A 114,109-nucleotide genomic window follows, 5' to 3' on the forward strand; every position below is an offset into this window, starting at 1 on the left:
ACTAAGTGTTTTTAGCTAAGAATAGACTAAAAAAGTTACACAGTGTAGCTTTAAGCCATCCAGATAACATAAAGGCACACTCTTGATTCCTGTCATTCAGTCACTGGGCTGTACAATGACATTTTTAATTTGCCCAATGCTCTGGGGTGAATAGGATGAAACCAAAATGTAACTGGTGTCTACAAGGTTGTTTATAGTCTAGTCTCTGCCTTAGACGTCAAGTCCACGGACTTTTGGCTGAATGTCTGATGCATAAGACACACAAAGTCGCCATCTGATTGGTTGAATTCTACAGGATTTAGTTGAATTCTATTTTCCGGGATTCCGGGAGACGTGTGTGTCTCATTTTTTAACGGTCCGATCAACTAAACAATGGATTTTGTATGTGAGGTTTCGCAGCACCATTGTTGCAGTAAACTTTCACGCCCCTAAACTTGACGCAGAACAAAACAAATTGTGATTGTTTGCTTTACATGTCAGTCAGACGGCCTCTTGGGCGGTCCTTGGCCAATGAAAGGTGCATTGGAGTCCAGACGTTCTACTGTCAGTCAGAAGGTCTGGCTACACGAGACCAGGGGCCAGATTTACTAACAGCTTGCACCAATGCAAACCTTCTTTTGGCGTTAAAAACTACTGCCAGGATTAACTACATGCAGTGAAATATTAGCGCTGAAAAGGCATGGACAGTTATTTTTGTGGCTGACCTTATTGCATATGCATTTGTAGGAGTTTCCCTTTCAGACGCAAAATTTATGTGAGGAGAGTATTTAGATGAATCATGCAAGGTGATTTTCTAAGGTTTGCGCTAGTCAATTTACTGGTGTTTACGCCATTATTTACAGCCCCCAAAAAAGCATTCCTTAAACCAGACGCTAATTTGCGCTGCTCCTGGTAGATTGCGTTGGTCAGTATGGAAATGATCCGGCTGTGTCTGCGTTCTTTAATTTACGTGTTGTCAGGAGATTATGCACAGAACTTTCCCCTTCCCATCTGCGCTTATGTGGAATTACACTCTCACGCTAATTTGCCTTGTTTAGTAAATCCGGTCCAAAGTTGTTTATAATGTGCAGCGAGCATCCTGATTGTGGTATATACATTATATTTTCTACTACTACAATAAACACTAACACATTCGAACACAAAGTGGATAACGTTAGGCACTTGTCAGTGAATAAACCATAGCTGTGTATTTCCTATTTTCCATGGGCTGCTCCAGTGCACATGTTGAATATGTTTTGTTTTAATGCTTTCTGAAGGGAATGCAGAAGAGAGAAAAGCCTTGCCAAAAGAGTTGCCAATTTGTGTTTGACTTTTTTCTGTGCAAGCATGATTCGGTTTTATTGTACTGCAAATCATCCGCTATCGAACTACCGTCCGCCTCAGATAGGACGTCTAGGAGCTTTCAGTCTCCAGTTCAGCTTTTGCTGAACAATCTAATCAAGCGAAAACAAGCTTATTGTGTAATGCCAGGACCAAGCAGAGCATTACAAGCAAATAATTTCACATTAAATGGGATAATTATGGAGATTAATTAGAGAGAAATGTATTTGCTAGGGTGGTTTCTATAGCTGTTTGAGTTGCTCAGCTCAGAGACAGAAAGAGAGAGAGTCTACTAAATTAGTGCATACCATTTTATGTCCCGTTTTTGAAGTTGTGTCAGTCACTGTGTTTGTTGTTTGTGTGTTGACATGTTTATGTGTGTTTGTGTTTGCGCATCTGTGTGCTTTAGTCAGAACGCTGCAAGCCAAATAAAGAGAATGAGAGCAACCACGAGAGGAAGAGAGAAAGAGAGAAATTGGGTCAGCGTTCTAAATACCAAGTACGATGTCAACGGCAAATTATACACTTCACTGAGGTCTCTCACTCTCTCTGCCCATGTGCTTTTGCAGTTTTCCTTCATCTGCATCTTTTTCAATGTCTCTTTCACTGCTTCTCTGAATACAACATGCTTGCTAATTTAATTTTCATCTCAGTTTTGTTTTTGTTTGAGCCGTGTCCTATTTAAAATTGAACAACCCTTCCCCCTCCAATGCCTTTAGCTTAATTCTCTCTTGGTTTCTCAAACACACTGGTTTGACCAACCAGTAACTGTGTGTGTGTGTGTGTGTGTGTGTGTGTGTGTGTGTGTGTGTGTGTGTGTGTGTGTGTGTGTGTGTGTGTGTGTGTGTGTGTGTGTGTGTGTGTGTGTGTGTGTGTGTGTGTGTGTGTGTGTGTGTGTGTGTGTGTGTGTGTGTGTGTGTGTGTGTGTGTGTGTTTGTGATTTGTTTGTGATTGATGAGGACACAACAATTTTGTACAATGACACTGGTATTACACTGGTATTATGACGTAAACATCAAATATGAGGACATATGAAATGTCCTCATATTTGATGTTTACATCGTAATACCAGTGTAATATCCGTGACATTTCATATGTCCTCATATTTAAAATAGCTTTAAAAACATACTAAACAATGTTTTATTAAAAATGTAAAAATGCAGAATGTTTCCTGTGATGGGTAGGGGGATGATTTAGGGGTAGGGGTAGTGTAGGGGGATAGAATGTACAGTTTGTACAGTATAAAAACCATTACACCTATGGAATGTCCTCACTTAGATAGCAAAACAAACGTGTGTGTGTGTGTGTGTGTGTGTGTGTGTGTGTGTGTGTGTGTGTGTGTGTGTGTGTATTAATATGTATATAGATGGATGGATTAACAAAAGGGATTACAAAAGATTTCTAAAATGTATCACGTTTTAAAATATAAAAAATAAATGAAAATGTAAAAAATTATGAAAACATATTAATACAACAAGAAGTTACTTGCGCACCAAAAATGTAATAGTAAAATATTTATTAAAATAAAAAATGGTTATTTTGTTGTAATAATTGTTCACTCTACATATTTAGGCTTATATAAGACTCTGTGATGAAATTTGATAGAAGACTATGAAGCCTGTTAGAATAATCAGCATTCTTACTGAGTTAGCGGGCAGCATCCAAGCCAGGCCACCCACTTTGTCATGTGATGGGGAAGGATAACATACTGTAAACAACATTATGATTAAATATTTCAACATTTACTGCCAGCACAGTGATTTCAGCCTCTTGAAAACACTTAAGCCCTTCATTCTGCACAATGAATACAGCGGCTTTTCCTCAAGGTCACAGCCAGTTTATCATTGTTCATGACAGGACACATCTCTGAGATAAAAATGACTATATGAATTATCAAACATGAACTAACTTATAGTTTCAATTCTTTTATTAACCTTTGTTAATGTTAGTTAATATATGTTTGTGCTAGTTCACAGTACATTAGCTAATGTTAATAGATACAACATTTGAGTGTTATTCATTGTTAACTAACGTAGTTAATTGTTAACAAATGAAAACTTGTTGTAAAGTGTTACCAAATATTTTTTACTCCAATGCCAGCCGTGCATTTTAACTTTTGTGTCTAATGCAGATCAACAACTTCTGTATCGAATCAATGCCATATCTCATTAATTAATAAGAAATCTAGGCCAGTTAATAATGGCCATAGATGTGTTAAATTATTTTAGGAGAAAACTAGATGCCTTGTGGCTAAATAGTGGCCACTAGAGAAGAAAATGAGAACCTGTGGTTGGCTGATGAGTGGGTGAATGGGGAGTGTGAATAAGAGAGAGAATGTTGAAAGGTGTAGAAGATTGTCTGAGGAGTGAGGAAGGTTTGTAGCTAAAACCTGTCTTTTGTCACAGCTATAGGAGAAAACATTGGATAATATAATCCAGCCACATGAAAGATAGATGGACAATGCTCTCTTTCTTTTCTCTCACTACGCCCATCTGTCATTCGTCCTTTCTCACTTTTCACAGTAGTGTTTAGGAGCGAATATCAAATCTGACAGACAAGCGAGAACATAAAAATCCTTTTAGCTTTCTGAAAACTGAAATCTCTTTCTTCCCCTCTCTCTCTCTCTCTCTCTCTCTCTCTCTCTCTCTCTCTCTCTCTCTCTCTCTCTCTCTCTCTCTCTCTCTCTCTCTCTCTCTATCTATCTCTCTCTGTCACTGAAGTGCCTGACCTGTCTATTCACATTGGGACTTGTTAGGACTTCAAGGCTGATAAGGAAGAAACAGCAACTCTTTACTCAAGCGTAATTATAATAAAGCGTTAAAGTGTCACAGGTTTTCCATGACAAAGCACTTCACCAAATTCACAGCATAACTGTCACATGTGTCATTATATGAGCTCTTTTGTGACTCAGCGATTGTATTGTTTGATAAGTCTGATGCACTTGGACATTTCATTGTGGATTATGCAAGCATATTGATTCCCTGATGTGCGTCACATAGCATTTGTTGTGGTTTGTTCTGTTGCCACACAATTGAAAGGATAGAGGTCATTGCTGAGCTTCAAGCTGGGTCACAATCGACCACCAATGAAAGGTTGACATGTTTCATAGCTGCCGAGAATATAATACCAATTGTCCAACAGTCCAATGAAGCAGTTTTCAGCAAAGGACTCATTAACAGCCAATTAGAGGTCACAGGGTTGTAGCATTGGTTTTGGGTGGCATGTGGTTCAAACTGCTTCAGATCTGTCTTTTTTATGTGGCATGTTACGAAACTAGAAGCGATTTCTCATTAAATTACATCCTGTAAAAATAACAACAATCGGGCCGGCCGATTTCACTCTAACAATGTTTTTGCTCTTTGTTTTCTTGGTAATTATACATCTGAATAAATAAATCAAGTGCCTGTGAGAACAATAAACCTTGCTTATTAAATTTGCACCCACTAATTGAGTGTGTTTGAAACAAATTGATTTTCCAGTTCTCTTTGCAACATTTTACGTTTCATTTGCCAGTCATTGCATCCAATTGGATCACTCGGTATCCAGTTCCTGGTGTAATTGACAGAATTCCAAAGCAGGAATCGGAGACTTTCCAAACAGTTTGAGTGCATCTTGTGCTGTAATTGTAATGATTTCTTTTTTTTTTCAACAGCATGCTCAATTGGGTATTATAAAGCCGTGGCCGGCTCATTTTCGTGCACAGAGTGCCCAGCTAACAGCAGAACCAGTTCAGAAGGGTCTAAACTTTGCGAGTGTCGGAGTGGCTACTACCGCGCACCCACCGATGCCAACACCACCGCCTGCACAAGTAAGAGAGTAACCAGCTATATGTAAGAAGATAAGACAATGAACAGTACAATGAATAGACAATCCTCATGTATACACTGTCAGGATAAATGTGAACTTTGTACCTTATCTACCCCTAAAAGGTGCATATTAGTACCTACCCTTAAAAAACTATTATGAACCTTTAAGGGGTAAATAAGGTTAAAAAATGTCCTTTTCATGGTACTGCCCCAGTGACAAGCTGTTGTAACCCTAAATATATCCTTTTTTTTATGGAAGTGTAGGTCAGTTCAATCAAAAATACAATAAAATACATCAATTAAAAAATGTCTGGGTGAAACATCTGTCCTGATATCATAATGAATCAAAAATTCTTTAAAATAGTAAATAGTAAAATAGTTTAGTAAATGATATATATATATACACACAATGAGGCATAACATTATGACCAGGCGAAGTGAATAACACTGATTATCTCTTCATCACGGCACCTGTTAGTGGGTGGGATATATTAGGCAGCAAGTGAACATTTTGTCCTCAGTTGATGTGTTAGAAGCAAGAAAAAGGATTTGAGCGAGTTTGACAAGGGCCAAATTGTGATGGCTAGATGACTGGGTCAGAGCATCTCCAAAACTGCAGCTCTTGACTGCTGTGGTCAGTATCTATCAAAAGTGGTCCAAGGAAGGAACAGTGGTGAACCGGCGACAGGGTCATGGGCAGCCAAGGCTCATTGATGCACGTGACAGTCAGGGCGCCCATGCTGACCCCTGTCCTCCGCCGAAAGCGCCAACAGTGGGCTCGTGAGCTTTAGAAATGGATCACGGAGCAATGGAAGAAGGTGGCCTGGTCTGATGAATCATGTTTTCTTTTACATCACGTGGATGGCCAGGTGCATGTGCGTCGCTTACCTGGGGAACACATGGCACCAGGATGCACTATGGGAAGAAGGCAAGGCGGCGGAGGCAGTGTGATGCTTTGGGCAATGTTCTGCTGGGAAATCTTGGGTCCTGCCGTCCATGTGGATGTTACTTTGACATGTGCCACCTAAGCATTGTTGCAGACCTTGTACACCCTTTTATGGAAATGTAGCTGGTGGCTGTGGCCTCTTTCAGCAGGATAATGTGCCCTGCACAAAGGATTCAGGAATGGTTTGAGGAGCACAACAATGAGTTTGAGGTGTTGACTTGGCCTCCAAATTCCCCAGATCTCAATCCAATCGAGCATCTGTGGGATGTGCTGAACAAACAAGTCCGATCCATGGAGGCCCCACCTCGCAACTTACAGGACTTAAAGGATCTACTTCTTACATCTTGGTGCCAGTTACCACAGCACACCTTCAGGGGTTTAGTGGAGTCCATGTCTCGACGGGTCAGGGCTGTTTTGGCTGCAATAGGGGGACCAACATAATATTAGGGAGGTGGTCATAATATTATGGCTGATCGGTGTGTATATATTGTGTGTGTATGTATATATGTATATATATTAGACATGTGCCGGTAAACGGTAATACCATATACCGCAATAATGAACATGCACAATATTGTTATCGTGGGCACTTCAAAATACCGTGAATAATTATTCATTACGAATTATTCAGATTTTTAGAATGAATTTTAAGAATACTTTACCCATCAACCGTTTAAAATGAAAAACACGTCAAAGAGGAACGTGCTCTGATGTAAATAGACCGTGCATGAGCCGAGCACATGGCGGAATGAGGAGACGCTGAAGTGCACATTCATTCTTCGACAGCAGAGGGCGCTGACGGAACAGCAGAAATGCAGCCGTTTCCCCAGTAATCACATAACCTAATACATAATACTTAAACACTTAAGGCTATTCATTTTCAAACTTAAATTTTATATTTTAATCTGGACTAAATTACATGCCCTAGATATTGTTTGAATATGTTCTGACTGTTGTTCAATCAAACACTTTACAAGGCTCCAGTATTTAACATTAGTTCCTTCATTAACAAACTGACAATGAAAAATACTTCTAAAGCATGTATTAATCTTAGTTAAATGTACATTTCAGCATACCTATTGTTCTTTATAATTCTTTTGCACTTTAATCTGTTTTAAATATTTGTTTACTTTATACATTTTTGTGTATTGCTTTATTGTATTTAAATGTTTGGTTCTTTTGTTATAAGAAAGTGATTTAATCTGTTATAGTATGACAACACTTTTTTTTGCAACTTATTTCAATATCGTGATAATACCGTATACCGTGATAAAAGCTTCAGCAATTAATCGCAACATGAAAATTTGATACCGGCACATGCCTAATATATATATATATCAGTGATGCGCGGGTCAATGTATAAACAACCCGCACCCGACCGACGTTTTCAACTAACCCGCCCGCAACTCGGACCGCAAAAAAAAAGAAGAAAATATTGTACCCGACCCGCTTCCTGACCCGCATTTTTTAAAAGTAGTAAATGCTCATCGTAGCTCATTGGGCAATTGAGAAAATGTTTCAGGCCCTGGCGTGGTGCGCTCAGAGGTGCAGCAGCGAGAGCAGGAAGTTCTTGAGGCGGCCCATCATTTTCCATTTCAGCTCCAGATGCATATTATTGATGAACGCGATGTTTATGTTTCGACCCGGCTTGAAGAATTCATCAGCCCACATTTGGAAGATAATGATTAACATCTGTAAACTGATCTATGCCAAATATGTGATTACTTTTTACTTGATGAATACAAAAATAATTTTGTTGCAAATGGTATACATTTTTTTTTTTTTAAACATATCAAACCAACATAAATAAAATATAAATTTCTAAAAACATTTAAAAAATATATATTTTTCTGTATTGTGGGCAGTCATTTGTCATCGACCCAAATATTAACCAAATCCCTCGAGTCTAAATTCTGTTCTGGTTTATAGAGGGTAATCATTAGAAGGTTCAGCAGCTGGTGAGCACTAACAGTGTTTGTGAATAACTGGAGGTTTTCTTTCTCAGGCCCTCCGTCAGCGCCGGTGTCTCTATCATGGGAGTATGAGAGTTCAGAGGGTGGGGTGTCATTGCGCTGGAGACCTCCCACGGACATGGGGGGTCGAAGTGAAGTGTGGTATGGGGTGGTGTGCAGAATCTGCCCGTCTGCCACTAGCACACCACCCAGCATGTGCTCCTGGTGTGGAGAGACTGTCACTTTTTCCCCTACACAAACTGGCTTAAAACAGACACGGGTCACCCTCAAAAACCTGCTCACTAGGGTCACCTACCTCATACAGGTACTTACGCACAGCACTTTGTTCATATAGATCAAGAGCCTACAATTCTGAGGAGTCTGATACTGGAAATACAGTACAGACAAGCAGGAATACAATTTTGGAATGTTTTCTGGATTGACTAGCACTCAATCAGAAATTCAAAAGTTGGATTTCATAGTGAACATCATAATTACATACTGATTAAATGAGAGCATGATATAGGGGAGACCGGGACAAGTTGTCACATGAGGAAACTGTTGTTTGATATTTTATGTATTTGATATAGTTTATATTTTTGCTGTTTTGTGAACCGTGTTTAATTTGTCTGGTGTCCTTTGTCTTTGGGTGCTAACCTTCCCTGCTATTGATCATTGTTTCTTAAATAAATGGTTTTATAACAATATTAGCTGGCATGTTTAATAGTTTGTTTTTTATAGCCAATACAATTAAAAAGTTTGTGGTCAGTGTTTTTTTGGATGCGTTGATCAAAAGTGACAGTAAATACATTTACAAAAGATTTCTATTTCAAATTAATGCTGTTCTTTTGAACTTCATTCATCAAACAGCACAGCTGTTTTCAACATTGATATTAGTAAGAAATGTAACAAATAAGGATATTAGCTTAATTTCTGAAGGATTGTGACACTGAATACTGCCGTAATGATGTTGATGATGTTTTATTTCCTATAAATAAATTGTCCTACAAAAAAAAAAACCTGCCCTGAGAAATATTTACTGGGGTAAAAAGTGTGATAACAGCCCTTTTCTCCCCTACACAGTGCTCATTATTATGCCTTAAAGGGATAGTTAACCCAAAATGAAAATTGCCCCATGATTTGGGGTAATGGCAGTGAATGGCAGCCCAAAATTTGAAGACTAATAAAGTGCATCCATCCATCATAAAAGTAGTCCACACAGCTCTGGGGGGTTAATAAAGGCCTTCTGAGAATTGATGGGTTTTTGTAAGAATAATATCCATAGTAAACATGTTATAAAGTGAAATATGTAGCTTCAGACGGACTGCCTTCCATATTCAAATTTACGAAAAAAGTGTAACTGGCACGGTGATGACGTCAGACATATCATATGCATTTTGAACTGCGTTAAGTGCAGCACTTTCTTTGTAAGTTGAATACAGAACACGGTCCGCTGGAAGCTAGATATTTTACTTTATAAAATGTTAAATATGGATATTTTTCTTACCAAAACCAAGCGGCAACCTCCCGCTGTTTCTCTTGAAGCCAATACGGAAGTGACATAAACTGCAATTCATCGACTGGCCACTAGGGACAGGCTTCAGAAGGGAGCAGAATCTCATTGTGTTAAAATGCCCAACTTTACAGCAGGATAAAACATGTTTACAGCCTGGTACAAATTGGGGTTTTGGTCTATACAGCTAATTTTGCCCTTCATGACAACTGTGAGGGGGGTGAATTTTTGTATAACTCCTTCGTTTACATTATATAAAGCATTAAAGTTCTGCATAATTAAGGGCGTGGCCACTTCGAGTGACAGGTGGATAGCCATTTATCTGCTGTCTGTTAGTCATCGCGTCACCTCAGCTCCACCCACATCCTGCCTTTTTGGCCATTTTCTATTATCCGGGACTGATCTGGGAGTGACGCGCGGTGACGCGCGATGACGCGCTGCCAAGATGGCAACGGCCAGCTCGTCCCTACTTTACACTTCAAAACTGCTCATCAGAATCCTATGGGTGACGTCACGGACACTGCGTCCATATTTTTTTACGGTCTATGTCAAAAACCCATTGATTCGCTTCAGAAGGCCTTTATTAACCCCCGGAGCAGTGTGGATTACTTTTATAATGGATGGATGCACTTTTTTGGTCTTCAAATTTTGGGCTGCCATTATAAAGCTTGGAAGAGCCAGGACATTTTTTAATAAAACTCCGACTGTATTCGCCTGAAAGAAGAATGTCATAACACCTAGGAAGGCTTGAGGGTGCGTAAATTATGGGATAATTTTCATTTTTGGGTGAACTATCCCTTTAATGCTGCTTATATGCATGTAAGAATATAGCTGCAATATAAACTGTCTATGATTTTACAGGTTCAAGCAATAAATGAAGTGTCAGCCCTGAGCCCTTTTCCACCTCAATTCGCCAGCATCAATTTCACCACCAGCCAATCAGGTATGAAGAGCATGTATGCTGGGACCATCCGCAGTATGCGTGCGCACCAAACTGTTTGCACAGTGTATCTATGTCTTACGGCGTCTGTCTCCTCCCATCGCTATGTATGTCTAGACGTTCTCCACCCCTCTCTTTCTGCTTCCTCTCCTCACGGTCCGCTCTTTCCATCTAATACTCTTTTCCCTTCACAATATTTCATCTTCTGCTATTTGGACCCAGGTGGCTTTGGGTCACGATATGCTGTCATCTCATATAATGGTCAAGAGAGTCGGAAAGAGATGAAAAATGGAGGGAGGATAATCAATGTGGCAGCCCACAGAAACTTTGGAAACAAACGGTGCAATTCCGATGTCCCTCTCTCGCTGTCTCTCTCTTCCTTTTCTATCTTTAGTAGTAATTCAAGCTCAGATGGATTCTGCAGATCAGTTTATATAACTTAACCATTATTTAAGCTTTGGCTGCTGCTGATTGAATGGGTTTGAGTCACCTATATGTGTGCTTCCACATGACTGATTAACAGACAGAGACATTGGTTGAGGCGAAGGGGGTCGGGGGCTGAGAACAGGGCGGGAGTGGAGAATGGTTAACTCATGACCTCATTAACACGGATGAGGCTTTGGCAATGTCTAACTAACCGTCAAACATGCACCAAAGCATGATGTAAATGGCTTATTTGGACCTACATGTGAATCCACGTGTGTATTATCGCTCTACAATGCTCTTTATAATGAGAGGCATTGAATATCTAAAAAGCATTCAGAAAAGTAGGCTGCCTATTATGAAGTGATGAGCCCCCATGTGGTCACTCTTATAATTACATGTTTGTGTCTCAGTGCCTTCTGAGGTTCCCATGCTGCACCAGTTGAGCAGATTTCAAGACTCCATCACGCTGTCCTGGCCTCAGCCTGACCGGCCCAATGGTGACATCCTGGAATACCAGCTCCGATACTACGACAAGGTCATTACTGTTATTTATGCAAAATATTAAAGGAATAGAGCTTTTTTAAGAAAACATTTTTTTTTATTCAATAGAATTGCATGGATAAGTGTGACCAGTACATTCCTTTTGTGTTTCACAGGTTTGAAATGAGGTTTGAAAGGGATAGTTCACACAAAAATGAAAAAAATTTAATTAACTACCCTCAAACCCATAATGCTGCGTTCACACCAAACGCGAATTGAGCGTCAGGCGCGAGTGATTTCAATGTTAAGTCAATGGAAAGGCGCGTTGACGCGCGTCTGGAGGTCCCGCGGCGCGGAAGGCGCGTGTACGCGCGGCGCGAAGGACGCGAATCCGCTTCATTCGCGCGTCCAGTTCGCGCGAATGGCGCGAATTGGACGCGAATTGAGCGTCTTGCGCGATACGCGCGTTACACGCGAATGTTGCTTTTGTGCATTCACGCGTTTGAAGCGAATTCGCGTCTGACGCCCGAGTTGAAAAATGTGAACTTTGGCGTCAATTCGCGCCGCGTTAACCAATCAGGAGCCTGCTCGCTGCTGTCACGTGGTAAAGTGACGTGTATGAGAAACCCTGCATAAATTAAAAACAGTACTATTGTGTCACAAAATGTAGTTTTAAGACGTTTTCAGGTGGGAATGTAGTTTTTTAAAGCTCAAATCTGTGGTTTATTTATAAAGAGAGCGCCTATTTAAAAAAAAATAATCTTGTGTTTTTGGAGTTGTGAGATCCAGGCGATCACCGGGCAATCACTGCTCATAACCCCGGCGAAGGCAGCCTTTCCTCGGCCAGTCCTTCTGGCGTCTGCCGCTGGCTCTGATGTCCTGTAGTGGTTCGTTTTGTGTAGATCTAACGGCCGAGCTTTGCTCTCATGAATCTATAATTTGTTGTCTGCCAAATCGGCGGCAAAAATGACGTCAACGCGGAGGGGGCGGTCTCGCGCGTTGGCTCCGCAAGACCCCACTTTCATCTTCGGAATACAAATGAAGATCTTTTTTATGAAATCTGAGCGATTTCTGTCCCTCCATAGACAAATGATGACAGTAAACGATGATTAACTAACCCTTTATGTTTTTGTTAAATGAAATAAAGCTGAAATAAAATATTAATATTAGATGAAAAACATACACTTAAAACATTTAAATTTTGCCTTATCAACTAACTGAAACAAGATCAAACTGAAATAATAATACATTTAAGCTAAATAGAATAATAATGTAATACTGAAATGGAACAGGAAACGTTCTATGAGGGCGAGTAAATGATGACATAATTTTCATTTTTTGGTGAACTATCCCTTTACATCAATATAAAACGTTGTGTATGATGTGTAAATAACTTCAGCAAATTGATGGTGCTTTCTCTCTCTGGCAGGGGTCTGATGAGGACAGCGCTGTGAGCGTCTACAGTGAAACCAACACAGTGACAGTTGGAAGTCTGATTCCAGGCTCCATCTACGCCTTCCAGATCCGTGCTCGAAATGAGAGAGGCTACGGACCCTACAGCCACACTATTTACTTCAGCACTCTAGCAATGGGTAGGCCAGAAATATAACACGTTATGTCACACATAATTGATCATTCTAGCTAGCATATATGCAAGCTTACTCATAAGCTATTAACTTTGCAGCCTCAGTAACAATGTCTTCTAGCTGTATATTTAGCAAAATTGCACCTTACAGGATAATTACTGATTATGCTCTACAGAGTTCATTTCTTTTCATTTTTCAGTCTGATTATAATAATTTCAGCATAATAAGAGATGCAATTTTTTTACTAAGGCTTCAGCAAGCATAATTATGACCTATGCTTAGGTAAATACAGAGATTTCAGAAGAACCCCTATGACTTTTATTATCAACTCAAAGTACCCCCCAAATTTCATTGACAATAAATGTAACAACATCCTAACGTTATCATCTGCAAACATTTAACAACTCATTTAATATTTTTGTTTAAACTAATACTTTTATTCAGCCTGTTATGTTTTATGTTTTTTATTTCACATATTTGCTGTTCTTTTGAACTTTCTATTCATCAAAGAATCCTGAGAATAATCAGTTTCAACAAAAATATTTTCAGCGTTGATAATAAGAAATGTTTACTTAAAGAGATAGTTCACCCAAAAACAATTTTTTTTAATGTTTATCTGCTTAGCCCCAGGGCATCCAAGATGTTGGTGTCTTTGTTTCTTCAGTAGAATACAAATGAAGATTTTTAACTCCAACTGCTGCAGTGTGATAGTCGTATAATGCATGTCAATGGGGATATTTTAGAGTATGAGAGCAATGAGAGTAAAAACACAGACATACGAATCCTTAATAAAACAATGCGGCTCGTCTGCGAGAAACCGAACAGTATTTATGTTATTTTTTTACCTCTTATCAGATGAATGTCATCTAGTATTCCCAGCGCCATAACTTCCGGCGAATAAGGTTAAAATACTGGCGCGATCAAAGATATATATACGTAGATGCCTCATTCGACCGATCTGCGCAGGCACTAATGAGGAATCTATGTATATCTATGATCGCGCCGGTATTTTGCATGTATTTTGACCTTATTCGCCGGAACTGATGGCGCGGGGGTGGCTGATGCAGAGCCATAGAAAAAAATGAAATAAATGTTTAAATATGAATATTTTTCTTACACAAACGCATCGATTCGCTTCAGAAGGCCTTTATCAACACCCCGGAGCCGCGTGGAGCACGTTATTTGACAGACAGATGCATTTTTTATGGACTTCAAAAACCGAGCAACTATTACTGCCATTATAGTGCTTGGATTAGCCAGAAAAATTTTAATATAACTCTGATTTTATTCGTCTGAAAGAAAAATGTCATATACACCTCGGATGACTTGAGGGTGAGTAAATCATGGGCTAATTTTCATTTTTGGGTGAACTTTCCCTTTAAAAATCTTACCCACCCCAACCTTTTGAACAGTTTTGTGTGTGAATATAATAAATATTATTTTATAAAATTATATTCTCAGTTATTATTTTTGTTTCAATTAATTTGGTATTGCCATTTTTCACTTTTTAGAGGAACAGTCAAAGCAGATTCAAAGTCACCTTCCCCTTATGATCGGATCAGTAATGGGCGGAGCAGCATTTCTATTGGTTGTGATAGCGATCATCATTGTGTTTGTGTTTCGAAGGTATGAACATCAAAAAATAACCAAAAAGGACTGTTTATTGCATATAAAATTACAAAAGAACATAACAGCTATTGTGTCTTTGTTATTCTGTCTTTTTCCACTAGTAAAAGGAGAGAGAGCCCTTATAGTGACAGACTTCAGAGATATATGAGTAACAGAGGTGAGAGCTTTATGGCTTTGCATGTGAACTGCAGGGAATACTTGTGTACATTTGTGCTTTCTGTTCTCCAACAGTCGCTACATATATGAATGAAGGGAAAAAACACACTTTCACTTCATCTTCTAAAGTGGGCTGTATTCGGACTACTTTGTAATTATTGCTATTATGTAATAACTATGTTTCAGGAAAGTCTGCACCACAATGAGGAGGGGTTTGTGAGAATTTCGGTATTTTGACAACGGATGATAAATGTGCCGTGTCAGTAGTTTTTATGTTTGTAGTGCTGACTGTGGTGGACATATTTGTGGTACTTCTTTACTCAGTCTGAAAACTTGAGCACACTGGCAGCATGTCTGTGACAGAACCAGTCATTAGAAGATCTATGTGGGTGAAAACCAGTGGTGTTGTCGGGGACATATGCACGTATACGCTGTATACTTACTTTTTGCCAAGGGCTGTTTGCGTATTACGACTTTTAAGGATAATTTTTTTTGCTTCAAAAGTCCATAATCTACTGTCTTGTTAGCTTCCCCTTTAACTGTGTAAACTCGCAATTCTTTATTGTGATTGGCGCATACCGTGCATTAGCACTTCTATCATTCTACCATTTCCTACCCATCATCGACTGACGGTGCGTGTTCGTGCTGCAGTGAGAGAACTCTGCTCAACCCCAAAATAACCAAAACTGGCAAGTACACCCCCCCCCAAAAAAATATATATATTAATACCGTAGTTAATGGAAATGTATAGAATTCGGATATTAATCAATTATATACATCATGCGTTCTGAGCTTTTATAAGCACTGTGTTCCCATAAGAACTGAAAAGATTATCAGCGCAACATTTATTTAATTTATTTTGCACGTGTGGCACGCAAATCACTGTACTCTGTAGAAAAATTATATGATCAATAAGTTATGACAACATATGTTTTTACATTACTTTAACAATTTTTAAACTTTTTTTCATAAGTCATACAAGATTCCACTCATTTCCACAAGCCGTTCCTATCGTGACACCGATGATAAAATGTGTGACCCATTTAAATTCTATTGAGAATTTACCACTTTAAAACACTATGGAGAAAGTCAAACATGATCTGTTCTAGAACAGCCATTTTGACAGACTGATGAAAAGAGGAGAAAACATCATCTTTCGCCAACACTTATTAGAAAGGTTTTTATGACCACCCTTAAATTTTTGGGCCTGGTTTCACAGACAGGGCTTAGATGAAGCCAGAATTTGGCCTTAGTTAAATTAATACTTTTAAGTAACTTTTATAAATGTGCCTTAGAAAAACATTACTGGTGTGCATCTTGAGACAAAACAATGGCACTGACATATTTTAAGATATTCCAGTGCAAGTTGCTTTCTGCAAGTTGCTTTCTGCAAGTGCAAATTTATATTACAACTGTGACATGTTGTAGGTATTGTTTCTATATGTGTAGGTTGCTATTTTTCATAATAAATGCTACAGTAAAAAAAGAAAAATGTTAAATAAAGTTAGTTCTTCTTATGGCATATTGAAGTAGAAAATTCTGTCAAACTGATAAGTTCCGGGTGCTTAAATAATATAAAATACATCATATATCCTATGTAAACAAGTAATTGTTTATTAGGTTATTACTGTATTGCAGTTATCAACCAACTTTGCATGTGTGGACGTAACCACAAAAGACCATTATACAAAAAAAGCAAACAAATAAATCTCACAAGCGTGCATGCCCTGGGACCCCGCTACAATAGTTCACACTTCAAACCCATACTCCCCACCCCCAATGTTAAAACCAAAACTACACCCTTGAGTAACTGTCTTTTATATTGCCACTAATGCTAAATCAAATTTAAGACGGTATTATCTAGAAATATTTATTTCACATTGTTATTTTTTCCCACCCACTTGCATAAAATGAAACATTATTTTCAGATGTATCACTTTTCACAATGAATATAATATCAAAGCAACATGTTATAAATTATAGAATGCACTGTATTTACTTTGACTACTACTAACAAATTGACTACTAGTGAACAACATAAAAACACATTTACTGTCATGAATTATATTTTATGATTTTTTTTTTGTTGTTGTTGGTGCAACTGGGTAATAGTTAACCACTTTTTAGGACTACGCCACTGGGTGAAACTTGTGTGTAATCTGGATGTTATTTCATTCAGGTGGGGTGAAATATTACGTGGATCCCTCCACTTACGAAGACCCCAGTGAGGCAGTCAAAGAATTTGCACGAGAAATCGACTCTGCTCACCTTAAGATTGAAGAGGTCATTGGTGCTGGTTAGTACATGTGTGAAAGTTATCATTAACTTGACATAAAGTGTATAAATCAGATAAAACGAGCATTATGGATTATTCATTTTGGTGATGTGTTTAAACCTCAGTTTGATCAATCTAATGACTCGATTTCTCTTTGTAGCTCAGTTTGGGGAGGTGTCCCGTGGCCGGTACAGGCCACTTGGTCGTAGAGAGGTGTTGGTTGCGGTGAAGACTTTGCGTTGGGGAGTGACAGACCGTGAGAAGAATGTGTTTCTCAGTGAGGCAGGAGTCCTTGGCCAGTTTGACCACCCCAATGTTCTGAAACTAGAAGGTGTGGTCACCCGCTCCCCTCCTGAACGTATTATCACAGAGTTTATGGAGAACGGCCCTCTGGATGCCTTTCTCAGGGTAAGAAGTGACTAGATGTTATATTTATATAAATTAAATAAAATATATTATACATCATCATAATATTATAATGTATTATATGTAAAATATGACAAGATGCAAGTTCAATTATCAAAGAGTTTATTAAGAATGACCCTTAGATGCCTTTCTAAGGTAAGAAAAAGTGGCATTTTTTTTTGTGATTTTTAGAAAGCAGCTGTCTGACTCTTAGATGGTGAACGGGAACATGGTTTGTGTAACATTAGCAACACATTATTAATTGTTTGATAACATAGTCAAGCCAAAAGTTAATCATATTAATTACTGTTATGTGTCCGACGTTGTAGAGAGCAATAAATAAAACACACTTGTAGACAAGCCTGTATAAATCGCTCTTCCCCTTCTTCTTCTGAATGAGTTTCTGGTTCATATATGGATAAGAACTATTCTCTTAGGAACTTTGCTGCCGTACCATGGGTGCAGCGGCGCAATGATATTACACAGCGCCTGAAATATCATTGCGCCGCTGCACCCTTGGTACGGCAGCAAAGTTCCTTGATCATTATGCAGGAATGAGAGAATAGTTCCTAGCCATATCGGTCTAGAAAAATTGCAACTTTTCATTTTCCGTCGGTCTTGTTGCCGTTATTTTGTCACTTATTGAGCAGTAGGCTAGGTAAGCGGACCCACTTTATATTAGGTGGCCTTAACTACTATGTACTAACATTTAAATTAATAATTTGATACAATGCACTTATTGTGTACATACATGTTTTTACATTGTACTTACATTTTTTAAAAATACCTGCATGTAATTACATCTGTAATTAATTTCTGTAGTTACTGTACAGTTTCTGTAATTACACAGTTGACACTTCCCTTACACCTAACCCTACCCTTATACTTACCCATACCACCACACCTGTCCCTAACCCTACCTGTATCCACCTCAATATCAGCAAAGGTGATTTGCAATACAATTTGTCCACAGTAAGTACATTGTACTTATTTTTTGATGTAAGTACATAGTAGTTAAGGCCACCTAATATAAAGTGGGGCCAGGTAAGCTAAATAACAAGCTAAAGTCCCAAAAAGTTGCCGTGTTCCTTTAAGGCATGAAGAAATTATTTTCACAGGGGAAAAAAACTTTTAAATATGTCATTTTGATTTGAGTTTGAGGATACAATTATTGACTGCAGGGCAACATTCAATTAAATTATCAGAGTTTATGGGAAATATTTTTATTCATATAAATTTAAATATATATCATTATTATATTATAATGTATTGTTTAAAAATGACAAGATATTTTACATGTAGTAAAAAATGATGAAAATTACATAAAATGTTATAAATGTATTATTAATTTGTCATTTTTTAAAGGAAAATGAGGATCAGTTCAGCGTGTTGCAGCTTGTAGGGATGGTGAGAGGTGTTGGAGCTGGAATGCGCTATCTTTCGGAGCGAAATTTCGTCCATCGTGACCTTGCTGCCCGGAATGTTCTGGTGAATTCGAACCTGGTTTGTAAGGTGTCTGACTTCGGCCTGTCACGTTTAATGAGGGGTCTGGACCACAACATGCCCACCTACACTGCTTCACTGGTGCGTTATGGGAAGATTTCTGTAAATGTTTAAATACAAAACACTATTACATGTTCAAAAGTCAATTCCTTCCGTTCTTGCTGCGGATGTGTCCGTTTTTAGGCCTAGACAACTTTGTTAATTAGCGCTGTCATTTATGTTTGCTCAAATTATTCTCTCTGTCTTACAGGGGAGTAAGATCCCTGTGCGGTGGACAGCTCCTGAAGCTTTCCAGCATCGTAAATTCAGTTCAGCGAGTGATGTCTGGAGTTTTGGGATACTCATGTGGGAGGTCATGTCATATGGAGAACGTCCGTACTGGGACATGAGCAACCAAGAGGTGAGCATTATAGATTTTACAGTCACACTTACTTTACATTCCATGCTGTCACAAAGCAGTTATATAAACCAAATGTACACTAGAGGGAGGTATTTTAATTTTACAGTATTATTACTGTTTGATGAGCAGTTGCATAAACAAACCACAGTACAGAGTATGTGTGCAATTCACACTGCTTGGGCTTTGAAGTTTTCAGCAGTACTGTGAGCGTGTGACATTAAGCAGATTTGAGTGGGGGTTTTTTTTTAGATAAGTTTACACGCAGCTAGAAATTTTATGACCTTAATCGGTGCGCATTCTCGTCAAATAAAATACAACATTGAACATGATTTCAGCTGCTTTAATTCCAGAGGTATTTTTCCCAGTCTTTTTCTTCATAGGGATTTCAAAGGATTATTCAATAAACATCTCTAAGACATGAACCAAGGTGACCAGCACTAATACTTATAAAGTATTTTAAAGAATAAACTACTAACTACTTTAAAAAAGTATTAAAAGAAAGTTTAAGGGTACTACTTCTCTCGGTTTATATTATGACGAGTCATGCAGGTTCTGTGCTTTTCCGCAGCAGTTGGCGTCATATAAATCATGTATATCGGGGGGAAATGAATCATATCTTTTTTGCACTGTTGCACTTTATAAACTAAATATTTCCATAACATCTTACTAAATGTTTTTTTTGTTTTTTTTTCCTCATCTTATTTCTCTTTTCTTTGCAGTTCTTTCTGGTTGTCAGTTCCCTTTTCCTCAAAATCATTGTCTATTCCTTTTTTTTTTTGTATCTGTTTCTCCTACAATGAAACACTTCTCTAAGTGTCATGTCTTCCTAATTACCCTCTCTAGGTGATGAAGGCAGTGGTCGATCAGTACCGTTTACCTGCTCCGAACGGTTGTCCCCCGGCTCTTCACTCTCTAATGCTGCAGTGCTGGCAGGCCGAAAGGCAGGACCGACCAGGCTTTGATTCTCTCCTGTCATCCCTTGATCGTCTCATTCGCCACCCTGCCTCTCTTAAGGCAGAACACGGCCGGTGAGATGCTCAAAACTACATTTACCACTTTTTATTATTAGACATTTATCATCTTTATTTATCACATTTTACAATATTCTCCTCTTTCCTAGTCCCACCCAGCCACTCTTAAGCCCCACCCCTACTGACCTATCATCAGTGTCAACAGTCGGTGATTGGCTAACAGCTCTGAAGATGGACCGGTATAAAGATGCGTTTGAGAGAGCACAGTACCACAGTCTGGAAAGAGTGAGCATGCTCACAATGGAGTAAGTTTAAACACACTTTTCACACTAGTTTATCCACTTACAAAGTCCAACATTTTACAAATGTCACAGGAGAATGTTCTATTTTCACACTTATTTCACAACTTTTTACACATTATATGACACTTGTCTCTTTGGTAAACAAGTACATGAACTTTAAAGAAAAATAAATTGGGCTTTATTGGGCAAATGTATTCATTTTTTTAATCTTTTTGTTTTGGGAATGTCCCAAATATATATATACCGATCAGGCAAAACATTATGACCAGTGAAGTGAATAACATTGATTATCTCTTCATCACGGCAGCACCTGTTAGTGGGTGGGATATATTAGGCAGCAAGTGAACATTTTGTCCTCAAAGTTGATGTGTTAGAAGCAAGAAAAATGGGCAGGCGTAAGGATTTGAGTGAGTTTGACAAGGGCCAAATTGTGATTTAATTGTGAATTGTGGCTTAACAACTTGGTCAGAGCATCTCCTAAACTGCAGCTCTTGTGGGGTGTTCCTGGTCTGCTGTGTTCAATATCTGTCAAAAGTGGTTCAAGGAAGAAACAGTGGTGAACCCGCGACAGGCTCATGGGCGGCCAAGGCTCATTGATGAACGTGGAGAGCGAAGACTTGCACGTGTGGTCCGATCAAACAGACGAGTTACTGTAGCTCAAATTGCTCAAGAAGTCAATGCTGATTCTGATAGAAAGGTGACAGAATAAACAGTGCATTACAGTTTGTTGCGTATGGGGCTGTATAACCGCAGATCAGTCAGGGTGCTCATGCTGACCCCTGTCCACCGCCGGAAGCAGAAACAGTGGGCACATGATCATCAGAATTGGACCACGGAGCAATGGAAGAAGGTGGCCTGGTCTGATGAATCATGTTTTCTTTTACATCACGTGGATGGCCGGGTGCGTGTTCGTCGATTACCTAGGGAACATATGGCACCAGGATGCACTATGGGAAGAAGGCAAGCCAGCGGAGGCATTGTTGCATTCCATGTACACCCTTTCATGGAAACAGTATTCCCTGGCTCTTTCAGCAGGATAATGTGCCTTGCCACAAAGCAAAAATGGTTCAGGCATGGTTTGAGGAGCACAACGAGTTTGAGGTGTTGACTTGGCCTCCAAATTCCCCAGATTTCAATCCAATCGAGCATCTGTGGGATGTGCTGAACAAACAAATCCGATCCATGGAGGCCCCACCTCGCAATTTACAGAACTTAAAGGATCTGCTCCTAACATCTTGCTGCCAGATACCACAGCACACCTTCAGGGGTCTAGTGGAGTCCATGTCTCGACGGGTCACAGCTGTTTTGGCTGCAATAGGGGGACCAACACAATACTAGTATGTCATGTTATGCCTGATCAGTGTATTTTAACCCCCTGATCTGGGGTTGTAGCATTATAAATGTCTTTACTGTCACTTTTGATTAAGTAAGAGTATTCATTGCTCTTAAAAATTAAATATTGGTTTATTTTATTTTCATTCTTTGTTTAGATTAGAACAGGTAATTAGTCTTGCATATTAATAAAACAAGTGCAATATTATTTTATTCATATTTTAAGATTAAATGTCTGGATCTGGGACCTATATATAAAAAGAAAAGAAGTTTAAGAAACACAAATGTACAAATACAGGTTCCTGTGCGAGTGCTGTGCATATAATGTATCTGTTCATTTTTGTCTGTTTTTCACTCAGGGATGTTCAGGCTCTGGGAGTGAATCTGCTTGGTCATCAGCGGAAGATCGTAAATGCAGCTAAGCAGCTCAGGACACACCTCACTCAGGGACATGTGGAGGTCTAATGCTTCCCACATTGTGTTGACACAGCAGTGCATGCTGGGAGATCTATCCCACAAGAACACTGGAATAGAGACGAGAACGACAAAAAGAGCCTTGAGTGAAAAAGAAGAGTTTTATTATGAATTATTCGCCCATCTGTTCCACCCCTTGCTGAACCGTTGTCTTCCACATTCTTGTTTTGCGTACTCCTTCAGTGTTGCACTACCTCTTACTTTCTTACTTATCAGTTCATTACTTGATGGCATTCAGTATGAACTTGCGCCTTAAGAACACAAAAGGAAAGCTCCTTCACAATCAGTTGCAAGGACAATCAGAAACTTTAAATAGAAAGTAATGGACTGTTATGTCTTTGTTGGCACTCGTGGTCAAGGGCATTAAAAGTTTTATTTTGAACTATACAACCTAACACCACTCGTATTGGTTGATGAACTGAAAACCCTGTATTATAATAACCACCTCAAGGCCCTCAGTACACTGCTTAAAATCATGTTTATAACCAGTATTTTGCTTTGTTTTCCAGGAGAAATATCTAAAAAATTATGTTGAGAGCTTGTCAATTATTAATTTTTCAGGATTCTTTGATGAATCAAAAGCTCAAAAGAATAGCATTTATTTGAAATAGAAATCTTTTGAAATATTATACATTTCTTTACTGTCACTGGTTTGATCAATTAAAGGCGTCTTTGCTGAACAAGTATTCATTTCTTTAACTATTAAAAACTATTTGGCAATGGTGTAAGAAAAATAAACAATATTTTCTCATGATATACTAAGTATTTTTACTGGAAAACAAAAAAAAATGACATTTTTTAGGAAAAAGATGTGTTTGCACTGTATACTAAATGTATGGCTGTATAATATCATACAGTATTTACAGCAAGTTATTCAGAGACACAAACAGTAAAGTTTTTGCGTTTAGCAAGTATCAAACATACACAAGGCCACGGTAGATCACTACTTACCTATGACTAAGACCTGTGACGTTCCGTCATCTCACTTGTGACCATCATTTCACATACAAAGGCACGTGTGCTACTGTGAGCCCATTTCCCTTCACTCGTCCTAGTCCTGTCCACTAGCAGGCGTGTTGTCAACACCCCTCAAATGATGTAGCATTAAGACGCACTGTATTATATGAGCATTGTGATGTAGGTGTTGCAGTAAATGTGATTTACAATTGCTGGCTAAAGTGAAAGAGAGAGACGTGCTCCTTGTGTATATTCTCTGTGTGCGTGTGTGAAAGAGAGAGAGAGAGAGAGACAGTACGGAAGAAACCGTTTAGTGCTGCTGAAGTAAATAAAATTGTTTGGGTGTGTGAATGGATTCCTCTGTAAAGAAATCTGTAAAAGGGAGTGTATGATCATGTATATTTGAATCTGTTTGACTGTACAGTTGTTCACCACTGTTCCACTACTGTCCAATTTTGTAAAATATATATGATTTTGTTTAAAGATGACTACTGAATTTGTTTATATTATCTTCAAGCACAAAAAAAAAGTCTATACTCATTACGCTGCTGAAATGTCCTTGTTTCCCATAAACAGCACAAAGTCAGCAAAACGACAGCTATCAGACACCGATCAGTGTGCATCAGCTTTACTTGGAGATGGACAAGATTCTGAGAATGAGATTAGAGAATGATCTTATAGGGGTAAGGGACACAAAAACCACACATACACAAGTTATTTACTTTAATTGAAAGTTGGTAAAGCATGCCGGTTTTTTAAAGATTATTAAAACTTATTCAGCAAGGATGTATTAAACTAGCTTGTTTCTGCCACTGAATAAAAACTAAAAATGGTAGGCCTAATTGCGATTTTTTTTTTTTTTTTTTTTTAATCTCACAATTCAAACTTTTTTCTTGCACTTGCAAGTTTACATCTCGCTATTGTGACTTTATTTCTCAGATTTGCAAGGTCATATCTCGCAATTCTGACTTTATAACTCTCATTTGCAAGATGTAAACTCATAATTGTGAGAAAAGTCTGAATTTGTTAAATAAAAAGACGCAATTACCTTTTGTATTTTTTATTCAGTGGCGGAAACAAGCTTCCATATTAAATGCTATATTATTACACACAAAAAATTATATTTCAAATAAATACGGCTCTTTGAAACTTTACATTCATCAAAGAATCCTGCGCATTCCTTACTATAGTACATAGATACTGTATTATATGTCAACCATCACTATATGTTGCAAAGCAAAAGCATGCACGCCCACTTGTTTTTGGTGTCCTACACTGTAAATTGTTGCTGATTATTCAAAATATTTGCTCTGACCATATCGCATATACTGTAGCATGTAGGTTTGTGAAAATCATCCTGCAAAGACTTATTTAAGTGCAAAAATAACCAAAACTCTGCATTCATGCTACACTCTGACCTTCCTGAACTCAACTGAAACTGTCCATTAAATTATTGCAAGAAAATAAGTTGTTTGCAAACATTTGTGGTAGGCAGGATGAAATCACACAATAATTTAGCACACAGAAATCTTACAACATCTTAACATAAAAAAAACAAGAGTTGCAACTCCCAAAAGGAGTCAAAGTAAAACACATGCCATGGTTATGGCTGTTCTGAAGCTCCAAAATAACATTCAGCAAATATGTGCTTTTTAATGCAAAACAATATGTGACTAAGATAACTGGAAGAAAAAACAAAAAAAAACAACATCTATTACTTCACAACATGCGGTGCAACTAACATTCTATAGATAGTATCCCATGATGTGTTTTTGAGCCCTTTACACAAGCCACTTAAAGCACTATTGACCAACCATTATGACTCATACCTGCCCATCAAACATGCGTCTTTTAAACTATCAAAACTCACCTGAAACTTTACATTAATAAAAAACATTTAGCCAAATGGGAAACCTTTTGCAAATGTATACATTCAAAGTTGATACACAAAATATATCAGGTTTCATTTACGTCCACACTGACACTGTTCTCTTGGTTAACCAAAACACTTATTTCTTCTTTGTGATGTAAACATACAATTAGGCCTTGTTTTTTAGGTCTCTAGTGTCTGACCACTATGTATTATGCCTTAAATGACCCTATTACACATCCACTCTCTGATGTTGTTTTTGCATATAATGTCCACTTAATCCGACATTTTATCTGCATGCTAAACACGTTTCAAATATGTTAGTAAAAGTCTGCTTTATGGACACAATTGTAACCAGTTGGAACTACATAATCAACATTGGTGATCTATTGCTAATGTATCCATGGAGCACTGACAGAGGAACAAATTGGAATTCAGTGGGTCACGTGATTTACACCACGAAAATGTTCAGTGAACTCGAGACGACTTTTATGTAAACTTTTTTGCTAAATGTATCGAGATATCTTTTTAGACTGACTCAAAAGTAAATGTTGGTCATAAATGTTAAAAACGGTGAAATTACTACCGAAAAACAAACGAAACATTTATGAGAACTTAATATTTAAACCTAATCTACTAAATGGTTAATAACATATTGTGCATCATATTTTACGTTAAACTAGACCTTAGCTTGATGGGGATTTTTTTTCCTTTCTTTCTTTTGTAGTTTAACCTCATAAACGTCTGCTGAACGAAATCCTACGTGCAAAAACATCAATCGACCTTTAGTGGGGCAAAACTTGTGGTCTGTTCAGTTACGTTGAAAGACGTGAAAACAATTACGAAAACCGGTTTATGCCTTGACCTGGTGTGGTGGTATCTGTCTGACCAGTCCTTCGCCACATTACTGCGAGAAGTCTTGTAGTCTGTTTCTAGCCAACAACGAGGAAGACTCTTTGCTTTGTATGGGGATTTAGGACTATGACCCAGTGTTCTGTGGAGGAGAACAAACCCTTATTGATCGGACAGTGATCGGACGTTAGGCCCTGCAAAACCTACCGCGTTTCCATTAAGGTGAATGTTCCTGATGTGGCCGCTGAAGGTTGTTTTGAATCTTCTGGAACATCCTATCCCTCAGCTGGTTTGGAACAGGTTTGCTGTACGTTTATCTGACACAGTGTTTTTGAAAAGTGTTGACTGGTATGGTTTTGTTTCAGGTAGCCTACTCAGTTCAAAATGATGGGTGAGGACAGGAAAATATGGACCACGGACCAATCTCGAAACTCCATAGAGGTACAGTGAAAGCCCCTTTCAATTTTTCTGTAATCCCAACCAAGTAAATCACTTAAATAAATCCTAAGAAAGTCATCATAAATGGTAAGGACAGCTATTTACGTTGTTAACATAACATCTATATTAATTACAGTACAAACACAAGTATTTAACATATCTGTCCCAATCTGTCCTGACTAACGTGACATTGGGTCACTCACTGGGCTCCTAAACCTCTGAGTCATCTTCTACTGTCCACCTGTGTGTGTGTGTGTGTGTGTGTGTGTGTGTGTGTGTGTGTGTGTGTGTGTGTGTGTGTGTGTGTGTGTGTGTGTGTGTGTGTGTGTGTGTGTGAGTGACGTCCTCCTCCCTCCTTTCTAGTCTCAGCCATAAGTATAAATACTGATGTCAGACTGCTTACTTTTCTATTGTCCACTGACATTCAAACAAACATGCTATAGACCAATTACTAACGATAACACTGGATTAACATATTTAGGATTTTTGTAAGGTAGGTGATTATTACTTTGAATGCAGGAATCTTTGGCATAGTCTTGTAGCAAGTGCACAAATAACTGATTGTAATGTATAAAATTTTATTAAAAAAAAAAAAATATATATATATATATATATATATATATATATATATATATATATATATAGTCAAGGTAAACATTAATATAATTAATTAATAATAATGACGACTACTACTACACCTAATAATAATGATAATTTATAATAGTTTTGAATAGAATAAAATGAACAAAGCACATTTTTATGTTAACTTTTTTTTTATTTTATGAAAATAAAGTATACTGATTATAAGTCATATGTTGAAGTAATATGTTGAATGATCTGATGAGGAGAGAAACCGCTTCACCTGCAGGCTGCATGTTAATTTAAACATGCAGAAATTCCTAATACATTTTTGAAAATCACCCTTTTCTGTGGTTTACTTGTTTTGGTAATGGGGATTGTTTTCTTGTCAGTCTTTTTGGTCTGACACTCCTCCAGAAACCATGTCACCAGCCATCTCCAGAACCGCTGCAGGAGAGATAAATCACTGGTGGAGCCAACTGAAGTTCCGCCTTCAGCATAGAAAAGGATGGAATGAAATGCTGGATGAGACCTTCCTCATGCAGAACAAAAAGTGAATAACTATTTTCAATCTAATAAATTAGACACTGCATTTGTATTTCAAGAAGGAAATGCTAGTTCTTGCAAGGCAGTAAAAGAATCATGCCGAAGTGCTGGTAAGTTTAGGTTTTAGATTTTGATTCCGTGTAAATATTTGTAATGTATGTCATATTTTACCAGTGTAAATCAAAGGGATATTTATGTTTAATATTAAATCTTAATAAAAAATACACTTAGTAAAAAAAATATATTGGCGTCTGGATGAATTACAGAAATTTGTGCAGAAATGAATTCAAATAATGAAGGAAAATAATATTAAAAGAATACCGACACAGTTCTGCTGCCTTACAAACACTTGAGATTTCAGCTCCCTGCTACAGTTGTAGTGATTTGTCATTCTGTTCTGCAGAGTAAATGACATCCCCCTATTTTCCGCCACTAAGGAGAATAATGCTGCCTGTATAAAGAAACTGCTTGACTGTTCATCTACAAACATCTTTGAGAGAGGTAAACCACAGTTGTTTTGCGTTATATAACTGGTGCATTGAATGACAAATACATCATTTAAATGCGGATCTGACACTGTGTGTGTGTTTCCAGGTGAGCTTGGAGAGACGGCTCTGCATGTTGCGGTGATGAATAATAATCTTGATGCGGCTGTGGCGTTAATGGATGGAGCACCGGAGCTCATCAACGAGCCTATGACCTCTGAACTTTACCAAGGTCATTATTTTATTTATTATTTATTCATTATTTATTACACAACTTAATAACTTTTTGTGCTAGAAGATCTCATGGATGTATGCTCTTATTGACAGGTTTAACAGCCCTTCATATTGCTGCAGTCAACCAGAATGTTAACATAGTCCGGGAGTTGATCAAAAGAGGGGGTGATGTGGCAACACCCAGGGTCACAGGCATGTACTTCCGCAAAAGAAGAGGGGGACTTCTGTACTTTGGTGAGATGGATGGTTCTGTTCTATTTATCGTTTCTAGGAATTTCTTTTATTAAGGGGATCCTTCACCCAAAACTGAAAATTCTCTCATCATTTACCCTCATGCCATCAATGTACAGCTCTGGGGAAAAAATTCAGATTTTGCGATGTTAAGTGGCCTCTTAATTTTTTTCCAGAGCTGTATATGACTTTCTTTCTTCAGATAAACGCTTATTACATTGTTTAGGAAAATAATCGATCTCTGTGAGTCCATATAATGCAAGTGATCGTGACGTTATTCCCAGTGGATGAATCAATGTCTTCTGTCTTCACGAAGCTCATGCGAAAAGTGCCATCCTCTGTTCTTCCACGTTACTTGTCGCGCGGACTTAACAACACACATTTACGTCAAGCTGAACTTGTGAACACGGCTGGGACAGTTCGCCGGAAACGGTGGTTTATATTTAAAAGATTTTAAAATATGAATACTTTTCTTACACACACCTATTGTTTCTCTTCAGAAGACATTGATTCATCCACTGGTGTCATATGGGGTTATCGATCTCTGTTTCAAGCATCAACCGATAGACACCCATTTACTTGCATTATATGGACTTGCAGAGATGGATTATTTTCCTAAAAATCTTTGTTTCTGTTTATCTGAAGAAAGAAAGTGATATCGAGAATGGCATTAGGGTGTGTAAACAAGTACATTTTCTTTTTTGGTGAAAATATCCCTTTAATTATAAATATTTTATTTATTACATTTTAAGGTGAAATGTGTATGACCATCAAGATAGATGACTATTAATATTTCCCATGACTGTTATATACTTACATACATACAAACAAATAAATAAAATTGTGTAAATGTAGGTGAACACATCCTGGCGTTTGCAAGCTGTGTGGGTAATGAAGAAATTATGTCCATGTTGATAAAAGCTGGGGCTAATATTCGGGCCCAGGATTCCCTGGGTGAGTGAAAATAACTTACTGGCCTAATTCGTTATTTTACTCCCAAAGTGACATATATATATATATCTGCATCTGTGGTTGTAACTTTCTTTCTCTCATGAGCAGGTAATACCATGCTGCATCTGTTGGTTTTGCAGCCCAATAAAACAACTGCATGTCAGATTTTTGACATTCTGATGTCACAAGATGCAGATCTGGACCCCCCAATCCCCCTAGACATGATTCCCAACTACAGAGGCCTCACACCATTCAAACTCGCTGCGAAAGAGGGCAACCTTGTGGTGAGAAAGCGGTCTCCAAAAACATGCATCTTTTCTGTTACAGGATTGCAAAGTTTGGGGATAATGTTTTTGTAATGCTGCACAGGCCTTCCAGCACTTGGTTAACCGCAGACGGGTTATTCAGTGGAGTCTGGGACCATTGAGCTCCAACCTTTATGACCTTACTGAGATTGACTCCCGGGTGGATGACCTCTCGGTGCTTGAGATTATTGTCAGCAGTCAGAAAAGAGAGGTGTGTAAATGCGTGCAGGACACATTACAGCATATCAAACAGGCCCTGAGAAGAAGAGCAGGAAAAACTCAACTTAAACAGTTCACAGCGCTTGTAGACATTAATAATAAAAATAATAATAATAAATAATCTGTAGTAACAGACTGAGCCAAAGTGCTTTAGCTAGGGTGTTGTTAGTTCATCTCTTAACTAAGTGCTTTGTGCATCGTCTCTGTCTCAGGCCAGAAGGATTCTTGAGTCGACTCCAGTGCGACAGCTCGTAAGGCTGAAGTGGAATCTATATGGGAAACATTACTTCAGGTGCCACACTATCACATACTATAAAAACACAGCATTTAGAAAGTTCATCTTATTACTTGATTAATAAACTTTAAATAATTACAGCAATTTCAGGGTGCGTTTACACGACAACGACCAGGCCAGTAGTTGGCGATGTCACTTTATAAAGAAACACCACACGTCTATAGACTAAACCAAGTGTGCCACATAAGTCCTGAAAAGTGAAGCCAAAGCATCTCAGTCGCCCCCAGGTGGCTGGATGCAGTATAGGTCATAAACCCCGCCCTCTCCATTGAAATGTAACGGGACATAGACAAACTAAACCAATGGTTCTCAAACTTTTTATCCCAAGTACCACCTCAGAAAATATTTGGCTCTCCAAGTACCACCATAATGACCAACATTAAAATACAGTAGCGTAGTAGGCCTAACTATTCAGCTACAGCTCTCCACAGTTCAAAAACGAGGCAGTTTATTCCTAATAAGAATATTTATAGTTGTCAGCCACTTTAACATACACTGTAAATACACAGTTTGTACATTAACACTGCACTGTTCAATTAAAACTGTACTGTACTTAACTTTAAACTTTACTCAAATAAAGCTTAAATTAAAATGTTTGTGTTTTATTTAGTGATTCCTCTGCGTACCACTAGAGGCAGCCTGAGTACCACTAGTGGTACTCCTACCACACATAGACCGTAAAAAAATATAGACGACGCGACGAGAGTTGACATCCGTGCGGAGGCACTGACATTTTGTGCAGATTTGGGACAGAGTCTGCGCAGTAGTGATCTCTGGACCGGAATCTGCGCGGTAGAGAGCAGGAAGTAGAGGCGCGATATCAAAAGCCTGCCCACCCTTAGCGCAGATGCAGAACAATTCATTATGTTGGTGTGAAATAAACAGTTATGGAAATGTAGAAATGAAAGCTAAAGTTCCAATCTCCTCCCCAAAATCCCGAAAAAAGTCCGTTAGTGCCTCAGTGACAACTTCACTCAGAGAAGCCGTCAATCTCAGCTGTCAATCATGACATCACACCCTCCGTTTTTATAGCATCAGATAACTAACAACAACAACAAAAACGTATTTAAAAAAACACTTGAAATGAAATCATCGGGATGAAAACTGCCTAAAATGACAGAAACCATCTTTAGGAAGCAATTATTTGAAGTGTAATTTAATTGTTTAGTTTGTCTCGCGTCCAATGTAATAGGGGGGGGATCGAGGCGCGTAGGCTTCAGTTTCTGAGAGGAGTGCTGCAGGGGGTGGGGGGGGATCAAGGCGCGTAGGCTTCAGTTTCTGAGAGGAGTGCTGCAGGCTTGGTACCACACTTTGAGAACCACTGAACTAAACAATCAAAATACACTTCAAATAAATGTTTTCTAAAGATGGTTTCTGTCATTTTAGTCATTGTAGTTTCCATCACGCTGATGTTAGTTCAAGTGTTCGTTCTTTAAATAAGTTTTAGTTAGTTATTTGATGCTATAAAAACGGGGTTGTGACATTATAATTGACAGCTGAGATTGACGGCTTCTCTGAGCGAAGTAGTCACTGAGGCACCAACGGACATTTTCAGGAACTTCGGGAGGAGATTGGAGCTTTAACTTTAAATTCTACATTTCAATAACTGTTTATTTCACAAAAATGTGTTGATTAGGCGGGACCTTGATATCGCGGCTCCACTTCACGCTCACTAATGCGCAGACTCGAGACCCAAGATGTCAGCGCCATATTTGGACACTGGCGGCTTCACTTACCGGTACTTCAAAGGAAAAGAGTGAACGTGTGTCGTCCATCTTTTTTTACAGTATATGGACTAAACACGTAATGTTTCACAAATTCAAGTTTTTGTAGTTTACACGGAGATGATAACTGTATAATACTTGCAGTTTGAAACCCATTTTCAAAAGTTTGCATTTTCAGGCGCCCAAAACACTGTTGTTATGTAAACGCTCCGTCAAATTAAACAAATTTGCAGATTTTTTTGCTATTTTTTACTAGTTTCAATCAAGAAATCATTACTCAGATATCTACATTTCCTTCATTTCTTTGTCTTAAAGGAACGCTCCACTTTTTTTGAAAATAGGCTCATTTTCCAACTCCCCTAGAGGTAAACAGTTGAGTTTTACCGTTTTCGAATCCATTCAGCCGATCTCCGTGTCTGGCGGTAGCACTTTTAGCATAGCTTAGCATAGATCATTGAATCTGATTAGAATGTCAAAAATGACCAAAGAGTTTAGATATTTTTCCTATTTAAAACTGATATTATGATATTAATGATATTAGGCAGCGCCTGAAAACAGGCTAACTTCCATAACTAACCAACGTGACAACCTGCTTGCACAGGGAGCGTGCTGGGGACTATTTTCTGGCGCTGCGTAATATCATTGCGCCTGCTGCAACCATGGTACGGCAGCAAAGTTCCCTGATTATTACGGAGGAATGAGAGTATAATTCCTAGCCATATCGGCCTAGAAAATCGCAACTTTTCATTTTCCATCGGTCTTAGCACACGATGTAACTACAGAAGAGTCAAGTTTTAAATAGGAAAAATATGAAAACTCTTTGGTCATTTTTGAGTGAGATGCTAACGGTCTAATAAGATTCAATGATGTATGCTAAGCTATGCTAAAAGTGCTACCAGTGCTACGGAGATCGGCTGAATGGATTCGAAAACGGTAAAACTCAACTTTTTAAATCTAGGAAAAAAAAAAAAAGTGGTGTTCCTTTAAAAATCCACAAAATTTAGATTTTTGTGTTGATTACAAATATTATCAAGTGCAGAATCAGATCATCTTTAACCCTCTCGGCCTCTTCAGTCAGAACCTAAAACATTTTTTTTTTGCTTCATTGGAATGGGATGACACTTGGTGACTTTTGTCGCATTAGCTATGTAAAAAAAAAAATCATAGACATGATTCAAATATTTTAAAGGTTTGAAAAAAGTCACACGTGGCTCCTTCGCGGTCAAAAATGACAGACATAAGAAATCTCAGAGAGTCTTTTGGTGGTTCAAATTACAAATCAGCCACTGGGAAGAAAAAAGTGCACAGCAATGAAGGGGTGACACTAGAGTACAAAACAGACACACTCACTCAAACATACTATTATACACACACAAATAAACTGGTGTGGCTGTAACAATTTGGTAAAATTGAGCCAAAAGACTCAAATAAGAGATTGAAATCAGATCAGACCCAGATTGATTAAGGTGTGATAAAGCATACCTGTTCATTTTGTGTTACATTTTTATTGAATTTTGATGTTATGTCTAACAAAATGTCCTCCTATGTGTTCAGTTTTGACTGTAGTAAAATTAATGCAAAAACTGACTCTTCAAATCAACATCTAAAAAAAGAAAGAAAATCTAAACCTTTACAGTAGTCTTGAAAAGTAGTCTTTGACAATGTCAACGTATAAATCCACATCCACAACTTAATCAAAATAGGTTTTTATGTCTTAAAACCACTAGAGAATTTATAAGCCACTTTATATAGAACTATACAGGCATCTAGTGGTTACACCATGGCATTACATATGTTTTTCTTTTTTTAGTCCCACCAGATGCCACTAATCTACCTTCAAAAACTGTTTTTTAAATGTTTCTATTTTAACATGGAATACTGCTTTAATTAAAAAATATTTTAAAAATATATTACAAAAAAAAGTGTATTCTTTTCAATGGGGGAAAATAGCTAATAAAAAATGTATAAATATTGCATAGTATCATAAAATGCCCTCAAAATTCTTAATAATAATCCAAAAATATTATTGAACAAATTACATTGGTTTTCCTGGAAAAAAAGAAGTTACATTTCAAGGCTTCGGTCACTTTTGACCAAGTGTAACCCCTAAATGAAGAGGACCAGAGGGTATGTTATATTATATTAGGCATTTGTTTTTATCCAAATCTGCTTGCATTGTAGTCAAGCTACACATTTGAATCCATTCATGGACATATTATATCAAATGTAATATCATAAACAGTTGATATGATTATGTCCAAAATGTAGCCATGTAACGTGACATGTGGTGGTTTAAAGGAACATTGTTGTGTTGTTAATTTTTTTCTGCTGGCTGTTAAACAGCTTCCACATATTCAGCATTTTTTTCTGATATTATCCGAAAGCATTTCACTTGGATAGCAGTAGTGTGCTATGAAACCTTACACGATATATGCAACGACGTTTATCATTTGAGCCAAACTGATGATGTTGCTCTATTCATTTGTTTACAGGTTATTGATGCTGGTATACCTGCTGTATATTAGCATATTCACTTTGTGTTGTATAAACCGCCCCCTGAAGGACATTCCTGAAAATTACACCAAAGCAGACAACGACAAAATCATAAAAATACAAAAAAGCTTCAAGGTGTGAAACATTACTATTTCTGTATTTCAAAGCACTTTTATAAATGTTTGCAAGTACCTAATCTCTCTCTCTCCCTCTCTCCTCTCTCTCTGTGTTTAGGAGAGCTACCAGTCCTATAAAGATCACCTGCGTTTAATTGGAGAAATCATCAGTGTCATAGGAGCCATCATTATTCTGGTGATAGAGGTCAGCAAAATTTCCACACACAACACAGTCTGACTTTAGAAACATTATGCTGCAACATGTAGCAAAGTATTAATTGGCATTATGCCAAAACACTCACACCTTATATCACACCTTATATTGAATTATTTTCAGATTCCCAGTATTTTGAAAGTGGGGGCTAAACGCTATTTTGGCCAGTCTGCCCTCGGAGGCCCCTTCCATGTCACTATGTAAGTTTATCCAAAAGATGTCACAATATATTTACATACTTTTTTCAAATATTTTGTCTTCAGTGTCACGTGAGCATTCAGAAATAATTCTAATTCAAGAAACATTAATAAGTATTACCAATGTTAAAACAGTTATGCTACTTTTTTTTTTTTGAATCCGTGATCAATTTTTTCAGTATTCTATGATGAATAGAAATTTTAAAAGAACAGAACTGATTTGGAATGTAATTTTTTTGTGACAATATAAAAGTCTGTATTGTCACTTTTGATAAATTTAGTGTGTGATTGCTGAATAAAAGTATATAAAAAATACTCTCCCAATTAAGACAGAATAGAAGGGTGCTAGGGGATAATCATATTGGAGGGTCTTTGACATCAAAACATTGAAAACCCCTGCATTTGAAATCAGTTTGACTCGCACCCATTCACTTACACTTCATTTCCTTGTATTTCTGCGGCAGGATAAGCTACGCGTGTCTGGTTGTGATTTTGTGTGTGATGCGCTCCACTGAAATGGCAGGAGAGCTTGTGCCGATGTCTTGGGCTCTGGTTCTTGGCTGGTCCAACGTTATGTACTTCGCCCGAGGTTTTGAGATGCTGGGACCCTATGTCATTGTGATTCAGAAGGTGGAGCATTTTGTTGAGACAGCCTCTCGGTGTTGTTGGCTTGTAGACCCAGCAGAGCTTAATTATGCATTTGTGTGCATGTTGTTTTGCAGACAATATTTGGAGATTTGACAAAGTTCATGTGGTTGTCTCTCATCTTCCTCATTGGATCCGCAACCGGTTAGTTCAAATACAGTAGATTGCTTACACATTGTTGTCCATTACAGATTTAAAATGACATGAAGAAAATTGTCATTTGTAATAAAAAATTGTAATTTAATTGCATATGTTACATGTACTTACCATAGTAATAACAGCAAAATATGCATAATTACATGCAACTAACCCTCAATTAAAGAACAGTACAATCTATTGAACACGCCGTACTTCTCTCCCTCACTGCCATATTTGTATCCCTGTCAAGGCTAAGGTCGATTATGTTTTAAAATAACAATAATCAGATTATTAATCTGATTACAGTTACTTTTTTTAACGATTCACAAAAGTGAAACAGTAAATTGTTCTTACTTTATTTGTATTAAAATGTTAATTATACAAAAAGCTTAGTGCTTTTATACCTTCAGAAAGTTATATAATTGATCATTTGACATTTGTATAAGTTATTAGGTTTATCAAAATAATTAGGTTTAAAAAATGCCATATATTTATTTTCTTTCTCTTTGTATTTTTATATCAAGTTCATCTGGTAACACTTTATTTTAGTGTCCTTGTTACACGTTACATGTAGTTACTATAGTAATAACTATAGATGAATAAAAATGGGTTACACTTTGTTTTAAGGTGTCATTGTTACAGTGTAATTATATAAGTACTGAGTAATATTAATTAACAACATGTGCTTACTATAGGGTTAGGTTGAGGGTTAACAACAATCAGTAGACAGAAAAAAGTTGTGTAAAGGAAGGACCTGTATGCATTGCATGCCATTGTAAAGAAAGACTGCAAGTCCATCAGCCTCATTTTCATCTGAGTTAAATATGGCATCTATCCTGACTAAGGTCTATAATCGAATGACAAGTACTTCATTTTTTGGATCTGATTACATAATACAGATTACAAATAATCAGTTACTACATGTGTGAATTTGTAATGTAAATAATGACTTCCTTGTCTCCTTCCTCAGGCTTGTGGATGTTCTACATGACTCAAGAATCTTTAGCTTTACCGCCTTACCGCTCATTCCCCATCACCGTCTTCACTCAGTTTGAGCTGAGCATCGGTCTGATAGACTTGCCAGTGGACCACACTCTCTACACACATCCAGTCGTGCACTCTGTTCACATCTGCTTCAGCGTGATCTCTTACGTCCTCCTGTTCAACCTCCTGATCGCCATGATGAGCGACACGCAGTGGAGGGTCACCCAGGAACGGGACGAACTCTGGAGGACCCAGGTTGGTTTTATAGCTTGACTAGTTCGATTCCCTCAGAGTTTGTTCTGTTGGGTGAAAATGAGTTTCTCTGTTCATAGGTGGTGGCCACTACTCTGATGCTCGAACAGAGGCTACCATTGCGCCTGTGGCCAAGACTGGGTGTCTGTGGCCTGGCGTTTGGCCTTGGAGAATGTTGGTACCTCCGGTAAGGACACCCTGAATTGCAAATTCAATACAAAAGCATCACCAAACACTCTTTTTCTTTAACAATATCTCATGATTCCAGAGTGGAGGATCGCAATGACCCATTGGTGCAAAAGATGAGACGCTACGTCAACGCATTCTCAAAGGATGGAGAATCAGCCAATGAGAAGGAGGAAAATTGTAGGGAGTGCAACGAGGCTAAAACCTACAAGAGGCCAAGACGATGCTGGCAGCTCATTCGCAAGAGTATAGAGTGTGAAAAGGAAGAAAATGTGGATTGCCCAGATTCCAAGTACATCTAAAAATGGCTCGAGATCAAGTAGTAATGTTTAGGTGAAATGACATCCGTAATATTTAAAGGGTTCCTGTTACATTATTCTGTATTATTTGAGCGTTTTATAATAAGCAAACATATGGGTGTGCACCATCAATATTGTTACATATAAAGGTGGAAGTTTATTTAAGAAATACAAAAAGAGACATTTCAAAGAGAATGTATGCGCAGTTCAGTACATTATCATGTGGACGTTAGCCATATTTAGTGCAAATCAACAAGCTGTGTGTAAATGATCAGTACAGTTAGACAGTTTCTAAACAGTTTTTCTGCATGTATAATGCTTCATGATGCACGCTGTACAAAAAAAAGCTTTTCGCTAGGTAAATGTCCCTATTTCTGATCTTTCGAGAAAAGATGATTATCTTGATTATGTGTGGAGTTATGATATCCAGATATATAGTTGGTTTTGATTGGTGTAGTTGATCTTCTGACATCTACATCCTCTGACAGATGTACTGTAAATATAATGTGCATTGAGATGGTTGCCAGCTCCGTTCGGGTGGTTCATTTGCAGCCAGGATGGCACAATCTCCAGGAGAGGAATCATCTTGCCAATATCTGTGAAAGAAGCATAGTCAGTCATTATAGCTACTAAATATAAACAAATATATTCATTTTACGATGCTTATTTGTTTTTGTAACCATATGATGAATTATACACTGAGGTTTGAGGGACAAGGTGTTAACATTTTATTTATTTTTATTTCTGCTGCAACAACGAAAAATAGGCAAAACATCCCTGAATGATTTTTATTCATATTCATATTATTATTCTGTCCACTTAGAAAACATAAATAATCTTTTGGTAACACTTTACAATAAGGTCTTATTTGTTAACATTAGTTCATAAAATGTTAGTTCACTGTGCATTAACTAATGTTAACAGATACAAATGTGTATTAGTAAATGCTGTGATTAACATTAACTAATATAAATAGATGCTGTAGAAGTATTGATCATTGTTAGTTTGTGTTAACTAATGAGGTTAATTAATGTTCAAACCTTAAAGGGATAGTTCACCCAAAAATGAAAAGTAGCCCATGATTTACTCACCCTCAAGTCATCCTAGGTGTATATGACTTTCTTCTTTCAGATGAATAAAATCAGAGTTATATTAAAAATGTCCTGGCTCTTCCAAGCTTAATAATGGCAGTAAATTGTTGTCTCGTTTATGAAGTCCATAACAGTGCATCTATCCATCATAAAACTGCTCCACACGGCTCCGGGGGGTTAATAAAGGCCTTCTGAAGCGAAGTGGCACGTTTGTGTAAGAAAAATATCCATATTTAAAACTTTATAGACTAAAATAACTAGCTTCCGGTGGTCAGAGTAACCCCTGACCAGGGCCACCCGGAATTTTTTGCGATTTCTGCGCTGAATTTTTAGACAAAACTTTGGAATTATGCAGAATGGTTTTAAATGTGTTAAAAAAAAGATCTAAGTGTATTGGAACTGAAAACATTACATATCTTTTAATAGCTATAAATAAGTAATTTATGCAGATTTTTATGTTTCCTTACTCCTCCGCGGTCAATTTTATTTTTTATCAATGAATTTATCAATTCATTTTAAAACATCTCTCAGTAAAAAAAAGTCACGCCAATCAGTGCAACCTACTACCCCTCACCATCGCACACACGCATGTTGTGAATGCTTCTCAATGAAGGGCACTGATCTGCGGAAATGTGGGCGCAGATTCCGTGTGGGCCTGCCCCTGACCATAGACAGCAAAGGAAACGGACACAGCGACCCATAGACTTCCACGGAGGAAAGTGAAGTCAATTAGAAGCATTCACTTCCTGATGGCTGACGTAGATGTGACATGAACAACCTGTCTGACAGTTGTAAGTCTTCTAGTAGTTGTGCAAAGTGAAATCTGAATCACCGAATCTTGCAGAGACGGAGAGCGTGAGCAGGAGCAACTTTTGGTAAGTATTCTGATGAATTATTTTGTCATTTTGCATAGTATTTATTTTAATAAATTGCCTCATAGACAGTAAAAGATTGCCCTCGAGCTTCTCCTCCTGTCTATACGGTAATTTCTCTACTGCGCGACAGAGTCGCGTGGTTATGACGCAATCATTAGCCTATTTTTACAAAGACGGCTTCTAGTTTAGTGTAAGATACAAGGTAATGGAGCCACGCCGTAAGACATCTAGCCTTTATTATGTATATCTATGGTCTGGCTCAGTCTGAGGCTGCGCAGTACACTCAGCCATCAGGAAGTGAGTGCTTCTAATTGACTTCACTTTCCTCCGTTGAAGTCTATGGGGTCCATTTCTTTTGCTGTCTATGGTTTTGCTCTATCCTCTGCAAAACCATACGTCAAGGGTTACTCTTTCACCATAAGTCAACTTGCTACCACTGACTGCCAGAAGCTAGTTATTTTAGTCTATAAAGTTTTAAATAAGGATATTTTTCTTACACAAACGCGCCTCTTCGCTTCAGAAGGCCTTTATTAACCCCCCGGAGTCGTGTGGAGCAGTTTTATGATGGATAGATTCACTCTTATAGACTTCAAAAATGACCCAACAATTCACTGCCATTATTAAGCTTGTAAGAGCCAGGACATTTTTAATATAACTCTGATTTTATTCGTCTGAAAGAAAAATGCACCTAGGATAACTTGAGGGTGAGTAAATCATGGGCTAATTTTAATTTTTGGGTGAACTAACCCTTTAAAGAAACCTTTTTTTTTTTTCACCTTTTCAAAAATCAATGATCGCCCCTCCATGGCCAAAGTTGACAAGGCATGCTAATTTCCATTGCAGGAAAAAGCAATTCAGAGGGAGACCAAATGGATGGATTTTTTAGAGGGGAACATTTTTTTAAAATGTGGAAAAACCTGCATAAAAATACATCCTGTAGGAAACCGACTCAGGTAGTCAAAAAAACGAACAAATTTTTTTTTCACATTGCCGTCACATTCTTTCTCACCTCACTGTCACTACAGTGTTGTTAATCCATGTCCATTCAGGTGTCCCCACATGATTTAGCCCAATCCAGTAGTTCAAATTCCCTTTCTTGCTCAGATACATCTGCAGAAATGAGATATTGCCGAAAGGCATGAAAATACATTTAAATGAGATTCACTCCTGTTAGTTTTAATTTGACCATATTTACGGACCTGCACGCGTTCATTAGTTATGACGGCAAGATCTCCTCCCTTCCTCTGGCATTCCTCCCTGCTCTGCTGCCAGGTCATACGGTTTTGAGACAGGAAGTAACAAGTATTCTCGAACCTCGACCAGCCCTTGCCACATTCCCTGCACAGATGCTCTGCACACATACATTTAAGTGGGGAACAAGAAAACTGGTGAGGTAAAAAATATGTTGCATATAGAAAATAATTAAACGGACACCAGACTTTTAGACAACTGTATATCTGTTGTTCGCAAACTCACGAGTTCCTCCAAAAGGTTGTTGGTAAACCTCTTGGCATTTCTTCAAGCTGCATTCCTGTTCCGGTGGAGACCTGATAGTCTCCTCTACCACCTGACATGGCTGCGTCCTAGTCACTGTTCATAACATAGTGGAACAACGTCACAGCACACCTGACATCTCTAAAAAAAATATTACCATTTCCACCAAAGTACCATAGTCACTAGACTTATTTTTCGTACTGTTAAGTCATGATAAAGTAACATATAAGTAATTATATTGAAGTCTGAATAATTGCATATGCTAAACGCAGTTTGAAATGATTGAGTCAAATGTAACAGTTTATTGGCTTAGTTGCTGTGCTTTCCCATAACAAAATAAGAGAAGCAACGACTGGAGTAGAAATGTGACGTTTGCATTTGTTTTTTCCACATTTATCATATTTACTACGCTTATCTTTTGAAGGTCATTCAAACTATAATGTAAAAACAATAACCTACATAGCTTTCTTGTGATATATGACTTGTCAGTCACTAAAAAATTGAGCAGAAGATGTTAAAGAAAATGTTGTTTTTTTTTGGTATCAAAATGTATTATGATGAAGTGGTTTTAATTAAATTGTTATGGAGTAACCCAATTTAATAAAATAAAATGTAAAAGAATTTGGGATGCTACTCGGGCAACAAAACAAAAAAAAGGCCTTTTGGCCTTTCATAATTTTGCCATATAATGTATTGTATAGCTTCTGTAATATTCTTTTATTAGTTTATAAACAGGTTTATAAACAGTGTACAGTGTTTGTTACTTTTGTGTAAGGAGAAAATTGCATCCATGCATTTAGCACCATTGTCCCTTATCATAAAGACCTATGTGTTAAGGGTTAGATCCTAGAAAAATTCGAATTTAATTTGAATTCACACACACACACACACACACACACACACATACACATAATATATATATATATAACACAATATAGGCTAAGCCTGAATCCAATATCAAAAACGATATGGTGATAATAGCGTATTTTTGACCCAAAAAGCATATAAAAGATGGTTATACTTACACTTGATAAACAGTACAAGGATCACAATCAGCAACAGGACGCAGATGACAAAAAGAACCAGCGAAATGATGCGGTAAACACGAAGTTTCCGGTAAATATCTAGTGGTGGTGCATCTGGAGAAAAAACATAATACATTTGTCGTTGCATGAATAGTCAAACGACGGAAGTCAAGAGTGCAAACACATCATTCATTACCTGAATCCGGGTGCACCTTTTTCGGTTCAGACTTTTCGTCTGCGTACTTGCCGAAATTGCACAGTTTTATGTACATGTTTTCGCTAACGCAGAGTTTGCTACTGTAGTGCGCACTTAACCGCAGCTCGGCTCTTTAAATGACAGTACACGACGGGGGCCTGGGGGGGTTCCTTCCGACCGCGCGCACGGGCTTTGAAGACGTTCATCCGTCACTGTAGCAACGTAGGCTACAGTCTGACGACGACGCTTCATAACACAATACCGGCTCTGTGTCCTCGTGTGCCCTTATGAAACCTTGAAGCGCTCTCCGGACAAAATAAGATACCCGCTGTCCTCCAGAGAGCAAAATATGCAGCTGTGTCCCAGATATGGTTTTTACATTGTGAACTATGGTCATACAAAAGACTCTTATCAAATTATAGTGTAATCTATAATTTACGCGGGGCAGGGGCAGATCTAGAAAATTATTTATAGGGTGGCAAAGGGGTGACATGAGGACGATGAGGGGTGGCAACGCCCAAAGCGATTTTTTTTGGTGGATTTATGGCCTGACATACACATTTGCTTTACCACATACTGTTTAAAAAAAAATTAAAAATAAAACGCAAAAAATCACTATCCAGGGCACCAAATCAAGGCGCTGTATCTTTACACTGTTAAAATTTTTAGTGTGAAATTACAGTATATATTCCAGGTTAATAATAACATTCAATCACACAGTAATTTCAGTAGGACTTGTATCCAACTGCACTCTCAGAAATGTATTGTACTTAATGCCAATTTTAGTCACGTTTTTACAATTGTACCTGTAAAAAAGCATGTGAGTTTACAGTTGGAGAACACAAAAATTAGTGTTTTTATTCTTGTTTTTATCTGCTTATTTTTGCTTAACTTTTAGCAGTTTGTGTCGATGGTTTATCTTGTAATCTCTATTTATCTCTTTTATTATTGTTATTTTTTTAGTGTCACCATTGTTGTGTTTTGTAGTTTTGATGTATTGATGTCTGTGCGTAGCTGATGATATGAGAAAAAAAGTATTGTGTTGCAAGATGATGTCACACTTTTCAAATCTCAAGCAGTTGTTCCACTATTGTGAAAGATCCGCTTACAAACAGTTATGAATTTTAAATAGAATGTTGGTAAATCTTCATTCTGAAATAACGCTAAAATGAAATATTCATCAAACAGCCAATTTGCTTATTTTATATTCTAGCTTGTTATTGTTTTCACTGTAAAACTAAAGCAGGGAATTACTGGGATGTCAGCATCATTCTGCTGTTGATTTATAGTAATTTGTAAGTAAATAACCCAGAATGCACTGATTTCAAAGTAGATTTCTAACTACAGTAATTGTAAATAATACTCTTTAATTCTGTATATTCCTGGCAGTTGTTTACAGTGTATTGTTTTATCAATATTAAATAGGCTTGGATGATAAATATTGCAAGTTAAAGAAAAGCAAAAACATATAAATTTGCTAACATTAGAAAGAAATGTGTTTAACTGCACTACAACTCTTAATGTTTCCAAAAGTAAGTGCATCAAATATTTTTTTGCTCAGATACATAAATCGTTGAGTTGGTTCCCCCAATTTGCTCGCAAAAACACTAAGATGTTTTGTGAGCGAATTAAGTTTCTTGGGAAGAAAAAATATTTTATTTCAAGGTGTCAATGTTACAGTGTAATTATATATTTAAGTAGGCTACTGAGTAATAGTAACTAACTGCATGTACTTACTATATGTTAAGGGTAGGATTTGGGTTTGGTTGAGGGTTTGGTTGCGGGGTGTATGGTTCCATGAAGAACCTTTAATATCCAAAGAACCTTTCCATTGCACAAAGGTTCTTTGTAGTGAAGAAAGGTTCTTTAGACTATAAAATGGTTAGAATGGTTCTTTAAAGAACTCTTCAGGGAACCGAAAATGGTTCTTCTATGGCATCGCCGTGAAAATCCCTTTTTGGTTCTTCCTGGAACCTTTATTTTTAAGAGTGTACCTGTAATTATGCATAATTTACTGTTATTATTATAGTAAGTGTAACATATGTAACAAGAACACTGTAAAATAAAGGGTTACCAAATATTTTGCACTAGCAAAAATGCAAAAGCAGTGAAATATTCATTTTCTTCCCATCTCATTATTTTCAATCACCATGTTCCTTTTAGTGCTCCTGGGAATTCACTGGGAAAGGGGGCATTCCCTGCAGTCCCTATACATCTCAATTGATTTATGTTTCCTTTAAGATTTTTGTGTTCTGTTTTATGTTATGTTTCCTTTAAGATTGTTATGGTCTACTGTCACCTATGCCACTTGAATGCCACTTGGTAGCATGCATCATTAACATAATACATGATTTATGGTAACCACAGCTACTTTTTTACTGTAATTTTAACCAGTTTTTTTTTTACTATTTATGTACATCCGCCCTTTTATCTCGATATCGGAAATAATATTTGTTTTGTTTAATACTTTGCTGTAACTCACTGACCACTGCACCAGTTCTCCATCTGTTTTTGTTCCTCTTTTTGGCCTTTTTTCACTTGTCCTGTTTTAGACCAAATAGACAGCTGGATCCTCTATCACACATTTTTATACCACACAATGAATATGCGCATGAATGCCTAAAAAGCATATTCATTAAAATAAATAAAAAATAAAAATACAGCATTGTTTTGAATACTTCCTAATTCAATAATTTAAACATATGCACAAAACTTAATTAAATTAGTATTCACTTTATTAGCAATTAACTGGCCTGAAATTTGCAGTGATAGGAAAATGAGTTTTGATGAGTGTATAAATAAGTGTGTTACCTTTATTGACTGTATAAGAGCGAATTGAAGAGGGCATGCCATACACATGTTCAGATTGGTTAGTGAGAGTGGAGTAAACATTCCCTCCATCCACGGCCTCCTCTGCGATGTCAGAGACAATGCAGTTAAATAGAAGAACAGTTAGATATGAGAAGAAAAACAAGAGAAAAAGGCATAGTGATTTAATGACAGGATCAGAGAAATTTGGTACTGCCCTGCTCACATAATGCAATCTCTCCCACTGAACGCACAGTGAAGGGTCGAGTCCTGTTCTTAAACTTCAACAGGGCTGATAACAACTTTTTTATGCTTATAAAAGAATATTTTATGAACCATTTTACCTTTTGTCTCCTGCTTCTCTTCTTTTTCCTTATCCTCCGCAGCCGTCGCAATCTCCTCCAACTCCACTTCTACTTCTATCTTGCTCTCCATGGCTTTTTTCTTTTTTTCTGTCTGCCAATTCCCTTGAGTTTCGTTTTCCTGACTAATTTGTCAGAGGTCCCAGTAGGTGCAAGCTCTTTAGCGAAACTGGTTAAATTTCCTATTGTCTTAACACAACTATTTGAGGAAAAGCGACACAGTAGCCTAATAACAGAAATGCTCTCACATGTAAATTTGCTGACCTGATGCAAATGCTCTCACACCAGGATGAATCTGAGCATCACACATGATCAGTTGTCTTCCCGCAAGTTCCTCATTACACTCTAGCATGTCGCCACAATATCCCTCACTTCGCTCTTTTTTATACTATCAGAATTTATCAAGCCACTAATCATGTCTCATCCTAATGGAAAAGAAATTGAAACATATCAAACACAAGTCACTAGTGTCTCTTTAAGCCTTCTAAGTTTAAGTGTTAAATGATAAATATGTCTAAAAATTACTGAATAGAAATAATAGTGGACAAGAATTAATTGAATCAACAAATGTGTAACATTGTCATTGTTACATACACTATATTGCCAAGAGCACCCCTCCAAATCATTGAATTCAGGTATTCCAGCATGGCCAAGCACCTAGGCATACAGACTGCTTGCAAACATTTGTGAAAGAATGGGTCGCTCTCAGGAGCTCAGTGAATTCAAGTGTTGTAACGTGATACTAAATATTCCACGGTCAACTGTTAGTGGTATTATAACAAAGTGGAAGCAACTGGGAACAACAGCAACTCAGCCACAAAGTTGTAGGCCACGTAAAATCACAGAGCGGGTGCAGTGGTGAAAAAGCACACCACCACTGGACTGACAAATCTCACTTCTCTGTCTAGCAATCCGATGGACAAGTCTGGGTTTGGCGGTTGCTGGGTACTTGCCTGACTGCATTGTGCCAAGTGTAAAGTTTGGTGGAGGGTGGATTATGGTGTGGGGGTTGTTTTTCAGGGGTTGGGCTTGGCCCCTTAGTTCCAGTGATAGGAACTCTTAAAGGGAGTGTCTAATGCTATTTCAAGCATTCTGACTTATTTACAGGATTCTAAACATGGCCAAAGTTTCATAAAATGAGTTGGACCTATGACGGAGTATTTCTGTGCCAAATACACTGCTTCAGGATTCAAACAAGTTTCGGACAGTTTTTTTCGAGTATGGGCCTGCGTGAGGGTATAATAGGCGGAATTGCTTGTATGGGCACTTCTCCCGGATGATTGCATTTTGTTTTTAGACCACGAAATCAACAATGTCACTAAAGAAGTGTGTTTCGGGTTGTGAGGGAAAGATAACCTTGTTCAGCTTCCCAAATAACCCAGCGTTAAACAGTGAATGCAGTTTGTTTTTCCGGAGCAGCAATGGAGTTTTGTGTTTGTTTGTTCCCTGTCACGAGTCGAAACCGGTGAGTGAAACTACATCACGTCTGTGTTTTGTTGGCAATTGGCGCGTAAGTGCATCTAATGTAAACAACACGAATGTTGAATATTGAATAGAAAGTTATCATGCAGGGGATAATTGCAAGACTGTATTGTGCATGTGTTTGTGCGCGCTCTCTTTAGCTCCGCCCACTGCACTCCTCTACGAGTTTGGCTGTTTTCGGAAAAAAACAGTACAGGGTATCTGTCTTTTATAAATATGATAAAACTAAAGACTCTTCGGAGATATGAAGGATGCAATACTACTCTATAGGTACTCAAGATTAACATGAGATGTGTTAAATAATGTGTAAAATATAGTGTATGTTACATGTAGTTGCTACAGTAATAATAACTATAAAGTATGCATAATTACATGCAACTAACCCTAAACCAAACCCTATAGTAAGTACATGTATTTTCTTAATATTACTCAGTACTGTATAATTGTAACAAAGACACCTTAAAATAAAGTGTAACCAACAAATGCTTTAAACATTATGCAGACTCATAGAACGATGAAATATTTTAAATATTTTTATTATATGCACAAAAGTTATTGATAATACTTTACAAAAAAAGAAAAACAAGAACAAAAACCTATTTGCATTACATACAATTGATACGCTCCTTGGAGAGAAAGACGAAATCAATACTTGCTTTTACTCTACTACTGTGTTTGAAGTTTATCTCTGTTTTTGACCTTCCATTTACACTCTTTCTCTTTAGTGTCTCTCAATTCTCAAGTCCCAATACTTTATTGCCAAGAAACACATTATAGTTTCCCCTAAATACTGATAAATGCAAACAGCACCCTTAAGTCCCCATCATGAACAATGCCCCCTGTAGGTACAAGGTATTGAATGTGGGATAATAGTTGTAAAATAATGCATCATCTTTCTCTCTCTTTCTCCGATTCTCTCTTCCTCCGTCTCAAGCACCGTAAACACTCTCATTACTGTATGTCATGTAGAGGAACAGGTCTTCCTCGTGGTGTTCCTAAAAACAGACAGAGAGAGAGAGAGAGAGAGATCAATTTATATCAGAAATTGTGTTTTTAGAATGATTTCTGAAGGATCATGTGACACTGAAAACTGGGGTAATGATGCTGAAAATAAAAAAAAATAATAATAATAATATATTATATATATATGATTTTTTTTTTTGTGATTTCTCAATGTTAAGTGGTCTCTTAATTTTCCCAGAGCTGTAAATGTAATGTAATGTAATGTAATGTAATGTAATGTAATGTAATGTAATGTAATGTAATGTAATGTAATGTAATGTAATGTAATGTAAATATATATATATATATATATATATATATATATACACAACATAGCATTTTTTAGCTTTTTGTTTTTGACTTTTTTATTCATGATTCATTTATTTATTAATCATGTACTAATAAAAAAAAAAACCATCAGGCTATATATATATATATAAATATATATATATTTATTCAAGGCCATCATATGATTTTAAAGAATCCATTTAGAATTTTATGAACGTCAGGAGGATTTAGTTCTGTTTTAGTTGTTCCAGTTTCACCCACGTTTCATTTAGTTCCTTTTGTTTTCCCCGTGTATTTATAGCCCTCAGTTGTCCATTCTCGTCTGTGCGTAGTGGTTGTGTTTCTCCTGTGTGTCATCTTGATCTCCTGAGTGTTGATTATTTGGATTTATTGTTTATTAAAAATCTACTGCTGCACTAGATCCTGCCTCAAACTCTTCCTTGCTGCCACCCCCCCCCCCCACCCCCCACCCCCCCGTGACAATGAAAACCCTATGCTAATAAAGTTGAGTATCTTACTCGCACTAGGGAAGAGGGGTGTTTGAGTTACCTCATACACTGCAGACAGCGGGGAACTGGATGGAGGAAGGGAGTTTTTAACGAAAAAGAAGAGCGCTTCTTCTGGCCTCATAGACACCCGCTGTCTGATCAGGAAGCAGAGCTGGCCGACTGGAAGAGAAAGTAAAAATAAATGTCAGTCATATCAAAACTTAACAGTTTGTAAACGGTATCCTTTCTTCCTCAAAAGGAAGACTTGAAAAGGGAAGTTCAGGGTCAGAGAGAGTCTCAAAAATTCTGAAAGGCCTTCTTAATACTGGAATATCATTACACAGTTGAGGTGAATTCCCCTGTAAATTTACAGAAACTAAGTTGACAGGGCCCGATTAACAATTCCCTGGGCAACAAGACTCGAGGGCCACCCCTGCCCCAAAGCAACAATCACAAAGTCGCTATCACCAAGGCATATAGCCTATACTTCTATACTAACAAATCAGGCTTCTGCATGGCTCAGTAGAGATGTCAAATGTACAAAAGGGGCAATAGTTTAAAAAAAATAAAAAAATAATATAGCTGCAAGCAGCAATACCGGGGCCAAGCGCAAAGAAGAAGACAAGACATGCCAAAATGGCTGGCAGTGTCAGATCAACTGGAGCAATGAGCAATTAATCACGTTTTAAGATGATTTTAGGCAAAAGGCTGAAAAATGCTTTGTAGTCTGAGAGTGTCAGACCAACTGCAACAATGAACAATTATACAGTTTAAGAAGATTAGGCAAAATGGCTGAAATATCATATATAGAGTCACTGATAATATAAGTTAATGGTTTATCACTTTTGACCAATAGGTGGCACAGTTACAAAATTGATGTGGTGTGGTCAGAATAAGGGAACAATGACACATGCAAAGTTTGATGCCAATATGTCAAAGCATTGCAGAGATACAGCCTCAAGAGTCATTTTGGCATCATGCCTCAACTTCGTCGCTGCGGTTTACAAAAACGGTTTCATCTATTGATGCAAAATCCCTAACTTTTTGTTGACATAGTCTGAAGATGATACGATTCGATTTTGGTAAGAACATTGATGACAGGATGTTTGACCAAATATAGCAAAATTAGTATCTATGTTCTCGGCATGAGCCAATAAATGTATTATTACCAGTTTCATTAAACTAGGCTAATTTAAACAAAAGTTATTAACATGTTTGTAAATTTTGTTATAACCTCTGACCACAAGGTGGCACTGCCCCAAAACTTTTTGAGTACCTTCAAAGCATGGTGCGGAAGACATGATTTTTGGACAAACAGTTCAAAAGTTATAAGCAAAAATAGCCATTTTTTGTATCTCCGGACCAGTAGGTGGCGCTGCGCCGAAAACGCTGCATGTTGCCTCAGATCATGCTTGTGATGACATATACCAAGATTGGTTTGAATACGATAAAGCGTTGTGGAGATATAGGCTTATGAGTGTTTTTGCAACCGCTACGCAAAATTTGTGTGCGCGTTTATCAAAAATGATTTGACAAATCAACTTGATTTGCAAGATTTTTTGTCAGCATGGTCTGAAGATGACATGGTTCAATTTCTGTGCAAATCGGACAAACCGTCTAGGACGAGTTCGCAAAAGTAGTTTTTTTGGAAAATTAAAAATGGCGGGGAAATTATCATGACCGAAAATTACATCATAGGGTGCAATTGAAGCGGCATGAGCCAATGACTCTATTATGACCAGTTTCAATATACTAGGCTAATTTAATCAAAAGTTATTAGTATTTTTGTCAAGTTTGTTATATCTTTTGACCACAAGGTGGCACTGCCCCAAAACTTTTTGTGTACCTTCAGGGCATGGCATGGAAGTCACATGCCGAGTTTAGTAACAATACACTAATGCATTTGTAAAATATACAAATGGTAAAATATGGCCGATATGGTAAAATTGAATATCAGACGACTCGGCATGCTGTCTTGAATCTAACGAGACCACTTTTATCATTTTTGGACAAACGGTTCAAAAGTTATAAGCAAAAATAGCCATTTTTTGTATCTCCGGACCAGTAGGTGGCGCTATGCCGAAACACTGCATGTTGCCTCAAGTCATGCTTGTGATGACATGTACCAAGTTTGGTTTGAACACGATAAAGCGTTGTGGAGATATAGCCTTAAGTGTGTTTTTGCAACCGCTACATAAATTTTGTTTGCACGTTTATCGAAAACGATTTGACGAATCAACTTGATTTGCAAGATTTTTTGTCAGCATGGTCTGAAGATAATCTGGTTCAATTTTCGTGCAAATCGGATGAACCGTCTAGGACGAGTTCGCAAAAGTAGGTTTTTCGGAAATGTCAAAATGGCGAGAAAATTATTATGACAGAAAATGACGTCATAGGGTGCAATCGAATCCAAGGAATCAGAGTTAAAAAGAATTTTGTTTCTAGCCCTTATGGTTCAAAAGTTATTAGCATAAACATGAGTCAAACTTTGGACTGATGATGGCGCTAGACAGATTGATTTAGAGACTCCAAATTTGCTATGTTGACATTCTTCTATGAGTGTGCCAAATTTCACAACTTTTTACCATACGGTTCTATGGGCTGCCATGGACTTCTATGGCGGAAGAAACGGAGGAATAATAATAATAATAATAATAGGAACGGGAACGGTTTCAATAGGTGCCTTCGCACCTTCGGTGCTTGGCCCCTAATTATTAATATTATACATTGTGTTCTTTTTAACTTTTGATTAATCAAAGAATCTTGAAAAGAGTATCACAGCAGGTTATACAAAATATTAAGCAGTACAACTGTTTCCAACAATGACATTAACTCATAATTTTAGAATGATTTGTGAAGGATCATGTGACACTGAAGACTAGAGTAATGATGATCAATCAGATTAGATCACAGGAATACATTATATTTTAAAGTATATTAAAATAGAAAACTATTATTGTAATAATAATTCACAATATTGCTGTTTTTGATCAAATAAATGCAGGCTTGATGAGCATAAGAGACTTCTTTCATTATACTGTGTAATTATCAAAAATGGTAATATAATAAAGTCCTTTCACGTCACATTTCGCCAGCCTACACGTCACATAATAGGCCTGTAGGTGCCGGTGGCACTTGGGCTTCAGGAACTTTGATAGTTTCATCCGATAGTAAACGGTGTATCATAAATACAAGTGAATTTAACACTACTTACCATTAACGCGACTTTTGCTGCTACATGGTTTTGTGCAGTGCTTTGTCAACGATATGCAATTTGATTTATAAAATGAAACAAACCGCAGGAAATCGTTCCACAAACGTTAGTTCGTCTGTCCATGTAATTTTCAACAGATTTATGAATTAGAGCAGAAAATTACCGCTAAACGGGAACCAAAATTGACCGGGAAATATTTTTTCTGAGATTCATTTTTGATTTTTGTCTTTTGATTCATTTTGAAAAAGGGCAGGGGCTCGAGCACCTGAAAATTTTTTTATTTTCTTTTAGCGCTCCCGCTTAACTGCTTCTCCATCTTCCCACCGATTTCAAATTTCAGAGCGTCAAGTCACGTGATTCGACGTGACAGCTCGCCCTCACTCGCTGCACGGCAGTGCAGGAAGCTACAGACATTGTTTTAGACGTGATTTAACATAATATTTTGATCGAACGGGTTACAAAAATCTGCATATAATTAGGAAAGTGAGGACTGCATTTATAACGTGATCTAACATAATATTTAACGGTGCCCAGGGCCCCTTAGATGTCCTGTGCCCCTGGCCAAGTGACCAGTTGCCCAAGTGGTTAATCCGGCCCTGAGTGTTGAGGGCATGTATGAAATAAGTAGGGTTGGGTACCGAAATCCGGTTCCAATATGGCACCGGTACTTATATAACCGGTATGTACCGGACCGAATCAGAACGCAGATTTCGGTTCCTCATTTCGGTGCCAAAATTCAAACGTGCTTTCGCGCTTTGGCTGAGCCAGAGACAGACGCTCAGCGCTGGTCACATCACAACTCATGACAACTATTCAGTGTTTTCAACGACATCATGTTTATTTCAGGTTTCAGACATTTAAATGTTCATAAGTAGGCTACTAGCAAAAAACACACACTGATGTCTATGAAAGCGGCAATGACAATCCTTTCAGACGGTTATAATTTGACTAACGTTACGTGTTTTATTCACATCAGATAAATGCACATTATATAGTAACTATATAGTTTACTCTATTCTTCTTCCAGTTCACTGGTCACTTACTTTCATGTATTTCGTGAGACGAGAATGATCTCAAGTGTTGTAACGTTAAATCCGACAGATCCGATTCTGAGGCGCAAACTAACATGGCGCCGCCCATTGCGCTTTATAGATCAACTAACACACATTCACTCACACATTTGAACATCAGATAGTTCGTGACACAGTTAAGAAGTTTGTGAATATTTTGAATAAAAAGAAAAAACGAAATAAACCCGATACAGCTGAGCTGTCCGCGCTATTGCGGCTGCTGTGTCATGTGAGAAACATGACGCGTCACCATGGAAACATTAAGGCGATGCGTTCAAAAATATTTAGCCAGAGAATATGATCATATTTCAAAATAAAGCTGAAGCTCGAAGCTGGTTTGTAGCAGAGCAAGAATACAGACGACTGCTGTTATTACTGTAACTGTTTAGAGTTATATTAGGCTTGTTGTAGTTGGGTGGCTTAGGTTTTACTGTGAATTTGTAAATATGTCAATTATAATTTGTAAATAAGTAAATTGTGTTTTGTATTTATTTATATTCATACATTTAAGTATACATTAAACTTTTAATAAATGGTTCAATTTCAATAAATAAATAAATAAAAAGCCATTTAATGTCATCCACCTCGTTTGGTGGCCTTTTAAAAAAAAAAAAGTATCGGTTCAGGCACCGTTTAGGCACCGGAACCGTTTTAAAAGTATCGGTTTGGCACCGGAATCGAAAAAAACCCAAGCGATACCCAACCCTAGAAATAAGAGATGTCACCTGTGAGGTCAGAAGGAACAAGGTATTTCTTTTTGTCAAGTTCAGGAGCTCGTGACCTTGCAGCTTTTTCCACAATTATCTAAGGAAACAAACAAACAAATACATACATACATAAATATACAACTCTTCAAAAACATTCCTTTCAGAGCAATATAATATTAGTTGAAAATTATGTTATTACTCTCATGTCATTCCAAACCTGCATGACTTAAATGAAGAAGAAAGCCAAAATATTAAATGAATGTACATTTACTGGGTAATTCTGTTTTGTAGAGGGGGTCAAAATGACAATTTTCACCTGAGATTTGGTGCCAAATTCCAGGGAGTAAAAAATGACTTTAGAAAGATAGCATCATTGTTTTATTTTTACACGGAGATTGGTAGGTCTATTAGTATATGCCAACGGTGACAGTTTGCATGCCTGTAACTCAAGAAGTATTAAAGATATCTTAATATCATTTTAGAACTTTTCTTTTGGTATCTTCATTTTAAAGGCCCTATATGGTTCAATCCCAGAGATTTGGAGATCTTACGCAGCTCCATGAGAAAATTGGTCAATTGTACACATTTTCAGTGGTCAAAAACCAAATGTGGTTTATTGTGTTTAAAGAGGAATATCTAAACCACAACTAATAATGAAACTAGAAATGTATCTTGTTTCTCTCTATCAAAATAATTGCATACAACATGCCTCTCTGAGTGCCAACATTTTTTCCCGAAGTTTGCATGTCTGTAACTCAAGGAGAGCTATAATTTTAGATTCTTGTTCCTATTAAATTTTTCTTTTAGAATTTTAATTTTTAAGGTCCTATATGGTTAAATCCCAGAGATATTAGGATGTCAATGTGGTAACCGGTAGTTAGAATACTGCTTATTTGTACTCTTGGTAGCTTCAGAAGCTTCATGAACAAAATCTCTTCTTCCAAATATCCCTGAAACTGATTCAAATATAGATTCCTATAAATAGACTTTCGAGAGCAAGTTAATGTGCCTCAACTTGACCATTTCAGTGGATTTTTGGCAGAGAGAGATATGTTGTAGACAATTGTTTTTATGGAGAAACAAGATACATTTCTAGTGTCAACATTATTTATTCTTCAGACATTCCCCTTTAAATTCAATAAGTATAAATGAGACCCGCATTTGGGTTTTGACCATTGAAAATGGGTAAAATTCAACAAATTGGACATGAAGCAGCATTGAGATCCCCATGTCTATGGGATCTCAATAGACATGGGGCCTTGAAAAATAAAGATAAAAGTTTATTAAAAAGCAGAATTTAAAAAAAATAATATTGAGATATCTTTAATACTTTTAGAGTTGCAGGCATGCAAACTCTGGAAATACAATATTCATGGCACTGTGTTGTTAGAAAAAAGTCGAGATACATTTCTAGTTTCAACATACTGTGTTGTTAAAATATTCATTCAGAAAAAGCATTAGCTGTATCCAAAGTGACCCACATTTGGTTTTTGACCACTGACTAATTTGACCAATTTACTCGTGGAGCCGCATTATCCATATCTCTGGGATTGAACTATATAAGGATATTAAGATATCTTTAATACTTCTTGAGTTACAGGCCAGCAAATTTGGGGCAAAAAAAAAAAAAACACAAGATGTGCCTTTTTCCATTTTTGAATCATCACTGTCGGCATAAAATGCAACAAAGATCGCTAAATTCAAAAGATTTTACAAAAAGAATATAAAATGATGAAAATAATGATCTTTCTAAAGTCAATTTTACCCCCTGTAATTTGTCCTTTGAAAATAGTAATTTTGACCCCCTCTACAAACTAGCGGATTACTCAGTAAATATACAGACATTATATTAAATAATTTGGCTTTCACCACTATTTATGTTTGTCTTTCTTTAGAAAAAAATATTACCAAAATAAAAAGTTTATGCCAGAGAAGTTTACAAAATTTGGTTGATTTGACATGGAATGACCCATTATTTTCTTGTCCATACAATGGAATTTAAATGGTCACCAAAACTGTTTGGTTACCAACATTCTTCAAAACATATTTTGTGCACCACAAAAGACAGAAATATAAGTGAGTGTGAGTAAATGATCGTTTTTGGGTGAAATATCCCTTTAAAGCTTTGTACTGTCCTAATAGTATGACTAATTTTATTGTTTGTTATTTTGGTTTCCAACAATGAGACTGACCGGAATTTTATCCGGATGTTTGGCGCGGACTCTCTCACCCTCCGCTCTCCTGACCTCCAGTGGAACACTTCGCTGATACTGGCTAGACATCTGAGGGACAAACACACATGAACAATAACATCAACATTAAATTATAACTAACAAAACATTTCAGACTTCCTCATACTCATTTGATACATGAATTCATCTGCCTGATTGGTTATTGTCATTCAAACATGGGCAGAAATAAACACTGTCAGATCTGCATATGATTATTAATCAAACATATTTATTCTCTGAATCAGTCAATCATATACTCTAGAAGTAACAAATCGTTTTTCTTCAAACGCTCTGGTCATTCTGGCTCCTCCTCTCCTTTGCCCTCAGTACAGATGTTGTTCATATATTTCTGTCATATGTTAAAATTCAAACCATGTGTACATGTTCTACAATCCTAAAATGGACAATTCTTGTTAATGAAATATTGCTGTATTTATTAATGATATGATTAATGATTTAATTTTTTTTTAATATTCCGGTGCCATCATAATCTAATCAAAATAGCTTCCCCTCCCACTTGCAGCCACATCTCTTCTCTGATGAGGTGAGAGATGTGAGGACGTGACGACCTGTCACTCACATGACATCACAACAATAGCAAACCACTGACCCCAAACATCCAACACTCCAATCAATTCCAAACGGACAAAATCAAGTCCAGCCCTACATTTTTTCTTGCTCGAGAAGCCATTTTAAAGGGATAGTTCACCCAAAAATGAAAATTCTGTCATCATTTACTCACCCTCAAGTTGTTCCAAACCTGTATGAGTTTCTTTGTTCTGCTGAACCCAAAAGAAGATATTTTTGAAGAATGTTTGCAACAAAGTAGATAGAGCAACCATTGACTACCATAGTACGGGGAAAAATACTATGGTAGTCAATGGTTGCTCTCTCTGCTTTGTTACAAACATTCATCAAAATATCTTCTTTTGGGTTCAGCAGATCAAAGAAACTCATACAGGTTTGGAACAACTTGAGGATGAGTAAATGATGACAGATTTTTCATTTTTGGGTGAACCTTTAAAGAGCACCTATCATGGCATTTAAAATGTTCCAAATATTGTTTTAGAAGTCCCCAACAACAGTTTTGCATGCATGCAATGACAAAAAAGACTTTAGTTTTCTTATAATATGCATTTATTTTTACCTGTTTTGACAGCGATTCTCAAATGATTCCTTTAGTGATTCACTTTTCAAAACCCCGCCTTTACGTGACGCTAATCTGCGGTGATTGGTCCGATGACCCAGTCAGTTGTGATTGGTTTAGTCTGTGCAGATATTTTCGGAAACGGAACGCCCATCAAAGTCTTATAGTGACAGTAATTTGTTAATATGTGTTCAGGAGTTATGAATATGAAAACCGCGTCGGTACTGTTTGATTGTAATATGAGCCTCAGCTGATCTCATTCATAAAAAAACTCCTCTATTCTCCTCACGAAGACTCGCGACAAATCAACATCCCTCAGGGCTTTTAGTTCAAAAGTGTGCAGATGAGGAGACATATTGATAGATTCTCATATGTCTGTGTCAAATTTCTAAACAGAGGAGTATTTTTTATTCAATACTTCCTCAAAATGGGCAGTTATAGCCTAATCATGAGCGATTGAGTCTCTTATGTGTTGTTTTCAATTCATACTGGCAGCCGGAGGGCGCTCTGTGCACATGTAGTCCATGTATGGTACAGACAGACGAAGAAGAACCATGTGCCATAATAAAAGTCCATAATAAAAGCTTCCTGAGATCGCGAAACATACATTTGACGACTAATAAACACACAATCGCGACGATGTATGGTTTGTCTTCAAGCCACTTAGTCTTCAAATGCTCATCCTTGGGCAGATGAGAAGTTTGCTTTTGAGTGGCACTTCAGAACACAGCGTCTCGTCGCCATGATGTTTTCTAGTTTTCACTGGCGTCTTGGAGCGCAATAAGTGGGCGTATCGTATTCAAATAACTTGACAAGTTGACGTCATCTAGTCAGAGAAAAAGCTTCGGTCTTCTAAAGATTCTTAAAAATGACTCAGAGTCGACTCTTACTTTTGAAAGAAAATAACTATATATACGGTGCACTGTCATATTTCAAACTTTGCAGGATGTTTTTGTTCACTTAGATCTATGTTACACACTACATGAAAGGTAAATTTCAAAATTCCATGATAGGTGCTCTTTAACATACATCATAATAGGAAAGAGTATCGTAACTTCCATTTCATGTCGACTTTAATACATAAAACATTTGAATGATATGATAACTATAAAGGACGATAGAGAAGTTAGTTACGCATTGTCCGCGTTAGTTCATCCTGCACAACTTTACAGATTGTTTCTTTAAAGGGTAACTAAACCCTAAACCAACTTTTTTTAGTTAATGATCTGTAATACTGGGGCTTTATTAATGCTGTTCATTGATTCGAGTAAATGTTTTGACATTTGAGTATAAAGTGTTTTAATTCTATAAAATATGGTGTAAAACCGCCAAAGTGCTGCCCTCTTAAGGTTGAACGGTGGCTACTGCAGTTGAATTTTCCTATTGGACGTTGTGGTACATCGTGACGTATGATGGTACCTCCAACGGCTCACTACCCGCGCCCCTGGCACGAGCTCAACACGCCCTCAGAAATGTTTCCCTCAATCACATGATGAGAACGGCTTCACTCCAGTATGAACTGTCATGTTACATGAAGTGGAAACATTATGAATGAAACTCACTTGACACTTGCTTTAACATTGTATTGAAGAAAATACGGTTAAATAATGAAGTTGTCAGTACACGTCAGGCTTTTCTTGCGATATTATTGCCGCGCGTCATGTGTACAGATAATTTTCATACAGGCGACGCGCTTTCAAACCCTGACACGTAAGTGGTTGCCGCGGACGCAGATAGATTAGGTCAGTTCTCTTGCGCGGCTGCTTCACTAGCATCGTCGGCATCGGGAGTTAACGCAGTTTGAGCAGCGGCTCGCATTGATAAGGCTCCGGGTTTGTGTCTGATACAGAAAATCCACCCTCCTCCACTTCAGGTGAAGGTAGGAGAAATGACCGCTCTGTTGCAAAGCTGGCGTCACTCCAGTCATTCTCCATCTTTGCGACTCGCGAGTCTGACAGCTGTCAATCAACCCATCACTGCGGGTCTCAGGTGCACGCCCTCCGCTCAGCCCCGCCCTCGGTTCGTCCCCTCTGTGTCCGCCGAGCTCTGCCCACTTTTCCAGCATTTTTTGAAAATTGCCAGTGGGTGGAGTTAAGCTCTGAGCAGGGGTTTAGTTACCCTTTAAAGGCGGCATGAAATCAAATTTTACAATTTGTATTTTTATATTAATATTGTAGTGTTTACTATAACTGATTTATCTGTGCACTTCGTTATTTTTTAAAAATTCATTTACCCTTATAATCTTTAATCAAATATGTTAACTTTCCCTCCCCCATGAAACGACCTCTCTTCTCTCCCGGTCATGTGCTATGGCGTGAGGGCGGGGTTATCGCCCCGTCTCGTTTCTGCACCTCCTCTCAGAAACCTGTCACTGATCGTGGTTAGGTGCATTTTTCTCGGTATACACAATACCTTCTTCAAGAAGGACTTGAGGCAAAAAGAGAGAAATATATGAGAAATAAAAGCTTTTTTTAATGTAAAAATTACTCAGTAATGTCGGACGAACAGCTTATCGTAACGACTCGCACTGAGGAATGCAGCGTGTGAACGCGCTTCCGGCGCGCCCTCTTATAAGGGAGAGCTGAGAAAAAAGCTTTACAGAAATAAAGCCATAAAAGGCTTAAAATAAGTAAAATCTGTAGCATAAACCAGCGAAAAGTGAGGAAATATGCTCAGTAACATTATGTAGAAAAGATTTAGAAAGAAAATACATTTATTTAAGAGATAGATTGAGTTCCCTTTCGAACGGTCAGTTCGTACTGCGTCTTTAAGACGCTATGGGGTAGGTTCTCCTACTCTCGAATATACTGAAGTAATTGTAAAATCACGCAGTGCTACTGCCCAGTCAAAACAGTGTCGAGACATCTCGCACGCTATTGGCTGGCCAGTGGGAACTGCATGAACCAATGGCAGAACAGCGTAATCTGAGCGAACCAATGGGCACAAAGCCCGCGAAGCTGAGCGCAAGAGCCCGCGAAAGGGGCATATAAAATACGCTGTAACTGTCAAAAACGTCAGATTAATCTCCTTCAGCGACGATCTACGGTCCTCGCTGATAAACTCGAACTACACCACCTTCACCGTGAATTGACGAGCCTGCAGCGGAATAGCGAACTAACCAGCCCGGACGTCCTGCGAGAGTCAGCGGACTGCTGTATTTCAGCGCGCTCAAATCGCCAGCGATCCCGCGAGCTGTCACGCCTTTCCCCTGCGCTCTTTGGTGAAACACTACGGTGTATCCTTTTTGTACAATACTGAGAAAAACATATCACTTGTGTGCAGTACTTACCTGCACTAGGAGGATAACCACGAAGGGTGCGTGATCTGTCTGGGCAAGGCCCACGCGGACGCTGCTCTCACCGGGTCCGGCTGCCCTCTCACTGCGAGGGTATGCCTATTTCCTCCCTCCGTTCGCGGATAGCGCTCTTTTCAGAGCGCGACCCCGGCCCTCGCGCTCTCCCGTTCCCCTTTCCGCCCGAAGCCTCGGCGGGAAAGAACGGCGGAGCCAGAGGGCTGAGTATACCGAGGCTAGCGAGTTCACGTCGGCCCAGTGCCCGCGTGACTCGTCTTCACCTCAGAGAGACGTTTCCCCTGTGACGTTCCCTCGATCGGACCTGCTCCCTCCGCTCGACGCCGAGGGCTTGGTCTCATTCGGCGGCAATGAGGAAGACGAATCCGCACTATTACCAATGTCTCGCTCTTCCTCTTCTCTCACTCGGGCCGCGCTAAGAAGCGCCGCGGACAGAGAATGCCGGAGTGGAGTTTCCTGCATTACTTTCTCTCAGACTGCTGGAGATATTGAGAGCGCGCCTTACGCTACAGGCTGTTGTCACTGCAGCTCGCGCTTCCTCAGCGGCAGCGCGTGCGCCCCTCTCTCTCTCCCAGCGCGCTCACTATCTAGAGCGCGACTTACGTCATTGCTGCCTCGCTGTCTAGCGCATAATGGCGTCGTGAATGGCGGCCAAGCCCTGCGTCTTTTTCACTCTATCACTTCTCTCAGTCCCCTATTCAGGCGACTGGAGAGGTTCAACAGTGTAGTAAACGAGCCTGTTATGAAACACGCACGCCACACACACTGAAAACACCGTCAAGAGCGCGACTTACGTCATAGCCACGCCCTCCGCTGTTACGGTGTACTTCACACAGGGTTGCCGGTTCGAGCCCAGCTCTCACAGGTTTCTCAGTGAGTCTCAATTTAGTGAATGGCGGCCAAGCCTTCAACCACTTCTCTCAGTCCCCTATTCAGGCGACTGGAAAGGTTCAACAGTGTAGTAAACGAGCCTGTTATGAAACACGCACGCCACACACACTGAAAACACCGTCAAGAGCGCGACTTACGTCATAGCCGCGCCCTCTGCTGTCACGGTGTACTTCGCACAAGGGGTTGCCGGTTCGAGCCCAGCTCTCACAGGTTTCTCAGTGAGTCTCAATTTAGTGAATGGCGGCCAAGCCTTCAACCACTTCTCTCAGTAAACGAGCCTGTTATAAAACATGCACGCCTGTACACAGAACGCTGTATTATTGGTGATCCTAATAAACAATTAAGAGTTCTTTCCTCTGTTATGACTGCAGGCAGTGTGTCCCCTACATAGGGTGTACCCCTGCATATAAGCACTGTTAATTCAGCGCTATAGAACCACTCAAAAGTCCTGCTGTGGCCGGATTACCACTACAGACTTACTTTACATTCTCTCAATCCCCTCGGTTCAGGCGACTGGAGATGTAAATATTGCAGTCAACTAGCCTGTTGTCAAACACGCTCGCCTGCACATCAACGCTGTGTTTTAACAATGACTTTACTAAAATACATGCACCTTGCACATAAGCACTGTTCTCACAGATTACTGCTCACGCCGAGAGCGCTCTATATGTAGAGCACGCGCCCACTACAGGTGTGTGCCGCTACACATAAGTGCTGTCCGCACAGTGTCACATCTCTCCCCTCGGCCCGTTTTTGTTCCGGTCAGGGAGAAAAATACTGTTCTGAATGTTTTTCATGCAATGAATGTAAACTACGAGTCCGCTTTAATGCGTGCTCCCCTGCATTCTACCGCCATAAAGGCGAGTTAAAAAAAAAAAAAAAAAAAAAAAAGATGGCGGCCTCAGGCCCATCTTAGATCTCAGACACCTGAACAAGGCTCTATCAAAAGGCTTTTCAGAATGCCGACATTAAAACAGATCATCGCGCAAATCTGCCCGATGGACTGGTTTTTTCTCATTGGATCAGAAAGATGCTTACTCTCATATCCAAATTATCCCACGTCACAGACCGTTTTTGAGATTCGCGTTCGACGGGAAGGCTTATCAGTACACAGTCCTGCCATTTGGCCTGTCCTTTCACGAAGTGCATGGATGCAGCTCTCTCCCCCTTAAGATAAGCGGGAATGCGCATTCTGAACTACCTCGACGACTGGCTCATACTGGCCCAGTCAGAGGAAGAAATAAAATCTCACAAATCTATGCTACTCAGCCATCTAGAATGCCTGGGTCTCAGAATAAATACAGCCAAGAGCTTATTGCTTCCCAGGCAGAGAACCTCCTTCCTGGGAACGATTTTAGACTCAGCCCAAATGAGGGCGTGGCTATTGGACGAACGCGCTCTGACTACACAGCAGCTTGCATGTTCATTCAAAATGGGAACCTACACACCCCTAAAAAATTTCAGAGAATGCTAGGCCTAATGGCAAAAGCTTCTCCAGTACTTCCGCTGGGTATGAAGCACATGCGCCCCCTGCAGTACTGGCTGAAATCACGGGTTCCTTCCCAAGCGTGGCATTCAGGCCAGCTTTGGATCAAAGTGGGCCGCGGCTGTGTCAAATCCCTGGCCCCGTGGTCACTTGGAAACAGTTTCCAGACGGATGGTGGTCACCACGGACACCTCCAACTCAGTTTGGGGCGCTCTGTACGAGGGCGAACCGGCCTTCGGCTCATGGTCGAGCACGGAGTCACGGTTGCACATAAACTGCCTAGAAATGCTGGCAGTAGTGCTAGCCCTCAAGACTTTTTTACCACGTCTCTCAGGTCACCATGTTCTAGTCCGCACGGACAACACGACTGTGATCTCCTACATAAACCGCCAAGGCGGGCTCAGGTCGAGATGGCTCAACCAACAGGTCAGACATCTCCTATGGGCAAAAGGCAAATTACATTCACTAAAAGCAGTGCATGTGCCAGGCAGACTGAACCAGGGAGCAAACATGCTCTCCAGGGGCCTCGTGTCCCCGGGGGAATGGGCCATCCATTCCTAAATGGTTCAAATGATATGGAGTGTTTTTGGGAGGGCAGAGGTCGACCTCTTCGCCTCCGAAGACAACTGTCATTGCCCAATCTATTTTTCAAAGAACAAGGATGCGCTGGCCCACAAATGGCCCAGCTGCATACTTTATGCTTTTCCACCAGTACCGCTCATTCCCCAGATTTAAAAAAAAAGGATCAGGGAATGCGAGCACAGTCCTGCTAGTAGCTCCACTCTGGCGAACCCACATCAGGTTTCCCGAGTTGATTCAGTTACTATCAGCAGCCCCATGGCCAGTTCCCCTAAGGAAAGATCTCCTTTCTGAGGCGAACGGGACAATCCGGCACCCCCACCCCAAAATTGTGGGCGTTACATGTTTGGCAACTCAAGGGGGGCTCAAGAACCTCCCAGTGAGTGTCTTGAGCACCATCAGTGAAGCTAGAGCTCCGTCTACTAGACGTCTCTATGCCCTTAAATGGTCAGTGTTCTCTGACTGGTGTTCAGTCAGGAACTATAACCCAGTGTCATGCGAGATATCACAAATTCTTGTTTTTCTATAAGAGATGTTGGATGCAGGACACACTCCATCCACACTCAAAGTCTACACGGCAGCTATCGCCGCATCTCATACGCCTATAGCTGGCCAATCAGTACGCAGACACGCCATGGTCATAAAATTCTTAAAAGGAGCCAGGAGGCTTAACCCCCTTCTCCCTCCTACGGTGCCATCCTGGGACCTTCATTGGTCCTAAGAGCACTAAAAAGACCTCCCTTCGAGCCGCTGCAGACGGCTGAATTAAAGCCACTTTCGCTGAAAACTGCCCTGCTACTAGCACTGGCATCTGTTAAGCGTGTCAGTGACATTCAAGCGTTATCTGTGAACGCGTCATGTTTAGAATTGGCCCAGGCGATTCCAAAGTCATCCTCAAACCAGGGCATGGTTATGTACCTAAAGTGCTTTCAACACCGTTCAAAGCACAGGTAATCACTCTCTCTGCCCTCCCCACTTCGGAGGATGAGAGACAGTTACACCTGCTCGGCCCTGTTAGGTCGCTTAGAGCATATATTGAGCGGTCCTCCCACTTTAGACAGTCGGAGCAGCTCTTTGTAAGTTTTGGTGACCGAACTAGGGAACTTCCGGTCACCAAACAAAACCTAGCCAGATGGCTAGTGGACGCGATAGCGTTAGCATATGACACTATGGGCCTCCAATGCCCCATAGGTGTCAAAGCTCACTCCACCAGAGGCATGGCCTCCTCTTGGGCGTGGTCTAGTGGAGTTTTTTTTTTTTTTCTATGGGTGACATTTGTAGATCGGCAGGTTGGTCCTCACCATCTACTTTAACCAGATTCTTCAGTCTGGATGTCCCTGCACTGCAGGCACAAGTCTTCGCTGTATAAAAATACTAAGACGGCCTAATGAATATCAGACGGCCTTGTAAGCCCGTCCCCGTCATAAGTTGGCATTGGGGCCTTCATATGCTTCAATGCTTACACATTCCTTATAGTTACCGGCCTCTATGAGCCCAGTAGTATAAGACGTGTGTACATATATATTATTAATATAAATGATGTGTCAGTAACTCTAGTCTTGAGCCCTTTCTAATAAGTGTTCAAACTTGAGGGAGTACATGTCACTGCGCTTATCATAGCACGGCGGGATTAAATAGGCTCCCATAGCGTCTTAAAGACGCAGTACGAACTGACCGTTCGAAAGGGAACGTACTCGGTTACTTAACGTAACCTCGGTTCCCTGAGATAAGGGAAGGAGTACTGCGTAGACGGCCGTGCTATGGCGCTGACTCGGGTGATCGTCGCTTCAGTCGATTTAACCTGACGTTTTTGACAGTTACAGCGTATTTTATATGCCCCTTTCGCGGGCTCTTGCGCTCAGCTTCGCGGGCTTTGTGCCCATTGGTTCGCTCAGATTACGCTGTTCTGCCATTGGTTCATGCAGTTCCCACTGGCCAGCCAATAGCGTGCGAGATGTCTCGACACTGTTTTGACTGGGCAGTAGCACTGCGTGATTTTACAATTACTTCAGTATATTCGAGAGTAGGAGAACCTACCCCATAGCGTCTTAAAGACGCAGTACTCCTTCCCTTATCTCAGGGAACCGAGGTTACGTTAAGTAACCGAGTACGTTTTTCTCCACAACTGAGTGCAAACTTCAAATCTGCCTCCATTTTGTTAGCAACGCCCAACTTCCAACGATCCAATCAATTCCCGAAGGACGAAATCAAGCTTCGCCCTACATTTTTTCTAATTTCAGAAGCCGTTTCACTCGGATATACGTCACAATAAGGAGAAAAAGACGATCTCAACTTCCGTTTCATGCCGACTTTAAAGTTTGTGGAAAATGCTTCAGAATCTGTTATTACTGTGGAACTGGCAGACTGTTGATTTTGCTTTGTTTTGTTTACATTCAGCCAACCATCCACTTGTGCCCCGCAGAGGAACATTACATCATACAGACATGCACACCCATCCCATTAGACCAGAAGTGAAATACTCTCATGACATTTTTGCATTCCTATTTACTTTGACGTCTGAATAGCTGAGTGTGACTCTGACTTGTTGGTATCTTTTTTCTGTGCTCTAAATAGCATCATTTTACTGAGCACTGCAGTTGGCATTACATTATATTCCTCACAAACATGTTTTACTGTAACTTGTGTATTGTGTACATATTTGTACATGCTTACTCGTGTGAATCCCATGGCATATGAATATGGTAGTTATTAATTACCGTGATATTAACCGCTACAACACTTTTTGTATAGCCGTTGACTAAGTTGTATCCGAAACAGTTTGGAAGTCAACACGCTTTTGATTCTTGATGGTGTTGCGAGGGCGAGTTGGAACAAGGGAGTGCTGCAATGCGAAAACATGTCCTCCACAGCACTGCCCGCTCCTACAACACTCACTGTTAACACTCATAAACAATAATAATCTGTTGCCGTCAGAAAGTACATGATACTGTAAGATAACTGCGCCCAGGCCATAACAACTGCTGATGACGTAAGGCCGCTAGCTCACTCGATATGATGTGACCTGCTATTCCGAACAATCCTTATTCAGGGAACAAAGTTGATTTAGTGAGCTCACTGGGTAAACTTTGATCCACCACAAATCCACGACCGTTTCCACCATGCAACTAACCTTATCCACAATAAACTTTAAACTGTGTTGCGGTTAAACACACACAAAACATACCTTGGACGGCTACTGATTTAGATTAAGGACGAAGTCAAATACAACGCCCGTCTTCCCCGCTTGGACAAAAAACAGATGCCCGTATCAGCGCAGTAATGAAGTTGGTCTCCAAAAATCAACAACTTTATATTATAAATCGCCTTCTATGTTGAAAATGTCGACTGGCCCACTTCTCCCACTATAACAACAACAAATAATGTACCGCCTCATTCTGGAAACAAACCAATGAGAATAAAAAAAATAGACTGACATAACGTCTAGCCATTTAAGGGAGAGAAAAGGCGGGATTTGAACGTGCTGACGGTGCTTCTATTGGCCAGAGGGAGCTGTCGCTCACGTGTCCCCCTAGGTCAGCGGAACCAATCAAAATAAAACATAATTAGGCCAATGAAGAAAGCTCTACAGTGTATCCGAGTTACGTGTCTGACGTGTCCTTTTTCTAGGCAAAAACCAACATGTTATTCTGGTAGCAACAGAAGACAGAGAACAATATGTTTTTCATGAAGAGTTTTGTAGAAGTAAAAGAGTGACATCCGATATTAACTGTTTAGCAGATAGATAAATATTTATGTGTTAAATTAAAGCGTTAGTTCACCCAAAAATGAAAATTCTATCATTAATTACTTGCCCTCATGTCGTTCGACACCCGTAAGACCTCCGTTCATCTTCGGAACACAAATGAAGATATTTTAGTTGAAATCTGATGGCTCTGAAAGGCCTCCATTGGCACAATGCACGGTACACTCTCAAGACCCTTAAAAGGTACTAAAGACGTTGTTACAAAGTCCATCTCACTACAGTGGTTCTACAATAACTTTATGGAGTGACGAGAATAGTTTTTGTGCGCAAAAAAACCCTAAATTACGACTTATATAGTGATGACGATTTCAAAACACGGCATCATGAAGCTTCGAAGCGTTATGAATCAGTGAGTCGAATCATGATTCGGAACGCGTATATTCAGCAGTTTGGATCGCCAAATTTCAGCAGTTTGGCGGTTTGACACGCGATCCGAATCATGATTCGACTCACTGATTCATAACGCTTCGAAGCTTCATGATGCCGTGTTTTGAAATCGTCATCACTATATAAGTCGTTATTTAGGGTTTTTTTGCGCACAAAAACTATTCTCGTCACTCCATAAAGTTATTGTAGAACCACTGTAGTGAGATGGACTTTGTAACGACGTCTTTAGTACCTTTTAAGGGTCTTGAGAGTGAACCGTGCATTGTGCCAATGGAGGCCTTTCAGAGCCATCAGATTTCAACTAAAATATCTTAATTTGTGTTCTGAAGATGAACGGAGGTCTTACGGGTGTCGAGCGACATGAGGGTAAGTAATTAATGACAGAATTTTCATTTTTGGGTGAACTAACCCTTTAATAAACAATAAATAAATAAAGTTAAGCCTTAGAGTTTTAATTCAATTAATTAGAACCATCAAAACTGGTGAAAACAAAGTGACAAAAGTAGGCTAGAACACAACTATACAATTTACACATACAATATGCAGTTGTATACAAAAATCTTGTATCTGACTAATGGTTGTCATTGATGAGAATTTGCCAGGCTTTATTATGCAATGGCACTACAGACTGACCCAGAAAGGGATGCACATAAATAACGTCCAGGGTGATACATGAAGGAGCAATGCATTGTTCTACAGCAGTGGATCTAAACCTTTTTGACTTGAATGCCCCTTGATTGTCCACAACAATATTTAAAGGCTCCACCCCCACTCACAATTTCTACCCACTAAAATATTTTAGAGATTGGTATAACTAGAAAGATGTATATTTGTTATATTTGTTTTAAAAGACTAAGAAATATCTTGTTTTTATAGTTGTTTTAGCTTATTTAATGTTTGTTTTATTTATGTTTGTTTCAAGACATCTTGAGGTCCCCTTGGAAGTTTTCTTCAGGCCCCCTAGTGGGCCCAGCCCCCTCTTTGAGAACCACTGTTCTACAGGGATCCTCAAATTAGTATCAGATTTTGAAGGAAGTTCCACAATACTTGTTGATGTCAATTAGCTTGTTTTGTATATTGTCTGTAATGTTGATTATTGTTATTATGTATTGCAATATATGCTGTGTATATTGTGTAAATTGTGAACCTTTTTTTTGGGGGGGGGGGGGGGGTCTTTTGAGCTGATCCGAATTGAGTCTCAATAATATCATCAATTTATTCTGCATCTATACTTGAATTTTTTGGCATTATCTGTGTCATGGTTCAGGCTGTTCATGTGCAGAACATTCTGTCGTCCAATGAGAGAAGGTGGCAGAATTTCCGGTGTCACCATCATCATCTCCAGCCATTTTGTTAGAGGTGTTGACACAGTCAAACATTGCATTGAGTTCGGCGAGGTAGTTGATATGGGCTCCCGTATAATCCTAATGTCAACTGGAACTTGGTTTATTTAAGGTATTCGGTAAAAATCACTGTTAAGCAGGTGGTGTACGCGGTCTTCTACAAGGCATACAATATCAAACGTTAGAACTGTTACTTTTCTCATATTTGCGTAGAATTGTCGGACGAGGTAGCAGTAGCTAATTCGTTAGCTCTGGTAAAATGGCGGCGAACGCGGCGCAGCAAGCCCCTACACCGAGTTGGTAAGATTTCTACACTTTACAAATCCTTATAATCATAATACATGTCGATTGCCACATAATTTCGACTTTTGAACGGCTGCTTTTATCAAATGGAAGGCATTAGCAAACATATATGAGGGTGTAAATATGCGTAGCTTATCCGCTTCGCTTTTTGCAAGTATGTAACGTAAACGAATTATATAGTCTCACAGTCACTTACGATTTAGTTATTGGTTGAAAACGTCGTTCAAATTTTAGTTTAAATGGCATTTGAAAAATTTGTCCACAATAGAATTGGACTCGTCTAATGAACGTTGGGCCTGTGTATAGACCTTATTCACATCAGCGCCATCTTTATTTTTAACGGGAATTAAAGCGAGGCTGTGAGGGTTAGACATGCATCTCTTCGGTGGGTTGTTGTACTGTTATTTAATCTGTGTTTTTGGATTGTTCTGTTGACAAAACGCTGCAAAAATATCTTTCCACGTAATTTCAGTTGACAAAAAAACTCCTGACAGTAGGAGCTGTGGAAAGGTTTAAGTGATCTAGGAGATTTATACAGCTTTTTACAGCGGATGCCATTGAAAACACGGTAAGTCTGTCCTTCACAGCCTCGCTTTCATACCTGTCATGGCGCTACTCTGAACTGGCTAGTCTAGATTGTTGTCTTACCGCTATTGCATTTACAACACACGTTTGGGCCATTAATAATGCAAGATAGGTTTAACGTCAGTATGGTTAATAACTTAACAAAATGTGCATGACTCAATTGCAGATTTGGAAGTGTACAGATATTATAAATGTGTATTTTTATTTGTATGTGAACTGTTTTGCACGGGTCAGGGTCTTGTGTAGATGCATAAACATGTACTGGAACCTTCTAGATATGGTATAACCTTAAGTCAAACATTGTTGTCATTCACAGGCCGTATGGTAGTAATTCAGGTGGAGAGGGCCAAGTCCATGAGAACCCAGAATGGGAAAAAGCCAGACAGGCTCTAGCGTCCATCAGTAAAAGTCAGAATTCAACCAAGACTTCACCAACCAATCGCACCACCCAACAGGTTAGTTTTATATATTTATATTATCTATATATCACGAATCACATTTTTTCTGTAATTAATCATGATTAATTGCGCAATTCATTCTTTTTTTGAGTTTTTAATATTGATACTGTAATAATTTCAGTTACTCTCCAAATTAATGGAGAAACAATTTAAAGACAGCATATTTGTTGTAATGGCATCTTTTTATGAATGAAGGCCAGTATCACTGATACTAATGTCTCTATGAAACATCAATGACGTTACATTACAGTATAACTGAAAGCTACCAATTTCAACATTTATTAGGCTTTAAAAAATAACATCTTTTAATTTAATTGAACTTAAAACAATCTTTACATAAACACATTATAATAAATGTTATATTTACCCATGGCCTTCCCTGTTAGACATATACAGAAATGTAATAGTTATCAAACACCTTTCTTAACTGCATAAATAATACATTAAATATAGATTAATCATCATTAAAGCTACCATTTTTTTCTGTTCCCGTTGTTCTTTGATGAACATTAATGACAGACATCATCAGTGCTGCTGTCACTTTAAGATTGGCCGCTGCGGATCTGATGCGCTGTCACGTGCATCTCATTTTCTCACAAGTTCATTTAAGACCTTATTTAACTAATTTAAGACTCCTAATGAGAATACTTGACAAAACTGTTTTGTTGTTTTTTGTTCACGAGCGAAAGAGAACTCAATGTGTGCACGAGACTTGTGCGTGTGTGTGTCAGGGTGTCCTTCGATTAGCTCCCTAGGTGGTGAATCAGTATATCGTGTACATGAATGTGGACGACTCGCTGATCAGTGCCCTGACTACTGAACTAGAGAGCCGATTGAGACGCACCCACACAGACAGGACATAGACATAACCTTCTCTTGTGTCTTATCACACTTAGATTTTTTAAAAGCATTTACATGAATAAGAGCGTGATCATATAATGTAACCCTGGGCAAAAATGGATATAAAAACGGACGCTGTGTTAATTGCTTTAAATATTTTTAATGGGTTAAACATGTATATCTGTGTGTGTATGCCCATTTTGTGTTGTGTGGTTAAATGGTTGATTCTGTTCTGTTCTGTATTATTTGTTAGGCTGGACAGTATCCAGCGACAGTTACAGACTCTTCTACAATGCAGCAGCAACAGCAGCAGCAGCAGTACTACCAGCAATGGTATCAACAGAACCAGCAACAGTATGCTGGTTACACATATCCCTATAACTACTACTACCCCATGCCTCCGGTAAATAAATCCACTCCTCCATATTCTTACAGCAGTCTATTTGTGCTTGCGCCAAGAACTCTATTTTAGATTTCTTAAAACATATTGTCTGTTGCTTGGATACTAAAATACATTTTTCTACAATGTAGGGAATTTTACAGTTAAAGACTCAAGGACCATATTTGATAAATTAAGATCCTGAGTCGGGGGTTAATTGAAGAGAATTTTAGTGAAGAATAGTTTGCAGTTTCATCAGCAGAAGTCCGTTTCAGTACTCAGCAAGGAGTTTTTAGGTCGCTCATGCCGTACATTCTCATTTCTACAGCAATTATACCTTACACAAGTCACTCATCTTTGTAATTACTTAAAGGGTAAATTCAGTGGTTTAGCATTAGGCTTTGTATCAGTAGAAACCCGGTAGTATATTCAAATTATGGTACTTTCCCCCCTCATATCCCCCTGAGACGAGAGAATTATACATTTTATTTCTGGAAAAATTCCTGAAAAATGATTTTTTTGGCCAGTGGCTAAAACTACAGCCACTAGATGGAGCTGTTCCGCATGTTATCAACCCGCTCAGAGGGGAGAGATCTCACGCACAGAATGTATGTTAAAGGGTAACTAAACCCCTGCTCAGAGCTTAACTCCACCTACTGGCAATTTTCAAAAAATGCTGGAAAAGTGGGCAGAGCTCGGCGGACACAGAGGGGACGAACCAAGGGCGGGGCTGAGCGGAGGGCGTGCACCTGAGACCCGCAGTGACGGATTGATTGACAGCTGTCAGACTCGCGAGTCGCAAAGATGGAGAATGACTGGAGTGACGCCAGCTTTGCAACAGAGCGGTCATTTCTCCTACCTTCACCTGAAGTGGAGGAGGGTGGATTGTCTGTAACAGACACAAACCCGGAGCCTTATCAATGCGAGCCGCAGCTCAAACTGTGTTAACTCCCGATGCCGACGATGCTAGTGAAGCAGCCGCGCAAGAGAACTGACCTAATCTATCTGCGTCCGCGGCAACCACTTACGTGTCAGGGTTTGAAAGCGCGTCTCATGTATGAAAATTATCTGTACACATGACGGGCAGCAATAATATCGCAAGAAAAGCCTGACGTGTACTGACAACTGCATTATTTAACCGTATTTTCTTCAATACAATGTTAAAGCAAGTGTCAAGTAGGGATGGGCATTTCAAGCAAAAATTATATTCGACGATCGCTGGGAATTATTCGATTTTTATTCGAAAATCGCAACTCCTCCCCCGCATGCACGCATGTAAAGGCTACACGCGTATAAACAGAGAGAGAGGGAGAGAGACCATTCACGCTCTCAATCTGTAGGATAACAAACTGTTTAATTCATTAGGGAATAGGCTATATCAACTCAAGCCATATATTTATTGTAACATGCTGAAACATATGACTGTAATGTGACATCGCCCCAAGTTACCTGATAAATGCCACAAGTCTACAGCGTGCGTGTGAGACGATATGTTATTCTTCTGTTGTCTCAGGGCGTTTTAACTCTGGCATTTTAGTTCGGAATGGGGCACGGTTAGCATTAAAAATTGCTAATGTGAAAGCTTACCTACAGAGCTTGGTGTGCACTGAGGTACCGAACCCGAGAACACACAACCGGAGTTCGGTTGCTCTCGGAGCTGAGCCGTGATTCACGTGAATGTGCAAACACTCGGGTAGTAACCAGCGCATGCGTTTTAGCCGATTACAATGTCATTAGTTCAATAACATACACGTAAGAGATGATAGTGTTGATGATTTAGCTGAGATGTGATCGCGAGAGCGAGCCTGCAGTGTATTCGCCATAGAGTGCAATCAGGGCAGCAAATTAATGGCAATTCACCGTCTCCTCAAAAGAGTCTGTTTGCAAGCAGCAAAGCCGCCTTCAAGCGACACATACGGTAAACCCAAGTGTCGTTTACTCAGCTACACATAATAGCACCAAATTAATTGAAAAAAGCCCATATTGACCCGCGTTCTGTTTTCTATCACGCCCGTGCACGTCTGTGATGACGTAAGATGAATGCAAACGCACCAGGGTTCAAGTTGAGTGTGAAACCAGACCAACACTGCGGAGGCGGAGGGAAGAATCAGACTCGGACCGCAGCAAACGTGTCCAGTATAAAACACCCTGAGAGCGGACTGGCAGCTTTTAGGTGCGTTATTGGCAGCGCCTCTGGTTACATGAACGCGTCAGCACCACATCAGCACCGACAACATGGGGATTTTTTTTGGACGATAATCGCACATACTATTCGATATTCTATAATTAAATAACTAATCGAATATTCGAAAATCGCGACCCATCCCTAGTGTCAAGTGAGTTTCATTCATAATGTTTACTTCATGTAACATGACAGTTCATACTGGAGTGAAGCCGTTCTCATCATGTGATTGGGGAAAACATTTCTGAGGGCGTGTTGAGCTCGTGCCAGGGGCGCGGGTAGTGAGCCGTTGGAGGTACCATCATACGTCACGATGTACCACAACGTCCAATAGGAAAATTCAACTGCAGTAGCCACCGTTCAACCTTAAGAGGGCAGCACTTTGGCGGTTTTACACCATATTTTATAGAATTAAAACACTTTATACTCAAATGTCAAAACATTTACTCGAATCAATGAACAGCATTAATAAAGCCCCAGTATTACAGATCATTAACTAAAAAAAGTTGGTTTAGGGTTTAGTTACCCTTTAAGACACAGACGGCCGCACGCACAATCATAATAACGGAGCGCGGTGCAGAGTTAAGTGTTTCAACTTTTCCTGGTATAGTTTAGCTTCCATATGCGATCTGAAAACGTGCCAGACTGGCGCTTACCTCCGCTCTGCGTGAGGAATGAAATCTGACACTGCTGCATCTGTGACGTGACTCTCGTTCGGCTCACTCACACTTTATTGAAAAGACACGTTCAGTTTTTAATTGTAGTGTTTATTCTCTAACTGAACGAAATGATTGTATTAGTATGAAGATCAAAATGACGGTGTAAGGAGTGGCCTCGTAGTGAAGCGAAGCAAGTGCATTCTGGGAGTTGTTGTCTTTCATCCATATGAGACAAATACATTTTCTGTCTTTTCTCAGTCTAGAAGGCACCAAATTCAAAAATAATTTCACATTTCTTCTGCATAAATGACCCAGTTTAAATACAAACTTTAATGCTAAATCACTGAAGTTACCCTTTAAGGTTGAAGGATTCTGATTGGCTAAGAAATAGATAACCTTTTCCAAACATGGACTGATAGACAGAAGCATATCTTCATCAACTATACAGTAGACATTCAGACCCTGGTTTTAGGCACAGTGACCCTCCGAGGTCACAGAACTGCATTTCTAGGCGCCAGCTTGTCAAGAAAAACAAGTCATTCCATCTCCCCAGTGCCAGTTGTTCACCTCATCAATACTGATCTGTAACCAAGAATACTAGCGCACATACACAGATACACAGTTTCTTCAAGGTTAGAGTTGGTTGAGCTCTTGCTCTAAACAGGAAACTTTCCCAAAACATACTGATAGCATGTTCTTTCTCTCAGTTAGAGGTACAGACAATATTCGTCATTATTCTCTAGAGATTGAAGATGAAAAGTAAAGTAAGTGCTTTAACTAAGAAGTTGTCACGTAGGCAACAGGCTATGGTGACCCCAGTGTCCGCGGCTGTATTGGTCAGTTAAAAAATGAATTAACGTGTTGGGTGCATTTCTCAAAAATATTGAGACCACATTCCAGTAAATCCACATTTCAGACTACATAAATCCCATAAGCCGGAAGAAGTCATTCAAATCATTTAATATGTAGAACAATAAATATTGATTAATACCTTGATTAATGATTTGCTCATTACAAATCACTCTAAAGGATATAATGTGTATAGAAGTGGCAGTGGATTCTGGAATTCGACCCTTCAACAGTATCGTAGTACAGAAAATTGACCAACATTAGGGCTGCAACAACTAATCGATTATAATCAATAATAACAATCAACAACAATTGATTATTGATAAGTCATGTCTGTTTTTTAAGAGTTTTATTTTCTAGAGTTTTAAATCTGTTCAGTCAAAAGGTACCACTCAGCAGTGTTATTTTAGCCTTATTAAGATACTAATATAGTTTTTAATATTTTTTTTATCCATATACTTTTTATTCAAATGATTTTTTTGGGCAGCTTCCAATATTAATATTTTTCCACCTTTCCAGTATGGAGGATCATATCCTCCGGGACAGTATGGTGTTCCAGGGGGCTACCAGACACCCACAACGCCCACTGGACAGGTATCGATTTTAAATATCATTGTGAGCTTCTACTGGCTAAATGTATGTCACCTAGTTGTGTAAGTTAAGTAATTAATTAATTTTATCTCTCTCAGACCCCTGCCATGCCTATGGCGGAAGATCAGACCTCCAGCTATTCCTCCCAGCCCCCTCCCCCTGCAACCCCTCAACCTCCCCCTCAGAGTCCTACGTCCACTGACCAGCCCCCACCCCCTCCTCCACCCCCCATACCTCCACCCAATGCCCAGTACCCTCCTTCACCATCCCAGACCCCCTACAGTCCTAATGGTACCATGCCATACAGCCCTACGGATTCCAACCCCATGATGCGGGGCTACAATCCTGGGCAGATTCGTCCAGGGTACCAGGGTTACCAAACGCCATCATATCAGCCCCCTCAGCAGCAGGCTCCTGGACAAGGCCCTTATGGAGGCGCAGGCATGGATTCTAAGAAACCTAACACTAGCAATATGAACAAAGTTGGACAGCAGCTGTGGCAGCGCATGAAACGTATGTGTCTCTCTGTGGTTGTGTGCTGAACATGTCATTTTTAAAGGGTTAGTTCACCCAAAAATGAAAATTATCCCATAATTTAATCGTCCTTAAGCCATCCTAGGTTTATATGACTTTCTTTTTTCAACCAAACATAATCAGAGTTATATTACAAAAATATCCTGGCTCTTCTAAGCTTTATAATGGGAGTGAATGGTACCATAGAATTTGAAGCCCAAAAAAAGAGCATCCATCCTTCATAAAAGTAATCCATATGGCTCCAGGGTGTTAATAAAGGCCTTCTTAAGCGAAGCCATGCGTTTTTGTAAGAAAAATATCCATATTTATTAGGGCTGGGTAAAAAGCCCTAAACGATTTTAATCGATTATCATTTTTACGAACCAATAACAATTCTTAAATCCCAAGAATCGATTATCATCCCGTTTTCAGTTGATGAATGAATAGAACATTGTAGTGCGCCTCCCATCCAATAAATTGCAATAATTGTGCTTTGCTACTATTGATAAAAATAAAAAAAAAGTATTGCATTTCAAATTATGTCAATTTTATTACGAAATTCAAAAACATAAATGCCGTTTTGGCGCTGTGGCATGCAGCTCAACTCAAGAGAAACGGCAAAACTGAATAACAACTGAATAATGATCTTTTCTTCCGCTTTAATACCAGTTACAGCCCGAAATAAACACGAATGAACACCTGCAAGTGTGTTAAAAGAGAGTACAACTTACCAGCTTCATGTCAATTGACATATTTATGTCAATAAAACGGCTTGTAAACAATGTAATGTAACATCACATTTACCACAAAAAAACCATATCCAGTGTCCAAAAACTCGTTAGTCAGCTTGAAAAATTAACTTTAATGCATGTTTGAATAAATCTGGCAAGTTTTTATGACAGCCACCATTTAAATGTTTATATTTCAAAAACGAATTGGTGTAGAAATATGATTATGATTATTATAATTTTATAACTTCATTTAAAAAACAAAAAAAAACTAAATTGAGTGTAATTTTATTGTTTGTTAATTTTTACCTTCAATATTATAGTAGGCTAATGTAGTACCAACTGACTCCCATAGTTTACAGCATGAGATTTGTTTGCCATGAATGCGCCATGTATTGTACCGGATATATATAAAAAAAAAATCTAATCGAATTGCAAGCTTTTGAATCGAGTTGTGAAATTTGTGTCAATACCCAGCCCTAATATTTATAACTTTAAAAACTATAATCACTGACTTCCATTAACGGCCGTATGCGAGTCTAGTTCCAGTGGAAGAGTGACCTATGACCCGACGCATGACGTATTGAAGAATGCGGAAGCACAGAGGATAGAGCAAAACACAACACCGGAAACAAATTTGGAAGTCTAAAATGAGAATTGTCGGAGGACCTTGAGTTTCTTGTCCAGCCCAAGTTGTTTGAACCACGAGAGGTGTCTACTCCTACATCATGTGTCCGGTCAAAGGTCACTCTTCCGCAGAACTCGACTCGCGTTACACCCTGTAGCCTATGGATTACTTTTTTGATGGACGGATGAGCTTTTTTGGGCTTCAAAATCTAAGGTACATTTCACTCCCGTTATAAAGCTTGGAAGCGCCAGGATATTTTTTTTATATAACTCTGATTGTGTTTGTCTGAAAGAAGAAAGTCATATACACCTTGGATGGCTGGCTTGAGGGTGAGTAAATTGTGGGATAATTTTCATTTTTGGGTAAACTAACCCTTTAAGTATATCCTCCTAATGTTTTCTTTCTTCCTCAACAGAGGCTCCTGGAGCAGGTTCTGTCAAATTTAACATACAAAAGCGCCCGTACGTCATGGCCAGTCAAAACTTCCCTTCAGCTGAGCAGGCCGCTGGATTGGCATCCCCCAATGCGACAAACCCATCACCTGGGTCTGTTGCAACATCTACAACTTCAGCTGGAAGTTCCCAAACTCGGTAAGCGTACTGGCTAAGATTTAACATTTAAGAGGCTGGTTGAAACATGCTTGTGTCTCGGTAGTAACTGACTACATCTCTCTAGATTGAACAGATCATTAGAGCTGTGCTCATTTTAATGCATTATATCACACATATTAGCTCAGTGATATTACTTTAATGTAAGAAATCAATGAAAACCATTTTCTTCTTTCTCAAAGGCCTCAGGACTGGCCACAGGCCATGAAAGAGTATGTACAGCGTTGCTTCACAGCCTGTGAATCTGAAGAGGATAAGGATCGTACAGAAAAAGTACTGAAAGACCTTCTGCAGTCCAGACTACAGGATGGCTCTGCTTATACCATCGACTGGACCAGAGAACCCCTACCAGAGTGAGTTGCATATCTATTCTGTAATTTGTACTTTTTGTTCAGTTCAGCATTCCTCGTTCTATTAGTGGCTTGTTCAGAGTCATTTCCAGCTATTTAACTATTGGTATTTGGCATTAAATATAAATGTAAGATTTCAAATTTAGGTATGAACAAGTTGTTTTTACTAGGTGCCGTTTTGGTCATCCAAGATTTATACTTTGTTTTTTATTGAAAGGTGAAGACCCAAAATCATGCCTTTCTTGTCAAACTCCAGTGACTGTTAAACATTTTACTGAACTGGACTATTTTTAATCTGAATAGACAGCATTTTTTCATGGATATATTGTATTATTGATGTATTCAAATTCTCAATGTATTTTAGACATTTTTTTCTTGTATTACGTGAGTCTTGTCTTGTGTAGTTTTTTTTGTTAATTGTATGACTTTTGATATTCACTTTGCTCTCACCATATATATAGCCATGATGCGTACATGGTGTATACAATTTTTAAAAAAAAATGCATAACTGCTTTCTTTTAGCCTGAAGCAAAAGCAGTCTCGCTGGGAGATGGTTCCTCAACGCTCTCAGGAAAATGCTATTGGGAGAGGTGGAGCCACACGTGGCAGGGCGGGGGCCAGGCTGGGTAACTACAGAAACGTCTTCTCTCAAAGAAGCCCCTCCTCCAGCTCATCCCACTCCTCGTCACGATCCCCATCCCCTCACAGCCGACACAGGGACAGGAGTAGACATCACCGCAGGTAATTCTCAGGGTTGCCAAGTTACTTGATCTAATACAAACACGTTAATTTAGGGCTGTCATGATGCCTCGATTTGAGTTCTCGGTTGCAGATTACCCGTGACAATTAACCAGCAAAATTCCGGAAGTAGCGCATCAAAAGGTTGAGAATTCATGAACCGCATTATTAAAATATTTTTGATAAGGCTGCATGATACATTTTAAACCATTTAAAAATCATAATATAGTATAGTGCTGTTTTGAAATCAAAATGTCAATTTCATTCAATTTATTCAATTAAATAAGTATATTCACTGCGTGTTTCAGAGTAAAGTGCAACACTTTATTTACATGCGTGCAGGTTACGTTTTTCTTCCAGCGGCTCTGTTCACAGTAAATGCGCCTCCACACAAACTCAGGCTCTGCATGTGCTGTTTGTTTGGTTTTCAGTAACCATGCGCATAAAGTCTTGTGTGCTTTTGTGTTTCATAGCGACCTGTTGCACTGTTATTACATGAGCGGAGCGTGTCACAGCAGCTCGGTTAACAAACTCCATCTCTGCATATGCTGTGAATTTGGGTTGCTTAACACGTTCTGGGAACGCAACGTGTGCTATATCACCAGATTTTTTACGTAAATCACTTATTGGCCAAAGATAAAATATCTAGTAGTCATTTTGAATTAAATGTTGTTTAGCCAATATTAAACAAAGATTTGATCATGCTGTAAAGTAACAACAACAGTCGCCAGGCCGTTGGCACCCTCTGCAGGCATTTGATACATAATGTAGTTTAGTAGTTTGTTTATATTATGCATTACATTGTGCTTTAACAGTGTTAAATAAATCATGATTACTTGCTTTTGATACATTATTTGAACCGTTTATTATTGCCACATTATTATATATGTAGTTTAAGTAATTTTAAAGGCTATTGTTTACTTGTATAATTTTTGTGGTAAAAAAAATAGACCTGATTACTTGATTAATCGTCAGAATAATCGATCGATTACCAAAATAATCATTAGTGACAGCCCTACATTAAATCATCACTTGAAGTATGATCGAAATTGGAGATGAGCAGAATTTGAATGTTGACTCTCTTCCTTCTGCAGTGATTCAGGCTCCCAATCAGATAGCAGCATGTCAAGTGATCCTCGCCTTCAGTTGTCACGGCGGCAACAAAAGGGCGGCAGAGGCCGTGGTGCAGAAAGGGAGCGAGGTAGAGGAGCTGGGGGAGAGAGGGGCAGAGGAAGAGGCAAAGCAAACAGAGGGCGGAGGTGAGACATTGTACACCAAAATGAAATACCATTAACAACTTTTAGGAAATGTTCTTTGATTAGTATGAAAAAGTAGCCACATTAAAACATTGCTACTCAAACTACTACTCATTACCTTCTCTGACTTTTATCAGGAATATGGAAGACCTAACGAGCGGTATTGGTAAAAAGCGGAAAGGTGGAAACGCAGGCCTTGACTTTCACGACCCGAATCGTGAAGCAAAGAAGCAGAGCCGTGCAGCACGCTTCCACACTAAATTACGCACTGAGCCCCTGGTGTTAAACATCAACGTTTTTGACCTCCCCAATGGCACCCAGGAGGGGCTGAGTTGGGATGAATGCCCCATTGTCGGCACCTGTCAGGACATCACAAAAAACTACCTGCGCCTCACCTGTGCTCCCGACCCTGCAACCGTCAGACCTGTACCTGTGAGTGTTTCTCAAAGTGTTGCTTTTCTTTAGGGGTCGGTTTAATGGTTATAGATCTGTGGTTACACTGGATTCTGTATTTGTTATTCATGGGTTGTACTCAAAAGTGGTCTGTAGTTGGTAAATTAAGCAGTTTCATTGGTTTTTATTGAATCTTTTCTTGTTTCAGGTGTTGCGAAAGTCCCTGATTGCGGTGAAAGCTCATTGGAAAACCAATCAGGATTACTTGTACGCATGTGAACAAATGAAGTCAATACGACAGGATCTCACTGTGAGTAACACCTTACAAGTACCACTTGCATGCCTTACCATTTACTCATGTAGTGTCTTATCTTGAAATCTTGTCGTTCAGGTTCAAGGTGTGCGTACAGACTTCACCGTGGAGGTATATGAGACTCATGCTCGCATTGCTCTGGAAAAGGTATGTGGTGTTAAATCAGCTCTGAATAAAAGGCACTTTTATTCCTTTTTGGACTAAACACTCATTTCAACTGTTATCAGGGTGACCATGAGGAGTTCAACCAGTGCCAGACCCAGCTGAAGGCTCTGTATAAAGACTGCCCATCGGACAACGTTGGAGAATTCACTTCCTACAGACTTATCTACTACATCTTTACTAAAAATTCTGGAGGTATAAATTGCCTTCTCTGTTTAATCCATATTTGTGGTTTTACTTGCACTATTTTGCACTCCAATTTGTATTGCCCTTTCTACATTTATCTTAGACCTGACCACTGAGCTTGTGTACCTGACCCCTGAGCTCCGTGCTGATCCATGTGTAGCTCATGCTCTTGAGCTCCGTACTGCCTGGGCTCTTGGAAACTTCCACCGGTTCTTCAAACTCTATCAGAAAGCTCCGCGTATGGCTGCTTATCTTATTGACAAGTTTGCAGAGCGTGAAAGAAGTCTAGCGCTGAGGGCCATTCTTAAAACGTGAGTACAGATGCAAGGGAGATAACTGTGCTATTGATGATTTGAAGTCTAAAGTTTTCCCTTTTATTTTCCCTTCTCTGCTACAGGTTCAGGCCCTCTGTGCCGGTGGAGTATGTGCAGTCCAGCTTGGCCTTCCCAGATTTAGACTCATGTTTAGCATTTCTAACAGGGCTTGGGGTTGCATTCACCCCCTCTGACCCAAGCAAAATAGACTGTAAAGTCAGTTCAGTCTGTCTTACAACCTCGTAGTATGGGGGAAAGGGTTGGGGGTGACCACTGATTTACACTTATAGAGCTTATAAAGACAGACTGTAGATAAGGGACCAGATATCTGCATAATAGACACACATTCAGAGTCTAGAGCTGATTATATATACGAGAGATATCTCAGATATTTTATAACTCTTGTAGAGTGATGGACATTCTGACAGATGGACAGTTGACACCGATATACAGGGACTTAGGTGCCATTTCAAGACCCAGTATAGCCTATTCACACAGCCCATTTAGTGAAGTATCAGGCAACCAAATACTTGACGATTATCCCTTACACCAATAGAAACAAGAAACACAGGGCAAAGATCTCATGGGGGCAGGTCAGCAGATCATGTCAGGTCCCACGTCACAAAGCTCAAAAAGCATTTTCAAGCTAACAGTGTTGTGTGTTCTCATGTTTCTCTCCCCTCAAGCAAACAGCCACAAAGCTCAAGACCTGAAAACATCACAGTTAATGCTGAATATAATGCGGGCCAGTTTCCACCAAAAGCGTACCAGCTCAAGTCTGTGTGAAGGCAAAGGATCCTATGCCAAGATTTGTCATCTTTAATGGACTTTAAAGCCAAGTGAGCTCAGTGCAATCCTTCAAGCAAGAAGAGGATGGTTTGTATGCCCTATCTTTCCCTTTGCCGGAGATGTCTTCAGTAAGTCAGTGATGGAGGTGCTACGTTAGATCTCCTTCCTCACTTCATCTCTAGGATCCTAATGCTGATAGCCAATAATATTTGGACTGAGTTATGACAAGATCACCTTCAGAAATGCAGATTAGTCCGTATTTTCGCACTGTCACCAGCTCCACCCCCCCAACCCACACAGTCTCCTCTCCCACACATGGCGTTCGACACTCAAGAAGTCGTAGATACCACCCTAATCGTTCCTCGACACCCAGGAAGCACAACTCAGTGACTCTAAAACGGTTGGCCCTATTCAGATCACAGCTGGGGTGGAAGTGAAAGATTTAAAGTCATCCAGGTCCACCTAAGGCAATCATTCACCACTAAGTTTCACCTCAAGCCACTGAAGAGCCAAGTCCCCTCAAGCACCACCCAGCATAGAAGGTCCCTACGCCCAACATGCAGTCAGCCTCACCAAGTTCATTCATTCCGAAGGAAAAGCATGATCAGCTTTCCCTCACAGCAAGATCCTGTCCCCTCTCCACTAGCCACCTCACTCAATGGCATCCACTGTCCTGCTGGGTTTGGAAACGCATGGGTTTGTATGGCTCCTTGTGCTTCGGCCACATCTACTGGTAATGGCTGGTAAGAAGGACTTGATGTTTCGAAAAAGCGCGGTGGATCTTCGCTCAGCTTGGGTTGAGGTTTTTCCGCTGTTGAACGACATGCTTGGCTTCATGTCTTTTAACCCTGCTGGCAGGTTGTGAATTTGTCATATCTCATTTTGAAACGGGCCTAATACTGAACCCTGTTGCACCCCTTATCTGCAAGATTGATACCAAAAAAAATCTAATAGATCTGCTCGTTTCACATGGATATTACTATGGTGCAGTAGTAAATCCCAGAGATTCATATGGCATCATGGTCCTAATCTAGCCGATTGAAGCATGAACGCATTATAGTAAAAAGAAGTTGTACCAATTCAAAGTTTTACAAAGTTCATCTAATGCTCCTTAATCTCTAATGGACTGCTTTAAAATGGTTTCATTGGAGTCGCACCCCAAACATCACTTTCATTGCAAATGAGTGAGGAGCTTTTTAGCATTTTTGCTGTTGAAGTAATCAGATTTATTAAATGTGATTAACATTCATCCAGCATGGATAAGGCTTGGGTCTGAAATATGTGCTTTAGCAAGATGTGCACTATGAGCAGAAAGCATCCCTAACATCTCGTCTGTGAAAATATGTACATACGTGCTCATGCAAATAATGTGAACATTTATTTTTCTTTTATAGTACTTTGGTTTATTATAGTTTATTTTTGTTTGTACAATGGTAAGTGTCATTTTGGTTTATACAGTAATTTTGCTGGCAGTTTTTAAAGTTGAAATACGTCTTGGGTGGTGAGCGTGTGCTCACTGATAAGCGGTTTAGCGCGAATAAGTGAAATTTTCACATTACATTTCCCTAGACATGAAATAAATGTACATGTTAGAAAGCAAAACTCTTACAATCCACCCTCGTGAAGGAGTCAGGGATTCATGAATTGATGATATAATGCCAAATTTTTCTCTTGTTGGGTCATTACTTAAAGGGATAGTTCACCCCAAAATGATCATTTACTTAATTTACTCCCCCCTCAAGTTGTTCCAAACCTGTGTAAATGTCTTTGTTCTGCTGAACACAAAGGAAGATATTTGGAAGAATGTTTGTAACCAAGCAGATCTCGGCTGCCATTGACTAACACAGTATTTTTTCCCCCACTAATGGCAGCCGAGATCTGCTTGGTTGCAAGTATTCTTCCAAATATCTTCCTTTGTGTTCAGCAGAACAAAGACATTTATACATGTTTGAGGGGTGAGTAACTGATGACAGAATTTTCATTTTTGGGTGAACTATCCCTTTAATATTTCCAAGCAGTTATTTCTGTTTGCTGTAAGTCATTTTTTAACTTGATGCCTTCCTTCCTGTTTTGTTCGTCTTCCTCTTTTCCCCAGTCAGCTTTTCTTGTGTTTGCACCTGTAATAATCATACCAAAGTATCCCAACAAGAGAAATATTTGGTTTAAGCACAATTTTTAATACATTACATGCTGTTTGTCTAGATTTAGTTTTTTCTTCCAAAGATATTGATCCTTTAAATTGTAACATGTGACTTTGAGGTCCAATGAGAACCGAAGACTGCAATATATTGAAGTTTGGTTAATGTTTGTTTTTCTTTTCTTTTCAGTTAATTTTGAATACCTTAGGGCTTCATTCTGTTTGGATGCTTGTATTTGGTTTTCCATTTGTAAATGAATAATTTGCTGAAGCTACTGGTTTCCACACTGACTTTGCTCTCCTCTCCTTCTCCACCTTCAACCCCTCCCACCCCTTATTCTCCTCTCTGCACTCCTCTATTACCAAATTCTCTCTCTTCTTGCAGTCATGCACAATCGGAGCAAAGCAGGAGATGAAAAGATGAGGGCAAAACTAATCCAGAGGCACACTGGGAAATGGCCATTGAGACATCCAGACATCGGCCAATTGATCCTTCAATGTGCCTGTTGGTGTCTGATGCATTTGTCATTCTAACGAGAGCTTGGTGATTTCAGTTTGCAATGTTTTTCTTTTTTTTAATGCCATTTTCAATGAAACGACAAACACTGTCAGTCTAAAGATGATGTATGGATTGTATTTCAGGATTGGCTCCATATAGTGTTCAGTAGAATTGCTGCTGTATGTTCAGGTGTGGCTTTTTTGTCTATTCTTAACTGGCTTTTTTTTCCTTTTTTTTCCCTCCCCTATCTACTTTGTTTTTGTTTTTTGTGTATGTTTACTGATTTAGTTTTTTTTTTTTTTTTTTCTTTTGTGATTACTGTTCTTTACTACTGTTTTGTTTGTGTGCTGAACAGGTTTCTGATGTTTAATAGAAGCTGTAGAATTGTATACTGGACACACCTGGACATACAGATATAGACGTCTTATACCCTCATGTAAACTTTAGATATCTAAGCAACAGGTTAGAGAAATCCTTACAGTTAATGTCCTCAGGTCTTTAAAGTTCACTGTAGTTTCTAATGATAACAGTGATTGGCTGCCCATAATGAACATCACTTAAAGTTTGTCCAAAGCAATGTTAATCTCGATTGATGCCAGTTTTTTTTTTTTCCATGAAATGTGTTTTTAGCCCTTGCTGCCGTAGTGGTGTAATATTTTTCACAGCAGTATTACTAACGGTCTCATCCCTCTTTGTTGCCTGTCCTCTTCTTGAACATCAAATTCCTTTAACTACTTTCCTCTGCATCATATCTTTGCTCTTTTAGTTCATATTGTCATATTGTTTGTTGTACTTAGATTTGCCTCTGTGAGTGTTCTTACATTTTCAACTTTGGCCATTGATTTATTTATTTTTTTGCCTTCTCATATAAATTTTTTTCCAGCCATCTGTTCTTCTTTCCGCATGTTCCTGTCTCCCTCCTCTTTCCTCTGTATCATGCAATAATGCTATGTTGCGATTTTGGTTTATATTTGGTCAGTGCTTGGCAGTAAGTATTTCGACAGGACTGTGCTTGTATCTGTTTCTTCTTTTACAGCTCTACCTCTCAAAGCCCTAATGTCTCTGCCCTGAAAGAAAATACTGCCGTTTGTAGATGCTGATCTGTACATAATGTACATACTTTATCTTGTGAGAAAAATAAAGAACAATAAAGAATCTGATGTACAGATTGTGATTCAGTAGTGGAAACTATTAGAATTGTTTTTTAAATATGGTAAGTTACAGCGGTTCCCATGTACAGTAGTGTTCACGTCCCTGCATTGCTTTAAAATAAAATGTTTTATAACAAATGTTTTTTTACTGGTTTCTGAAGTAAAGATGAATATCACAGAAATACATTATTTTAAAATAAGTTTTCACAATATTACTGTATTTTTGATCAAATAAATGATTGGCCTTAGGGACTTTTTTTTTTTTTTTTACTTTTTATCCCCAAATTTGAGAGGTATGTGCATGTGTAGCTACAAAAAGTATAATTATGCTGAATGTTCCAGTAAAAACAACAGTAACAGTTTAAACATTTATTAGAATATTTCGGTCTTATACTTGTAACCAAATAACGTTGGTTATTACTGACATGAGCAGCACTTTTGCCACAGGCCAGTCAGACACTCTTTGAGGGACAGGAAACCATCAGGACAACCACATTCATGGAAAGTTTCACTTGAATTAAAAGGATGCTGAGGTTGATTGACTGACTTCACCCTAGATTTTTGACAGTGTACACAAGAATGTTGGTAAACATTATTCAAGTAAAGGCGTGAGCCCTAAAGCCCCATGATGGTTCTCATTACAGTCCTGTACTTCACTACACAAATAGGTTTAATAGCACACTCAGTTGCACGTGGTTCAGTGGAATAACACCCTTGAGTTTATAGTATGTGTCAATCTGTCCCTTTATAATTACAATACAAAAAACAAAAGTGAAACAATAGCAACAAAACCACAATAACACTTTCTAAAGAAGAGCAGGATTGGGGAGCAGACCTAAGCCCTAGGGTTTAGATAGATGATGGTCTCAGCTCTTTATGCTTTTGCATTAATAATGTCGATAAACTCTGGTTTCAAGGAAGCGCCGCCCACCAGGAAGCCATCCACGTCTTTCTGAGAAGCAAGCTCCTTGCAGGTCCCTCCAGTGACAGACCCTGAAATGGAGGACCATAAAAAGAGGTTACATTTTCACCAAGACTTCTTTTTATATATATATATATATATATATATATATATAAAGAGCAGTACACATAAAATATCTTTATTGCTGATGATATTTAGATCTGCTGTTGCTTGGGAAATGTCTCTAAATCTTCCAAAAGTAAAGCAAACCATTAACTAAAAGCCCTAAAATAAGCACAGCTTCACTGGTTTATAGGAATACATTACACTGGTATCATGTTGGAATGCTCTCAGAAAAAAAAAAGGGTGGTACAAAAGCTTTCACTGGGGCTTGACCCTTACAAAAAGTACACGTGTACACTTAAAAGACACATATTAGTAGCTAAAGTGCACATAGTACCATTGTGAATGCATGTATTATGCATAGCACCACCAAATTAGATTTCATTTGCATACCCATAAAAAAAACCCCAAAGTGATAGGAATTGTTGACTAAATGTCTGCTAGTTAAAACAATTTGCTCTTTTAGTATTTGAGAAAAGATTGTTGTTTTTTTTAGAATTGTTTAAAAATGCAGTTTGGCAAACACAAGTATACTACAGTAAAGTTGTGTTTCAGTTTATTATAGGATTGATTTTGAGCTATCGACCATCTAGGTAATAGAAACCGGAGCTAGTTTCACATCTCTCATTTAAACTGTGGACTCATTCTTTTTCGTTTCATACGAATGTAGTTGGCACCAGATTGTACCTCAAATACCGATTGTAATGAAGAAAAAAAAATCACCCCTAGAGGAGTTCGGTATTAATATTACTCTAGTATTTTTGCAGTGCTCATAGTTTTCGATATTTTTAGTGGAAGCCTTTGGATGATATACTAGTAACTGGATAGAAAAGTACTCTTTTAGTATTTGTCCAGTAGATTTCCTTTAAAAGGTTTAAAGAAAGTTGTCCTGGGATGTTGTTGCAGGAATCTTATTGTGTATGTGCCATCAGAACTCTTGTTCAGAAACAGTATATGTAATTAGTAGCAGGTAACATTGAAGGGGGTGTGTTTAAATTTGCATAATAAAGCCTTTCATACATTGAACTTGATCTTATTTGCTTCAGTCACCATGAGTGAGATACTCATTAAAATTTATGGGAGAGATTTAGTGAACAACTATAAGGTAAACAATATGCTCTTTTAGTATTTGTCCAGTAGGTTTTCTATAAATGAAAACCCCTTCATGCTTGTTAAAAGAAAGTTTTGAAATATATTAGGATTTCAATCTCAATACAGTTGTACAAAGGGTATTACTTTGTCATTGACTATGTGCTATAAATACTCTAGTCAAGATATATTCATATTTAATTTGAGGCATCCAGTGGTCTTACATTCCTTAATATTCACAGTCACCCATCTGGGTAAAAATAAAAACGGCAGTACTTTTAAGTCTCTCGTAATACACCACAGACTCATTACTACCTTCATTTGAACACTTTTGAGCCAGCTTGTATCTCATATCAATTGTATTGATAATCACATCAGAAGTGTTTGTTCTGTTGCTTGGCTGATAGTTTTAGATATAACTGACTGTTTTTAGAGCAAGCACTTGGATGTTACACTAGCAAAAGTATAAAATAATTGCTTCAGTCAACATGTGAACAATGATTATTCAATGAAACTCCTAGTATTTATCCAGTAGGTTCCCTTTTAAAGGAAGCTCCTTCATAACTGTTGAAATAAAGTGAAATAATATTACAGCTCTAAATGTGTTATTTTAACTCATGTGCCATCATAAAACTCTTGTTCAGAAACAGTATATGTTACTAGTAACAGGTAACATTGAAGGGTGTGTGTTTAAATTTGCATAATAAAGCCTTATACAAGTTGAATTTAATCTTGTTTTCTTCAGTCACCATGAGTGAGATACTCATTCAAACTGATCAGAGAGATTTAATGAACAAAGATAAACTAGAAATTTGCTCTTTTAGTATTTGTCCAGTAGGTTTTCTATAAAAAAGAAAACCCCATAACTCTTGTTAAATGAAAGATTTTTATAGCTAAGTAGTATTAAAATACCATAAATGGAATTTGAATTTGCATTAAGGCCCAGATATACTCAGAAGTTTTTTCATTCTTTGTTTAGGCGTTCAAAATATGTGAGCAGTGATATACTGTTAGTATACAGCTGAGAGCGACATTTAGATAAATATGTAAATATATGCTGCATGCTTTACGCTCAATGGCAAAATAAACAACAGAATCACCCGACCTCAATGGACTCAACAGAAAACAAATTAACCATAAAAGATTTTGACGTGAAAAGGCGGAGCCTCGGTGCACACCTATGACATAATCGCCACGGTTCAATGGTAGAACAAAGGTGTTTACCAGCCGAAACAAACTTTGACAAGCCGTTTCAAACTCCCTAAACAAACTCCAAATAAAGTTCGGTTTGGCCAGATTTTGTTCGAAATGTCACAAGTTTGTTCTTGATTTTGTTGAAGTATATCAGGGCCTTTAGGGTCACTTTCATTTGTCTAGTATTTTTCACTAAAAGAGTTTTCATAATTGTTAAAAAGGTTTATACGTCTATTTAAATAGTCCAAGCACTTCTATAGTTTTTATATTTTTATAGTTACTACTATAAAAATATAAAAACTATAATCAACAAACCCACAACATTATGCGTCTTCTATCTTATCATTTTATGTTATGTATGGTCTAAAAATCAGTATTGACACTGATACTGATATTGATCCAGGTGGTATAAGCAAACATATATTGTGGAGTATGCATTTATTTGTAATTTTAACTGTTGGAAACAAAGCTTGAACTTAATCTGGTTTTCTTCAGTCACCATGAGTGAGATACTCATTCAAATATATGGGACAGATTTAGTGAACAATGATAAGATAGAAATTTGCTCTTTTAGTATTTGTCTAGTAGGTTTTTTATAATAGAAAACCCCATACTTGTCAAAAAAAAAGTTCCCTTGAAATATGGTATTATTTTGTATTTGCTAGTGTGCTATAAACACACTTGTCCAGAAATAATATGCATTTTTGATTCAGATTGGTCAGTCGTGACATCCAGTGGTCATACGTTCCTTAATAATCACTGTCACCTATCTGAGAACAAAAAAAGGCACTAGTTTCACGTCTCTCCTCTTACACCACAGACTCATTCTCTCTTGTTTCATGTGAACACTGTTGAGCTTGTATCTCAGATACCAATTGTATGATAATCACATCAGAAGTGTTTGACCTGTTGTTTAGCTGATAGTTTTCAATATAACCGACTATTTTTAGAGCAAGTAGTAAAAATAGTCCTAGTACTAGTAGAAGTATAAAATAATCGCTTCAGTCACCATGGGTGAGATATTCACTCACACGGATGGAGCAGCTTCACTGCATTACAACTGACCAGAATTTTGCTCTTTTAGTATTTGTCCAGTAGGTTTTCTATAAAAGAAAACCCCATCATACTTGTTAAAAGAAAGATATCTTAAAGCTTTTTAAAAATATAAACATTATATTTTATAGCGAAGCCTTTACAACAAATCCACATCTTAATGATCTCATTTTGTATATTATCTTATGCAGTGTCTTAAAATCAGTGACCATGGCAGAGGTTCACGGCACAATTATTAGAAATGTGCTCTTTTAGTATTTGTCAGTTGGTTTCTTTTAAAGGGAAGCTGCTTCATGCTTGTTAAAAGTAAGATTTATTTAAAGTTTGATTGAAAAATTAGATTACAGTAAAGATTTACACCTGCTTTAAATTTTAGGTGTTTTGTAACAATTTGATATGCACCTTTTATGTACACAGTGACAATTTTGATTACAAACTACTGAAAGTAGTTACTATATACTTTGGATTTGTCAGTAGCGAACACCGTTTATGTTTATGTAGTTGAGTGGCATGCCTATAATAAATCACTACCTAATGTTTCCATATAAACATACTGCAGTGAATATAAACCAGAATGAACCAGAAACCTTCCCAAACAACCATAAACTAACCAGTACTTACATTACGTCTATGTGTATGGGTTACATTTGCCCAGCACCACCATAAAATGATCCAGTTCTTTATTTACATTCCTACACATTCCTTGTTTTTTTTTTTAATAAGCAGCGGGTGGGAGGTGACAGTATTAAAAGGAGGCTTGTCTGAAAAGTCAAGCAAAGAGTTTTTGGTATTTTAATATTGGCATTACATTTTTTGTTTGTTTACATTGATGTTAAATTTATATTGACAGATTTGTGACATTAATTTTTGCTAAAACACTGCTGGTCACTTTCAGAAGTTCTAGCGATACTTTCTTTTCCCAGAAAGAATGTGATTTTACACACTTAAAGCAATATCGTATCACATATCGAATATCGTATTATTTAACAAGGTATTGCATATGAAAGATTTTGATAAAAGTTTAAGCTTGATTTTTATAGCTAAGTAGTATTAAATACCATAAATGGAATTTGCATTAAGGCCCAGATATACTCAGAAGTTTTCTCATTCTTTGTTTAGGCGTTCAAAATATGTGAGCAATGATATACTGTTAGTATACAGCTGAGAGCGACATTTAGATAAATATGTAAATATATGCTGCATGCTTTACGCTCAATGGCAAAATAAACAACAGAATCACCCGACCTCAATGGACTCAACAGAAAAAAAATTAACAATAAAAGATTTTGACGTGAAAAGGCGGAGCCTCGGTGCACACCTATGACATAATCGCCACGGTTCAATGGTAGAACAAAGGTGTTTACCAGCCGAAACAAACTTTGACAAGCCGTTTCAAACTCCCTAAACAAACTCCAAATAAAGTTCGGTTTGGCCAGATTTTGTTCGAAATGTCACAAGTTTGTTCTTGATTTTGTTGAAGTATATCAGGGCCTTTAGGGTCACTTTCATTTGTCTAGCATATTTCACTAAAAGAGTTTTCATAATTGTTAAAAAGGTTTTTACGTCTATTTAAATAGTCCAAGCACTTCTATAGTTTTTATATTTTTATAGTTACTACTATGAAAATATAAAAACTATAATCAACAAACCCACAACATTATGCGTCTTCTATCTTATCATTTTATGTTATGTATGGTCTAAAAATCAGTATTGACACTGATACTGATATTGATCCAGATGGTATAAGCAAACATATATTGTGGAGTACGCATTTATTTGTAATTTTAACTGTTGGAAACAAAGCTTGAACTTAATCTGGTTTTCTTCAGTCACCATGAGTGAGATACTCATTCAAATATATGGGAGAGATTTAGTGAACAATGATAAGATAGAAATTTGCTCTTTTAGTATTTGTCTAGTAGGTTTTCTATAATAGAAAACCCCATCATGCTTGTCAAAAAAAAAAAGTTTCCTTGAAATATGGTATTATTTTGTCTTTGCTAGTGTGCTATAAACACTCTTGTCCAGAAATAATATGCACTTTTGATTCAGATTGGTCAGTCGTGACATCCAGTGGTCATACGTTCCTTAATAATCACTGTCACCTATCTGAGAACAAAAAAACGGCACTAGTTTCACGTCTCTCCTCTTACACCACAGACTCATTCTTTCTTGTTTCATGTGAACACTGTTGAGCTTGTATCTCAGATACCAATTGTATTGAAAGTCACATCAGAAGTGTTACTCATTCAAACTGATGGGAGATTATTCAATGAAATTCTTTTAGTATTGATCCAGTAGGTTCCCTTTAAAAGGAAGCTCCTTCATAACTGTTGAAAGAAAGTTTGAGTTCGATGTTTTAAAGTGAAATAATATTACAGCTCTAATAAATGTGTTATTTTAACTCCTGTGCCATCATAAAACTATTGTTCAGAAACAGTATATGTAATTAGTAACAGGTAACATTGAAGGGGGTGTGTTTAAATTTGCATAATAAAGCCTTATACAAGTTGAATTTAATCTTGTTTTCTTCAGTCACCATGAGTGAGATACTCATTCAAACTGATCAGAGAGATTTAATGAACAAAGATAAACTAGAAATTTGCTCTTTTAGTATTTGTCCAGTAGGTTTTCTATAAAAAAGAAAACCCCATAACTCTTGTTAAATGAAAGATTTTTATAGCTATGTAGTATTAAAATACCATAAATGGAATTTGCATTAAGTCCTAGATATACTCAGAAGTTTTTTCATTCTTTGTTTAGGCGTTCAAAATATGTGAGCAGTGATATACTGTTAGTATACAGCTGAGAGCGACATTTAGATAAATATGTAAATATATGCTGCATGCTTTACGCTCAATGGCAAAATAAACAACAGAATCACCCGACCTCAATGGACTCAACAGAAAAAAAATTAACAATAAAAGATTTTGACGTGAAAAGGCGGAGCCTCGGTGCACACCTATGACATAATCGCCACGGTTCAATGGTAGAACAAAGGTGTTTACCAGCCGAAACAAACTTTGACAAGCCGTTTCAAACTCCCTAAACAAACTCCAAATAAAGTTCGGTTTGGCCAGATTTTGTTCGAAATGTCACAAGTTTGTTCTTGATTTTGTTGAAGTATATCAGGGCCTTTAGGGTCACTTTCATTTGTCTAGTATTTTTCACTAAAAGAGTTTTCATAATTGTTAAAAAGGTTTTTACGTCTATTTAAATAGTCCAAGCACTTCTATAGTTTTTATATTTTTATAGTTACTACTATAAAAATATAAAAACTATAATCAACAAACCAACAACATTATGCGTCTTCTATCTTATCATTTTATGTTATGTATGGTCTAAAAATCAGTATTGACACTGATACTGATATTGATCCAGGTGGTATAAGCAAACATATATTGGAGTATGCATTTATTTGTAATTTTAACTGTTGGAAACAAAGCTTGAACTTAATCTGGTTTTCTTCAGTCACCATGAGTGAGATACTCATTCAAATATATGGGACAGATTTAGTGAACAATGAGAAGATAGAAATTTGCTCTTTTAGTATTTGTCTAGTAGGTTTTCTATAATAGAAAACCCCATCATGCTTGTCAAAAAAAAAGTTCCCTTGAAATATGTTATTATTTTGTCTTTGCAAGTGTGCTATAAACACTCTTGTCTAGTAATATGCATTTTTGATTCAGATTGGTCAGTCGTGGCATCCAGTGGTCATACGTTCCTTAATAATCACTGTCACCTATCTGAGAACAAAAAAACGGCACTAGTTTCACGTCTCTCCTCTTACACCACAGACTCATTCTTTCTTGTTTCATGTGAACACTGTTGAGCTTGTATCTCAGATACCAATTGTATTGAAAGTCACATCAGAAGTGTTACTCATTCAAATTGATGGGAGATGTTCAGTGAACAATGATTATTCAATGACATTCTTTTAGTATTGATCCAGTAGGTTCCCTTTAAAAGGAAGCTCCTTCATAACTGTTGAAAGAAAGTTTGAGTTTGATGTTTTAAAGTGAAATAATATTACAGCTCTAATAAATGTGTTATTTTAACTCCTGTGCCATCATAAAACTCTTGTTCAGAAACAGTATATGTAATTAGTAACAGGTAACATTGAAGGGGGTGTGTTTAAATTTGCATAATAAAGCCTTATACAAGTTGAATTTAATCTTGTTTTCTTCAGTCACCATGAGTGAGATACTCATTCAAACTGATCAGAGAGATTTAATGAACAAAGATTAACTGATAATTTGCTCTTTTAGTATTTGTCCAGTAGGTTTTCTATAAATGAAAACCCCATCATACTTGTTAAATGAAAGATTTGTATAAGACTTTAAACTTGATGTTTTATAGTTAAGTAATATTAAAATACCATAAATGGTGTTATATTGTCTAGAAACAGTATTTATAATGATTAGTGGATGACATCACTGGGGGCATTTGAATTTGCATTAAGGCCCTAATATACTCAAAAGTTTTCATTCTTTGTTTAGGCGTTCAAAATATGCGAGCAGCCGGCTTTAAAATAAAGCAGCTTTACCGTATTAAACATGAAAAACATGTCAGTCTTGTTTCATCAGGTGTACAACTTTATTTTCTACTATAAAGCAGCTCTCCAGTGTGTTGATGTTTTCACTCGCGGACATCTGACCTCGATGGATTCAACAGAAAATATGAACCAGAAACATTGACGTGAAAGAAAGCAGAACCTCTGTGCACACCTACCGATTACGTAATCGCCACCGATCAATGGTAGAACAAAGGTGTTTACCAGCGGGAGCGAACTTTGACAAGCTGTTTCAAACTCCCAAAACAAACTCCAAATGAAGTTCGATTTGGCCAGATTGTATTCGAAATGTCACATCAGTTTGTTCTTCGATTTTGTTGAAGGGCCTTTTGTTCAGGGCCTTTAGGGTCACTTTCATTTGTCTAGTATATTTCACTAAAAGAGTTTTCATAATTGTTAAAAAGGTTTTTACGTCTATTTAAATAGTCCAAGCACTTTTATAGTTTTTATATTTTTATAGTTACTACTATAAAAATATAAAAACTATAATCAACAAACCCACAACATTAAGCGTCTTCTATCTTATCATTTTATGTTATGTATGGTCTAAAAATCAGTATTGATACTGATACTGATCCAGATGGTATAATCAAACATATTGTGGAGTGCTCTCTGAGTATGCATTTATTTGTTATTTTAACAGTTGGAAACAAAGCTTGAACTTAATCTGGTTTTCTTCAGTCACCATGGGTGAGATATTCACTCACACGGATGGAGCAGCTTCACTGCATTACAACTGACCAGAATTTTGCTCTTTTAGTATTTGTCTAGTAGGTTTTCTATAAAAGAAAACCCCATCATACTTGTCAAAAGAAAGCGATCTTAAAACATATTACACAGGCATGACATTTTAGAGTGAAGTAATATCAACAAACCCACATCATGCATCTTTTAACTAATTTTATAATACAAATTTATGTAATGTCTTAAATTCTATATTTGTAGTTTCAGGGGTGAAAGGAAAACCATAATGCCTTTCACACAATTAACTTCACTTGGTTCAAAGATCACTTTTATTACTTCAGTCACCACAAGTGAAGTTTTTAGAAATTTGGACTTTTAGTATTTGTCCAGTGGGTTTCTTTTAAAGGGAAGCTTCTTCGTGCTTGTTAAAAGAAAGATTTACTTAAAGGTCCCATGGCATGGCATTTTTCTATTATTTTATAATGTTTCCTGAGGTGTACTTATATTGTTAGTATGACTTTTACATCATAAAATGTCATAATTTAGAAATAAAAGGCATTTTTTCTATACTGCTGTTTGCCCTGTGGCTGAATGCCCTGCTTCAAGAGGCGTGTCTGCTGTGAGACTTCAGTAAAAACGCCCACTGTTGTGATTGGCTGACATCTTTGCATTTTAAATGAGCGGAGGGGGCGTGGTTTAACGAGGTCTACGAGGCAGGAGCAGGCACGAGCTGCTGCCAGAGAGACGGATGGACCTGAGTTCACTTCACATCAGTTCTCAGCATGTCTGAACGGTTGTAGTTACAGCATATACTTCAGGTTATTAGTCGATTTCTAGTCGGAGGGACTGTCACTCATGTCAGAAAGTAAGTAACTTTAGTAAATTATGGATCAGCGCTGACTGGAGACGCGAAATGTTTAGAACGATTCAGTCCGATTTGGTGAACTGATTCGGTTCACTAAAAAGAACTGGTTCAAAAGAAAGATCGTTCGCGAACCGGACATCACTAATGTACCAGAGATGGAGCTCCGCGATTGCTAACAAAATTATTTATAGTACCTACTGAGTTATGAGAGCGCTGTCAGTCAGCGTGAGTTTATTGTGTTTGTATCTGAGAGTTCTGAATAAACACGAGTCCCAGTCACACCGAGTCCGTCTTCATCATTATTACCAACTTTGTATCCCATGCAAGGTACCATTACAGCTGTCGAGATGAACGAGTTAAAAGTAAGTGTTGATAATAGCATTATTTTTAAAATAAAATAAAAGCGTCAGTGACGCGCGTTGAGTACACAGCGCAAACAAAGACACAACAGCAGCAATCGAATGTAATCCAGTTTATTGTGGGGCTAGGCTGGCTAGCCCGGATACGCTCACGCTTACCCCCCTTCTGCTTAATCTCGCGCCGCGTTTGGTGCCTCCGCTGTGGGCCAGATGCAGTACTGGGGGTCGGGATGTTGAAGGCCACCGGCCAGTGCAGCCCGAGCTTCGGCGTGTGTGAAGTTTATCTCTAAAGATCTGACTCTGCTGATGTTGAGCAGAAACTCATGACTGTATGCACATTTTAGAACCGATAGACGCGACGAGGACGTACAAAAACACTGACTCACAAGATAGAAAACACCGTTCTGTCTGGAGAGAGAGAAGCCGCTGCGTGTGCACGAATAATAAATAATTAGCTACACATCAGAAATCACTGATCACAGATCAGAAGGAACTGAAAAAAGACTTCTGTTTTCATTTGTACATCCAAACACTGAGAAACTGCCAGCGTTCACTCGTTCACAAGCAATGATCTCTATTCTCTCGAGCGTTTGCATGGGTGTGCCAGATTCTCTGGGCGGAGGAAAGGGAGGTAACCGTTCCTGCTTGGACGTCAAACCAGGAGACTTCAGGATTGGCTCGTCTGGGCTGTCATTTTCTCAAAGGCAGAGAAAGACAGCCAGAACTCGGTTTTACACCGATCAACATTTCTATCCACTTGGGGACAATATTCAGGCTAGGGGAACTCATATTAATGTTGAAAAACCTCATAAAATGAAAATTTAATGCCATGGGATCTTTAAAGTTTGATTGACAAAATAGATTACAGTAAAGATTTACACCTGCTTTAAATTGTAGATGTCTTGTAACAATATGATATGCACCTTTTATGTACACAGTGACAATTTTGATTACCAACTAATGAATGTTGTTCCTATATACTTCAGATTTGTATGTAGTTGAGTGGCATACCTATAATAAATCACAACCTAATGTTTTTATATAAACATACTGCAGTGAATATAAACCATGATGAACCATAAACCTTCCCAAACAGCCATAAACTAACCAGTACTTAGTTACACATGGCACTAGCATCACGTCTATGTGTAACGGTTACATTTGCACAGTCCACCATAAAATTATCCAGTTCTTTATTTACATTCCTACACATTCCTTGTTTTTTTAATAAGCAGCGGGTGGGAGGTGACAGTATTAAAGGAGGCTTGTCTAAATTTGCATACAAATTATGCCTTTTACATGTTTTAAATGCGTTTGTAATTATTCAATATAAAATAATGGACTATCAAATTAAATATTTGATTTTACAAATGTTAAATTAAACCTATCAAATGTTAGTTCCAAAAGTATATTTAAGTTGCTTCAGTCACCATCATCGATGTACCTATTGAAAGTGATGAGTTTCACTGGACAAATATTTATTATTAGTATGCATACAGAAGATAATCTGTGATTTTTATTTGTATAGTTTTTGTATAGATTCTGCATGTGGCATCGTTTATTGTATTTAGTTACCATGGGTGAGATACTCACTCACACTGATGGACAAGCTTCACTGCACAATAACTGTCTAAAAATTTACTCTTTTAATATTTGTTTAATAAGCTTCCTTGAAAAGAAATCTTCTTTAAATCTGTTGTAAGAAAGAATTATAAAACTATTGTGGAAGTTTGAGTTTGGTACTTTATAGTGAATGAAAAAATATCACAGCTCTATGTGTTAGTTTAACTCATTTCTTTGTGTGCCAACATAAAACTCTTGTCCATAAACAGTATGCATACTTAGTAGCACGTAACATTGGCGGGGGTGTGTTTAAATTTGCATAATGCATTTCACACGTTGAACTTAATCAGTTTTCTTCAGTCACCATGAGTGAGATACTCATTCGAATAGATTGGACAGATTCAGTGAACCATGATGAGCTAGAATTTTGCTCTTTTAGTATTTGTTCAACAAGTGCTCCATAAAAGGAAGATCCTTCCTAATCATTCAATGAAAGTTATCTACATTTTTGGTAAAATAAAGTTTGACATTCAATAGCAAAGTAGTATTAAAATTGTATAAATGGTATAACTTTTTGTCAAGAAATAGTATGCATATTTTGTAGTGGATGACATCACTTTGGTTGGTATGACTAGTATGTTCCATTAAAATGATATTTATTTATAGTTGTTAAAAAGGTTTAAGTGTATTTAAATAGATCAGTTACTACTATCAGTAATTATAAAAAATACTACAAAAGAGATTTATCAGTTTTAAATAGCTTTGTAACCAGCCATCAGGTATTGTTGTGTCCTAAAACTATAAATCAACAAACCCAATTCATGCATCGTCTATCTAATTTTATTGTATTATTTTATGTATTGTCTTAAAATCAGTGTTGATAGTACGCCGGGGTGAAAGCATACCCATAATGGAAATTTGCTCTTTTAGTATTTGTCCAGTAGGTTTTCTTTAAAATGAAGCCCCTCCGTAAATGTTAAAAAAATCGTTTTGTTTGTGTTAAAGGGTTTGGCACAAGTGCAATGATCAAATCTACATGTATTTACATTTACAATTATGCATTTAGCAGGGGTACAATGGGGGTACAATAAGCGATTGGTCATGAGCAACAATATAAATTTTTTTGTAAGCCGTCTTGGACGTCTTATTCAAATGTGCTACCCCTAACGTCTTTCACTTTAAGTGGTTCAGATCTTACTATTGATACATTACGAGTTTCCCACTACATTATGGGAAACAATAGAGATAAATGCATGATGCACATTTAAAACAGTATTATGCTACATCACTGTCATTCAACTTCAATCACAACCTCATCACTTCAGTCACCATGAGTGAGGAATCCGCTCGCAGTGATGGGGAGCTTCACTGCACCAGAAATGATCAGAAATTTGCTCTTTTAGTATTTGTCCAGTAAGTTTCATTTAAAGGGAAGTGCTTCATTGTTAAAAGAAAGATTTAATTAAAGATGTAATAAAAATCGATCACATCAAATATGATTATCTGGTTTAAATTGTTTAGAAACAATATAAATTCACATTAGAGCTGCACAATATATCGAAATGTCTGTAATGTATATATTGCAATGGCACGCAATATCTGAATGATTTTAATAGGACATTTCAACATTGTGAGAAGTGTACGTTTTAGGGTGACGCATATAGCAGAGAATAGACTGGGCACACGACTGCAAAAAAAAGTCTTTGCAGTCTCGCGCTGTCTGACACACACCGAAACGTGCAAACAAGCCGTCTCTCTGAAAGTGTGTGATCCCTTCAGTTCCGTTTCATGTCTTGTTACACACTCAAACTGTCAAATACACACACAGTAATGTCTTGACGAGTATTCATGTAAACAAAGTCAGTTATGCTTTAAGAGAACAATATCAGCTGAGGAAAGAAACCGAATGAGTGTCAATAGGATCTGTGCATTAGGTCTTAAAGTGACAGCCTGCTAATACAGTAAACCTGCAACAACAAAAGAACAAGAGAAAATCACTCAGTGCTCTTGGCTGAATAACCTTTGTAGCTTTATTATGTATCAGTGTATATTTCATTAATGTGAAGACTACCGTTTTTAGTTCTTATTTTTAATAACAAAGATAAATTAAAATAACAAATAATCGTCCACCCCTAGTTCAGGTGTCTTTGTTTACCTGGATGTTCTTGATGTTAAATTTTAGGTTGATATAACTATATTACCAAGTCAAGCAAAGAGTTTTTGGTATTTAAATATTGGCATTACATTTTTTGTTTGTTTACATTGATGCTAAATTTATATTGACAGATTTGTGACATTCATTTTTGCTAAAACACTGCTGGTCACTTTCAGAAGTTCTAGCGATACTTTTTTCCCAGAAAGAATGTGATTTTACACACTTAAAGCAATATCGTAATCGCATATCGAATATCGTATTATTTAACAAGGTATTGCATATCACATTTGTCTTCAATATCGCACAGCCCTAATGTACATAGTGACAATTTTGATTACAAACTAACTACTGAATGTTAGCAGATTTGTAATTTGTGAAGTTAGTTATGTGTTTATGTAGTTGTGCGGCATGACTATAATAAATCCCTACACAATGTTTCTATATAAACATACTGCTGTGAATATAAACAGCCATAAAGTAACCAGTGCTTACAGTAATACATGGCATCATGTCACTATGTGTATGGGTTACATTTTCTCAAGCACAGTCCACCATAAAATGCTCTTTTAGTATTTGTTATTATTCACCATCTGGGTATAAAAAAACGGCACTAGTTTCACGTCTCTCCTCTTACACCACAGACTCATTCTTTCTGGTTTCATGTGAACACTGTTGAGCTTGTATCTCAGATACCAATTGTATTGAAAGTCACATCAGAAGTGTTACTCATTCAAATTGATGGGAGATGTTCAGTGAACAATGATTATTCAATGAAACTCCGAGTATTTATCCAGTAGGTTCCCTTTTAAAGGAAGCTCCTTCATAACTGTTGAAAGAAAGTTTGAGTTTGAGGTTTTAAAGTGAAATAATTTTACAGCTCTAAATGTGTTATTTTAACTCCTGTGCCATCATAAAACTCTTGTTCAGAAACAGTATATGTAATTAGTAACAGGTAACATTGAAGGGGGTGTGTTTAAATTTGCATAATAAAGCATTTTACAAGTTGAATTTAATCTCGTTTTCTTCAGTCACCATGAGTGAGATACTCATTCAAACTGATCAGAGAGATTTAATGAACAAAGATTAACTGGAAATTTGCTCTTTTAGTATTTGTCCAGTAGGTTTTCTAAAAAAGAAAACCCCATCATACTTGTAAAATGAAAGATTATTTTAAGAACTTAAAATGTATGTTTTATAGCTGAGTATTATTAAATTACCGTAAACTGTGTTATTTTGTCTAGAAATAGTATACATAACGAGTAGTGGATGACATCACTGGGGGCATTTGAATTTGCATTAAGGCCCTGATATACTCAGAAGCATTTTTTCGTTCTTCATTTAGGCGTTCAAAATATGCGAGCAGTGATATACTGTTAGCGAACAGCTGACACTGCGCACTCTGCTGAGAGTGACGTTCAGATGAATATGTGCAGCATGCTTTCCTCTTAATAGCAAAATAAACACAACAGAATTGAGAAAACGGCAAGCATTTTAATAATGTATAAGAAAAGGATCTGATCATAGCAACGTGGATATGTTTGCACAAGCTCTGCAATTCGGCACTCTAGTAAAGCTTATTCATATAGCACTTTAAAGATTGGTTTAAAATCAAACAGCTTTTTATGAAAAACATGTCAGTATTGTTTCATCAGGTGTACAACTTAATTTTCTACTATAAAGCAGCTCTCCAGTGTGTTGATGTTTTCACTTGCGGACATTTGACCTTGATGGACTCAACAGAAAATATGAACCAGAAACATTGACGTGAAAGAAGGCACACCTTAAGGAAGGAAAGAACTTAATCTGGTTTTCTTCAGTCACCATGAGTGAGATACTCATTCAAATTGATGGGAGAGATTTAGTGAAAAATTATAAGCTAGGAATTTGCTCTTTTAGTATTTGTCTAGAAGGTTTTCAATAAAAGAAAACTCCTTCATGCTTGTCAAAAGACAGATATCTTGAATCAACTTAAAAATGTAGGTATAACATTTTATAGTTAAGTAATATTAACAAACCTAAATAATTTCTCATTTTAATATACAACTATATGTGTTGTCTTAAATTCTGTATTTATGTTTTCAGGGGTGAAAGCATAATCATAATGCCTTTCACACGTTCAACTTCACTTGGTTCAAACATCACTTACTTCAGTCACCATGAGTTAGATACTCACTAAAAGTCATGGCAGAGGTTCACGGCACAAATTTGTTAGAAATTTTTAGTATTTGTCCAGTTGGTTTCTTCATGCTTGTTAAAAGAAAGATTTATTTAAAGTTTGATTGAAAAATTTTATTACAGTAAAGATTTACACCTGCTTTAAATTTTAGGTGTTTTGTATTAATATGATATGTATCTTTTTATGAACACAGTGACAATTTTGATTACAAACTACTGAATGTTGTTCCTATATTCTTCAGATTTGTCAGTAACGAACACAGTTTATGTTTATGTAGTTGAGTGGCATGACTATAATAAATCACTACCTAATGTTTCCATATAAACATACTGCAGTGAATATAAACCAGAATGAACCAGAAACCTTCCCAAACAGCCATAAACTAACCAGTACTTAGTTACACATGGCACTAGCATCACGTCTATGTGTGTGGGTTACATTCGCACAGCACCACCATAAAATTATCCAGTTCTTTATTTACATTCCTCGTTTTTTTTTAATAAGCAGCGGGTTGGAGGTGACAGTATTAAAGGAGGCTTGTCTAAATTTGCATACATATGATGCCTTTTACATGTTTTAAATGCTTTTGTAATTATTCAGTTTAAAATAAATGGACTATTAAAATTAAATATTTGATTTAACAAATGTTAAATTTAACCTATCAAATTTTAGTTCCGAAAGTATATTTAAGTTGCTTCAGTCACCATCATCGATATACCAATTGAAAGTGATGAGAGTTTCAATGGACAAATATTCCTTTTCAGTATTTGTACAGAAAATGTTCTGTGATTTTTATGTTTAATATTTTGGATAGATTCTGCATGTGGCATTGTTATTGTATTTAGTTACCATGGGTGAGATACTCACTCACACTGATGGAGCAGCTTAACTGCACAATAACTGGCTAAAACATCCTCTTTTAGTATATGTTCAATATGAATCTTTTAAAAGAAAGCTCCTTCATAACTCTTGAAATAATATTTTATTAACTATTGTGGAAATTTGAATTTGGTACTTTATAGCGAATGAAAATATCACAGCTCTATACGTGATATTTTTTTTAATTCATTGCTTATGTGCCATCATAAATCTCTTGTCCAGAAACAGGTAACATTATTGGGAGCATGTTTACATTTGCATAATAATGCATTTCATACATTAAACTTGATCTTGTTTTCTTCAGTCACCATGAGTGAGATACTCATTCAAATTGATGGCAGAGATTCAGTGAACAATGACTAGCTGAAAATTTGCGCTTTTAGTATTTTATATCCAGCAGGTTGTCTATAAAAAAAAAAACCATAATACTAGTAAAAGAAATGCATTTTAAAAGTTTGAGCTTGATGTTTTAGAGTACGTTATTACAACTGTACAAATGTTATTAATTTGACACTGCTTATGTGCTATAAAAATGCTTGTCCAGAAATATGCGTTCTTTATTTACTCTGATTTGTCAGTAGTGGCATTCAGTGGTCATACGTTCCTTAATGTTCACCGTCACCCATCTGGGTATAATAAAACAGCACTAGTTTCAAGTCTCTCATCTTACACCACAATTTTGTTTCATGTGAACACTGTTGAGCCAGCTTGTATCTCAGATATTAATTGTATTGAAAATCACATCAGAAGTTTTTGTCCTGTTGCTTGGCTGAAAGCTTATTGCTCATGTGCCATCATAAAGCTCTTGTCCATAAACAGTGTGCATAATTAGTAGCAGGTAACATAGGTGGGGGTGTGTTTAAATTTGCATAATAAAGCCTTATACACAAACACTAAACTTAATCTTGTTTTATTCAGTCACCATGAGTGAGATACTCATTCAAACTGAAGGGAGAGATTTAGTGAACAAAGATAAGCTGGAAATTTTCTCTTTTAATATTTGTCCAGTAGGTTTTCTATAAAAGAAAACCCCATCATATTTGTTAAATGAAAGACATTTTGAAAAGTTTTATATTATATAGTGAAGCAGTAATAAGCTCTATAAATGGTGTTATGCTATCTTAAAATAGTATACCTTTTAGTCCAATTGTTTGTTTGTAGACATACAGGATGCGCGCAGCTAGGTTCCAGAAAACCAGGAAGAGATAGCGTTTATGTATAAAAAATTACATGGATACAGTACAAAATCGTTAGATTTTAAAAGATTATAGATTTAAAGATATATTTTTATTGATGATTAATATTTATATTTATAGATGACTAATACGATGTAGGACACCATTTCAAATTCTATTTAACACAGTTTGTGTTTGTTATTAGACTTAAGGTTCGTCAAGTTTGTGTATAGCACATTTCATGCACGCCGGAGATTTTTAGTTTAGTTTATATTACCATTATTTACTGATTTATTTAAATGTTTTACAGGCTGTAGTATGTTGTTTCACTGACGAAAGTACTAAAATTAACACGGATGCTTAAATGGATGTTTGGGTCGTTTATATTTTTTATTTTCAAAATTAAACTTTCAAATTTTCAATGTTTTCATTGAGTGTCAGCAATTTAATCAAACATTTAATCAAATTTAACTGCTTATTTGCTGAAATCATTCAACTGTTGTTATATGTATAGCCTAAACCATGATTTAAACCAATGCGTTTCCTACATTATAACTATTTCCCAATCGTCTTTTGCAACCGATATGCGCACGTAGGCTGAAAATTGTTCTATTAGTAGTGGATAACATCATTGGAGTGTTTGAATTTACATTAGGTTCACTTTCAGTCACCATGGGTGAGATACTTACTCAAAAGGATGACATGGATTCAATTTTAATGAAGCTGTTGGCATTTTTCTTTGAAAAATGAAAAAATATATATAAAAGGACTGACCTCCATAAATGATCCTGACAGAATTGGCAACAGCTTCAGAGACATTGGTCTTCATCCACTGCCTGAGCTTGTCATGCACCTCCTGAGCCTGTAAGAGAGAGTAAGAGAATGAGTCGCTGAGGTAAATAAAACCAGGGAACATTTCTGAAAAAAACTCCATGTTCTAATCCAAACGGCTCGTACCTGTTGGGGCGATGCAGTTTTCCCAGTGCCAATGGCCCAAACAGGCTCATAAGCAAGGACCACTTTGCTCCAATCCTTCACATTATCTAAAAGAGATGGTAGGCTTATTTTAAATACAAGGAATGTTATTATATATATATATATATTTATTTATTTTTTTTCACTTCACTAAATTGAAAGATACCTGCAATGAACTTTGTCTGTGCAAAAACAACTTTATCAGTGATTCCGGCCTCCCTCTCATCCAGCTTCTCACCAATGCAGGCGATCACACCCAAACCATTCTCAAGAGCATGAGCGACCTTCTGTCCAATCAACTATCAGAAAAAAAAAAAACCCAGAAAGTTCATACGATTTATTAAGTGAAATGGGGACCGATTATATTTGAGCATTATATGATTTCAACGTTAACTTTTTTTTTTGTAGTCTGGTATGGTAATCATATTCATATGTACTAAATGTACTAAGTATATTGTTTTTCTGTTTAAATTCGGTTCCATTATTTTCATAAAAATGCTCATTCAGAGACTGCATATTTAATGAGCGTGGCAAATTTGCATACTCATAATAGCTGACATTTTAACCACCAAAGTAACAGATTTCGATCACAAGAAATGTAATTTTTCTGTTCAAAATAATCACACAGTGCTATTTTCATCCCGTTTTTTACTGAATATATTTTTGTTCAGAGATAGTATGGGCAGGAGTTATAGGATGTGAGAGGATTGTATGGCCTGTTCAAATTTGCATACCCATAATGCCTTTCAATTGTTCAAACACTGCTAAAACTTATGCAAGAGTCAGTCACCACCAGTGAGGTACCCACTCAAATTGATTGGACTGCACAATTTATTGTTGGAAATTTGCTCTTTTAGTATTTTTCAAGCAGGTTTCCTATAAAAGGAAGCTCCTTCATAACAGTTAAAGAAGAATGTCCAGGTATAATTTAAAAATAACCTTAATGTTTTATAGTGAAGTGTTACAGCTCTGTGGGTGTTGTTACTTTATCTTAATTATGTGCTGTAGTAAACATGCTTTTATTCAGTTCCAGAGGATGACATTGTTGGTGGCTTAAATTTGCATAAAAATGTGTTTCAAATGATAAAGCGCCCATATTATACTTTTTTCGAATATTACCTTTCATGGCATGTGTAATATAGCTGCTTGTGAGTGTAAAAGGTCTGCAAAGTTTTAAAGATCAAAGTGCACGACAAATAAAGTTAGTCTTCTAAAAGTAATATTAGATCTGAAACGAGTCACCAGCAATTCCAGCCTTCCTGTTACATACCTGCGAGCAATGCCTACTTTGAGCCGACCTCAAACACTGTAGTTGTAGCTGAGGCTTGGAAGAGTTTGATTTGTGTTGTCGACATGTCAAGAAAACACTTTTTCAGCGCTGTGAAACCACTTTACATACACTTTCATGGGATGAGGACTCGCACTGGAATTGATACGGAAAAACTGAGCCATCGTTTTTTATCACTGTGTATCAAGCTCTGAGGAAGCCTCTGGAGCTGAAATTTAGATATGGTAATAGGCGTTTCATTTCTGACACGCGCTGTAAGCTGTAGACCAATCACAACAGACTGGGCCACCTGACCAATCAGAGCAGAGAAGGCTGACAGTCACCCCGCCTTATTGGTGTAGAGTAGGGCTGCTCGATTATGGAAAAAATCATAATCACGATTATTTTGGTCAATATTGAAATCACGATTATGTAACACGATTATTTCACATGACTTTGGGAATGTGTTGTATTTATTAAAAATACACCTTTCAACAATTCAATTGAAATTGTAACATTTGTTGTACTTTTTGAACTATTAAAATAAATAATATAACATATTCAAATCAAAGTATAAAAGTATTCATGTAAAAATGATAATCACAAATAAATAAGATCAACAATATGGTTCGGCTAGATATGCTTTTCAGGTACGTCTAACCTTAGTTTTCAGGTACAGAAATGTCTCAAATGTAAAATAACATTGCATATTTGAGTGCATAAATTAAAGATGAATCCTATTAAACTTACAAAAGCTATTCAATCCGGATCGGATATGCGTCGTCTTTATCGACTGTATAAAGTTCACTTAAGGCATATACAGACTATGTCTGCTAGGATACTCATCAAGATGGACATGTTGACATACGTTTTGTGTGAGTTTGTCCGTTCAAGAGCAAGACTTGAAAGAGAACTCAGTATTTGCGCGCTGAGAGATGTGTGCGCGCTCTCGGATGAGCGCACAGAGATACATTTCCTCACAGCGCGCGCGGCTTCTCATTCGCGTCTTCTGGCACTAAACCCGGGTGATGACGGTGAAAACGACTGGTCATATTCAAACATACGGCAGCACTCGCATGCATTGAACAAAGTTTACAAAGAGAGAATTATTTGAAAAATATGAGGGGAAAAAGGACGTTTACACGGCACCCCTGCTCTCGTCAGTTTTTGTTTCTTTATTAGATTGTCATAGGTCACTCTGTTTAATTTTCAAGTGGTTAAACAAATTCGTGATGTTCCCTTGCGTTGCAGCCACTACCATGTAGCAAATCTTAGCATGTTTCTGCTCGTCGTCTGATTCCTCGAAGCCAAACTGTTCCCAGACAACGGAGTTGGTTTTGCCTTTTTTGCTCACCAAACGCTGCTGTAACTGCCCTCCTTCTGCCATCTTTACTCGCGCCGAGTTTTTAAATTCCATGCACACGAGACTCACGACCTGAGAGAGATTGTGGCTTCGGGAGGGGCGGATGTGCGCGTGCGCGTTTCATTCAGAACGCAAGGCAAAATAATCGTTTTTTCTCGATTGTACTATTTTGGTGATCGTTGGGAGGCAAAATCGAAATCGAAATTCGATTAATTGCACAGCCCTAGTGTGGAGAGACCGAATGTTCAAACTAAATTTCTCTTTGAGAAATAAGGTGGTGTGCAATGTATACATGAGAAAACTAAAGTGTGTTTTTGAACTTTGAATGCATGCAAACCAATTGTAGGAGACCTCCAAAACAAAATTAGAAACCTTTAAAGTCCTCATGAAATCAAAATCGATCTTTACTTTGTTAGCACACATTACAGGTTTTAGGGTGAACAATTAATCCGTGCAGGTTAATACACAGAAAAAAAAATTTGTTTGCAGTGGTAATCTTTAATCAAAATCTGAAAAGTAGCTTCTGGTCTGGAATGGCGTTCTCTTTCCGATGACGGCAGTTTGACGTCTCTGGGTTTGAATATCCTTAACCACTCCCCTCCAAACATTAGTCTTCTATGAGCGAGAGATGGAGAGGAGGAGCGCTAAAGTAAAACCCTGCCCTCTATTCAATATTCTGTTTCACTTGGAAATACATCACTGAAATAAAAATCAGTTGCAACTTCTGGTTCACTGGGACTTTAAAATGGCATAATAAAGGCACTTTAACTTCCATTCACCTTGTTTGTTTCAGTCACCATGATTGATATACTCATTCAAATTAATCGGTGGGATTAACTGCCACAAGACTCGATGTAAATTTGATCTTATAATATCTATAAACCAGTAGTATCTAAAATTCTTTAAAATTACCTCACTCCGTTTTAGAGAAAACAGACTTTTAAAGTATACTATGCATATTTTATTACTTGTTTTATGTAAATAGAAGGAAAACGTATCCATAACCAGGCAATACGTTTTATACAGTATGTGATTGAATATTGATTAGCATAAAGCTGCTATAAAATCAATCTACACACAAGGGGGCAGTAAAACACGGTTTTAGTGTCGCTTTTCCAGAGTCAACGAGTAATACTGATCAAATACACTTAATGAAATATGTCCAAAAAAAAATTAGCTCAGAAAACACTTCTCCACTACAGCTGCACTAACAGCACTAAGTTACCTCATCACTCTCTCCAAACACATGGCGTCTCTCAGAGTGTCCCAGAATCACCCATTTTACTCCACAGTCCTTGATCATCGCTGGGCTGAAAGAATATGACAGATCTTTTATAGTGATAAATATAAATATAAATAAAACACCATAAAATGTGAACAAATTCAAATCAATTTTCATGAATTATTTGTTCATATTTCATTTACTGTGTTTCTGGACTGTAAACAGGTGGACGTACCTGATCTCTCCGGTGAAGGCACCCTTTGCAACCTTGTAGCAGTTCTGTGCAGCCACATCAATGTTAGGATTCAGCTTGGACCTGGCAAAGTCGAGGTAGATGGGTGGGGCACCACACACAATGTCTGTCAAACAAGCAAAAAGGTAAAAAATAAATAAATAAATAAAAACACCATGATTTGTAACTGCAGTGCTATTTTGTGTGTGACAGAACACCATGGCAAAGCAAATAATAATAATGTTTATGTTGTTATGGATATTGTAAGATTTTAAACATTTACTGGACGGAAGCAACTTTTTGTGGTTCATGTATCATATATAAAACAACAGGCTTTTGAGGAACATTTATTTGTACACCTCTGTCATCATTGCATTGCATTATATGTTTTGCCCCCTGTAATACAAATGACAGCTTTGAAGATAAAACTAAGCATTTAAATATAATTTTTCTAAGACATTATCGGGAGATACACAGTGAAAACTGATATACACTCACCTAAAGGATTATTCGGAACACCATACTAATACTGTGTTTGACCCCCTTTCACCTTCAGAACTGCCTTAGTTCTACGTGGCATTGATTCAACAAGGTGCTGAAAGCATTCTTTAGAAATGCTGGCCCATATTGATAGGATAGCATCTTGCAGTTGATGGAGATTTGTGGGATGCACATCCAGGGCACGAAGCTCCTGTTACACCACATCCCAAAGATGCTCTATTGGGTTGAGATCTGGTGACTGTAGGGGCAATTTTAGTACAGTGAACTCATTGTCATGTTCAAGAAACCAATTTGAAATGATTCGAGCTTTGTGACATGGTGCATTATCCTGCTGGAAGTAGCCATCAGAGGATGGGTACATGGTGGTCATAAAGGGATGGACATGGTCAGAAACAATGCTCAGGTAGGCTGTGGAATTTAAACGATGCCCAATTGGCACTAAGGGGCCTAAAGTGTGCCAAGAAAACATCCCCCACACCATTACACCACCACCACCAGCCTGCACAGTGGTAACTAGGCATGATGGATCCATGTTCTCATTCTGTTTACGCCAAATTCTGACTCTACCATCTAAATGTCTCAACAGAAATCGAGACTCATCAGACCAGGCAACATTTTTCCAGTCTTCAACTGTCCAATTTTGGTGAGCTCGTGCAAATTGTAGCCTCTTTTTTCTATTTGTAGTGGAGATGAGTGGTACCTGGTGGGGTCTTCTGCTGTTGTAGCCCATCCGCCTCAAGGTTGTGCGTGTTGTGGCTTCACAAATGCTTTGCTGCATACCTCGGTTGTAGCGAGTGGTTATTTCAGTCAAAGTTGCTCTTCTATCAACTTGAATCAGTCGGCCCATTCTCCTCTGACCTCTAGCATCAACAAGGCATTTTCGCCCACAGGACTGCCGCATACTGGATGTTTTTCCCTTTTCACACCATTCTTTGTAAACCCTAGAAATGGTTGTGCGTGAAAATCCCAGTAACTGAGCAGATTGTGAAATACTCAGACCAGCCCGTCTGGCACCAACAACCATGCCACGCTAAAAATTGCTTAAATCACCTTTTTTTCCCATTCTGACATTCAGTTTGGAGTTCAGGAGAGTGTCTTGACCAGGACCACACCCCTAAATGCATTGAAGCAACTGCCATGTGATTGGTTGATTAGATAATTGCATTAATGAGAAATTGAACAGGTGTTCCTAATAATCCTTTAGGTGAGTGTATAAGCATTTTATGCAAGTAGTCTGCTAGTACATATTCTTGAATTTCTCAGAATTTAATCTTACTTCTGCACCAAATTGCATATTTTTGCTTAGTTTGGGCCTCTGAATAAAACTTTTTTACTGTGTGAGCTACATAGTCTCAATATATCATTCTATACTAGACTTATAAAAGGCTGAGGTGTCAATGCATTTTTTTATTATTTGTAAAGTAATTTGTAAAGATCGTCTTACTATTGTTTTATTTATCAGTATTCATATTATTATACCGCTAGGCTGTATTACCATTGGAGGTGGCATTTATACTGTAAAATTATCTTGGGTCAGCCTAAATTAAACTCACTGTAAAGGGCAGACATATCTGGCGCTTCGTCCCCCTTGATAAAAGGTCAAAGGAAAATTTACTCGCATGACTGCATACTACACAGGCCATGAAGTCGAGCAAAAAGGCAAAAGCTCGTCCGATATATGACAGTCTGACCCATGACCTTTGCGCGTTAAGCTCTTCTCTCGGGTTTCAGACCATGAATGAAACAGGCGACGCACAAGCAGCCTGACTTTTGGACTTTACAATTCAAAGTCCACAGATGTGCCATTGACAGATAAACTCCGTCTGGACTGTCAAATAAATCCCCTGAGAAAAGTCGGAGACTGATGCAGGTTTACGTCACATGTGATAGCGGAAACAGCGCGCGTTCAACAATCACTCAAAATGCGTAGCCACTGTAGCAACTATCGCTCTTTTTCCAGTGTCATATTTAAAAAAAATAAAAAATAGCATGAGCAAATATAGTACAGTTTTGCCCATAAACCAAGCATCTCAATAATCCTGTCATTTGATTTGACGTGCCTTGAGCAAGCACACTGTGGCTACGTGCTGGAAATCACACACCCAGGCATTTCCAGCTTTAACCCTTGAATCACGACACAGGATGAGCATCGTTCATTCATCGACCAAACACGACTCTTTTAGAAATCGAATAGAACGAGTTTGTTAGGACAGAAAATGTTAGAACAGTTTATGCAACACTTCTCTCTGGTTACTGCGAAGATGAATCGAGATGGTAACAAGCAATAGGTTGATTTACACCGTATAAAACATAGCGGTTATCTTATTAAATAACTAACGTTACAACGAGAACGAGCCTGCAAACGATGCTCTTATAGGCGATGGCAGCTGTCAAAAGACCCGCGTGAATGTCATTCCAGGGTCAGTGCAGTGGGTTGCACAACCCCGAAAAAGGCCTGTGTTTGCAATGGCATATAGTTGTGCCGGGTGAAGAGGAAACTGAATGAAAAATACGCACCGGTGTCTGGATTGAGTTTGGCGTTATTCAGTGTGTTGGCGAGCTCTTCAATGCTCTTTTTGTCGCCGTTCATTTTCCAGTTGCCACCGACGAAAAATTTCCTTCCAGTCATGACTGCAAAAAGTGTTTCTTTCCCAGATAATACTTGATTTAGGAATCAAACCGACGAACTTCAGTTGAAGAGACAGCGAGCAAACGCAGTCCGTTTTAGCTTATATATAGTTGGCTAGCAAGCCCCGCCCCCGGCGCTGCCATTGGCTCAAGACAGCACGCCTGCGAAAATAAATCGAGAGAGAAAGAGAGAGAGAGAGAGAGAGAGAGAGAGAGAGAGAGAGAGAGAGAGAGAGAGAGAGAGAGAGAGAGAGAGAGATCCACTGTTCATTTGTGTTCATTAAATACAAACCGTAGCATGCCAAGCTTTCAACTGTGTTTTCAAAATGTGTTATCCGTTTCTTTCACTTGTGCCATGTTTATCATTAGGGAATATTATTTAATTAATCAAAATAACTAGCTACATCTATTAGCTAAAATTTTGATATATTGGAGGCCATGGCTCACGAAACTTGAATATGAATATGGAAAATGTAAATATGGATAAATAATTAAAAAAAATATTTTTAAAGTCAGAAGTTCAACAATATTAAAGCAAAATTGAGTCAATAAATTCGTTTTATTTAACTTTTAACGTTTAGCTCTTTTTTTGTTAGTTTATTCTGTAACCACTAACTGTATTTGTAAATATTTAATAATTGTTCTTACAATCTATT

The 114,109-nt window shown here is 38.0% G+C and overlaps 6 protein-coding genes across 8 annotated transcripts in view; 3 read left to right on the plus strand and 3 right to left on the minus strand.

The window, feature by feature from the left end:
- The window catches only part of ephb6 (eph receptor B6), a 75,453-nt gene extending 51,593 nt beyond the window's left edge, over positions 1–23,860 (plus strand). Inside the window, exons 6-19 of the mRNA XM_079836055.1 lie at positions 4,973–5,128; positions 8,078–8,349; positions 10,399–10,480; positions 11,314–11,438; positions 12,813–12,975; positions 14,481–14,595; positions 14,700–14,755; positions 16,934–17,050; positions 17,190–17,437; positions 18,800–19,018; positions 19,188–19,337; positions 20,181–20,365; positions 20,458–20,613; positions 22,302–23,860. Of these exons, the coding sequence (XP_079692181.1) occupies positions 4,973–5,128; positions 8,078–8,349; positions 10,399–10,480; positions 11,314–11,438; positions 12,813–12,975; positions 14,481–14,595; positions 14,700–14,755; positions 16,934–17,050; positions 17,190–17,437; positions 18,800–19,018; positions 19,188–19,337; positions 20,181–20,365; positions 20,458–20,613; positions 22,302–22,407 (2,150 nt within the window). The 3' untranslated portion in view covers positions 22,408–23,860. The remainder of the gene's footprint in view (positions 1–4,972; positions 5,129–8,077; positions 8,350–10,398; positions 10,481–11,313; positions 11,439–12,812; positions 12,976–14,480; positions 14,596–14,699; positions 14,756–16,933; positions 17,051–17,189; positions 17,438–18,799; positions 19,019–19,187; positions 19,338–20,180; positions 20,366–20,457; positions 20,614–22,301) is intronic.
- Positions 23,861–26,939: 3,079 nt separating this feature from the next.
- On the plus strand, positions 26,940–38,780 carry trpv6 (transient receptor potential cation channel, subfamily V, member 6). Its single transcript, XM_079836566.1, has 17 exons — positions 26,940–27,026; positions 27,505–27,665; positions 28,062–28,159; positions 28,253–28,375; positions 28,471–28,611; positions 29,464–29,562; positions 29,668–29,843; positions 29,929–30,075; positions 30,296–30,375; positions 34,595–34,730; positions 34,830–34,916; positions 35,049–35,125; positions 35,587–35,752; positions 35,845–35,911; positions 36,876–37,144; positions 37,222–37,328; positions 37,410–38,780. The coding sequence occupies exons 2-17, from the start codon at positions 27,535–27,537 to the stop codon at positions 37,627–37,629; spliced, it is 2,124 nt and encodes a 707-aa protein (XP_079692692.1). The 5' UTR covers positions 26,940–27,026; positions 27,505–27,534; the 3' UTR covers positions 37,630–38,780.
- On the minus strand, positions 37,684–45,768 carry LOC307138328 (CD209 antigen-like protein C). 2 transcript variants are annotated; one of them, XM_079836568.1, is made up of 7 exons: positions 45,460–45,768; positions 45,119–45,220; positions 42,112–42,225; positions 41,069–41,182; positions 40,792–40,943; positions 40,602–40,702; positions 37,684–38,222 (listed from the first exon to the last, which is right to left on the minus strand). In XM_079836568.1, the coding sequence occupies exons 1-7, from the start codon at positions 45,548–45,550 to the stop codon at positions 38,099–38,101; spliced, it is 798 nt and encodes a 265-aa protein (XP_079692694.1). In that variant the 5' UTR covers positions 45,551–45,768; the 3' UTR covers positions 37,684–38,098. The 2 variants fall into 2 exon arrangements, with proteins under 2 accessions (XP_079692694.1, XP_079692695.1); XM_079836569.1 differs by lacking the exons at positions 45,119–45,220; positions 45,460–45,768 and adding an exon at positions 42,308–42,706 and having other exon boundaries at positions 37,692–38,222.
- A 1,709-nt stretch (positions 45,769–47,477) lies between these two features.
- Positions 47,478–66,775, minus strand: LOC307138579 (gamma-aminobutyric acid receptor-associated protein-like 1). Its single transcript, XM_079836960.1, has 5 exons — positions 66,557–66,775; positions 55,921–56,010; positions 53,747–53,825; positions 48,799–48,917; positions 47,478–47,954 (listed from the first exon to the last, which is right to left on the minus strand). Exons 2-5 carry the CDS (start codon positions 56,008–56,010, stop codon positions 47,889–47,891), a joined length of 354 nt encoding a protein of 117 aa, XP_079693086.1. The 5' UTR covers positions 66,557–66,775; the 3' UTR covers positions 47,478–47,888.
- Positions 66,776–68,886: 2,111 nt separating this feature from the next.
- Positions 68,887–86,490, plus strand: leng8 (leukocyte receptor cluster (LRC) member 8). 2 transcript variants are annotated; one of them, XM_079836955.1, is made up of 16 exons: positions 68,887–69,165; positions 69,641–69,736; positions 70,070–70,208; positions 71,305–71,454; positions 75,640–75,714; positions 75,810–76,224; positions 77,996–78,170; positions 78,371–78,541; positions 79,061–79,279; positions 80,371–80,535; positions 80,670–80,964; positions 81,134–81,235; positions 81,317–81,385; positions 81,466–81,595; positions 81,690–81,897; positions 81,984–86,490. In XM_079836955.1, exons 2-16 carry the CDS (start codon positions 69,720–69,722, stop codon positions 82,144–82,146), a joined length of 2,493 nt encoding a protein of 830 aa, XP_079693081.1. In that variant the 5' UTR covers positions 68,887–69,165; positions 69,641–69,719; the 3' UTR covers positions 82,147–86,490. The 2 variants fall into 2 exon arrangements, with proteins under 2 accessions (XP_079693081.1, XP_079693080.1); XM_079836954.1 differs by lacking the exon at positions 69,641–69,736.
- Positions 86,491–86,830: 340 nt separating this feature from the next.
- Positions 86,831–113,578, minus strand: tpi1b (triosephosphate isomerase 1b). The gene is made up of 7 exons (XM_079836959.1): positions 113,343–113,578; positions 110,328–110,451; positions 110,096–110,180; positions 106,407–106,539; positions 106,223–106,308; positions 106,040–106,127; positions 86,831–87,469 (listed from the first exon to the last, which is right to left on the minus strand). The coding sequence occupies exons 1-7, from the start codon at positions 113,452–113,454 to the stop codon at positions 87,351–87,353; spliced, it is 747 nt and encodes a 248-aa protein (XP_079693085.1). The 5' UTR covers positions 113,455–113,578; the 3' UTR covers positions 86,831–87,350.
- Positions 113,579–114,109: the final 531 nt, after the last annotated feature.

Source organism: Gobio gobio (assembly GCF_949357685.1).
Source record: "Gobio gobio genome assembly, chromosome: 15".
Classification (NCBI taxonomy): Eukaryota; Metazoa; Chordata; class Actinopteri; order Cypriniformes; family Gobionidae; genus Gobio; species Gobio gobio.

What these genes read in the sequence shown, in the direction of transcription:
- trpv6 (XM_079836566.1), top strand. Translation starts at nt 27,535, where the DNA reads ATGTCACCAGCCATCTCCAGAACCGCTGCAGGAGAGATAAATCACTGG. An exon ending in TTCCTCATGCAGAACAAAAA is followed by an intron (nt 27,666 to 28,061) that starts GTGAATAACTAT and finishes TCTGTTCTGCAG; the next exon opens with AGTAAATGACATCCCCCTAT. An exon ending in GGAGAATGTTGGTACCTCCG is followed by an intron (nt 37,329 to 37,409) that starts GTAAGGACACCC and finishes TCATGATTCCAG; the next exon opens with AGTGGAGGATCGCAATGACC.
- LOC307138328 (XM_079836568.1), bottom strand. Translation starts at nt 45,550, where the DNA reads ATGGAGAGCAAGATAGAAGTAGAAGTGGAGTTGGAGGAGATTGCGACG. An exon ending in CCTTGTACTGTTTATCAAGT is followed by an intron (nt 41,183 to 42,111) that starts GTAAGTATAACC and finishes TGTTATGAACAG; the next exon opens with TGACTAGGACGCAGCCATGT. An exon ending in ACAACCTTTTGGAGGAACTC is followed by an intron (nt 40,944 to 41,068) that starts GTGAGTTTGCGA and finishes GTATGTGTGCAG; the next exon opens with AGCATCTGTGCAGGGAATGT.
- LOC307138579 (XM_079836960.1), bottom strand. Translation starts at nt 56,010, where the DNA reads ATGTCTAGCCAGTATCAGCGAAGTGTTCCACTGGAGGTCAGGAGAGCG. An exon ending in AACATCCGGATAAAATTCCG is followed by an intron (nt 53,826 to 55,920) that starts GTCAGTCTCATT and finishes TTGTTTCCTTAG; the next exon opens with ATAATTGTGGAAAAAGCTGC. An exon ending in TGTTCCTTCTGACCTCACAG is followed by an intron (nt 48,918 to 53,746) that starts GTGACATCTCTT and finishes TTTCTCTTCCAG; the next exon opens with TCGGCCAGCTCTGCTTCCTG.
- leng8 (XM_079836954.1), top strand. Translation starts at nt 69,125, where the DNA reads ATGGCGGCGAACGCGGCGCAGCAAGCCCCTACACCGAGTTG. An exon ending in CAAGCCCCTACACCGAGTTG is followed by an intron (nt 69,166 to 70,069) that starts GTAAGATTTCTA and finishes TGTCATTCACAG; the next exon opens with GCCGTATGGTAGTAATTCAG. An exon ending in CAATACGACAGGATCTCACT is followed by an intron (nt 81,236 to 81,316) that starts GTGAGTAACACC and finishes CTTGTCGTTCAG; the next exon opens with GTTCAAGGTGTGCGTACAGA.
- tpi1b (XM_079836959.1), bottom strand. Translation starts at nt 113,454, where the DNA reads ATGACTGGAAGGAAATTTTTCGTCGGTGGCAACTGGAAAATGAACGGC. An exon ending in TGTTTGGAGAGAGTGATGAG is followed by an intron (nt 106,540 to 110,095) that starts GTAACTTAGTGC and finishes TTTTTCTGATAG; the next exon opens with TTGATTGGACAGAAGGTCGC. An exon ending in AAACTGCATCGCCCCAACAG is followed by an intron (nt 106,128 to 106,222) that starts GTACGAGCCGTT and finishes TCTCTCTTACAG; the next exon opens with GCTCAGGAGGTGCATGACAA.